At 41.6% G+C, this 140,707-nt stretch overlaps 6 protein-coding genes and 1 long non-coding RNA gene across 21 annotated transcripts; 4 read left to right on the forward strand and 3 right to left on the reverse strand.

Annotated features, from left to right (window-relative positions):
- Window positions 1–2,515: 2,515 nt before the first annotated feature.
- Window positions 2,516–5,413, forward strand: rpl8 (ribosomal protein L8). 2 transcript variants are annotated; one of them, XM_079666754.1, is made up of 6 exons: window positions 2,516–2,597; window positions 3,222–3,365; window positions 3,459–3,600; window positions 4,146–4,364; window positions 4,490–4,605; window positions 5,217–5,413. In XM_079666754.1, the coding sequence occupies exons 2-6, from the start codon at window positions 3,228–3,230 to the stop codon at window positions 5,373–5,375; spliced, it is 774 nt and encodes a 257-aa protein (XP_079522880.1). In that variant the 5' UTR covers window positions 2,516–2,597; window positions 3,222–3,227; the 3' UTR covers window positions 5,376–5,413. The 2 variants fall into 2 exon arrangements, with proteins under 2 accessions (XP_079522880.1, XP_079522881.1); XM_079666755.1 differs by having other exon boundaries at window positions 2,587–2,611.
- Window positions 5,414–6,422: 1,009 nt separating this feature from the next.
- LOC307030032 lies at window positions 6,423–9,586 on the reverse strand. The gene is made up of 3 exons (XR_013805482.1): window positions 9,462–9,586; window positions 8,953–9,169; window positions 6,423–8,712 (listed from the first exon to the last, which is right to left on the reverse strand). It is a non-coding gene; the product is annotated as an uncharacterized lncRNA (long non-coding RNA).
- Window positions 9,587–10,528: 942 nt separating this feature from the next.
- On the reverse strand, window positions 10,529–49,745 carry usp9 (ubiquitin specific peptidase 9). Of its 7 annotated transcripts, none has more exons than XM_079663696.1 (48): window positions 49,268–49,744; window positions 44,945–45,213; window positions 42,591–42,736; window positions 41,762–41,841; window positions 41,230–41,342; window positions 40,164–40,382; window positions 39,047–39,162; window positions 38,686–38,937; window positions 38,445–38,580; window positions 38,195–38,347; window positions 37,123–37,227; window positions 36,805–37,011; window positions 36,577–36,713; window positions 35,090–35,128; window positions 33,605–33,738; window positions 33,400–33,490; window positions 32,643–32,756; window positions 32,315–32,543; window positions 27,980–28,075; window positions 27,631–27,842; window positions 26,969–27,209; window positions 26,700–26,849; window positions 26,447–26,567; window positions 26,213–26,343; window positions 25,732–26,010; window positions 25,493–25,630; window positions 25,235–25,372; window positions 24,803–24,969; window positions 24,588–24,696; window positions 24,309–24,455; window positions 23,748–23,894; window positions 23,448–23,655; window positions 23,138–23,358; window positions 22,645–22,832; window positions 22,382–22,555; window positions 22,141–22,282; window positions 21,122–21,878; window positions 19,220–19,343; window positions 18,913–19,138; window positions 18,590–18,719; window positions 18,281–18,466; window positions 17,933–18,153; window positions 17,756–17,844; window positions 17,505–17,661; window positions 17,002–17,214; window positions 15,746–15,775; window positions 14,132–14,230; window positions 10,529–12,647 (listed from the first exon to the last, which is right to left on the reverse strand). In XM_079663696.1, the coding sequence occupies exons 2-48, from the start codon at window positions 45,044–45,046 to the stop codon at window positions 12,369–12,371; spliced, it is 7,893 nt and encodes a 2,630-aa protein (XP_079519822.1). In that variant the 5' UTR covers window positions 45,047–45,213; window positions 49,268–49,744; the 3' UTR covers window positions 10,529–12,368. The 7 variants fall into 7 exon arrangements, with proteins under 7 accessions (XP_079519822.1, XP_079519821.1, XP_079519819.1 ...); XM_079663695.1 differs by having other exon boundaries at window positions 18,281–18,484; XM_079663693.1 differs by having other exon boundaries at window positions 18,281–18,719; window positions 49,414–49,745.
- A 1,773-nt stretch (window positions 49,746–51,518) lies between these two features.
- med14 (mediator complex subunit 14) lies at window positions 51,519–67,642 on the forward strand. Of its 2 annotated transcripts, XM_079666912.1 has the most exons (29): window positions 51,521–52,245; window positions 53,188–53,214; window positions 53,307–53,412; window positions 53,520–53,693; window positions 53,805–53,934; window positions 54,071–54,199; window positions 54,366–54,473; window positions 55,603–55,735; window positions 55,823–55,973; window positions 56,070–56,181; window positions 56,497–56,622; window positions 56,739–56,817; window positions 57,118–57,277; window positions 57,419–57,610; window positions 59,560–59,694; window positions 59,820–59,896; window positions 60,025–60,185; window positions 60,279–60,425; window positions 60,729–60,973; window positions 62,047–62,316; window positions 62,660–62,909; window positions 63,399–63,521; window positions 63,710–63,886; window positions 64,999–65,237; window positions 65,345–65,524; window positions 65,685–65,792; window positions 66,171–66,296; window positions 66,406–66,595; window positions 66,762–67,642. In XM_079666912.1, the coding sequence occupies exons 1-29, from the start codon at window positions 52,070–52,072 to the stop codon at window positions 66,833–66,835; spliced, it is 4,305 nt and encodes a 1,434-aa protein (XP_079523038.1). In that variant the 5' UTR covers window positions 51,521–52,069; the 3' UTR covers window positions 66,836–67,642. The 2 variants fall into 2 exon arrangements, with proteins under 2 accessions (XP_079523039.1, XP_079523038.1); XM_079666913.1 differs by lacking the exon at window positions 63,399–63,521 and having other exon boundaries at window positions 51,519–52,245.
- Window positions 67,643–69,082: 1,440 nt separating this feature from the next.
- Window positions 69,083–74,302, forward strand: LOC307030074 (uncharacterized protein). The gene is made up of 7 exons (XM_079666292.1): window positions 69,083–69,531; window positions 69,824–69,942; window positions 70,578–70,706; window positions 70,861–70,963; window positions 72,934–73,052; window positions 73,144–73,289; window positions 73,876–74,302. Exons 1-7 carry the CDS (start codon window positions 69,471–69,473, stop codon window positions 73,982–73,984), a joined length of 786 nt encoding a protein of 261 aa, XP_079522418.1. The 5' UTR covers window positions 69,083–69,470; the 3' UTR covers window positions 73,985–74,302.
- A 603-nt stretch (window positions 74,303–74,905) lies between these two features.
- On the forward strand, window positions 74,906–88,186 carry LOC307029425 (cohesin subunit SA-2). 2 transcript variants are annotated; one of them, XR_013805324.1, is made up of 32 exons: window positions 74,906–75,046; window positions 75,524–75,619; window positions 75,980–76,067; window positions 76,372–76,518; window positions 77,066–77,162; window positions 77,429–77,505; window positions 77,593–77,664; window positions 78,078–78,282; window positions 78,374–78,522; window positions 78,612–78,685; window positions 78,764–78,887; window positions 79,089–79,187; window positions 79,295–79,374; window positions 79,591–79,698; window positions 79,788–79,908; window positions 79,993–80,110; window positions 80,404–80,507; window positions 80,714–80,806; window positions 80,896–80,982; window positions 81,133–81,333; window positions 81,700–81,776; window positions 81,868–81,955; window positions 82,059–82,139; window positions 82,848–82,940; window positions 83,022–83,196; window positions 85,012–85,148; window positions 85,718–85,819; window positions 85,981–86,129; window positions 86,211–86,339; window positions 86,438–86,600; window positions 87,001–87,076; window positions 87,164–87,226. XR_013805324.1 is itself a non-coding variant. In XM_079665400.1 (32 exons), the coding sequence occupies exons 2-32, from the start codon at window positions 75,570–75,572 to the stop codon at window positions 87,297–87,299; spliced, it is 3,516 nt and encodes a 1,171-aa protein (XP_079521526.1). In that variant the 5' UTR covers window positions 74,906–75,046; window positions 75,524–75,569; the 3' UTR covers window positions 87,300–88,186. The 2 variants fall into 2 exon arrangements, 1 of the variants encoding a protein (XP_079521526.1); XM_079665400.1 differs by having other exon boundaries at window positions 86,422–86,600; window positions 87,164–88,186.
- Window positions 88,187–88,434: 248 nt separating this feature from the next.
- ppp2r3b (protein phosphatase 2, regulatory subunit B'', beta) lies at window positions 88,435–112,856 on the reverse strand. Of its 6 annotated transcripts, none has more exons than XR_013805325.1 (15): window positions 112,631–112,796; window positions 111,427–111,813; window positions 99,350–99,535; window positions 98,903–99,006; window positions 98,214–98,316; window positions 96,229–96,303; window positions 96,029–96,115; window positions 95,340–95,496; window positions 94,111–94,159; window positions 93,897–93,986; window positions 92,915–93,090; window positions 91,492–91,610; window positions 91,298–91,404; window positions 88,950–89,589; window positions 88,435–88,912 (listed from the first exon to the last, which is right to left on the reverse strand). XR_013805325.1 is itself a non-coding variant. In XM_079665403.1 (14 exons), exons 2-14 carry the CDS (start codon window positions 111,778–111,780, stop codon window positions 89,457–89,459), a joined length of 1,740 nt encoding a protein of 579 aa, XP_079521529.1. In that variant the 5' UTR covers window positions 111,781–111,813; window positions 112,723–112,856; the 3' UTR covers window positions 88,435–89,456. The 6 variants fall into 6 exon arrangements, 3 of the variants coding, with proteins under 3 accessions (XP_079521529.1, XP_079521528.1, XP_079521530.1); XR_013805326.1 differs by lacking the exon at window positions 88,435–88,912 and adding an exon at window positions 90,524–90,689 and having other exon boundaries at window positions 89,452–89,589; window positions 112,631–112,797; XR_013805327.1 differs by lacking the exon at window positions 88,435–88,912 and adding an exon at window positions 90,512–90,689 and having other exon boundaries at window positions 89,452–89,589; window positions 112,631–112,797.
- Window positions 112,857–140,707: the final 27,851 nt, after the last annotated feature.

The following is a 140,707-nucleotide window of genomic DNA, read 5'->3' on the forward strand; positions in this document are numbered from 1 at the left end:
AAGTGGCGGACAAACCCTTTCCCCCGCTGTGATAGGCTCGCTAGCGTCGGGGTTGGCCGTTCTCTTCTCACGATGTCTAGCTTTTCTTGAAAAGTTCGTCTTGAAAATGGCGTTGTAATTATATCTGCGACCAAATCGATCTCTTCTCCTCCTTCAGCCATTGTGGGTTGAAAAAAAACAGCTTGTAGAAATCTACACAAATTAGCTCGTTCAAATTCAAGTTCAGTTTGCTAGCTCTACATAGCTCTGCCTCTCAATAGTGCGTATCCAATCAAAAGACGTGCACGTGCTAACGTCATCGTACGCCTGCTAGCTGGCCCGTTGTCGCCAACTCAAAATCTGATTGGTTAACGCCACAGTTTTGTTTCCGTTCACTTTAATCTACAGGCGCCCGCACTGTTGATTCTGAAGGCCTAAGGGCAGATTTATTGGACCCTGGCAACACATTATGGCTGAAATATGATTGGATAAAAGCTCTAACATAAAGGCCAACCCTCCAAATCTCATTCTGAGGCTGGAAGCAGCGCAACCAAGAGGAAAGCTATGAAATGAAGAGAATAGACTACAGGGAATAATTTAATACATATTTGTGGAAAAAATATATCAAAATTTAATTTATATTCTGATGATGTTTAGGCCAGCAGAGAAGGCCTTGCTGGCCCTGACGGCCCACCACTGCTCAAAATCACATGCATTTCCTAACATTTGGACTACCTACGCTGTAAAATGTATTATCTCTTTACACACGGCATCTATTGCACGTCTGTCCGTCCTGGGAGAGGGATCCCTCCTCTGTTGCTCTCCCTGGGGTTTCTCCCATTTTTTCCCTTTAAACTGTGGGTTTTCTCCGGAAGTTGTTCCTTGTACGATGTGAGGGTCTAAGGATAGAGGGCGTCGTTTTTTCTAATACTGATATTCTGAACAATCTGTGCTATTGTATTAGCTGTAAAGTGTCTCTACTGTAGGCTATTTTTATTATATTTACAGCACTTTGGCTCGACCAAAAATCGTTAATAAATGTGCTATATAAATAAAACTTGATTTGATTCTTTTTTTGGTGTGAACGCAAAATCTCAGGCACTAACGGAACTAAACGTGAAAAGTAGGGGTAAAAGTACTCCGTTGTGAAAGCGCCTAATGGTGCTCTAGGAGGAGATTCAGGTGATAAGGTGGGGCGGGTGTTACCTTGTTTTGTTCAGGCCAAAAAATCGTTATGACATCATAAAGTGGCCAAAATCGGATCAGCTCATTTTCGTATTTTTTTATATAAATGGATCAGGACGGAAAGTGAGCTAATCTTTTTTACTGAAACTTTCAGAATCTCTTCACACAGAGGGGACACATGTTTATGTATCAAAGACATGAACAAGTGGATTTTGCACAATAGGTGACCTTTAATACATTTGCAGTGCAAGACTGAAAGAAAACCAACTCCAACAAAAAAGTTTAAAAAAAATCATGGAGAGATGATGTGGATAGAAAACAAAGTTATACAACCTGAAATATTTGAGTTTCCCACGTTAACAGCGGTGCCATCTAAATAGTTTGATTGAGAAATTTGACACACAACTTTTTATAAAGGAGGAATTACAAGTCATGTTCCATTTTTCCGTTTCTGTTGCAAATGTTCTCTTTATAAGAAGAAGAAAAAACAATATACAGCATACGGTTAATACAAAGGCTAATTTGTGTTTTTATGTTAAAAACTTGTCTTTTCCTGTTAAGACTTGAAACAACCACAGTCTTGGTGTCCTTTGTGTTGCAATACTGCCATCTTCTGGAGTTAATTTACTCTTGTTTTGAAAGAAAAAAAAGAAAAGTAATTCCACTAATATTACTCTCCTGTTCTATATTTTAATATTAGGAAGTTTATCCAACACTTTGAGGTTCTTAAAGTTGGATAAAAATATCTAGATTTGCTAGATGTTTATGATGTCAGAAACCCATACTTGGTTAACCAGAATGTATTTATCTTCCCTCAAAATAACTAAAAATGTGACATTGTAACTGCACCTTTTGTCTATCGCTTATCATCCAGTGGTTATTAATGTCTTTTGCAGCCTTATGTTTTAAGGACAGCATAAAAAGACATGGCATTGTACAATAAAAAATTAAAAAGACAGTAGAAATAAACAAAAAAGTAGAAATATACATGTTAAATTTACAAAAAACAAAATATAAAGCAAGTTATTAGTATGTGAGGGATGGAATGTTAAATATTAAACTGAATATATAAATGTAAAATGTACAGTGTGATTTTAAGTCCAAGAGAAGCTATGGAGAAGAGAGTTCTCTGCCAGCCAGAGTTGATTTGTAGAGAGAAAGGAAGGAGGGGTAAAACATATACATGTTAATATAACCTGCTGTTATCCTCATGCATTTGCAGCTATGTAAGAATGATATATTTGTACATGGAAGAGCACACAAAGACACTTTAATTATCCGCTGTACAAGATGAACTCTCTCAGAGGCACTTTATACTTCCTGAACGGATATGTGTATCTGCCTCCAAATCCCACAATGCTCTGCGGCGATTTCTCCGGAAGAAAACCTCAGCTTTTCCCCTTGCACTTCCTCTTTCCGTCAACGGAGTTTAGGTAGGACATCTTCTGTACGATTCCCTTAACAAAATCTGCTTTAAATCACGTTTTTCTTAGTTCATCCACTTTAAACAAACCTTTATTGTCGTAGATTAAGTGTATAAGAACCTGTCCGTTTGAGTATTTTAGCGTCAGAAGTTAGTTTTAAAGCATTTTGAGGTGTTTGTGTGTAGCTCAGCGATGACATGGTTAGCAGTGTGTAGCGGCTAAAGGGCCGGCAGCCACTGCACACAGGATGTATATCTGCATTTAATGAATACCGTTTAGAAAAGAGGGAAATCATTTAGTTCGTGAATAACTCGCAGTGAGTTAGGAGCAATTTTGTTGTCTTAGTGTCAAACGCTGTATCGTACCGTTAGCATTAAGTAAGTTACGTTGCAAAGTGTGCTATGCTAACAATAGCCTAAAAGTTAAGTATTTTGCTAGCTAAATGTGAGATACAAGTCGCTTTTAACCTAGTTTTTGCGCGATAATAACATGGTTGCTGAAGTTCACTTCACTGAAAAAAGCTAATGTGTTTATTAAAGACAGTAGGCTATATATCTGTAATAATTAGCCTCAATGTTAGCACTCACTCACATGTCAGGCTGGTAAATAACGCTGTCTCTCGTCCTGTTTCAGTACACGATGGGACGTGTAATCAGGGGACAGAGAAAAGGTGCGGGCTCCGTGTTCAAAGCCCACGTTAAGCACAGAAAAGGTGCTGCTAAACTCCGTCACATTGACTTCGCTGAACGCCATGGATACATCAAGGGGATCGTGAAGGTAAATGAAGACTGGCACTGTTTTTAAGGAGCATATGGAAGCCTTCTTACTGGTTAGGTGAATACTGACATTGCCTTTTCTCTGTCCTCTCAGGATATTATCCATGACCCCGGCCGTGGTGCTCCCCTGGCCAAAGTGGCCTTCCGCGACCCATACCGGTTCAAGAAGAGGACCGAGCTCTTCATCGCTGCTGAGGGCATCCACACCGGACAGTTCATCTACTGCGGCAAGAAGGGTAAGAAAAGTAGACTGATGGATGCATCTTAAAGCAGATGATCATAGTACTCTTGTGTGTAGGCTCAGCTATACCCTAACATTAACATAAAAGCCCTATTTAGATATATAATGTTGTTTTTTAGACTCGGAAATATAAGTCACTGTTATGTAAATGAGTCAAGCTGGTTTGAAAAAGACATGGGGGATGCTGTTGTATAGCTAGTGCAGGGCCTATTGATGGATTTAAATAAGTTAAGTCTGCTAAAATGCATAATATGGCTTGATGTTAGTAAGAAATACTGAACGTTCAACTAACTCTTGCAAATCTTACAGAATCTATACCATGTAGGGGCTCTTTATTTGGTGTACAGGAATTGATGCTGCCTCAACACATGGCATTATTTTAAAACTGTTGGCCTATCGAGTGTAGTGAAATTAAACTGTAGGAATAATGTTCAATGAACAGGTTCATTTTTAAAGTGCAGTGCTTGTTATCGGGTGGAGTTTGGGTTATAATGTTAGTTGGAAGTGTATGATTGAGTGAATGTCTTTCTATGTTTACAGCTCAGCTGAACATTGGCAATGTCCTGCCCGTCGGCACCATGCCTGAGGGAACCATCATCTGCTGCGTGGAGGAGAAGCCCGGAGACAGAGGCAAGCTGGCCCGCGCGTCAGGAAACTACGCCACCGTCATCTCTCACAACCCTGACACCAAGAAGTCCAGAGTGAAGCTGCCCTCAGGCTCCAAGAAGGTCATCGCCTCAGCCAACAGAGCTGTCGTCGGTAAGGACCCACGCTGCCACTTCGACATGGTTTGAAACTAGTGTTGACAGGTGCTAAATTGGTGTTTGAACTTGAGGATTGGATGGAATCGGTGCACTCTGACTGACTCGGCTCTGTTTCTAAAGGTGTTGTTGCTGGAGGTGGACGTATTGACAAGCCCATCCTGAAGGCTGGTCGTGCCTACCACAAGTACAAGGCCAAGAGAAACTGCTGGCCTCGTGTCCGTGGTGTGGCCATGAACGTAAGTGAACACATTGTCTTATACATGATGCAAACAAGGTAACAACTAGTTAGTGAGGAACAACAGATGAGATTTATTTGATATAACATGTTGGTCCCATGCAACAGCTATGCATGTAGGTCATGTTATCAGTATTGGGTGTTCTAGTGATGACAATTATTTACAGCAAATAAATCTGCTGGGCAATAAAAGAAAAGAGATGGGTTTTCTCTTCTAGGATGAGGTCGAGTTATTCACGTTTCTTGTACAAATCAGACCTTCCCATGTAAATGATTGGGAAAAGCTGCCATGTTCAATGTTATGGTGGAGGAGTAAAGAATTCTATTTGATGAATGCCAGAATGTGGGTATCTTTTGGTTAGCTTATTGTGATAGTTTAGTGTTTGATTGATTTTTCTTTAACAAAATGTAAAGTGATTCCATTATGAGTTAGACACATATTTTGATAAATGTTCAGATCCTTTTGTGTATCCAATTATTTTGGTCAGGATAAAAAGGGAAAGTTTAAAGGTGGCAGTCTTTCTGCAAAGCTTGTGTTTACGCTGAAGTTGGGTTCAAGACATTACCTTAGTTTCCTGAGACTGATCTCCTTTTCTCTTCCCCTCTGTGCAGCCCGTTGAGCATCCCTTCGGTGGTGGAAACCATCAGCATATTGGTAAGCCCTCCACCATCAGGAGGGACGCACCCGCTGGTCGTAAGGTCGGTCTCATCGCTGCCCGCCGTACCGGCAGACTGCGTGGAACAAAGACCGTACAGGAGAAGGAGAACTAAACCTGACTTTCTTGATAATAAAAATGTGTTCCAAAGGATTCTAATCTCGAATGATTTTTTTTTTTTTTTTCTGTAGCCACACACTCACTAAAATGTGGGAAAGATGCTTTGATTTTAGAAGCCTAGAAATTGGGCTGGAAGCAAACCAGTTCATAAGAAATCAAATATCACTATCGACTATGAGAAGGAAACCTTACACTTTAAAGATCGGACAATTACATCAAGCTTAGACTGCTACGGGTCAATGACAATGCAAGTCTATTTAAATGTGGTGTTTTCTCATATCTACATGAGAAAAACCCTATACTATCATTGTATACAAATCTGTATACTTTTTATCACTTTTGACAAATATTGTCCCGAAATGACAGCACTTTAAAAAAAATGGGTCAGGGGGGTTAAGGTGTTCCTGTTAATCTGGGAGCTCTTGAGTCAGGACAAGACCTCCAGTAAAAAGGCTGGTCCATCCAAAGGGAGATTTTACTGTGCAGATGCTCCAAAGTTTATTTGGTAATGAATATAAATGTAGATGTTTCTGTGACCCACGGATTCTTGCTAATATGGACACCTTTTTTATTTAAGGTTTTTTAAAGACATGCAGATTCTGGGAGTATCCACTGACAAAATCTGAACCAGCAGACTTTCTATTTTTCTTGGGACCTGTTACAGCGGCCCCTTCCCTCTTAACCAGAAGTTAAAGAAGCCCATTTCTGCCAAAGTGACGGAAATAAACCCAAAATCATGTAACTCGTTTTAAGGAGAATATTAATCTCTGTATTGACTTGGTATCAAAAAATTAGGTACATTTCAAGAAAGTTTGTCACAAAGACAAACGGGACCTTTTTTCACAAGTATAAGCTTCCATCTTATTTTCTGTCACTGGCTAAATGGGCTGTATTACAGCTGTGGCGGTTCTAGACCAATTTGACTAGGGGGCAGGCATTTTCTGAGATGGGGCACATTAAATGAAGTAATTGCGTCTTAAGAAAACAATGCACTACAGTTATTGCTGATAGTTACAGTAACAGAATCATTCCGATGACAGTGTTTGTTTCAGCAACTTTATTACACAAAATAAAACATTACTTTCAGCTTAAGTTATAGTACATTTTTTGTACTGACACCATATAATGAACAGTTACATCTCTACTGTACATAAGGGACTCTGCATCCCAGGCTGTAGTTCCCTTCCCAAAATGTCACATTACAGCAACAAAATCCTGCGGTTTTTGTGACTTTTGGCAAACCGATCAACAAATAAGTCAAGATTCAAAACCTTTGACCTCCTTGACTCAATACTAACCACACCCAGATTGCTCAGTTTCGCATCAGTTATTGTGGATCTGAGAAAAGGGTTGACCAGCTTCGATGTAGAAAAACTACGCTCACAGGAAGCAGAACTGAATGGGATTGCGACTGCAATTTTGCAGAGTCTGAAGAGCTCAGAAAACACTTCTTTATAAGGCTCAATGAACTGAACCAGCTCACCTGTACTATCAGGTCTCCGCATGCCAGTCTTCATTTTCCCATCTAAATGCTGAACTGATGTAGCTCATGCCCTAAGTCATCAATATTTGCATCATACAGCTGAGCAAATGAAAACAGCGTCGTCGTCTTCTTCAGAAATGCATCGCTTTTGGGGTTAAGAGCTTGGATGCTATTCATCATGTCACAGTTTGTGTTTGAAAACCATCTATTAAGCTCACTGAGCGTCTGATCAATGACAGGGAAGAGAGAGCCTGTACGAAACCCGTGTTTATCTTGTTCCGTCTCTCTCTGTCCAACAGCAGTCGGTACACAGCTTTCAACACGTTTAGAGCTTAGTGTTTTTGCTCGTTTTGCTGCTGGCTGTATTGCAGTATCACATTGCTCAGAAATGTTCAACACTTCATCCCACAAGTTGTCAAAAAATGACTCATGCCAGAAGTCATTCAATGTCTGAACTAAAGACCCAACTAAGTCAACAGCTTTTGAAAGGTCAAGGGATGAAGACTGTAACATCTCAGAGAGAAGTTGTGTTTTTCCAAACACTTTACGGAGTGTTACAAGATGCACAATGAATTCTAGATCCAACTGTGCCAGTACACCACGTGCCTCCATAGATCTCTCCCCATTGCGTTCTTGGGCTATGTCTTGCAGTACTCGCCTGAGGGCCGGTAATCTATCCATAATGTTACGAAGAGATATAAATCGGCATGCCCATCGAGTGTCACTCAATCGCTGGAGTTCTCTCGATGCACCTTCGTACATCTCTCTTTGAATATCTAGCCATTTGGGGTGGACATACGACCCACATGTGAAGACGTATAGCTTTTCTAGTAAGCAGAAGAACTGCTCTGCTTCTGGGACAGCTTTGACTGTATCTACTAAAACTAGATTTAGACAGTGAGCATTGCAATGAACATAAAAAGCATATTTAGCTTGCTCTCGGATTCTAGCCTGGACCCCTGAGTGCTTACCGCTCATGACAGCAGCACCATCATATGCTCGGCCTACAAGGTTGTTTTTGTATTCCAGACCGTGACTTTCCAATATGTGAATTATTTGTTCAGTAAGCCCCGCTGCATCTAGCCTCTCTGCTGACTCAAAATGGAGAAAAGTCTCCTGGATAGCACCGTTGAAGTAGTACCTGACTACAAGAGAGATCTGTTCTCTTGTTTCATCTGCCATGATGCTAAAGACTTCACTGTTTTTCACTTCCTCTGTTATTTCAGATTGAACCATGTCTGCAAAACACAGAACTTCATTCTGAATGGTTTCGCTTGTGTACTTTGCATTATGAATGGAAGTCAACCTTTTCTAAACAGCTTTGTCATGGTTAGCAATTGTCTCTAGAATTGCCATGAAGTTCCCTTTATTATCTGAGCCTGCTGACTCATTGTGTCCGCTTTGAGCAATGTTTTGTGTCGCAGTAAGTAGCAGCACCTCAGCTATGGTTTTTATATATTCCCGATTTTTTTTGAACCCGTTTGTTATGTTCTTTGTTAAGTACATTTGCCAATAACGCATTTGATGTCACAGCTCTCTGATAGTCTTTCCACGCACTCATTGCATGCATGTGCCGCTGAGGATTTGGCATGGATTGCAAATCCAACCTCTTTGTATTTAGCCTTTTTGAAACCTGAAGGTGAATCAAATTCAGTGTCTGTGCTATTCGGAGGGCTAAAATGTCTGCAGGCGTAACAATGAGCAGAGTCTGACATTCTGGAGTACTCAAGCCAGGGGTGAATCTTGTACCAGTCTGCCTTGAAACTCCTGTTCCGGTCGCCCATCAAGGTCCTTGGAAACAATTTAAAGTTTGGTTGCATTGGTGGATCTTCTTTGCATTTGCTGATATCTGTGGAGAAAGATAACACAAATAAATGTGTTTATTATTATTATAATTGTAACAGATCATTATAAATGATATGCACAATTACCAGAGCAATGAAGAACCACAAATTAGATATCTATATAAATAGATTTATGACACGAGGGAAAATGTAATGAATTCGTATCACACACTCCTACATGAGACAAACCAATTGAACTGTAACTAAGATTAAAGCAGGCACATTTGTTTTTCAAAATCACAAACTTGATGTGCCAGCACTTGCGGATGCACATCTTTCCTCGGTCTCACTCTGCGACTCTTCATCTCTCTCTCCCTGCTCTGAACCCTCACTTTCAAGATCAGTCTCTCCTGAAAAGCCCTCAGGCTCTCTCTCTGTGGCAATCTGCACTTCCTGCTGTGTCTCTGTGTTACTGTCTGCCGCGAAAAAGGACATATCCTTTTTTCGTTTCATTTTAAAGATCTATAGAGCAAACACAACGGGGAGGACAACACTTCAGCAACGCAGAATATAAATGTATAACCGTTAGTTACATTTCACAACTATATAGCACAAAGACGAATGTATATCACGCTAAAAGCTTTACAAACATTGTTGCAAAGCTCACAAGTAACGTTTGAGCCTTTGAATGAAAGCAAACTGTTTGCTGTCGCTGATTACGTCGCCCACTAAGTTAATTAACGTTAGTCAACAACACTTACTGACCTAAAGTCTTACCTTGTAACAATTAAACGGATACAATAGTTTAACTCACCTTCAATTATCGTGGTAGTCTCTCGAAACGTAGGTTTGAATCTTGCTTGGACACAACAGCCTCTGATCCGAGATTAAAAGTGTTTGTTTTTCTTTCACGCGCTTCAGCCGGACAGTGAAGGTGAGTGCACCGCTCTAATGGGTCCGACTAGAAGGACGAATAACGTTAGTTCTATCCAGCGCCATATAGATTATATAGATATATCTATATCTGCTATCCAATATATATCTATCTATATAGATATAGATATATAGATAGTAGATATATATAGATATATATATATGGCACTGGTTCTGCCTATTCCGTCAGCCAATAAATCGTTTATCATTAACTTTTCCTTTTCAGGGGGGCCACAGGGGGGTCCAACGGCGTTGTTACGGGGGCACTGGACCCCGTTGACCCCCCCCCCCCCCCTAGAACTTCCTGTATTACAGGCTAGGCGTCCTATTTAAAACATTGCACACATTTTTTGCCACATTAGGCAAAGTCATGCAGCTTAATCCAAAAGTTTTGCAATAAATCATACTTTCACTGTTATAGACTGTTACAGGGACATTGATTTAACTGTATAACCAACCTTCGAGTGTGACACTTAGTTTTTGCTCTGTGTACATAATGAAAAAGTATTCAAATACTCACAGCCTATCCTAAATAGTACATGTAAAAGTAAACTAAACATCAAGCGGTCATTTCAAAGGAGTCACAAAACATACTTTCTTTTCAATTTTTCCAAATATATTTGACTTTAAGCTCAGAGAATTACATGTTTTTTGGTAAAATTGTGAATGTACACTCTTAAAAAAAATTCAATTTCTCTTATTTTCTCATTTATTCACAACTTTAATCTCAGAAGTTCAGAATTTTTTCTCTGAATATTAACCACCTTCCCCAGCTTTATTATTCATTGTCTTTTTTACCTAATACACCACATTACAAATGTTCCCTCTGGAGCTGGATGCAGAAACATCAATATTGTGTGTATAATTTCAGACTTTCTGGATGAACTCTTGTGATGCTTGGTAGATGTTCACTGTTTATTGTCCACATGTGAAAAATGAGACACGGGCAAGATTCCACGTTCTTTATTTGCTAAGGGCGCAATGCTTTTTTTGTTATATTTCTGTGCACAAAAAACCTCACAAAGTGAAAGTCCACATCGCGACTGTAGCTCCAGAATTCAACGTCACACCATGGCCAAAACAAAAGTCGGCAAAAAACAGGGCGCAGAACTCTGTACAGTCAATATCTTCTTTAAAAATAACACAAGGACAAAAATGTTCCTCTTAAATCAAATTCTATTTTTAGTGAAATACAACAAAATAAATTCTATAAAATAAGAGCAAAAATATTTAAATATAATACGATGGGCAGAATATTTTCATTTGCAGGAGTATTTGGTATGTTTTAGACAAAAAAAAAGAAAAAAATACATGCATTCAAGTTACCAATTAAATACAGTATTTACTGATGTTTACCTTTTTACTCCTACAGAATTACAAGTTAGCTCGAGTTGCAACATGACTAACCAGCCGCTATTCTTACGGTGAACCCTGCTGGGGAACCTATTCTCCGTGGAGCGACAGCGCGAGGGTTAGTTACTTCATCCCGAAACAAATCCACGCCGCCAAACCTGACCAGCTCCACGGCAGAAAGGCGGCCGATGGTCAACGAGTGTGTCTACGACTAGGCTCTATCGCAGAGACGGAGGTGAACCACAGTCTATCAAATACCAGATAACCCAGTGCAGTGATTCTGTTGCATATGTATTTCGTTTTTCAGATTTCCTAAATATGAAAGCTAAGCTGTCTATCCCACCAAAAACGGACTGCCAAATGTTGAAGTTGTAGGATTATAATGTGCAATTGAAAAGCCACTTATTCATACATTGGTTCAAAATATCGCCCTCATTGTAGATAGGGTAGATGAGTAGAAAAAAAACAAAACAAAAAAAAAAGAAACCTAAGGGTCACAACACCCTTTTGGAGATGTGGATTAAGAACAGCTTTAGGTTGTTATGATCACAAGTCTTCCATCGGGCTACACTATTCTGGTGAGAAGCCATGCTAAATGTTACAGCATATTAACTAGAGCTTCAAAAAGGATTGAATTATTTACCAGAACAAACAAAAAAGAAAAGAAAAGAAAGGCAATGAGTTTCAGAACAATGTTGCATCACTGCTTTTTCACATCAACCAAACACCGTAAAAGTCCACCCAACCATTCCAGATCTCACACTAAAACCAACCACAGCTCGTGAGTTGATTCGGCATGGGTCATAAGGTTGCCAAGGAGCTTAAGAATAATAATATAATTATGATAATAACAATGCGTCCTTCTACAGTTGAATGACCAGTAACCGTCCGATGGTAGAACAAACTTTACTGCTGAGCATGGGTGATAAAACAAAGAGGAGTTGTTGTCTTCTTACAGGTTTTTTTGGGCATTTTTCTTATTTATAATATCCATTTTTGTTTTTCATAATATCTGCAACATCTCCCAACAGCAAACCACACAGAGTTATGCTCCTGGGGGATCTGAACAGTCAAAAACATTAACATACTATGTACACCTTTTCGTCGTGTAGACAAGCGCATCAGCATCGTCGGCTCTGGGTACATTTTCTTTATTAGAACTCTTTTCCACTCCCTCGCCTCTGCAGCCGCCAGCAGGCCCCTGTCGCACCGTCAGGCAGCCCCAGGCCAGGGAAGAGCGCCCCCGCCCCCCCCCACAGGCGAGAGGTGGCCCGGAGAGGAGGAGGAGGCCACCAGCTCTGCCCTGCCTTGAGGCCAGAGATAGAAAGAGACAGAGAGACAGAGAGAGGCCCGACGAGGAGCTCTGTTGACCGGAGGATGAGAGGAAGGAGAGCGGGACGATGGAGGCTCGAGGCACAGCAGGGGGGGCGGGACGTTACTCCTTAGGCGGGGCAGGCGCTGGGGCGGGGGCGGTGGAGGTTGTGGCGGTGGCGGGGGCGGGTGCAGGTGCGGGTGCAGGTGCAGGGGCGACCTCCTCGGTGCTCTCCCAGTTATCTTGTGCTCGCGGGCCTGGGCCGGGAGTGGGCCCGGGGCCTGGGGTGGGGGGGGTCTGGGCGGGCCCTGGAGTCGGGGCCGAGGCAGGACCGGGGCGCTGAGGGTTGTTCATGTGCTGAGCAGCAGGCCCGGTGTACGGCTGCCCATGGGGGTGGTTGTTCTGGGGAGGGGGGGAAAGGGGACAGAAATCAGTGGATTGTAAACAAGTGGTGATCAGTGTTACTGCCTTAAGCCGTCAGTCTGTCTAATGGCCAGCAGGGGGCGCCTCCACTGGTCAGATTGTATATAAGTCTGTGAGAACTTTACGAGACTCATCACAATACTCAAGTAATTATTTTCCCATTGATTTGTAAATGAAGTATCAACATTACATATATAGAGGGAGCAGTTTAACAACGTATTATAATCAGTTAAAACCTGTATTACAGTTATAAGTAATCGATAGACTGATAAACAAATAGATGATAAACACAATTATTTAAATGTTTGCTCATTCCATTTATGTTTTGTTTATAGATTTTACTAAATATTTCTTAATGGTTTCAAAATAATGTGGTAATCATTAATAAATAGTCCATTCAGTTTATTAAATGTCTGCAACAGTAAACTTCTAAAATAACTTGAAAAATTGAAAACATTGTTAATTACCATTTCCAAGTTATAGTCTGGTAACTTAAGTTCAATTGAATAAAACGTAACCTTCAACCCTTTAATGAGCGTAATTTTTAAGTCTCACCGACAAATCCTATTAAGACCACCAACAACAAACCAATCCCACCAACACATAGGGTCCGTTCATCCAATGCCTGATCTTGCATAAAGCACCGTTGTTACATTTCAACATTAACACGCCACGCTTGGCCCTGAGTGACATCATCACGGACACGTCTGATTCCGAGTCGATTCGTGGCTTCCTGGGAGACGGACTAATGCATGGTTTGCTTCGCTCTTTTAACAGGATTTGTTGACGATAACAGAAACAAAAGAGTATTGCCATCCTAATCCTTTAATGATCCTAATCTTTTAACGGGCATATCCGGGAGGAGTCAAAGGACTTAAAGCATCACAGCTGACTAAGCAGAGGCTGCAGACTTTTCTACATCGATGACTTGGCGGCTGATTCTCCTCAGACTGAATAAAAAACTAAGCTGCCCTATCAGTAACAATTAGACCGGGTACATCTCAGACTGTAGGAACAGTCAAGGATCAATTCTCTAAGGCCTGGCCATGTATTTTTCCTTCATGAGCTTTTCATGACATTTTTGGAAAATGTGGTTTTCTTAAAGTTTTAAACATAAACAATATGGAATAAATCAGAATTTGGGAAATAATTACATCTTTCTTTTTTTATTATGCATTTTGGTTTCTTGACGAGGCTCTGGAGTTTTTAGAAAGGGTCTGGATCGCGGGAGTTGGAAACAATCCTATCAATGAAATGTAATTCTACAAATGGTGTAATATTATTGTCCTTACTCTAGTATTTGAATGTGAAGCTTCAAACTCTTCTGTAAAGCCTTGTTTCTGGCTTTATTCATGGCTACACAAACTGACACAAACCTTCCACTTCATGCACAATATGCATGAACACAGTTACAACATACGTCACCGACTGTCATGAGGGTGTAAAGGTCCCTGAGACACTACCTGCTGAAACTGTGTGGTCCCAGGAGAGTGGGGGTACAGAGACGTGTCCTCTGGAGGGGAAGAGTCCTGATCATCAGGTGCTTCCTGTTCATCGGGCTCCTAGCAGACATGAGAGAAACGTTATCGCAAATTCATTTCCACTTTCAAAGTAAAAAAAGATTGTATTTTTATGAATTTTACACAGCAGGAATTGCTAGTTTATTTGGATAACAACAGTGGGTATAATTTGAAGCTTTTGAGTTATGTGGGGAAGTTACATTTCCAACTGTGCTCTGTTATAAAGTAAATTATGTTTAAACGAGTTTTCATTTTGTGTGTGGGTGGATTATACACCCGAGAGCATCCTCTCAGCTGGAGAGCTGCGGCTAATTCATTTTCAAAAATATCTAAAACATGCAAAGAAACCTCTGTGGAGGTCATCTCACTGCGCCACTTTCTGAAGACAAGGCTGCACATACATGTTATCTTATTAATGTCAATCAACACCAGCCTCGTCATTTAAGTGTAAATCACATATCTACGCTTCATGGTGTTTTACATTTCTCTGTAACATACATTATAACGTGATGTAGTCTTAAGTGGAATAACAACAGAACCTGTCAAGCTATCAACACATTTACATGAAGCTCATTTAGAAATAGATGACATCTAACATCTAATGCAAAATGATTGACAACCCTGAGTTCAAAGGTTTTTTTATCAAATGTTGTTCAAATGTTCTAAATGTTTTTGTTTCACCCATCTAACTGAAGAGAGTACAATGTATGTTGGGTTCATGTCATGTTGAATTATTCTGGCTACATTAGCATAATAGAGAACATAGCACAGTACAGTGATGTCCTCACAGTTTAAATGTTCTAACTAATGTGAAGTTTTGAGAGTTTTTTCAATCAGATGCAGGTGGCTGGCAGCATCACAGTTTGAGTTTGGGGGAAGGAGTACAAAAAAAAAAAAAAACAGCACTAGAGTGAGATGGAGGACTATTCCAGTGATGTTGCTTTGGCGAATCACTGTGCAGCGAGAGAACAAAGATGTGTTCGCTGTGCCGCTGTAAAACAGGATTCATTATGCCAGTTACACTAAAAGGCTGCCTGTGCACCTTTTCTTTTACTATGCGAGGAGACAACAAGATGGAGGAGGGCAATTTAGTTTAATCTTGTATCTATGGTCACAATCTGTGTTACTACCACAGCATGAACATTGTACACAGTTTGAGAAGTGAAGGGAAAAGCAAGAACACACATCTCAGGTATGCACTGTAGATACAACTGTTGACAACTCAAAGTGCTAATTCATTCATCACTAGAACTTTGGATAGCTTTTCGCTTTTTATGTGACATTTGTTATCTTTTAAATGCATATCAAATAGGACAAAAAGAAAATGGAGCAAAGTGGACAAAATGGGAAAAATCTACGAGCACTCAACATGGCGTAATGCTTCTAGCCTCTGCCACTGATCACTTTTAAAGCTACAAATAAATTAACATTTTTCAAATTCTAGCTAAACAAAGTGTGAAATGTGTTGCGATCTAAACATAGGCCAACTGTTTCTCTGCTGATTATTTAATACAATTTCATTTCCTTATTTTATGTTGTGGTGCCTGGAATACTGACCTTCCCTGGGCTTCCCTGAGTACACTTGAGCTGTGTGTGGAATATTACAGGAGAAGTGTGTCACTTGACTGCATTTGTCAACATAAAAATACAGGTATCTTATTTTAAGTGAGAACAAAAAATGATATTTGTATGCATCGTGAAGTGCAGCCATGACTAAAAGACAAAAGGATATTCAGCATAGCAACATATTCATGGCTGTAGCTTAGGGCGGACATTCAACATTTAATGACTTATTGGAAACACTTTTAGGAAATGGGTCCAATCAAATAAATGTCACTCTAAAGAAAAAATTAAAACAAAGATCAATTTATAATGACATTAGATAGATAAACAATTAAATAATCATAAAAACTATGATTATTAAGGTTACCATTAGTGTTATACATATATACCTTTACACAAAGTTAACAGCTGGTCATGTTGTGTGATGTTTAAGCTCCTCTGGCTCATACACAATATCTGTGGGATTTCTTTTTTACCTTCACTACTGTACACCCTTTTTCAAAAAGAGACAGTTTACCCCAACATCTAAAATAGATGCATTGTTTTAGTGAGGATAACCAAGTGTAGGAGAAATTGGCTGAAGAGGTCTGCCCTTTCTCGTATACAATAGAAACAGATGGCACTTGACTTGTAGATCTCAAAGCAGCAACAAAAATGACTAAGACTCGTTAGCAATGTCTTTCCAGAAATCGTGAACAGGTTACTTGGAACTGCTCACAAAGTGGACTATCTTTAGAAACCGGGTAATGATTTCTGAAAAGAGACATTGTTGTTGATGGTTGGCACTTTAAAACCCACAAACCAGATGCAATCTAGTTCCATTATGTTAGAGAGAAGGCAAACATCTTGACAGAATATTTCACAAAGGAACTCACAGAAACAATCTAGATAGTCATTGCCCTTTGCCAAACTGCCCCTTTAAAATGTTCCCATGGCAACATCAGATATGTCTGACTGAGGTGTTTTCCCAAATATTTGCATATTTGCATGCAACAGAAAACCCCCCTTCTATACTAATGTTTGATCAGAAAAGTCTGATATGGACTTTAAGCAGCTGTTCTGAAATCCAGATGTTTTCCACTGTACATCACATGTTTACCTACAAACAGTGTCCTAGAGCTGTAATGGTTTGGCTCCCTAAGCACAGTCCCTAAGACTGATGGGTAATGTAAATATGTGTGTGTGTGTGTGTGTGTGTGTGTGTGTGCATGCGTGTGTGTGTATGTGAGTGAGGGTTAAAATGTGATTACCTCCTCAGGACAGAGTTCACAGGCCTTGGCGAGTGTCATACGTGCGCTGTGCGAGCGCTCCAGGAAGTAGCCGTTGGAGGTCTCGTTGCTCTGGACCGGGGGGGACCAGTTGTTGTACGTGTACTGAGGGTTCCCCGTGTAGGGTCTCCTCTCCAGCTCGTCCCCTAACCACTCCACTGCCCACGTCCACTTTCGTTTAAGGTCACCATTACTCTGTATGCAGAAGAAAGACAAGCCGATTAGAACATATGTACACGTGTGAATGAAGGAGGAACACACTGATCTATATAGTCATTTATATAATTCAATCTGTCTCCATGTTGTGCACAAGCCATTGTGTTTTTAATGATCGTGTTTTGACAAGTAAAAAAACAAGAAAAAAGCCAACGTCACATTTTTTATCAATAAATCTTGGCCATATGTTTCCTTGTGTTTAGGAGAGGCAGAAAGGGTTTCCAAACAGTCTTAAAGCTAAAATGAAAGGACACCTGTCAGTACTGTACCTGTAGGATCTGGTAAGCCACGGAGCAGTTGCTAAAGAGGGCCACCATGCACTTGATGCACTGGTAGGCTCGTTTCTGGTAGTGGTTTTTGGAGCGCTGGATGGTGTCAAAGAGCCCATCTCTGTCATCGGGAATGCCCTTCAGCACATTGTGGATCCTACACAACCAAACGAATAACGAATTAAAGTCATATTCAGATCCCAGTCAAAACAAACAGCACTGTTAATGAACCACAGAGCAGTGAGTCTGACCTGTGTGTCTGCCAGGAGTCCTCGATGAGCAGGATCTGTAGCAGCAAGTCCAGGTAAGGCCTCAGTTCATAAGTGTAGGAGTATGCCACCTGCAGACGCACAACACACACAATCTGAAGTCTTGTGGACAGAAACAAGTACGCCACCTTCAGAATTATAGATGTTGTTTCCGTTTACCTGCCAGAGCAGCTCGCTGAGCACAGTGGAGGAGAACTGAGGGTTCTCCCAGCAGCTGAAGCGCAGCAGCTTCACCGTCTCCTCAGAGTTGCTGCAGTCCTCGATGATCTTCTTCACGTAGCTGGTCCTCACAAACAGGATCTCTGCCACCAGCTGCTGCACCGGCATCACAGGGGTCGTCAGGTTGGTGTCCCCGTACGGGTTAGGGAGAGGAGGGTTACCTGGAGGGGGGGGGGACATTTAGAGTTAGAGACGCATAGATTATATTTAGATTTTCTTCATTGGGCTCAAATTCTCTTTCATGAGTTCATATCAAATGTTTCTGTGGCTGAAGGGTGAAACGCTCACCATTGATTGAGGACTGCATGCGTGCGGCGACGTCACAACAACGGACCAGCTGGGAGACCACAGTGTAGAGCTTGCCCAGCTCAGCGTACTGGTACTTAATGGGAGGGCCGGGACCCTCGTCCAGAGCGACCAGCATGAAAGTGGCAGGGACATTCAGCTTCAACAGCTGGGTCTTTTCTGCCAGCCCTGCAAGGGGGGAAACATCTTTAAGTCCCGAACAATTAATAACACTTGGCATGATCTTATATGTTATCATTCCCAGAGGAACAGATGTACATGGCAGGATTGTGAATGCTGTGCGCTCCTTACCGAGATTTGCATACATGACAAAGAGGTTGAAGTACTGCTGCAGGTGACGGCCGTGTTCAGAAACCTCTCTTCTGAGCAGGTTGAGTACAGCTCTCAACAGGTGGTCACTTAGACTGAGGTTATCACAACCCTGATACACAAACACAGAAAACAACACGCAAGAACACAGCAGGGTTACATCAATATGAAAAGTGCAGGATGAGAAGCCTCTCAGTGGTAACCGGCTTTAATTATCTTCCGGGAAACCTATGATTCAAGCAGCTCCAAGAGGGCTCCATTAAAAAGACCATTTTCCACAGAGCTCAGCTGAAGTCTGGACCAACCTGAGTAGCGGGTCCAGGCGAGGCGGTGGGGGAGGGGCACGGCCCGTCTTGCAGGGAGAAGTGAGCGATGAAGACGATGAGCTTGGCAAACGCACCACGGACCTCAGCGCTCGGGCACTCAAGCAGGTACTCTGAGAACCGGTTGGGGAATGCAAACAGGACTTTGTGTGCAAACCAATAGCGTACATTCTTACTGTGTCTCAGCAGGATGCAGAGGGCGTCATACCTACAGGGAAGGACAGGGAGACAAGTTATAGAGGACGAAACAGAGAGGAAATCTAAAAACCCAGAGGCAGACGGAGCTTACCAGTCACTGGCAGGACCCCGTACCACTTTCTTGGTGTGGAAACCTGTGCTGAAGAGGAACCTAGCAGCCAGCTGAGCACTTATCATAGCAATCTCCTCTGCCTCAGGCAGAAGGTGGTCTTGTCCTGATAGAAAGAGAGCAATGGTTAACATAACAGAGACAATATTCCTCATTAGTACTATAAAATAAGCTGACAACAATCCATTAAGCTACACCCAGAGACAAACATATCACTCAAGGTTGGAACATGTAACCGAATTGTTAAAGAGAATATATATCGAAATAATTCATCATCAAAAATTATGCCCAATAGACTAACAGTAAGCAAATTATAAAAACTTGGATACACGCCATATCATAAATTGAATTATATTGCAGTGTGCAAAAACTAGGGAATTGATGCACCTGCCCTTGTTTTGGCTCTGAGCTCCAGCACACAGGCTTTGCAATCAAAGAACATCTATAACGTTAAAGGGCAGAGTTTCAGCTTTACGGCTGTTTATGCAAATGTTAGCCTAATTTGTATTAAACACTTTTGTTTCCTAATTATAAGACTATAAAATAACAACTCTGGTTACAATGCCAGGAAAACTGTAAATATTGCTAATGCTTCGAGCCCATTAAACATTTCAATTACAATCCAATGTGCATGAAGTACAAAGGCAATGATGTGACTGTGGGACATGTACAAGATATTATGACTAACGATGTAAGGGACACTAAAAGACAGAAAATCACAAATGATGCCGTTTCAATCCAACCTAAATTAGGATGAAACACAAAAGGCAGTTGATAAAGTAACCAGGAGACTCCAGCGTTAAGGCACAGAGCAAACTAATAAAAAAAGAGCACTGGTCTCCGACTAAGGCCAATCAATCAATGATATATCATACATTCACTAACATACCGGGTCAATGTGTTTGATCAGTAGGGAAAAAGGAAAAATCACTTCAGAAAAAAATACATTAGTATCTAAACTGGATTCAAGGTACTAAACATAACACCCTCATATATTTATTTTCCTGTGAAACAGTTAGGGGTTCTGGCTTTATTAATAATGCAGTGCAGAGGCAGTGCATTTCTCGGCAGCCTGTGCTGAACGCCACACTATGAATACATTTTTTGAGAAGCAGGTCAACGATTAGTAGTGGAATTATAATGGCAGCTGCTATATGTTCAAGAGAGCTGAAATCTAAAGTGGAGATACGATGAGGAGTTCATTGTTCAAAAGATCAAAGAATCCCTCTGGGGGTTTTGGCATACAGTCATAACTGGAGAGAGTGATGTGCTGCTGTACTCAAATCCCACATCATGCCCGTACTATCATCATGACTGTACGTTTATGTGTCAAACGTTTCATATAAAGTACATTGTTGATCCGTTATGTTTAATCACATGTTGTGGTACAGAGACGGACTGTTATTCCCGTATGTAAGGACATCCCGCTGTCCCAGTGGCTACAAGGTCTTTGATTGCACATTTATACTTCAAATTATTTTTATATAAATATCTATTCATTTTAAATCCAATCCGGTTCTACTTTCACAAAACTTAATTCCCCCAGGGATAATTCAAGTATTTTAATTTGTTGATTGATTATCCATTATTCCAAAATATTGACTTTTAGCCTATTTATATATTGTTCTGCCTTGCGGGCCTAAACGGGTCAAAAGAAAAGCTTTTAAAACGGAGCTAGACAGCGTGGGAAAATTAGATTGGGTTCCATCCTTTATCGGGCAGCAACGTGTGCTCCGAAAACATCCCAAGGCTTGAGATGAGATTAACTAGCTACCTATATACATTTTCAACTTTTTAATATACAATAAAGACATTCATGATCCATTGAATAGGTTTTGAATCAAGCAACCCATTCACCAGCACGCTAGGAAGAAGGATTCATACCTGGAGGAGGGTTTAAATAGACACTGTTACAGGTCAGAAGTTTCTTAATGAACTGGAAATATTCCAGGCTGTATTGCATTCGGTTGTGCATGAACTGGACGTTCTGCTTGCGGACGCTGCACTCGATGACACCCGGCATCTTGACCTGATTGGGCTTGGTGGAGGAGATGGTCAGCTCCGAGATGTATTTGACAAGCTCGCTGTCCTTGTCCATTGAGTCCATACGCTCGTAGAAGAGGATGTAGGCATTCCACCAGCGCTTCTGCCTCCGGTACGACATCCTCTTCATCATATGATCGAACACCTCGCCCATGTATTCCCCTCCGAAGCACTGGTTCTTCATCTCCTCCTCATCGTCCATCTTGCACTCCGTCACATCACCGTCGTCAAACTTATACCAGCGGTTCTTCTCGCCGTCGCCACCGTTCCTCTGGATTATGTAGGAGTAGTAATGTCCGCCGCTGGCCTGGCCTGAGTGGACCAGCACTCCAACCAGGCGATACTTGGAGCTGCCGGGAGGCGTGGGTTCAGAGGGCTCGTTCTGTTGGATCACCTGGTTCTCCGGGTTCACGTCATCGCCCTCTAGCTTAGCCACACCAGCTACCGTGTACGGCTCCATGTCCAGCTCCCTGGGGAACTCAAAGTAGTCATTGAACTTGATGGCGCACTCCCTCTCCCAGTCGTAGTCGAAGCGTTTCAGCTGGATGGCCAGGACCGGCGGCAGCTTCTTTATCAGCAGGCGCTTCACAGTGTCCACCTGACGAGGAGAGCAAAGGGTTACGTCTCTGTCTTTTTGAATAAACCTCCAACGAAGTGATTGAATAAAGAATCTGTGTGGAAACTGTCGTGGATATTTTACGATCTATATATTTATGTAGGATTTTTGTTTTTAATCCAAGAACTAGACCAGGCGCTAGGAGGAAGTACTGAGGAGGCTGCTTTTATGGATTTAACCATGCAAACTAGTAAAAAGGCTTAATATCAACAACAACAACAACAACATGCAGCTTCGTTCTTACCTTCTTATTACACTTCTCACAGTGGTAGGCATTGGCTCCTTCAAGCAGATCTCCTTTAACGTACTGCTCCATGGAGTCCAACAGGTTCTGGTGGTTCCTGATGTCTACATTGAGTGTTGTAAATGACTCCTCACACTCATACCTGGCAACACAAAACATCATTATGCAACAACAACACAACATTAATATATTAGAAACTATTTCTCAGTTATCTTTCACGGGGGAATAGCACTGCACTCACCTGTGGGGGCATCCCTGACAGATCTTCTGGTCAGCGAAGGACCCTCCCAGCACCTTGCTCAGCATGGCGGGGTGGCCCAGGGCTTTCAGTGCTTCATCCAAACTGTCCACCAACGAGTTGAAAAACTCCAGAGCATCATGCTGCTCCCTCAAATTCACTGGCTCACCCCATAACCTAAACCACATGGAACAGAGAGAATACAATTAGATCAGCAACTGCTAAACAGTCAAAATGCAATAGAAATGACTGAGTATTTGAAATACCTGAACTGTTTCCAGAAGCCCCTGGGGACATAGTACTGAAGCCTAGACGCAGCCAGGTGTCCGAAGATGACCTGCAGGTGGCGCAGTACCCCGATGTTGTACTCTTTCCTGTCCTCGGACTTACTGGCGGGTTTATCATCGAACTGATGGTGGTAGCTGAACACCTCATCACGAGGATCTACGTTGCTCTGTTGAGACGAAACAGACAGAAGAACAATATTAAGCTACTCTTTCACAATTGTTCATTACGTTTGGATACCGTTTGTGTTCACCGAGTTCAGAGTTGCTTGATTAAAGAAAGCAAAAATCATAATCACGTTTATTTTTGCCAATATTGAGATTACAACTACTCATTGATTTTTGAAACGGTGAAAACATGTCAAAGGTAAACGCATAAATCTGCTGCCCTTTGAGAGAGAGACCAAGAGAATAGATCTATAAATAACAATTCTGTGATGATGACTAGATTCCTAAATAAGCGTCTCCACTGTACCTCATTCTCCTGCTTCTCATCCCCAGACATCTCGTCATCCACATCAGTGCCGGTGCCTTCAATGGCCAGGATGCCGTTGCGGATTGGAGGGATCATGTACAGCTGCTGGATGACAGAGTTCATATAACAGGTGGCCCCGGCGTTCTTCAAACCTACAAAGCCTTTGTTGGGTCGGGGCCCCACCGGAGGCAAGTACTCCCACTCTGTCAGTGTCTCGCAACCTGGAAGGGGAGGGAAGGAAACAACATCTCTCAGACATGATGCAATTTACAAATCTTCAAGTGAAATTGCCACACTGCTGTTTACCAACCTAAGTAGTACATGTCAGTCAGGGTGTCGACTATTTGCTTGAGGTTGCGAACACATCCTACAGCCAGAGCCACGAGGAGCTCAAAGCCAGCGTTGATGGAGGCGGGGCTACTGCACACTGGGATGGCCTGCTCTGTGGGGAACTCCCCGCTCTTCATGTACTGCAGGTACACGTTAGATGCTGGGAAGATGAAGTCGTCGATCAGCTCCTAATCAAGAAAAGAGGTAGAAAGAAATATCTTAGTAATGTTACAAGAAAAGGGAAGAAAATAAGAGTAGCTGTTTCAGGTGTTTGTTTTACCTTAATGAGGTTCGCTCCTCCCTTCTCGCAGCCGATGTAGTACTTCTTCTCTGGCGTCTGGAAGGCTAGAAGCTCTTTGGTCACCCCAAGGTGGCCCTCCAGGATGGTCTCCTCCACACCGGTCTCCCCTGTCCTCTTAACCTCATCCTAGCAAATAACACATATTGTGTATCATCAATACTCGTAAACTACGTATAATAGGGCTGTGCGATTATGGCAAAAATCATAAAGACGATTATTTTGGTCAATAATTGATATCAAGATTATTAAAAACCATTAACCATTAACTTTGAAAACATCCATTTATTGAAAAAAAAAAACGTGAACAGTATGTTTTTAACAGTTGATTGCCCTAAACTTTAAAGTATAATTCAACTGAAAAAAAAAAAATGACATTTTTATTTTTTTAAATAAAATTAATAATCGTTTTATTTCGATTACGTTGTTTTCGTAATCGTTGCAAGCCAATATCGTAATCGAGATTCAAATACGATTAATTGCACAGCCCTAACATGTAATATATCATATTTCTTCAGACATATGATGAGCAGGAGCTTTTACCCTTATCCGTTTTAGCCAGTCGATCTCGTTGTTGAGCAGCACCTCGGCGTTTGGCAGGTTGATGTTGCTGTTGTAGGCGTAGTTCAGAAGGTGTCTGAGTAAAGTGAAGTAGTCTCCAGCGTGTTTGGCTCGCTCCTTGGCTGTACTCTGGACACGGGAACATTTCAAATTAGGATCTTGTAAGCAAATGTCTAGCACTCTGGTGATGCATTATAATACGTTAAAATAAAAAAGATAAATAACAGTCTTTAATATAAACCCAAGGCAACAGCAACTCACCCCCAGCACAGTGAAGAGGAGGGTGATAAAGAAGAGGAGGGGTCGATGGCCCATACAGCATCTAGTTGCCATCAGGAAAAATTGCTCCTGGGCCATTTGACGCACAGATCTGTGGGACACAAATGACAACATTACCATCAGAAGAGGACGTCTCCACCATTAAGGTCAGTATGTTTCAGGTCGGTCTCAGTTGGAAAGTTTCCTGGTGTACTTACTTGCTGTGGCAGTGCAGTAGCAAGTCTATGATGAAGGTCTGCCAAGCCTTCTCTTTACTGAGGGTGTCTAGAGCCGTGGGCATGAGGGCAAAGCACAGTGTCATCACCTCCAGGGCTTCACAACACACCTGCTCATCTTCCCCATCTGGCTCCTTAGCTGCATTTGTCTAAAAAGGAACAAAGAAAGATATTAGGCAAAGATACATAGCGCATTGCAATTTGTTTAATTGCTAATCCCCTGAAAGTCCACTAAGCCATTGAGAGCTCTGTCTCTTGCTAGAAGCTTAGTGCTTTTTGGGAATGAGCTATTACCGGCGTTGTCTTCTATTCAGCTTCATTTGACTTGTATTATGTGTGTTTTTGTTTAAAACATTGTGACTATATTTAAGGGAATATTACAAAGAAAGTGTGCAACATTCAAAGGCAACTCACCTTTTCATATATCTTGCTGATTTCTTCATTTGAACTGAAGACGAGCTGCACTGTTCCGCAGCCTGATGCCCACACTATTTTCTGAACAGCTCGGATCACACAGATGTCTGGGATGTACTTTGATGCCTGGAAGAAATTCTGGTGAAAAAAGTAGTCCCATAGAAGCCATTATTACAGACAGCACCAACACAAGAAGGATCCTCGTATTATCTTTGACTAATTCACTGTTATCTTAAAATCCTCTATCCGTTTACTTACATTTTCTGTTACCTCATCAGAGATCTGCTGGGCGAGGCGGATGGCTACGTTGCGCAGCATGCATTCTGAGGCAGGGTTTGGGATGTTTTGCAGGGCGCTCTGGAGGACCAGAGCCTGGTCGTGGGTGGCCTGATTAATCTGTGGAGAATACAAAGCAGGTTGTGAAAAAAGACGAAAACATGCAGTACAATACCTGTCATGCAGGTATGTGTCTGTGGCAATTGTCTTTGTGAACTAACCGGAGAGACGGGAATATTTCCTTCTGCGTTGGGCTGGCAGGCCTCAGCCACAGCCTTCACATGGCCGAAGCCTACAGCAGTGAGGAGGAGCTTGGCGATCTTGAGCGCATTGAGGTAAGCTCCACGGCGCGTTTCCATGTCCGCCGATGGGAGGAAGTTGTTTCTGGTGAGCATGCTCAACACCAGGGGCAGCCCACCGCTCTTCAAGAAGTTGTACTGGAAGTCGCTGGCGTCCTCGCCCAGAGTGGCACTGGCTGGCATCAGCAAAGCATAAACAACCTGCAACATGGGCAAAACAGTGTGAGCCTTCTTATAAGTAGGCTGGCATGGACAGAAGTACATTTAGGTGGAGTAGGAGTAAAAACTCTCAAATGTGGCACATGGTTAAAATTCGATTTGCTGCAGTTTATCAACTACTAATTAACATATTTTGACACACAAGGGCCAACTGAGAATGTAATACAAACACACTGAGACCCACCTCAATGAGGTATAGCACTTGTGAGGGGGAGGGGCCAAAGAAGCGCGAGTCCAGTGAAGGACTGAGGCTGTTCTCCCCGAGCTTGGCGTGGTCCAGACACACGGCTCGCAGATTCTCCACGGTAGTGTTGTCTGAGGAAACAGAACAATGACCAATGAGCCAACATCGCCGCGGGCTGTGTTCATGTATGTTTACATTAAGTAAAGTGGCTGTGTATTATTGGAGAATGTATACCTGGAGGCATGAGTTTCATGAGAACCCGAGCTCCATCTCTCAGCAGTGGCATGTTGAGGCTGCAGCCCAGATCAGCCACCTGCCACAGGAAGGAGATGTAGCGCAGATGCAGCGACATGATCTGTGGAACAGGGCAGAGGGTGTCAAGAGTTCTGCTGTTTACAATGCATTGCCACATCAATTAAATCCTCACGTAGCCCTTATTATTGTGACACATGTCAAGCACTTGGAAATCAGCCCAGGTTAAACTCACCACACCAGGAAGACAGCTCTCCACCTCAGGGTTGGGCCCGTCGCTGAAGTGGTTGCCGTGGTTACCAGGAGAGCCAGTTGATGAATCAGAAGAGCTGTCTGGGCTCGAAGGCATGTTGGCACTCACCTGGGTCAGCTTGGCCGTGATCAGCTATAAATAAACAACGATAATGAGTTAGCACTAATGAAATAGATATAAAGAACTAACAGCAAATGACATCAGTTGAACTGTGTTTTCTGATGCATCAAAAAACAATGTAATATTCTCACCGTTTTGTCCTTCAAATTGAGCTGACCAATCAACTTCCTGTCATCAGCTGGATCAACAACCTCCCCACCAATGAAAAGCTCAATCTTCGTATGTGCAGCATTAGCTTTGATCCTGTTGAGGATGCCTCGGCGGACCGAGCCGATTGTATCGTTGGTGTGTGACCAGATATCCAGATCATCGACCTGGCGCCCCTGGTTGGGGAAACGGACGATCAGTGTGATATGTTTCCCACGGAAAGCTCTGCAAGAGAAAAGTGAGGAAAAAAACGTTTTAGTGCAGCCTGATTAATACAGGTGCGCGTATTTGTGTGCAACAAGCCTGAGAGGGAAGTAAAACATTGTTTATAACAGGCAGCAACAAATAAGGACTAAAGCAGAAGATTCAGGTAATTATTGTCTTGGATTTATACAAAATCCTGATACGGACTGAGACAATTAAACGCTGTGTATTTTCAAGAGAGCAAAAGCAAGGAGCATTAGCAATTAATAGGCGAGATACTCCAAATTGTTATGGGTTCCTCATAGACCAATGCTACACCCTTCCAACAAGTTTTATGAAAATTAGAACAGTAGTTTCGCCGTAACCCTGCCACAACCAAAAAAGGTGAACAATTTAACGTCTTTAGCAAATGTAATAAAGCGTGTCGTCATTGTGACTGTACCTTGACATAGGCAGTATAGTCCTCTCCTCGTGGTAGTCACTGTCGCACTCATTGATGTACTCTTTGAGCACAGTAAGGACTCGCACCATGCGAATAGCCTCCTGACGGGCACAGTTGATGCTATCTTTGTCTCCATCTAACACACACAGGGTGTCGTAGGAGGCCTTCAGACGGTCAAAGCAGGACTGGATGAAATCTTCATGAATTTCAACCTAAAGGGAGAGGGAGCGGGTAGAACAATGAAGACAGGTTTCAAAACAAGTCATTTGAAATGATTTAAATCGACATCTGCTTGGCAGGAAATGAGAAAGAACAAACCCCACTAACTAAAATAGAAAAGTCAATGTACCTGATTGACTTGTAGTTTTGGTCCGAGGTTGGTATAGATCTCTTTGAGCAGGTCTATAGCTCGGCTGGCTATGTCATCACTTCCTTGAATGACCACCTGGAAGAGAAGGGAACATTTAAAAAAAAAAAAAAAAGTTATTCTCAGAGTCCGGCTTCCATGCATTAATGTCTGTAAAGTGAAGAGGAGCCTCATTATTGACAAGTCACAATACAAGTGGGGGCAAGCTGCAACACACTAGAGGACTGCTGCTTTTTCTCTTGTAATATAGTGGTGAAACATTTCAGTATTGGCTTTAGGGGAAGAGAGGATCTCAAAAAGCATGTGCGTAGTGCAAGTCAAAGCAACATAACGGTTTCTACTGTGCCCACAACTCCTCTTTTGTTCATAACATTCTGACTTCAAGGCCACAGTGAAAAGTGTGGAGTAGTAGTCAACACATTAACACATTTGTTGCAATAGTAATTTATGCACAGACTACATTACTACAACATTTGAATAATCAGTTCTTCCTCATTTTCCTCAATTGTTCATATTTGGTTTATTCAAATAATGATATTGTTGTCATTGTTAAAATAAATTCTACTATTATCATTATTATGACTATATTATTATTTGTATAATGCGCGTTCTGCCTTCCTGTCATTAGGAGTTAGACATGTAATGGCTATGTAATAGATTAGAACCTTCATGATCCTAAACTGCTGGGACATTTCCCTATAGCGATACCTTTATATTTTCTACTCTTCACTCACTTGTCAGCATACAGCATTGATGTACAGAGCCGACACAAGACCTTGTTTATATTGGCATCATATATCAGGGTTCTTACACCTTTTCCAAAGTCAAATTCAAGCACTTTTCAAGCATTTTCAAGGTGCATTTTCAAGCTTTTCAAGCATCTTACATACACGTACTTATACTCAAATGATTATTTCCCTACCTCACATTAAATCAGATTATCTTTATGCTATAAACAACCAAATGTGTGTTTCGTGATAGCATTCTACATGAGGATGAAAAATTAAAGAAAAGAAAACTAAGTTTAATATTTCAAAATGAGTGACCCATCTGTACGTACACTGGGCATCCCATATAACCTGGCGGAGCCGATATACAACAATCAGCCAAATAACCTTTCAATACATTATTGATTACTATTTTGTAGGTACTTTTAGGTTGGCAGTAAACACAAGTCAGAGGTAAATGGTGTACTTTTCCTCCACTATATGTATTTAATACCTTCAGTTACTTTACAGATGTGGATGAATGATGTGAAATATAATCAAGTGTTAAATCAGACTTTAGTTCCTCCTGGAGTAAATTCACAAGCTACCCTGCAGTATACAAAGTCATTCAAACTAGCTGCACCTTTACCAGCTTTGAGAACACTTTAATGATCAATCATTATAAAACATATATATTATTATTCTGAAATGGACCAAACTGCACAATGACTACTTTTACTGTCGCTACTTTCACTATATGTTGATGATAATACTTTTCTACTTTTACTTGAACATTTTGAATGCAGGAATTTTACTGTAACAGAGTATTCCTACACTCTGGTACTTCTACTTTTACTCAAGTACAAGATCTGAGTACTTCTACTTTTACTCAAGTACAAAATCTGAGTACTTCTACTTTCATGACAAGATCCGAGTACTTCTACTTTTACTCAAGTACAGTTTCTGAGTACTTATTCCACCTCTGGTAGCGTATTAGCCTGAATTGTAGCCACAAAATCACGCAGAGCTGCATAAAAAGAGACTCACAATGGTAACAAGTGGAAAATAATATTTACAAATGTGTACAATGATTTGTAGGTAATTTTGACTACTCAAGACACCTGACTTATACATATTCAAAGGAAGACTGTGTTCATTCTGCAATTATATGGGGTTATCACTAGCACCGCCATCGGGTCAATTTGACCCACAGCTGTTTCTTTTATTGTATGTAACTTTTTTTCAATAAAATATTAAAGTCTCCCAGTCCGTGACTTTTCCTGAAAGTCTGTTATGTAGCACCCTCTGTTGTTAAAAATTGTCAATATGAAGTCAGATTGAAGAAATCGCCCAAAGAATTGCCATTTATACCTATTTCCGCCAGCGGGTCCCATTGACCCCACCACTTTTCACGCTATTGATTTCGCGTGTAAACCATAGGTATAAACATGACGTGTTGCTATAGCAACACCCTTTGTCTACTGCGGTTCCTTATAGATTGAGAGGTAGATTGAGAGAGAGAGAGAGAGATATTGATAGCGACAGTCTGTAGTTAAGGAGCGCGCTCCCGCTGACGTGAGACCGCTCGCGCTGCGCTCCGCAGCAAAAAGCTGTTTGCTTTTCACCAAACAACGACAACCGCCTCACGAAACGCTATGTTGTAGTGTTAATAAACGAAACAATTTAACAAAATTGCTTGTCAAAATACCAATACCACAGGACCATTTAAAAAAAAAAAAAAGCAATATATGGCCCGAGCGGGCAAATTGAAATTATGTTATGCTGGCCGGGGTGTCTAAATAGTGCTTACGGGACAGCGGGCCATTTATAATGTCGAGCCCTGTATATCATATGAAAAGCTGAGAGTCCAGAGATTCTATTGGTATACGTTTCATCCCTATGCGATCAAAAGAATATTAAACTTGTTTCAGCAAATTCAGATGATAAATACAACTTTGAAGCTTGTAAAGGCATAATTACAAGCGGAGAACGGAGTAATTTAATGTCACAGCAAGCGTAACAGCCGGTGTTTCTTGCGAGTGTTTCCCCGGTACACGAACACAATACACACAAACGCAAAAATACACAAACACACACGCACTCGCGAGCTTCCCCCAGGCCAGTAATACAAACGAAAATGTGTCTTCGGGTCAATGTGACAGATTTCGATAGAGCAAGTCACATTTGGTTTAGGCACGAAACATACTACCAGTAGAAGTACATTGCTTTTAAAATCGTTCTGTGTCGAATCAATAGATTATATTTCGTGACTATAACACGAAATGCCGTGAGAATTACTGGGTTGAATTACAAGTGAGTGCTTCATCCTCTGAACACCACAGAATGGCGAATGTAACGCACATAACATAGGTACGCTCCTCTGAAATGATTGTCCCCAGCAATTATTATCCCTCATCGAGTTCGCTATTCAGCCTGCTAATGTTAGCTTAAACAAACGTAACATGCCACGTTAGCCTAATCTAAAATGCTCTACTACGGCGTAGCCTACCTTTCATGTGGCTCGTCAGCGCCGACTCTCCGATCGTTATTTTTTGCAAACTTTGCAGGAGGCTACTCGTGGGCTTGACCCTCGTCTTAGCCATGGATTGTATTTGTCTTCTGCTAGCCAACGCTCGTTGAAACTGCAACCTCCTGGCATACTGTCATCTATCACTCATCAGAATGCCCAGGTCACACACCTAACAAAAACACTTGCAGGTCACGCGCAGAGCGCGGGAAGGCCGGAGCGGAGCTGTTTTATGTAAAAGCGAGGCAATTAAGCTCGCTTCGACTTCTTTATTTTCTTTTAATCTAAAAAGCGAAGTAAAGCATTTACATTTACAAGCGCTTTATCCCAAATTCAAACAACATTCCCAAAATTCAAGCAGTTTCCCAACCTTGAAAACACCAGGTCAAATTTCAAGCATTTTCAAGGATTTCAAGCACCCGTACGAACCCTGCATATTGAAGCCAACTGCATCGATCAAGTCAGTGTGGCTGAAACCTTCTCTCCCTCTTCTTCTCATACTCCCTGTCACTCTCCTTTAACTCTTCCGGTGGCATTCTTTTATTTGAAGATGTGAAAGAGCGCACTCCCGCTCTGCAGCAAACAGCTGTTTGCTTTTCAACCAACAACCGTTGCGACCTTACGAAACGCTATGTTGTAGCGTTAAAACACATTTTTTTAACAACATTGCTTTTCAAAATACCAATACCACAGGACCAATTTTTTTTTTAAAGCAATATTTTTAGTGGCCGGAGCGGGCAAGTGCAAAGTACTATAATGTTGAGCCCTGCCAAAGCAACGGACAAATGAGTTACAATCCAAGCCACAATGGATCCAGGAGAAGTCTTCCAGAGCACTCAGCTCCATGTTCTGCCTGACACAAGTGCCATAAGGCTTGAGGCAGATGCATGAAGCAACTTAGCAAATGTTTTGAGAGAGATGGAATATTAGGTGGAATATGTACTTTTGAAAAAGGTACAGCAAGCATTCTTTAAGCCAGTTCAAAATGGATATAAATAGGCTGAATTCCCTGTCATCCATCTGTTTCCCTCAGCGATAACACACGTATCTTCGGTGTGTGCCTGTTGTAAAAAATCTCCTCACCCTCCAGAGGTAGTCCAAGCCTATTAGTTCCAGGTCGTCCATCATGTAGGCCCTGCGCTTCGCCACCAGCTTGCCCTCCCTGCAGTTGACAGCCTTGAAGAACCTCTCAAAGCACTTCATGCCGTTCTCAGTCAGCAAAGATGGGTCCAACTGCAGGACATTGTTCTCAAAGAAGTCCTTATTGATGTCTGGGTCCAGGTCTGGTTCATCACCCATCAGCTTTGAGTACCTATTCAGTGGCAGCAATAAAACAGATGCCGGTTGAATGACAAATGTAAAAGGAATTCAATCAAGCCAAAATGCAAGAAGACATCAAATCATACTGTACCATTTGAAGCAGGCCTCCCGGTCACAGAGGAACACCGCATTCTCAGCCAGACACTTCCAGATCTGCTTGGCCTGAGGGGCGCACAGCCACAGCTGGCCATCTTTTAGCAGGAACCTAGAGAAAGAACAAGATAATCAATAGCGGCAGACACTCGTGGCCTTAAGGTCAGTTAGCGTTCTTGTAAAGGTCATGTAGTTCGGGCCTGGAGGGGGTTAAGTCACTGGGTACCATTTCTCCTCCCTAATTACCCACTGTTGAACAAGATACTTCAATTGAGTGGCTCAATAGCTAAAAGACAACTGTTGATTTATTGTGCAGCTCCTATAGGTGGTGTGAGTGTGACCCAATACGCCTACATTAAACCATGTAAAGGAAACGCTGATAGTGATCACAGTTACAGCGATCAACTGCTTGTATGGCAAAGAGCATGGGACTATCATTTCAATACAAAAATGCTGTTCTCATAATTATCTTATAGTAATCAAGTAGTCTTCTTCCAGTGTTCTTTTAGGAGTGTCTTCATAAAAATAAACTGTTAATTCTATTTATGTATGTTTTACTACATAAAAACTAAAAAAGTTGTGATGAATTTGACTGGACAGATGTGATCACTAGAGCCAGGTTTTTACTGTATCATATACTTCTCTTAGGCTTTAATATATCCCCAGATTCTGACAAAAGATAAATAAGCAGGTCTAAGCTACTACAAAAAGGTATACTATATTGATGTATTTAGAAGTTAGATGTGATGTTGTACCTAAGGAAGTTGAGTCGTTCCTGTACTTCCTGCACATGGCTGTAGCGGCTTCCTGGTCTGACCGTCTGGGGGTCAAACTCAGCCTGCTCTTCTGTAAAAGCACACACAACCAGTCAGATGGCACATCCCTGAAACAACTGCTGTACATAGTAAAAAACTACATTTTCAAAAAACACAGGGTGCACTTTCTGGCCCAACCATGTACCTTTGGAGAACTGCCTCATGGTCTCCATGTAGGCCGAGAGGTTCTCAGCCACCAGGGTGACCAGAGCGTGGTTATGCTGCAGCTGGTTGATCAGGTCGTGGCGGTAAAACACATGAGGACTTCTCTGGGTTTGACTAAAGAGAAAACAGTGGGAGGAGTGGAGGTTATTAGGGCGACCAACATATCATTCACAGCGAAGGCAAGGAAGACTTTACTCAAATAAAGTGAGAATGAATCTGACAAAACGTACTTTAGTACTACAATTTTTAAGAAAACATAGCATGACTGATTTCTCATTTGTTTTTATCAGGGACATAAAGAAAGCAGCTTTTGGTGTATTTGGGTATATGTGTGTGCATCATAGAATAACCAACAGAAGAAGTCATATCAATATAGGCCATTTCCTGCCTTGTTTTCCACATCTTTTGGATTGAAAGCTAAACTTCAGAAAAATGTAAATAACCCTAAAATCTATGATTCACAGTTTAGACAGCAATCGTACTAAAACGAGCCAAATGGGAATCTGCAACACATTATCATCCGTTTGAATAACCAATGCCAAATCATTGTTTATAAAAACGAGCTGGCTTAGATTTGTTACATTCTGCAGTTACATCATGATTGCAGTTCATCAGCAGCGGCTAGATTATGCTGACTCAAGGTACAATTATCAAAAATGCATGCTAGTGTTACTACAATTCTTTAGGTAAATTATCTATATCTGCATATCAAATGCAGCTAAAGAATGAAGGCATACATTTGAGTGGGTTCAAGGCATGAAATACCCCTGATATTATTTGCATTGAGTGATTTGTGCTGAAAGGAGCTGGCATCAGGAAGAACGGGGCTCCATCTCAAAGGACATTTCATTTAGTTGGTAACTGTCGTGATTAAATGATGATTCTGTGTATGCACTACAGCTTGTGTTCAGCACTGAGAAACTGCACAAAGAAATCCAACAAAGGGCATTTATAAAAAAGGATGAACAAGAGGTGGATTAATTGTTTGGGCTGTCCTCAACTAACAAAAGTCTTAGTTGATTTACACTTCAATTACTTTGTTAACTGAGTAGTTGAATTAAAAAGACAAACCTTATGTAAAACTGACTTTCTCGAAAATAATCTTAAATTATTGTGTTTACAAGAGATATGCCAATAAGTTTGTCAGAAATAAGTCATTCAGCATTCAATAATGATGTATTGAGTAAAACACTAGGGTGCAGCCTCCTTATTGACTGCTTTTGAGTAGTTGTGTATCCTGTCTCTTGTTTTCATTAACTCAACATATGCAGGACTTTGAACAGGGGGTTGAATGAGGAATCAGTCATTTGAGATGAAACCCAAGAAAGAATAGCTTAAGCAGATTCATGACAGATTTACATTTTATAAAGTATATTTATGTTTATATCATGAATATATCAAAGAGAAAGTTAGACTTGACGTGAAACAGAAATAGGTAGAACCCTGGAATTAGCACTCAACTTACCCCACTAAGTTCGTTTGTATGTTAATTGGCATTTTCTTTCTGAAAAACAACAGGCATGTATACTACATGTTTTCTGACTAGAAAAGGGCACTATTTCAAATCAGAACAATTTGTGATAATACTGAACAATATGATTTCATATAAATATTACAATTCTTTTACAAATGTTCCATGGTAATGTTAAATATAATACTCCCTAAAAACGTCTTTATAAACATGATTTACTGGCAGAACTTAGCATATGTAACAGATAGGCCTTTTGCATTCAAGAAATGTTGTCAGAGCAGGAAAAGACAAATGTACATATTTGAATGTCTTGTAATACGGGAAAGTTAACCCCAAAATAAAAAACAGACTGTTTTAGTGTGAGTATCTGAATGTTGAAGATATCAACCGTAAGATGTCTGCCTTCTCTTGAAAAAAAATGGAACAAGACGGCAAACAAATTGTGGTGCTCAACACCCCAAAAAAAATACATTTGAAAAACAAATGTCATATAAGATTAATATTATTCATGTTTTCTTTCTACCGCTCAACACCCGCATGCCAATTCACCACCGAGGGAAGCACCCATCCACCCGTTACCGAAATGCTCCTGCCCACTGGTGTAGTTCGGTAGAAAGAGAATAATAAAAATATACATTTATCTTGTTCCATTATATTCAAGAGAAGGCCGGTGAACTGTCCCTCCAATGTCATTTGTTACATCTTTGCTTTTCCTATTATGACAAGTCAAAATGTCTGCTGTGAAAAAGGCTTTTGATTTAAAAAAAATATTAATGTAAACAAGAGCTATATTTAATATTTACTGAACATTGATATGACAAGCTAGCTACCAGACTAGACAGAAACTAGCTAGTCAGCTGTAAACAGAAGTGGGCATTTTGATTTGTGGATGTGCTGGAGGGTTAACATTGTAAGATTATAACAAAGACAAAAACGTAAGGAAAACGTTCAGCTCCTTTCAGTGTAGTAATATAAAAGGTGAGTATGATTTGCCCGCAACCAAATAAAAAAAAAACACCTGTACTTCCTGTATTAAGGACACACACAGTGAGACATGTTTTAAGAACATACCGACAGTCAAAATCAAAATGTGTATATTTCATAGTATAAGAAACGAATACATGTTGGGTGTATCGCCCAGCCCTGTTGGTTAATAAGGGTACTGTGGTGATGCATTCTGATGTTGTCCTGCAATAAAACGAGCCTAAACTGCAAGGCTATTTACTCTGTGGGGCACTCAGCAGAAAAAGTGGACAGGCCTCAGAACTTGTGCAAATGTGATCAAAATGCCAAGAATGTCAGCTAGACAAAATAAGGTGAATGTGAAAATTAGTTGTGTTGCTTTTCTTGTGGGTGTTCATGCATGATAAATACTAATAATTTAGAATTTGTAACTTAAATAAACACTTTATACTTGCCGACATAATAATCCTCCAGTACATGTTCCAGACATATCAATTCGATTTTTACTATGACCTTACCTGAGGTTTTGAGGGGCTTCTCCAAAGAGGCTACAGATTTCTCTGATTTGCTTCAGGGCAGGGATCACCCATTTGTCATTGGTTCGTAGCTCTTCTATGAAACGATCTATCCACTGAATCTTCTGTGTATCTCTGTCCTGTGAGTGGAAATCAAACATCCTTAGTATTCGGAGCTTAATCTGTCATTTTGCATGCCATTTCCCTGTAAACATGTTCACTGACACGTACCTGTGAGCAACTGTAATCTAATATTTTGATGTGAGCACTAAGAGCCTGGTCCATGATGTCTACAGGCACATCATCGCTGTGGGCCAGGTTCCACAGCAGGTTGAGGACCTTGTGGGCCATCACCCCATCCTTATCATCCTCGGCCAAGCGCCGGATTAGTTCCAGCAACTTTTCACGCTGCTTCTTGCTGGCATTGGTCCAGCTTGCCTGCACAAGAGGAACAACCAAATAAAGGTTATTTCAGATTTCATTATACAGTGTACAAAGCACCCTTTGTAATCCAAAATGTAGCGACTGATTACTACAACTCTTACTCACCTTGAAGCAGTCAAAAAGGTGATCGAGCTGCTCAGGTGAGAAGTCCCATGCCAGCTTGGCCAGGAGGTCATGGACGTTCTTCACAATGGCCTCATGCTTACCAGCCTGCAGATATACAACAACCCGACGGTTGGGTTAACAAAAATACTTCCAACGTCCGCCACCGGACGTCTCGGCGGTGGCAGGGATATGCTGCAGTTGCAATGGGGACCAACAGATCCTGTACTTTCTGTTTCCAACTATTGTTAGGGAGGAACAACTACAGTTGTGGTTAAGTCACAGGAATGCAGTACCATGTCCTATGATTGGATGTTCTTTTGAAAGCAAATGTAATATTGATTTACTCTATGTGTAAAGTGGTCAAAACCCAGCTACATTTTAAGTATGGAGAAAACATTTATTTTGATTTGAAAAAGGTCTCATCTGATCCTGATAAAAGCATATGCTGAAAAGGGTTGCTCTTACAATTAAATCGTTCTTTAAAACTACAAGTGGAATGTAGAGCTCTTCAGTCTGTTTCCTCTCTCCATGCACCTTGCGGTGTCGTGTCCACACCATGATGACTCAACCTGTACCGTCATGCTCATTAGAACAAATGGTAGTGATTTAGCTAAATGCTCGGTAGCGGGAGAAGGAGGAAAGGCAGGAAGCTAGAAAGTGGGCAAGAAAATGGGACTGAGGTTTGTTGCTCTCCACTATTAAGAAAAAAAAGTGATAATGATGGGAAAGCATGACTGACAAGCAACAGGTGCTCCTGTGTTGGTCCAAATAAAACAATCGTAAACTAAATCTCTCCAAGCTATTTTCATTTAACATATAAAAAAAACTACAAGAAGACACAGTTTGTCCGTACAGTGAAGCACACAACTACAGAACCACGCACTGAAGTCTTGGTTGTATTAACCCTTAGTGATGCAACTCAAATACAGACTCAAGATCTCAGACTATATAATGAAAGGAACATAATGTCAAAAGGTAGAGAGAGTGCTTTGAGTGGTTATAGGACTACAAAAGCACTTATGAATGCAAGTCATTCTTTACCATTCAAATCATATAAAACACTGAGTTGTACCTGTGCCGCCCAGATGTTGTCCAGATCCTGCATTGTAAGAGCTTTTTCTTTGATAACGAAGCGAAGGATCTTCTCCAGTTTCTCCACGTACTGCGGCTGGTGCAAACTGTCCCTCAGCACGATGGACAGGATGTGGTTCTGCTGGATCCACTCCTGGCGCAGGACATGAACACACAGAGAGGACAAGTGGATTTTAGATCAAGATAAATAATTGATGCACACGGCACAAAATGTGAAGAGCAGTGCTTACCGCCATGCGCTCTGCAGTCAGCCACTCTTCCTCCTCGGGGTTATGTCGATGAGTGTAGTAGGACACACTGGAGATCACCTTGTTGACTTCATTTAGTGCATTCATTTTGCCGTTAAAAGAAGAAATTTGCAATAACCTGTGGATAAGAAATGTTTTTTTGATCAATGAGATTAAATGTGTATGTGGCAATTGCTCTTACATTTCAACAAAAAGCACAAGGACATTATCTTTTGATGCTCACCTAAGAATCATTTTTAATCTAAAAATCTCTAAATTCTTCACGGTCTCCTCCTGCCCCGGTACACGAGAAGCCAGATTCTTCAGAGACTTGATTATCATGGACAGTGCGTCGTTTTTGGCTTCATTCTTCGCCTCTTTCTTCAGCTCCTCATCTGTGAGATTCTCTAGAAACTGGGGAACCATCTCGATGACTGGAAGGAAGTACTTCTTTACCGTGTGCAATGTGAGGAACTCGTAACACTGGCCAAAAGGCCTGTAATGCAGAAACCACAAAATCAGCTCACACAAACATCAACAGTACACTGATAGCACATACAAGCAGCATGTTGAAGAATGTTGCTTTCGTTAAACAACTGCCTTACTTGATAAGTGCAGCGATGATCTGGACGTTCAGTGCTTGGCCGCTCATGAAGCGATCGTGCAACATTTGAAACCCGTTTAACGTGCCAAATTTGTTTATTAAGTCCACCAACCAGCCCTGTGGACAAAGAATGAGGGAATACACATTTAAGAAGTTGCTCTGTTCAGTAAGAGAGAGTAAATACAAATAGTTCTCAATTTCGACAAAAAAATTCACTGATGTCTTGATTGTGTTCCCATAAAACTAAAATCACAAGGTTGAAAAACAATAATTGTGTGCATTATTATGTCCTTGAGTCTAATTTGACCAAGAGATTCAAAGCAAGCAAGTATTAGACAGGATTAGGAGAGATGAGACATTCAATATCTGTTTTAGCCAATAAATAACTTAAAGCAGAATCTTTCTAATAGTTCCAGTGGAACCCTTAGTAGTACTGGGCCCCCAGCCAACAGAGGCAGACAGGCTGCAGTGCTGTTCACACTGACCCCGTGCCCACACTGTATTCATCACTGTTCAATTCCTATTCTCTGGTGTAGCCACCTTCTCTTTATATTATCTAATTTGCCCCAAGCATTATTATTAATAATAATAATAATAATAATAATAATAATAATACATGGGACTTATATAGCGCTTTTCTGGAAACTCAAAGACGCTTAAAAAAAAATGAAGGCTGCTTTCACACCTGTGGCTCATGAGGTGGTCACACTGAATTTTTCCCAACAAACCACAAGTGGTAAACATGAAGCTATACAGACTGAAGGCTTGACATACAGTTAACGCTAGAGGTAAGGTGTGAAAGCACCCTTAGTGTCTTATAGATTGTGATCATCATCAGGCTGGAGGCTAAAAATAGCCTGTTTACTGCACAAAACAAAATATAAAAAATAGTATGCACTTAATACTCATAATATAACAGAAATAAATATGATAAGTAATATTATGCTGGATTACTGTTGACACTGTCATGGGATCACAGAATGTCAGACATAAGGTAATTTTCAGCAAGGTTAAACCAGGCAAGTTGAGAGAAAAAGAAAGCCTAATAAAACTTGTTAAACATTACATTAAAAAGGTACAATGTTCATGTTTAGTCAACTGTTGCCATGGTGACTCACCTTGGGAGAGCGAGGGTCAGGTGGTCGGGCGAAGAGCTCGTCGTCGGCCAGCTGTGCTCCGGCGGGGACGGTCTCAGAGGGCCGCGTGCCGTTGTAGATGTGGAACTTGCAGTGAGGGTTGGTGGCCATGGCCAGCAGCTCCAGTAGAGGGAACCAGTCCTGAGAGAGCTTGGCTACACACAGCTCCACCAAACGGTGTGTGTTATTGATGATACACCTCTGTGAGGAAAGGGTTGTTTGTAAAAAAAAGAATAAAGAAACAATGGCATTAGACAACAAAAGACAGAGGGTAACACAGTGTATTTAGCCTTTATATGATCCCATTATATTAATACACTGTACCTGGAAATATGAGAAATACTATATTATGCATGGCTTCTGCCTGGTTACCCTGCATTCAAGCCAGCCTAGCTATAGCAACTACCAATACTATACTTCATGTCATATGTTTTACTCAAATTGTATGCATTAGTGGAATCTACAATATTTTTGATGTGAAACTTAATTCCTTCTGAAGGGAGACGGGAGACATTTGTGCTCCTTTACATGTCTGTCTGTCTCACTGGTTTATCATGAAAAGGTCCAAGAGATCAATCTTTAGTCTCAATACAAAACAACAGCCAGCCTCAGCTCCTTCTAACAAAAACATCATTGATCACAGCCGGCGTTGCCTCTTTCCTCAGCTCGTTGAGAAACAAACAGAAAACTCAATTTACGGGCAAGACCCAGGTCTGAACAATATATGCATCTAATGAAAAGGGCAAACATTTCAAAGAATAAATTAAGGCGAGTTGGCTGTGCCGAGTCATAATAATATAGATTTTTGTCAACTTAATAAAAACCTTTGCTACCCAACATTTAATCTACGTCAGAGTAGTTGTCGTGCGCTGTGGTAATTGAAAAGGGGGTCAAATTCCCAAAACAGCACTTATGTTTTTGTTATGTGTATTATCTTTATTATTTATTTTTTGAAAGATTATAATAAGAGGCTGGATTGTTACCATGGAGTCTTTGACAAAGCTATTTTTTCATGTACCAAAATATAAAATCAACAATAAACACTCACATGAATCTCAAACTTCCAGCCACTGACGGCCTCATCGGTCAGGATCTTTGTGAAGGAGATGGTCAGACCATCTCGGAAAAACCTCTGACACGCCTCACACTTTACATCCATTCCTGCAAGGAAACACAGCCCTCATTTCAAACCATGCAATGCACAGAGTGTAAAACATCTGTTCGTTCCAGTTTCTAACATTTGTTGAACTTCTGTTTTATATCATTTCAATTACATATCTTTGTTTTATTTGACTAAACCCCTACTTGAAAACACCCATGGACTCTTAACATGTGTGGTGATTTGTTACTCACTTAAAATAATTGTTTTGAAACTTGAATAAAACATTTTTGAACAACATTGTTTTGATTCAAAAATCATAACAATTATTGGCCCGATTCTACACACATACATTAAATATGTAATTAATTATAGTTTGCACTTCATGGTTAGCCTTTGACTTGCTTTAAAGCTCAGGCAATAAAATGTAAACGCCACAAATCATCTAAACAGACACAAAAGAACATTTAGTTTAACTTACCTTTTTTACTCAGGTCAATAGCAGCTTCCAAGAGGACTTCTAACTCTCCTTTTGGCAAAACTGGAACGACCCAACGAGGCCTGAGAGGAAATAAAGGTGAATCAACAAAGACATTCAAACTCACTTCAGTAATACATGAGAAGATGCAGCACATTGCATTGAACTTGATATACCAATGTTTTAACTCATAAACTGTTGATTCAAAAGTGGGCATTGTAAGCATCTACTGCTAATGATCACAACATTGGGACGAATACAGTGGCGATGTAATACATTACATTAGGAAGTTCCAAAAAATCTGCATTGAAACTCTCTTAAAAAGGTAGGGTAGGTAAGACTGGAGAAACCAGCTCGAGTGCGCTAGAATTTGAAAATACACAACCGGAAAACAATCTGCCCCTTCCTTCAGACTTCTTTACAGAGCCCCTCCTCCAACACACAAACGCACACATGACCACAGCCGGCGATGAGGGCACGAGATAAGTTTGTGCACGAGATGGAAGGCTGACAGGCAGGAAGGCCATCCAGTTATTTTAGCCTCAGATGATTGGTCGTGCTTTTTACAGTATTACAGCTTCCCCAGATGACATTTTTTATGTATTTATTGTCAAAGCATTTAATGTATTCATTGCTATCGGGATGTTAAGAGCATTCCATGGAAAATAACAAAAAGTGTTTCTGAAGTGAATTACCTACCCCACCTTTAATAAAGTTACCCTTATGCGTTATCAATTAATATGGCTGTAGAGCGATAGTCCACATTCTGGCTGTATCTAGGAGTTAGGAGAGACAGAAGATGCAGCATGTGTGCTAGCATGTGGGTAAATACCTGTTGATCATATCATCCAGCTTGGCTAGGTCAGTGTGAGGGAAGGCGGGCTCCTCCTCTTCCAGCTGAGGGGGTCCGTCCCCCTGGCCCTGCTCCTCTGGTGGGCTCACTGGAGAGTTCTCATTAGATGAGTTGGGAGATGATGTCTGGAAAAATGACAGACAATCAAAGTCATTAGAGATGAACCCATTCGTAGCGAGTTACAGCGGAAGCATCATTACCGCAACGTCACAGGTCTGATATCAGCCTTGAGACTGGAAGAGTTTCATGTCATGGCGCTTTTTGTGTTTATTCATGAATAACTATGTCTACTCTGAAGATCGAGGGCGAGGTCACATTAGCTGTCATTTTCATCAAACACCGGAAAATAAAGAAACCCATAAAGGCAAGAGGTTGGGAGGAATGTGAATGACTGAATGTATGCTGTATTACTACTGCTATTTCTTAAATACCCTTATTATAAAATTCTAGTGCATTTATTTTAAAACAGATTTAGTTTATTTTCAATAAATGGGTATGTCTTTATGTATGTACTTTTTTTTAAATATATTTATTGTTTTTGAGGTTGATATTTAAAATGTCATATATGTAATTTCACTATTTTACTTCCATGTATTTAAGTTGATGTATAATGTTTATGGTTATCTGTATGCTTCTGTGCTTTTCTAAAAAGAGAATTCACCAGCATATGGAATTGTTACAGCATCTAACATAGTGCAACTCCACTGTGAATTGGACCATTATCATTATTTTATATATCCTGGCTTGATGTCATGGTAACATGCCATGTGCATTAGACCATTCAACCACATGCAGCCTTGAGGAGATTTGTTTCCATTTGTTTCTATAAACAAATGGATGATGACAAATGTCTAATCATTTCAGAGCTTTGTGGAAACGCTGAAAATGATACTTTAAGAAGAAGCAGCTTTACCTACAGGCTCACTGACACTCTCATATCATCAGTCAAATGATATGAAACTGCAGGCTGACATTTATCTAATGTATGTGCTCAACTGGTTACTGGCTAACAAGCCTCTGCAATCTGTAGCGTTTTAAAAAGGAGCACAATGGGGCATTTTTGATCATTGGTATCTCCGGACCAACAAACAAAGGGTCAGAAATGGGCCTGACATTAACTATCGACGACAAAATGCCTGACTGAGCCCTAAGCTCAATGCACCAGTCTGATTATTTAATTATATAGAATAATGATTGTGTTCTCACAAATGGCTTTTTTTTTTTTTGCATTAAAAAAAAAAAGAAATCTGTTGCAACACAACAAAACGCCTCCATCTCACCATTATCAGTGAGATGGACTTTTTGACCACCAAGTCAAAAGTGAAAGTTAACTACCTGTTTCCGTGGGGCCATGTTCCAATGGAAAGCCAAGGCCCACTTCTTGTATAGGGGTAGGATTTCTATTGTTCAGGTCACTAAGTGTAAATGCATGTAGGCATAAAGAAGCAGGTGTTTCTCCTGAAAGGTCTCTAAACAAAGCCATTCAAGTCATTATACTCGTAGTATACGGCAGACACAGCAAATGCTCTTTTCATCCTCCTCTACCCAGAGGACGCAAAAACTGAGGGCTGACATGGATGTGTTACAAGTATAAATGTGTTAGCATGTGGGTGTATCTGTTACGGTGCTGTTGAACAGAATTTTTTTGGAAGGAAGAGTGTTTGAGAAGCAAAAACATCAATGTGTATCCATGAATGTGAATTTAAGCACCGGATGTGACCATTCCTGTCTTTATTTCATTTCTAATCTAAGGACTGTGTATGAACATCAGTGGTGGTGTGAGCAGCTGTGTGTGAGAGTAAAACAGGGATACACACAGTGGAGGGAGACGCATAACTGAGAAATATGAAATGTGGGGGTGTGTGGTGAAGGCTCCTTCTGCTTGGCTGACCTACATAGGCAGCTTGCTTCTCACGTCTCACCACAGCTCATCTCCAACCAACACAGGACTGCACATGCACACTCACACAGACACACACACACACACATCCTTTATCCATCACTCAGGAGGCTCTGTTCATTGATGCCTCTCCTTCACTCTCCTTCACTCTCTTTCTCCCTCTTTCTCCCTCTTTTCCGCTCCCTCCTCCCCTTCCCTTCCCTTTTCGTCCCCTTGGGCATCTGTGTGTGGTTTAGGTATGAGCGATATATCTGTTAAAAAAGCGGTGCTGCAGTGTCTGTACTTACTAAAAAGGGAGATATCACAACTCACTTTGTCCCTTCTCAGGTTAAATATACATGTGTCTGCCGTCAAAAGCAAGTGTAATGCACAGTCATTCAGAACAAAGCTGTACACTCTTATGTTGAGTATTAGCTGGGAAGATGTTGCTCACCTGGTTCTGTGGCAGTGGGGGTTGGCTCTGAGCATCAGGTGCCTGGCCCTGGCCCTGACTGTCATTGCCCCCCACCGGAGAGCCACGCGTGGTGGCCGTCATGCTCGCCACCGGGCAGATCTTGGCAATCTTGGCCTCTTAAGGAGCGCTGGCCAGGAGGGAAATCACAGCCACCTCAGCTGTAGAGCAGAGGGAAGAGAGCCCGAACGCACGAGAGAGGGACACAAGCACCTGGAGGTCTGGATGTGCCGCTGAGACCATTGCATAACCTGGGGAAAAGGGTAGAGGGGTACAGGTCAGAATTATCAGCAGGTTGGCTAAGTTACCTGTAATACATTAAAACAAAAAATCATAACCTTGTTCTGCTAAATTGACCATAAACATCATCCACTTGTTCTGAACTGGGCTGTGCTCTGCTTGGTAGTTCTGGGTTTCTGTTACCATGCAGATGTTTTATGAATAAGGATGTTTCAGCCAGGCTTTAAATGGCTGACACGGATCACTGATTTAAATTAGATTCAGAATATCCAGCACTAACCATTAATGATTTGTTGCCGACCCATTGCTGACAGTTTGAGATAGGTATCCCACACCTGCTAGCTTTTTCAAAAAATCATCACAAATAAGCTTCAAACCAGGAGAAGAAGCTGTATTAGGCAGTGCTGCTATCAGCCCATCTAGCCTTACAATAATAAATAGCATAATAAATGTCAAACCCCAAAAAACGGCCTCAAAAGTAATCCTATCCTACAAATGCCATGTTTCATTTTCACTTTCAATTTATGTGCATCATGCCATCACGGGTGCTAACACTTGATAAGAACAAATACCTCTTCCTACTTTTACAGCACGCCTGAATCCATTTCAAGTCCCACCAGTCTAAAGCACCGTCTCAAATGTGGCCATGGGTAAACATGAACATTAGCCTCAGGTGTGTATGGTGGCGATAGGGCCACCATGATGGATTGTGAAGTGAAATTGAAATTACCACTGACTTAATCATTAGTGATTGGTTGTCATGATTTTTGTTTAGTATGAACAGGATCTTATTTAGCTGTTTTTGGACATTATTTGTATCAATTGTAATAACAATGTGTTAACATTAACTAGATGTGGGAACATGGTCACATTGATACATGACACAGTCCAATGGGACAAGAGCCCCGAGCAATCAGACAGTAAAAAACCTGGCTATTGGGCCTGATTACTAAGCGCATATGTCTTGAAGGATAGTCTTGTAATGTGAGAAATATTCCTAAACTGGGAGGTTAAGTCTGGATGTTGATCTGTCAACTCTAAGATGTTACCTCAGAAAGTTTCGTTAATATCTTTGCCTTTATATCAATTTTCAAAAGTGTTTATCTATGCTGGATTTGTATTTATGACTTGCTTGATCTGGACTCCCCATGAACTGGTTAAGGAACATTCCAAATAACTACCACTGCCACAGTTCGATTAAAGCCGGAGGACATTTGTGTCATGTCGTCATACCTCTTTATTGGCATGAATGTAACAAGGAAGATATTGCATAAGGGTGAAGAAAAAGCTCTCAACATTGTGTCTGCCCCAGACCTCAGCGATCAACTTAAGTGAGTGCAATGTTTAGTAAACGGAACCATGGTCAAAAAAAGGAAAAAGAAGACCCAGCTTGTATGACACTGGAACGCCCTTTACATATCAGTATGACAATCAGTAAAACATGATGCAGCCGGCAAATGTAGCACTTGACTGTCTGATCGACAACAAATTCCACAGATAAATATCCTTTTTAGCTTCATCCTGCATTTCAATCCAAATTATTCATATTTCAGCTTTCATTAAAGTTAACCTTCAAATACAAACTGATTAAGAGATCATTTATCAGGCACCATCCAAAAAGGTGCAGGAATAAGAGATAAGAGAATAGTTAGCGATTTAAATAAGCCCTGAGTATTAAGAGATATAATAATTGACGATGATGACTTTTGAGACCAATACATTATCACACATGCCTCCATATCAGCAGCAAATCAGCACATTCAACACCACACCTTTCAGCCTTCCTGTCATTAAAATGAACACTTTGGCTATATGCAGTTTTAGAGTCTATGTGTTTTTAAATGTATAGTACAATTCAAATTGGAATAGGATTATATCAGTTTTCAGACTGCCAATGAAGTCAGAACCCTCTTCCAGCAATTCCTGTGATCAAGATCGATAGGGTGCATAAAGAAAAAGGAACATGACTTAATGGCTTTTAGATCATATAGAACATGTTCAATAGATCCTCGATGCTGTTTAAAAAACAGGAAGCTTTGGTGAAGAAGATAATCATACTATGTATAAGGTGATATAAGATGGAACTTTTATAAGTTCTAAAGGACACAGGTTTATGAGTCATTATGGTCACAATTTCATTTTCAATTAATGAATAGTCTGCCCTAAAACCTCAATAGTTATCAGGTTTATCAAATTACAATGGAAGTCATGATTGTTTGAAGCACATTATACAAACATATATAAATAATAGCTTTCAACAGTCACAGTCTGCCTTCAAATATGTGCTTTACAAGCTAACATAGGTGTACTAAAGCCTAAACATAAATCTACTTTGCGAATAGGCATTAATTTGCCACAAGACACGAATGGTTAAATGCGTTTAACTGTTGTTACTGTATGCCTTCTTTAAGGGTAGTGAAACTAGCTTATTTCCTATTTTACAGGTGGCCAGAGGCATCTGCTTCAGCATCGGCTATTTGGGTTGCAGCTGTCATTACGAACAGTACATCACATTACTGCAATTACTATAAGCACAATCTGGCGAGTGTGTTCTTTCCTGAGTACATGTCATATAATAAATTGAAAGCTACTATCAGTGAAACCACTCAGAAGCCAACGATCTACTAATGGGGGGATTGGGTTAGGGCGTTCGGTTTTATCAACAGTGTCAAACAAAGTGACACACACACGATAACAACCAGCCACCATTAAAATAAGCGCTAAGCTAGGTATAACTGCGGCCTTTCGCACTGAACCGGCTTCGAAACGTTAACGTTATAAAAAAACATATTTTATGGACGGAGAAATCGATCATGGAACAGGATGTGTGTTACCTTATAATATCTTCAATATTTACCAGCCCAGGTACTTATAAAGTACACGGGGACATTACGTAACTATTGATACAAACTAGCACCCACAACACCCGTTAACAGCTGGTGGTTTAGTTAGTTAACGCCTGCTGCTAGCTAGCTGCGGCACTAACGTTAGGTTAGCTTGCAAGGCGATCCGCCCAGACAGCAGAGCATTGACGGCCTTGTCGACCAAAGCCCGCTGAGACACGCAGGCCTCACTATTCGACCGGGCCTGACATTAAACTTTCCCAGCAAACCTTTGCTACATAATGCACGATCTAGCACACAGATAGTTTGATGAATAACCTTAATCGGTATCGATCTACATTCACTTTCCCCGGCGTTATTGTTGACCAACCATGTTCCATGTTACGCCATTTACAATGACCATCGGTAGTGTTAGCATGCTAACGAGCAGCAATCTAGATAAACAGTTCTAGCTTTAGCTAGCCGTTAGCTTACGTTCGGGTAAATACCCGAAGGTGCATTTGGCTAACGTTCCTATTTTGACAAGCGGCTTGCTGATATGACTCGACAACTAGCTAAATAGTTATCCCCTTTATAAAATGAACCCCCCGAGATTATGTTTAACACCACTTCATAACAATTTCAGCGTTCATCTCAAGTTAAGCTAGCTGGTTGTCTTAAAAAACGTTAAATATGTTAGTGACAGGGGAGTCGTCTATTTCCTGAAATGTAGAGTGTTCTGAACCGTATCGTCTAACACCAAGTTATAACTTAGCTAAAACAAACTGAAAATGAAATCTTGGAAGCCAAAAGGATACAAAATGTTAACATCATTGTGGTTTTGATAAATCTGCTATTAACGAAACATAACAGATATGATTGGAAGATAATCAAATATGAACAATTTGTAAACATTAGGCGTTAGAAGGAAATGTTCTTCCTCAGTCTGTAGACAGTGACCGTTTGCGGGTAACGTTAGCTAGCGCTAGCTTGGCTTCAGTGAATGCAGCGGAGTGAGCTAATCAGACTACACGTACTGTTGACCATGAATTGCAGTTTAATCGTGTTGACATTGTCAAAGATTCAATAAGGAATAGTTAAGATAGGTTAAACCAACAGCATCTGAATAACACAAGCCGCTAAAATGCAGTAATGTTACCTTGCATCCACCACCAGCTGACGCTAATACTAGCCAGCTAACAATCACCAGCCAGCGCACCGAGCCAGTTAGCTAACAACTCACCAGGAATTTGATATGACTTCCCCCTCTATTCACGGGCTACGTCCAGCCTTGAACGATGGTGTCGTCGTATATTACATAAACGTGGCCTATATGAGTGACAGTTTCGCAGGACCCAAAACCTGTTACTAGAAAGATCTAATTCCTACGTTTTTTCCTCTGCTTCTGGGTGTTTTTCCTGCGTCACCGGCGCGGTAACAGCCCCCTAACTCTATCTAGTCCGATTTCTGGGGCTTGTCACTTCGGTCCCAGCAGTCACTCACAACTTGAATCCGTTCAACATGGCGGAAGCGCAGTCGTACACAAATGCCGTTCAGTAAAAACAGGCCAGACGACTGTGTGAACTCCAATAGTCAGCTTTGTCTATGAGCTAGTTTGCACCACAACGGAGTGCAGCGCAGCAAACACAACACCCGCTGAATGGAAAGGGCATAAAACCTCTCTCAATTCTGATGTGTGACTCCGACTCCAGTATGGATGTACAATCCGTATTTTCATTAAAACCAAGAGAAAAAACTGAGCAAACTGACGCACTTGACTATATCGCCTCCTATCGCACGGGGTGGTCATACATGAAGATGTCATGTTTTCATAAAAGTCCAAATCAGCTCATTCAAACGTACCACAAACAGACATTTCAGCAGAGGCGGAGGAAGTGTAAAAAGTGAAGTAAAAGTCCTGCATTCAAATGTAGTAAAGCAAAAAAAAAGTAGGCTATTTGAATACAAAAATCACTTCAAAGTTGAACTTGGTAAAGGTAGGATTTATTTTAAGTACTTATTACAATTCTACCGGGTAGCTTAACCTATAATTATTTATTATAATGTGTGTCGAATAATTGTTTGTATTAATAACCTAAATCTGCAAATTATCAAGTGACTACATTTGTTAAAAAAAGTAGTAGTAGAGTAAAAGTACATTTGCCCACAGAATCTAGTGACATAAAAGCATAAAGCAGTATAAATACTCAACTTACAATACACCACTGCATTTCAGCATTTATTAGAGAGGATGTGATTGATAGAAAACAAAGAATATTGCTTTATTCCCTTTCCTAAATGGTTTGACTGTTTACCTCTGTGAAAAAATACCACCCAAGTTAGGCCTACTTCCTACATTTATTCTTAAGTCTCTGAATTTTGAAATGTTTAAAGTTAATTTGCAGAAAGACTAATAAAACCTACCAATATAAGAGTGAAAATGATTTGATCAAGCAAAATCTGTTACAGTGTTCATGAGGGCATCTGAAGATTTGAGACAGACAGGTACAAATGAACTGTTGGATATAGCCTATAAAAGTATTCAAAATTCTATTTGATTGAACGATTTATAAACCACACATCAACAGACCTGGAACATAACAAAGAGCTACTGGACCATTATTAGCCCAATTTCTCCTATTGTTTGCAAATGGAGTACATTACACTTCCACATGACCCACTCAATGGCCTTTTTAGGTCAGTTGAAGTTGCACTTTATTTGTTATTCACATTGTCAAAATCCTCTCAGTTTAGGGGGTCAATGACTGCCCCTTGGTCTTGAGCCAAGGGGCAGTAGTGATTGAATATGGTTATGGATGTGGTCATCCAGTTGTCCAACACATCATTAAACAAGACACCAAATTCTTAATTAATGCACGATAAATAATCTATACATTCAATCAAAAATACGAGGGATTGGACAAAGGGGTTATTCACAGGGCAGTTTTTTAGACAGTGTTACAATGTTTAAGGTTACTCTATTTTCTTGCAGCTTCAGTACACACTCAACTGGCACTTACATGGCTAATTAAATGCATAAACAGCTTTGAAGGAGGATAACACCTCTGCATCTCACTTATCTTTGATTTCAGAACATACCACTTGAAGATAGTTTAATACATGTTTATATTGTTTGTCAATCTTTGCTTCAACACCTAGTGTTTTATGCCTCATCTTTACAAAATGTACAATACTCCTCTACCCACGTAAGTCAACAAGGTTGTGTGGGCCTTGGGAAGAATATGAGCCCTTTAACGACATGAGTCTGTAACATTACTGTCTGACACACTTAATTAATTAAATACACACTTGGTCGATATATAATGCACTTTCAGTTATAAAGATATGATCCATGAAGGATAGTGTCACAGGAGGATATGCACTTAATTAAGTAACACACACACATGGTCTGTATAACTGCACCGGAAATTAAATGTTGGCGCTTTAAGTGTATTATGATGCCTTTACTTTTTCTACACTGAGGTATTGCTACGTTTCCTTTTGTAAAATATTGAAGTATCTGGGCTACTTCTTCCACCACTGGTCATCTGTTCCCAGGGCAACAGATTTTAATAGCCTACGTTAATGGATATTTGGCCATCAATCTAATCTAAGACCGTTAACGTTAACACCCAAACACTTCTCTGGCATTGTAAACCTGGCCTTAAACAAATTGCTCGGCCTGGGAACCAGTTACCCAGTGTGAGACACAATAATGGGGACACATTCATGACTCTCACTCCTCAGGGCTCCTGTCTTGGTTTTCTTTCCCACCGGACCTATGCATTGCTAAGCGTTCCCGACAGCAAAGATGGCGGCAGAGCGGCGTTGAGCCTTCTCCGTAATGAGTTACCAAATTTGGTGCATTTGTTGAGTTTCGTGCCATACAAGGAAACCAAGTCCATGCCGAGAAACTCGTCTCGGGACAGATATGTTGTGAGATAGCGAAGAGGAATCTTTTCATAAGAAGTAAGCTACTACATATCGATAGTTTTCCGCTGGGTGTGCATCGCTAACAAACAGTTAGCCCTAGCGTCATTGTAAAATGGCTCCGGTGCAGATTGGGTCAGACGGGCAGCTCGTCCCACTCGGAGGTCCGGTTGCCTCGGGTCCACAGCCACCTCCACCCGGGACACCGGCCACACAGGGGGTCCGACTGAGCCTGCTCATTGAATTTCTCCTCCAGAGGACCTACCATGAAATCACCCTGCTGTCAGAACTGTAAGTAACATGTTAGCATCGTAGGCCTCAAAGCTAACTTACCGGCGGGCTAATCAGCTAACACCTGTAAACTTAGAGAATTATCTTCCTCCAGTCACTATAATAATGCCAAAAGCTAACCGACTCATCAAGATGTAATTAATAGCCCTAATGTTATGCCCTAACAAAGTGGATAGCCCACATATGTGATGGGACGTACTGGTAAACAACACATCAGAGGTGGAAGAAGTACTCTGGTCATGTACTTAAGCAAAAGTAGATCTTCCACAGTGTAAGACCTGCAATCAAAATGTTACTTAAGTAAAAGTAAAAAAGATATTAGCATCAAAATCTATTCCATGGGCCATAATTACTCATTATACAGATTGGGCAATGTCAGAATAATATATTACATGTTTTGATTATAATTGTTGATGCATGTAAGCTGGTAAAGGTGCAGCACGTTGTGTGCTGCAGGGTAGCTTGTGCATTTGACTCCAGGTTTAAATCAAGTATTTTATTCTTGATTTTATTTCACATCATTAATCTAAATCTGCAATGTAACTAGGTATTACATAGAAGTAGTGGAGTAAAAGTACACGATTTACTGATTTGTAATGGGTAACAGTGCAAAGTAGAAACACATAAAAATAGAAAAATTGTACTTGAGTAAATGTAATTAATTACTTTACGTCACTGCAACACATAATTTGTATTAATATCCTGAAGTTATAACTAATGCATTTGATATTTAAAGTAAGTGTTTCTGTGGGGCATATGGGAGACACCCATCTGCTGTCCCAAAGACAGATTATCCTCGCCTCCTAACTGAAATCTCAACATGTTATCGTGTCATACCCATACCGCAAACCCACTGAGTTATGGCATGTTATAAGCTATACTGTTGCTCTACTTTGATGACAATGTCAGTAATGAAACGTTGTAATTGATTTTTTTATTCAGGCTTCCAAGAAAAACGGACATGGAGAGGTATGTCTTTATCAATTCACTCATTTAACTACCTATTCTCTTAAGCTGTTGTGTTACACTGTTTCATTTCTTACCCACTGTTTCCTTCTCAGAAAAATTGAGATTGTCCAGTTTGCCAGTCGTACCAGGCAGCTATTTGTGCGTCTGCTAGCCCTGGTGAAGTGGGCAAGCAATGCAGGGAAAGTTGAGAAGTGCGCGGTATGTTAATTTGACTTCCTTTTTAGGTAGATTTTGATAATACACAACAAAGTTACTTGGTAGCATCAGAACAAATCAAAGCTTACTCTTGCTTCTTGTGGTAATAGATGATCTCCAGCTTCTTGGATCAGCAGACCATCTTGTTCGTAGATACAGCTGATAGGCTGGCATCGCTGGCCAGAGATGCCCTGGTACATGCTCGCTTACCCAGCTTTGCCATCCCCTTTGCCATTGATGTCCTCACCACAGGGTCGTATCCACGCTTGCCCACATGTATACGAGTAAGTATGTTAAAACTGTGTATTAAACCATGCAAGACTGCAAATGTATATGATTGATGTTGGGATATTTCACTCTATGTATGCCTCACAATGGACTGTTTCCATTATTAGGATAAGATCATTCCTCCAGACCCCATCACAAAGGTTGAGAAGCAGACAACCCTGAGTCAACTTAATCAGATTTTACGGCACCGCCTTGTCACTACAGACTTACCACCTCAGCTAGCAAACCTCACAGTTGGTAAGCAGCGTTTGTAAAGCCACTATGGATTTTTTTCTGATAGCTAATCCTATACCTACATTAACAGCTTCTCTAAGGACATTTTGTCTATTACAATATCTTATTTTTATGATTTCTTGTGTGTGTTTTTGTGTAGCTAATGGGCGTGTAAAGTTTCGAGTGGAAGGAGAGTTTGAGGCCACTTTGACAGTGATGGGAGATGACCCAGATATTCCCTGGAGGTTGCTGAAGTTGGAGATTCTTGTGGAGGACAAGGAAACTGGAGGTAAGGCATCAGCTTCTCCATCTCCACTCCACACCACAGTGTACCATTGACAATATACTTAATTGCTAATGGGTTTGCATTTCCCATTTAATTGGTTTGTCTGTCAACCCCTTCCCACGCTCCTCCCCCCTGTCTTCCCACCCCCCCCCCCCCTCGCAATTGACAGATGGCCGAACCTTGGTCCACAGTCTGCAGGTGAACTTCATCCACGAGTTGGTCCAGGCGCGCCTGTGTGCGGATGAAAAACCTCTGCAGGACATGTACAACTGCTTGCGTATCCTTTCTTCGTCTATGCAATTTGTCTGTGGCCTGCACAAACAAACTTGGCTTTAGTCCCAGTCTGATGTGAACTACTGCAGTAGGGCGGGTGTGTGTGTGTCTCTGGGCATCTAGAGTATTGACTGGTCAAGCAGACACTTTTAGCATTTCAATGAGAAACTCGGCTGCATCCTTCTTAACAACCTTTAAAAAAAGAAAAATCTCACACAACTGCTTTGAGTTATTTACAAGGGAAGGGCACTGTTCTCACTACAATCACCATGTCAATTCATGTGTGTTGTAATGAATTCCTTATGCAGATGTAACATCTGTAAATTCAGTATTAGGAAATGTGTTCACTGTTTTGTGACTCAGAGCTAAATTGAAGAAGTGTCTTTAATTTTTGTGGCGATAGGAAATATGAAACAATGATTGCACAACAATGTATGATAGCTAAAACATGAGGACAAAAAAAACATGAGATTGAGTAGATTATAAAATAGAAGATGTAAATACAGTGAGGCATCAAATAGATTTAAAAAAAATCTTTAAATTAAACTAAAAAATGACAGTTAAAAACATAAATCAAGATCCAAAGCCTTTTACAGATTTATTCTATTTATAAGATGCTCCAACCTATTTATTTTCAAAAAATATCTATAGCATTAGTTTAAAGTAAAAAACAATCATCTATCATTAGTGTTGTCAGGAACTCTTGTGTCATTGACCATTCTGTTGTAAACCATACATAAAGAAAGGAGAGGATCTCCTCTGATCAGAAAGTCACGGTCTTATCACGCTTCAGTCTGTGGTGAAACATAGAGAGAATCAACAGCCTGTTAGCATTCATGCTAATATCAAAGACCCTAATCAAGCATGCGAGATGAGCTCGAATGAGCTAATCACAATGCTAATCAGTACATCTCTGCTCAGCCTCCCCCCACCGACGCCAGCCGTGCAGCTCACCGTGTCAAAGAGCAGTCTGTGTCGGGCACAAATGCCCCTTTTTTCGTGTCTTGAGGATATGTCTGTGAGTGTGCTTTGAATTTTAATAGAAGGATGTGTGTAGTAGTTTTTCTTTTTATCTCTATTCACCTAGACTTGACATTTCCCCACACTGTTTCCTTTAACTGCATTGTTTCCAGACTCCTTCTGTCTGTCACTGCAGCTCGAGGTGCTCCACTCTCAGACTATGATGCTGATCAGAGAGCGGTGGGGTGACCTGGTGCAGGAGGAACGATATATGCCTGCAAAATACCTCACGCTCACTGTCTGGAAGTAAGACCTTCTACATTTCCCTGGACACTGTGTCCTTCCAAAATACCCAAATTGAATGATTCATTTATGCCTTTTTCGTTTCTTCAGCCAACAGGTTTTGGGTAGGAAAACGGGTACAGCCTCAGTACATAAAGTCAATATCAAGATTGACGAATCAGATGGATCTAAGCCATTGCAAATATCTCATGAGCCCCCTCTCCCTGCCTGTGACTCCAGATTAATGGAGAGAGCTTTGAGGGTAAGTCGGATATATGTTCTCAGAAAGGTGCCTTTTGGCTTAATGTACAATTATCTTACAATTAAATAATGTATGCCTAAAACTCCTTTTTTTTAGATTGACCATCTCTCAGTGGAGAAGCTTTTGATTGACAGTGTGCATGCAAGGTCCAATCAGAAGCTACAGGAACTGAAGGCCATTCTGAAGACCAGCAATCCTGGTGACAACTGTATGTATTTACTCAGTTAAACACATTTTTAGGTGTATATTAAGCAAAATAAACCAGTGTTGTCCTCAATAGCAGTTGCAGCCATGTGATGCCACTGACAGCAGTTGAACGTTTGCTTTTACCCCTGACAATAAAATGTAATGGGATCATTATCTTGGTCTTAATTATGATGAATTGCACATTCAAAATTCCCATTAGCTCATAGAGGTGTGCTCTCTCATGCATCCTCCATGTACGTTCTGTCAGTTAATGTACTGTAACAATGGTTTTGAGTCATTTACAAAAGAGATGTTGAAGTTTGTTTGTTTATTTCAGCATTCATCGAGACCGCTTTACCCACACTCGTTATTCCGATACTGGAGCCCTGTGGTCGTTCAGAGTGTTTACACATTTTTGTAGACCTGCACTCTGGCGTCTTCCAACCCATGCTGTATGGATTAGGTAAGTAATAGCAAATCACAATGTTTTTGTAATGTTAGTTCATAGGTCTTTGTTCCCTTGTAATGTTTTTTTATGCTCCACTGTGCAATAAATAACCCTGTGTGTTCTCTCTCTAGATCAGTCTATGCTGGATGACATTGAAAAGACCATTAACGATGACATGAAGCGCATCATATCTTGGCTTCAACAACTCAAGTGAGAACACCTCCTCCATTTTTAAATAGCTATAAACTCGACACGTACATTCACAGCTGACAGTGTAAAGTATAGCATTGGCAGTTTGCAGTCAACGCCTGCCACTAGCTTGTCAAAATGTACTTATTGCTGTCAATAGCAACACTTGGCTAAGAAGGTGGCAAGATGGTGGTTGGGAAGGATGACGGGGATCTGAATTGCCAGAGTCTTGCACTAGTAAACCGCGGGAGCTATGAATCCGGAACTTTTTCACATCATGGATTTTATTGAGACATCAAATCTTTCTTTCTCTCTGTCAAGGTTCTGGTTGGGGGAGCAGCGTTCTCGACAGTCTGTGAAACACCTTCCCACCGTGTGCACTGATATTCTTCACCTGTCCAACTCGGCTTCTCACCCCATAGGCAACATGTCCAAACACAGACTCTTCATTAAACTCACACGTCTTCCGCAGTACTACATTGTGAGTTCCTGAACAAATCTATTTCTAAAAGCAAAAATTCCATATTCAATATTTTAATTGACTTTTGTGTCCACCTTCTTATTCTCCATTGTTGATCCTTCCTATTCGTTCTAATCCTACTCATTCTTTTTTTTTTTGTAGGTGGTGGACATGCATGAAGTGCCTAGCAGCCCCACAGCGTTGCAGTACAAGTACTCGTTCCTGTCTGTGTCTCAGTTGGAAGGAGATGACGGGCCCATGTGTGCACAGCTCCTGCAGCATTTTAAACCCAACCTAGAACACCTCGTCCAGGACACAACAGGGAGAGTGGTCCGACCTGGCTCTAAGAGAAAGGTAGGCAGCACTAAAGTAGAAAACATTTATCTCTGTTTGTTGACATACTGCATTTTGACTTCAAGATTAAACTAGACAGTTTGAAATGTGTTGGGAAAAGTAAACGCATTCAATGCCCACCCTCCATTATTCTTGATAAGAAAATATATTTACTTTTGGGTTGCCTCAGTTGATACATACAGTGGGGCAAAAAAGTATTTAGTCAGCCTCCAATTGTGCAAGTTCTCCCACTTAAAAAGATCAGAGGCCTGTAATTTTCATCCTAGGTATACCTCAACTATGAGAGACAAAATGAGAAAAAAAAATCCAGAAAATCACATTGTCTGATTTTTAAAGAATTTATTTGCAAATGATGGTGGAAAATAAGTATTTGTTCACCTACAAACAAACAAGATTTCTGGCTCTCACAGACCTGTAACTTGTTCTTTAAGAGCCTCCTCTGTCCTCCACTTGTTAACTGTATTAATGGCACCTGTTTGAACTCGTTATCAGTATAAAAGACACCTGTCCACAACCTCAAACAGTCACACTCCAAACTCCACTATGGCCAAGACCAAAGAGCTGTCAAAGGACACCAGAAACAAAATTGTAGACCTGCACCAGGCTGGGAAGACTGAATCTGCAATAGGTAAGCAGCTTGGTGTGAAGAAATCAACTCTGGGAGCAATTAATAGAAAATGGAAGACATACAAGACCACTGATAATCTCCCTCGATCTGGGGCTCCACGCAAGATCTCACCCCGTGGGGTCAAAATGATCACAAGAACGGTGAGAGAAGATCCCAGAACCACACGGGGGGACCTAGTCAATGACCTGCAGAGAGCTGGGACCAAAGTAACAAAGGCTACCATCAGTAACACACTACGCCGCCAGGGACTCAAATCCTGCAGTGCCAGACGTGTCCCCCTGCTTAAGCCAGTACATGTCCAGGCCCGTCTGAAGTTTGCTAGAGAGCATTTAGATGATCCAGAAGAGGATTGGGAGAATGTCATATGGTCAGATGAAACCAAAATATAACTTTTTGGTAAAAACTCAACTAGACGTGTTTGGAGGAGAAAGAATGCTGAGTTGCATCCAAAGAACACCATACCTACTGTGAAACATGGGGGTGGAAACATCATGCTTTGGGGCTGTTTTTCTGCAAAGGGACCAGGACGACTGATCCGTGTAAAGAAAAGAATGAATGGGGCCATGTATCGTGAGATTTTGAGTGACAACCTCCTTCCTTCAACAAGGGCATTGAAGATGAAACGTGGCTGGGTCTTTCAGCATGACAATGATCCCAAACACACCGCCCGGGCAACGAAGGAGTGGCTTCGTAAGAAGCATTTCAAGGTCCTGGAGCGGCCTAGCCAGTCTCCAGATCTCAACCCCATAGAAAATCTTTGGAGGGAGTTGAAAGTCCATGTTGCCCAGCGACAGCCCCAAAACATCACTGCTCTAGAGGAGATCTGCATGGAGGAATGGGCCAAAATACCAGCAACAGTGTGTGAAAACCTCGTGAAGACTTACAGAAAACGTTTGACCTCTGTCATTGCCAACAAAGGGTATATAACAAAGTATTGAGATGAACTTTTGTTATTGACCAAATACTTATTTTCCACCATAAGTTGCAAATAAAGTCTTTAGAAATCAGACAATGTGATTTTCTGGATTTTTTTTTTTTTTCTCATTTTGTCTCTCATAGTTGAGGTATACCTAGGATGAAAATTACAGGCCTCTCATCTTTTTAAGTGGGAGAACTTGCACAATTGGTGGCTGACTAAATACTTTTTTTCCCCACTGTATGTAGTCTGCATCACCACAATATACTACCAAATATAAATTCAGCTTTTCCCTGTGCAGGTCAGCGTCCCCTTATGAACATGTGTACCTTTTGTGAATGTGAGAAAAGACATTGCTAAGGAATAAATTAAACCCATTTGCTTTGTCTCTGTTGCTCCCTATAGGTATCTGGGGACCAGGGGGAGCCGGAGCCAAAGAAGCCTAAGCGGTCTGGAGAAATGTGTGCCTTCAACAAAGAGCTGGCTCACCTTGTAGCGATGTGCGACACCAACATGCCTTTCATTGGCCTCAAAGCAGAGGTAAGTCCCAGTGCCCAGACATTTCTAATCATTCATACCAGGCATAGATGTGTTGGAAAAACATCAAGCATGGCAAAAATAGGTTTGGCCAATGCTAAATGTCCTTCTGTCTGTCTCTTGAGTAGCTGTCCAACATGGAAATCCCAAACCAAGGTGTCCAAGTGGAGGGAGATGGCAGCAGTCACGCAATACGTCTAATAAAGTAATACACACAGTCACAAGTATTCCTGCATGCCTTTTAAACACACATGAATCAAATGTATATTCACAGTATAATAAACATTGCAACAAACATTGTGTCATCATACAGCATATTTGTTTGTCCTGCAGGATTCCTCCCTGTAAAGGTGTAGGAGAGGAGACCAGGAAAGCTTTAGACCGCTCTCTGCTGGACTGCACCTTCAGACTGCAGGGCAGGAACAACCGAACCTGGGTGGCTGAACTGATGCTGGCCAACTGCCCTCTCAACAGCACGCACAGCAAGGAACAAGGTACGCATCGTAAACAGATTGTTCCGGGCTCCACACTCGAAGTTTACAACACTGCCCGGTGTTTAAACAAACCCATCTGTCCCCTCTTATTAGCCTCCACGCGGCACGTGTATCTGACCTACGAAAACCCTCTGTCGGAGCCGGTGGGCGGGCGCAAGGTGGTGGAGATGTTCCTCAACGACTGGAACGCCATCAGCCAGCTCTACCAGTGTGTCCTCACCTTCTCTCGAGCACTACCAGGTACGTGCACGGTCATGTGTTAAGCAAAGATTGTAATTCATCTTAATTCAGTTGGTATGTTACTTGACATCATTTTGGTACATGTGTATGAATCTACACTGAATTAAACTAATCTGAGAAGAAAAACCCAGAGCGATCAGATTGACTTTTGTAAGGTTGAAAGATGTTGTTGAATTCTGCAGATGGTTAGAGTTCGTTAAGTCTTTCACTCGTCATGTCACCCACAAGGTTGTGTCTTTGATGCTTTGCAAAAGAAACACATTGATCTAATACAGCTACACACTCTTCCCTGCTTCCTTCCAGAGATGCCATCTCTTATGAGCCTGTTTTCAGAGGTGCGGCTGTACAACTACCGTAAGCTGGTGCTGTGTTACGGCACCACCAAGGGCAGCTCCGTCACCATCCAGTGGAACTCCAACAGCCAACGGTTCCACCTCGCCCTGGGCACCGTGGGGCCGAACTCTGGCTGCTCCAACTGCCACAATATCATCCTCCATCAGCTCCAAGAGATGTTCAACAAAAGTCCTAACGTGATGCAGCTTCTGCAGGTACACAGATGTCAAACTGCGTCCACAACAAATAAATGTCCACTTGTTGGATCTGGATCAGGTTATAATAACAAGAGGCCTCTAATGGCGCATTTCCACTATAGGGCCTCGCTCGGTATGGCTAGGCCTCGTTAGGCCTTGTTAGGACTGGCTCACTTTATGCTGCGTTTCCATTACAGTTTAGTAGCTGGGGCAGTAACTATAGTAACGCAGTGTAGGCGGAGCCGTGACGTCATCTTCAATGAGAACCACAGAAAAACAACATCAGCCGTTAGCTGTTAGCACTCAGAGCTCACAGCTCCTCATATCTGTTCAGAAACTAGACAAAAGTTACAAGTACAAACCACAGACTGTCTGTGTCATGGCGAAGACAGTCGCTGGTTTATTTATGTCTGTAGGCCGTTGTTGTGAGTGTGGACGGTCGGAGCATTTACAACGTTAGCTTAGCTGATCTCCATTCAGAAAACATGCATTTTAAAAGGTTTTTCGCCTGCCGTCTGTCTGCAGACTTCTCAAAGCATTAATTCATGATTTTTACTAACCGGTATCAGTATGTTGTTACTTCGGCATCATTTTGAAACGTGTATTACAATTAAATCACGGTCAAATATGTTCATTTTGTTGTAGTTGTAGCCCCCTGGCCAGCGATTCTCTCTCTAGTTTAGCATACTCAGCCCGACTCAGCCTGGTTGTTGGCCCGGAAAGAACTTCGATTTTATGGGGCCAGAAAAACTGTGAAATAGTATCCGCTAGCCGGAACTACGCCAAGTGGAAACGCGCTTAAAGCAAAAATGGAAATGTGCCATAAGGTTACTCTTAAATCAGTTCACTTAATCTTTGTGTTAGGAAATACCTTATAAACAGGTCTCAAATCAATATTTTAGCTGACATCCCAATGTTATTCTCTCTTCCTAAAATGTATTGTATTCTGTTTTGTTCATAATCTTAATGTGACTCAAATAATTGCAAAAAAGACGTATCCTCTATTTCTCTGATCACATACTGTCTCATTTCACTTTAGTGTTCTGTGTAATGTCCATTATGTAACATTATCTATTTATCATCTTCCTCAGGTTCTCTCTGACACACAGGCCCCTCTGAACGCAATCAACAAGCTTCCAACCGTGCCCATGCTGGGCCTGACCCAGCGCACCAACACTGCCTACCAGTGCTTCTCCATCTTACCCCAGTCACCCACACACATCCGCCTGGCCTTCAGAAACATGTACTGCATCGACATCTACTGCCGCAGCCGCGGTGTGGTCGCCATCAGAGACGGAGCCTACAGTCTTTTTGACAACGCTAAGATTGTAGAGGGCTTCTACCATGCACCTGGACTCAAGGTATACAAGACTTAGAGGCATGTATGTACAGTAAATATGAAACTTCTGCCAGCAGCTAATTAGCTTAACATAAACAGGGGAAAAGGTCATCCGGGCTCTGTTAAAAAGACATGTGTACGAGCACCTCAAAAGTCAATTGCATAACCATTAAGTGTTACTAAGTTAGCTTTAGAGGTGCTTTGGGTAGCAGAACTGTAAGAGTGTTTCTCTAATCAGCTGACCTAAAGAACACTACTTGATTCCAAAAGTGAAGTATGCAGATATATACTGTTTATGATTAACAATTGACTTTGACCCAGCTTTTTACATAGAATGTTGTCTTTCTCTTCTTTCCCCTGTCTAGACATTCCTAAACATGTTTGTAGACAGTAATCAGGATGCTCGCCGGCGCTCTGTTAATGAAGATGACAACCCCCCCTCGCCGGTGGGTGTTGACGTGATAGACAGCCTGATGAATCAGTTGCAAGCTCAACAGCAGCCGCAAACAATGAGAGGGGGTGTGGGAGGTGTCTATCCCCCTCTCACTTCACCACCACCAAATTACCATGCTAACGTAACCCCCTCGCCATCCATGATGCCCACCCAGTCGCCAGGTACAGTAGCAGCAAGCTCGCTTCTTGTCCATGTGCGTGTGAGTGACTGATGTCTGCTTTTGTGTGTGTCATCTGAGCTTTTCATGCCCCCATACAAATGTTTGTTTTTGTTTTATGAACATGTCCCATTGCGGCCCTCAAACTATCTGCTGGTTTGTTGCAAGAACACATTGTGTGACTGCAACAGAAAACGAGGAGGAGCGACCATGTGTGCCCATTTTCAATTTTGCAAAACCATGATATCAGTTGTGTTTCTCATGCAACACACACACTCCTCACAGCCGAGAGGAAATGAAGCATGCATTTTGCCCTGCTCCTTCCATTCCTCCATCTCAGCCCGCCAGCCAGAGACTACGGCCCGCCCTGCTTTAGCATGTGTGTCCATGAGTGTGCGAGTGTGTGTGTGTGTATGTGTGTGTGTGTGTGATCAGAACTTGTCAAGCTCAGAGTCTGATGAGTCCTTTGGTATGTATGTGTGTGTGTGTGCAGGGAACATCCATGCCTCTGGCTCCCCTAGTGGAGCTCTGCGGGCTCCTTCTCCTTTCGGGCCCACCCCCTCTCCTTCTTCTCTGGGCATTGCCATGGGCCAGACCAGCTTTGCCAGTCCTCACGGTAAGCAGCAGGATGGCCCTAAATTCTGGCCTGGTGGTAATTCTGGTCTTCTGGCACGGGCTGAAAATGACATCCAATGAAAAATGGGCAGTATTTAGTGGGCACACAGTGGTGTATACATTTAACAGTGTTAATTGTTGTGTATTAGTGTTATTTTGTTGCTGATGGCTGTCTCTTATTCAACCTAGGTGCTCTGGACCCCAGCTCTCCATATGCCATGGTGTCTCCCAGCCATAGGGGCCAGTGGCCAGGTTCACCCCAGGTCTCAGGGCCTTCTCCTGGTGCAAGGATCCCTGGCATGTCCCCTGGTAACCCATCGCTGCACTCGCCTATCCCCGATCCTCATTCTCCGCGAGCCGGGACCAGTAAGTAGTGCTTCTTTCAGTGTTGTCTCGCATAACTTATATATCCCAACTGATAATGGATTCATTTTACATACTATTAGTAAATCATCTTGATACTAATCCCTTTTTAAAAATACATTTAACTAGAATTGTTCAAGAAAAATTCATCCAAAAAGGGTAAACATTTTTGGTCAGTATACAATTGTCCCTATCTGTCATTATTTCAAAAGAAAGGACTCATTGTTGTTTATTGAGTTGTTATAAAGGAAGGAATGTAATCAAGTACAGACGGATAAATGATTGCAACTAGGGATGTCCCGATCACCTTTTTTTGCTCCCGATCCGATTCCGATCATTTGATTTTGACAATTTGCCGATACCGATTTTTCCCGATCCGATCTTTATGCAATGCATTAAGAGAAAAAAAGCATTCAAGTTGTCCCTTAAGGTTATTTTTTTATTTAAATTGGATATTCTATCCAACATGGATATAGCTTCTTTCTTTCACAGCAGCATTGTGGATCAGTTGTGCAGCAGTGGATCAAAACAAAATAAAGCTTTCAGTACTCGTTAGCTTACTGCTATCATTAGACACTGCGCCCTGCCCACTCTGTTGCCAGATTTGAGAGAAATAAGCAACCAGGTCTATGAAAACAAGCCCCAAAAAAGCAACGCATACATGATGTTCTGTAATTTGAAACCAAAACTAAGGCCTCAGGATGACTTTAACACTTGAACATGGTCATTTTTGTTTTGTAAATTTGAATACAAAATCTTAAAAAAAGTATTTAAAAAAAAAAAAAAAAAAAACGATCCCCGATTTTTTTCCTCCCGATTCCGATCTTTTGAAAATCACGTGATCGGCTCCGATCCCCGATCACGTGATTGGATCGGGACATCTCTAATTGCAACCAAGATATCTTACATTTGAAAAAGTGACTTGTCATCTCTGGTGGACAAATAATGTAACAAAACAAGGTGATCCTTTCCAAATAATTTGGCACTTCTGTATTTTGTTTTGACGGTAAAACACGCTATAGGTTAAGACTTTACCATAAATAAATAAAGCACTATTGAAAATATTGAATTTTATTTCTCTAAAACATCGCTTTCCCTCTCCCTCTTTGTTTTAGGTTCACAGGTTATGCCTTCCAGTATGCCTCCACCCCGCAAGCTACCTCAGCGCCCCTGGGCTGCTTCCATTCCTACCATCCTCACCCACAATGCCTTGCATGTGCTTCTGCTCCCCTCACCCACTCCCTGCCTGGTGCCCGGCTTGGCTGGTAGCTACCTCTGCTCTCCTCTTGAGCGTTTTCTGGGTTCAGTTATAATGAGACGGCACCTACAGAGGATCATCCAGCAGGAAGCCACCGTAAGAATTGCACTCATTTGGAGAGACAAGTCTTGTGTTCGTTTTCATTTTGTTACACTAACTAACTGACTGTTCTAACTTCCCCTTCTCTACCAACTCTCCTCCAGTTATCTATTGTGAACTCTAATGAGCCGGGGGTGATCATGTTCAAGACGGAGGTACTCAAGTGCCGCGTGGCTCTCAACCCAAAGAACTACCAGACACTGCAGCTCAAAGTCACTCCAGAAAACGCAGGTCCCTGGACCCAGGAGGAGCTTCAGGTCCTGGAGAAGTTCTTCGAGACAAGGGTAAGCATGAGCAGCAAATGTTCTTATGTGTAAGACGTGGTAGCAGTTTAGTGCTTCATTTCAAATCAACACACAATTCCGACCTGTGATTAAGGACACTTTGGAAGTCATGCCTGCCCTGCACTCATGTTGTTGTTATTCCATTGATTCATCTTTCTAGGTTGCTGGTCCTCCCTTCAAATACAACACTCTGAATGCCTTCACTAAGCTGCTGGGGGCGCCCACCAACATCCTGAGAGACTGTGTGCGCATCATGAAGATGGAACTGGTGGGTAGCTGTTTCTTATTTAAGAGATGTAGTAGCATGTATTGGATCATGATTGTATATGAACCTTTTCAGTTTGGGTGTATTTTGATCTATAGGGAACACAATTGCTACTTCATCTTTACACAGAAAGTATACGACTTTATGCATATGCTAAATGATTAGGGCATTTGATTGCACTAAGTGTCAAATAGCAGTAGAAACATTGTGACAAAGCTAGAGCACAAGTACACTATATGCTCTGATGAGCCTGCCTCTATGTACTGCTCTGTAGTTAAGATCTGTACTATGATCCTACTATGTTTTGGCCTTACATAAACACAATAAGAATTCTCTCTGTGTTTGAAAGGTGTTATAAATATGAATATGATTTCTCTGCAGTTCCCTGACCAGGCTTCACAGCTGAAGTGGAATGTGCAGTTCTGTCTCACCATCCCTCCCAGTGCTCCCCCCATCGCCCCTCCTGGGACCATCGCTGTGGTGCTCAAGTCAAAGATGCTCTTCTTTGTAAGTCTCAGCAGAGCCTCACTCTCATCTCTCCGCAAAACAAGCACACACCTATACTTGTGTAGCATCATTTGAAGCAACCTGACCCTGTGTCTGTTGTGCCTTCCAGTTGCAGCTGACTCAGCGTATCCCGGTGCCCCAGGACCCCCTGAGCATCATCGTCCCCATTGTGTACGACATGGCCACGGGCCTCACTCAGCAGGCCGACATCCCCAGACAGCACAGCTCCTCGGGGGCGGCGGCCCTCATGGTCTCCAATATCCTTAAGAGGTTCAACGAACTGCACCCTGCCAGACAGGGTGAGACTGTCACACTGATGAACACTTAATAAATGACTTAACTGAAAACATTGTATCATTTAACTAAACTGAAACTAATATCAACTGAATAGTCAGTGTCATCTAAACCTGCCACTAAATGTCATTGCTTGTCATTAACACTCCGTATTTTCTATCTTTCTCTCAGGTGAGTGTACGATATTTGCTTCTGTTCACGAGCTGATGGCCAACCTCGCTCTACCCCCCGGCACTCGTCAGTAGAAACAAGAATAAATCAGACTACTGCAGTCCAACTGGAGTCCAACTGGAGTCCAACTGGAGTCCAACTGGAGTCCAACTGGAGTCCAACCGGAGTCCAACCGGAGTCCAACCGGAGTCCAACCGGAGTCCAACCGGAGTCCCGTTTGAGACCGAGGACGGGTCCAAACGGAGAGTAACAACTGTGGTCCCAAGATGTCAAAATCCAGCATGTGTCTTCTCTGCTTCAGCCATTGGACTATTGACCTTGTGTATAATTGCTGTTATGGAACATTTTAATTTGTACAGCTGTGGACCACAGTCTTTATTCTTGATAGAAGCTCACAACAAGATTTGCCATTGAGGTAAATCATGGACAAGGGGGGGGCATTTAATGCAAAAGGATATAAATGTTATTTTTTCTCCAGATGCACTTGTAAACAAGATTATCTATTGAAATTAAGGTTGTTTACAAAAATATGTATATTGTTGTAAATTTAAGTGTTATAAGGAATCAGGTGAGTTAGATTTTTGCTATAGAATTGACTTCATTCTTTTTTCTTTTCTTTTTATAACGCCAGACTGATATTATTATAGTATCAGGAGATATATTCCTTAGCGCACTATTTAAATGTTTTCTTGCCTTTACTTTGTCGAGACCTCTGCATTTTTATTTCAAACTTTCCCTTTGGATACTGTAAAACTGTGACAAACTTTATAAGCCAGTTGTATTTTATTAAGACCCATTTTGAGTCCTGGTTGAAGAATGGAGACTTCCTGTCTGACTTTGCTATTTAATAAACCAAGCCCAGAGTTGGTTTGTGCTTTGAAGATCTTCCACTGGCAAATACTTAAATATTCAGATCATGTACTGGAGTCAAAGTAACAGTGATATGGCACTATTGTCAAAAACTTTACATCGATTATCAAAACGTAGAATTACACTTTTCACTTTAAAATACTCGATCTTCACCAAGCTTGAACTCCATCAGGTTTAAATATAAAAGCACTTTCAGCACTGCTCCATTTAAGTACATTACACTTTTACTTCCACCTTTATTATATCAAACAATTGAATCATTAAATATATTGGCAGAAAGCAAACATTGATTAGCGAATACAGGTAATATTACAGTAAAAATGCCAAATACTTCTTGGTTCCTCATTGTTAGGTTTTAAATATTCATCTACACACTATTCCAAAAATAATAAGTGGATCAATCAATAATGAATATAACAAGAATTAGGGGCAACCTTGGGAAAGATGCTGTTGACTGAAGTATTTCCCTTTCATTATATTTGGTATTTAAAGGTCACCTATTATGCAAAATGCACTTTTTCATGTATTTTATACATAAACATGTGTCCCCTCTGTGTGAAGAGATTCTGAAAGTTTCAGGAAAAAAGATTCTCTCTGTTTTTGTCCTGATCCATTTATATAAAAACCTGTCTGATAATGAGCTGTTCAGATTTTGGCCACTTTATGATGTAACGATTTTTTGGCTTGTGTAACCATTAGCCAAGATCCAACCAAGGTAGCCCCCCCCCAAGACCTTATCCCCTGAATCATCTCCTAGAGCACCATTAAGCGCGTTCACACCGCAGTACTTTTCCCACTTTAGTTCCGATATAGTTCCGAAATGTCGAGTTCACACCAAAAAGAGCCGGAACTAAAATGAGTTCATGAGAACCTTTTTCCGTCCCTGCTAGAGAGCAGGGACTTTCATGGGAGAAAAAGGTTATTTTTAACCAAATATCTCAGCGGGGAGAGGCAGCTTATTTTCATCTAAAGTAACAGACAGAGAATCAGCACTTTTGGAACAGGGCTGAAACAGAGGGGATTATGGGATGCTACAATGCATGATCGGTTTGGTATTTCGAGACAAACACTTCAGAGACATTTTTGTATATATCTGAGACCTATAATATATTGATGAAAAAAAGTATAATGGGGGACCTTTAAAGTAAGTACAGTAGGCCTACTTGAGTCATGGCCATATTATGAGACAATGGGACACCTGAGCACAGATGTGCTAAGGGCCCCACCTTCTCTCTTACATAGGAGTAAGACACAGACTTCACAGTTTCTTTAAAGTGTGTTTCTTGTGCTCTTTTTATTCTTGGTTTTATTCCTGGTTCAGTAACATTTATCGTGGCTCTAGTCCTGTAAAGAACAGCTCTGCATCCTCACCAAGTGATGCTGTGGTCTCCATCCTGAAAGCATGACATCATGCAGAAAGGCTCTGTGTGTGTGGAGGGGGCTGAGGGGGCGTTCAAAACTGCAAATCACAGTCTTACTGCACGGCTGTTGTTGCAAAGGGCGTGGGCATTGTCTGTTATTATTTTCATGGATCCTCCGGATATAAAGGATGTATTATTTGCATCGCAGCTGTGTGTGAGCATCGACACCTGCAGGAAAACGATGAATTACGGATGAAGAAACACCATCGGCTTTCATTCACCCTGATGAACGTTAGAGTCGCGAACGCACCCCTTGCGATACTGTATACTTCCGTCAAGATGCCATAAGATAAATAGACCGTTATTTATTATTCTCTACATCTCAACTAGGCTGTTAACTTAGCTTTTACGAGCTTCGTATGGCTTCTGGGTACATTTAGGAGAATATTGAGGTATTCACAGCCGGTTGAAGTCAGAAATGGCAGTGAGCACAACGGAGCCGCTCTGTCAGCCGTGCGGTTATCATGAAGCTTTTAGAGGTAAGTCCCAGCATCACACACTCCTTTTATTCCAGGTTTCAGCAGTGTTATGTTGTCATATTACTTGTGTTGTCTTTGCATCTTGAAAGAGTGCAGGCTCTGTCTCATTTCAACACACTGACCACTCCCCTAAAGTCCTTATCTCCAGCCTCCCTGGGACCTGTAGGACAGTGACACACACATCAATAGATGGTGGGGGTGCCCCCTGGGAATTTGTGTCTATTGATGAAACAGTAAAGGAAAAAGGGAGGAGATGTCAGACAGACTTGTGATTTATCTGCTGTGTGGTCAGTGGAGCTACAGGTGAAGAGACCCCTGATGCCGGTCCATCTGAGTCCAGAGCAGGTGGGCCTGGAGATGCTGTGTCTCTGCGGGCAGCTGGACCTCCTCGTCAGGGCTCAGATGCAGCAGGTACATCACTGGAGAATACATGCATTGTTTCCACACAGCTGATACATTTTACATGTAAATCCTCTGCTTTCTCAATAGTTGTATCAGTTTTTGACTAATTGTCAAGTAAAAGTCAAGCATATGAAGCTGACAGGAAGCAAAATAAAAAGAATATTCTATTAATTTTGGTTCAAATCAAGCTGTGTTTTACCTACAATTCATTTTCAATTTTTGTTTATTTTTTGTGATGCTTGTTTCTTTGCATTTCCTTGTATTCCCTTTGTCTGTATTGTACGTTATGTCCCCTCTGAATGCCAGATTGCTCATCTCAAGGGGTGTATCCTAATGAATAACCCAACCACCAATGCACAACACATACTGTAACCATTAAACCTGTATCTGTTTACATATGTTTCATGTCCTGGTGAGTCTATCCCATTTCCAATCTCTGAAATATATGACAGCATTCAAACACAGCATTTGACTTGACGTCATTGCTAGCTTTAGCATGATTATGTACCAACACATAAAGATTTACAAACTATTTAAAGTCTATTGTGAAGTCTTCCCTACTGTTCATGCATTTCAAAACATCCTGTATAGAAAAATCCTCAGTTTTGTCTGTGACATTATTTTTCATATTATCTATGTCACAGTTCCAGGAGCAGTTAGGACAAGGCTGCAGTCCAGAGGAGTCAGATACTTTCCAGGCTCAAGGATCAGAGATTCTTGACCAGATGCTGCAGTGCCTTGAACATCTACCAAAGCCTATGCCACAGCTGGAGGTATCTAATTCACATTGTCAATATAAACAGGTCGTTTTTGGCATGACTTGAAATTGTTTACATCACATTATTCCATTATAATGTTATGAGAATGCAATTCAACGTAACTGTGAAATGCTGTACCAGAAATCAGGATGTTCTTCTGTTTCATCAGGACTACCTGGACATGGTGGGTCTGTCAGTGATGTTCCCTCGTGTTGAGGTGTTTCTCATTCAAGGCAGCCCAGTGGACATGCTGGAGAGGCCTCCGATGGACGGTAAGAGAAGGAAGAAGATAAGATAAGAGATAAGATGGTACTTTATGGAGTGTTAGGGCGTTGGAAGGAGCACTTTGAGGAACTCCTGAACCCGACAACTCCGCCCTCTATGTTAGAGGCAGAGCTGGAGTATGACGGGGGATCGACACCAATCTCCCGTGGGGAGGTCACTGAGGTCGTCAAACAACTTCACAGTGGCAAAGCCCCGGGGGTGGATGAGATCCGCCCAGAAATGCTGAAGGCTCTGGGTGTTGAGGGACTGTCATGGTTGACACGTCTCATCAACGTTGCGTTGAAGTCGGAAACAGTACCGAAGGAGTGGCAGACCGGGGTGGTGGTTCCCCTTTTCAAAAAGGGGGATCAGAGGGTGTGTGCTAATTACAGAGGCATCACACTACTCAGCCTCCCCGGGAAAGTTTACTCTAAGGTACTCGAAAGGAGGGTCAGGCCGATTGTCGAACCTCAGATTGAGGAGGAACAATGCGGATTCCGTCCTGGTCGTGGAACGACGGATCAGATTTTTACTCTCGCAAGGATCCTGGAGGGGGCCTGGGAGTACGCTCATCCAGTCTACATGTGTTTTGTAGACTTGGAGAAGGCGTATGACCGGGTTCCCAGGGAGTCACTGTGGGAGGTGCTGCGGGAGTATGGGGTGAGGGGGTCTCTACTCAGGGCCATCCAATCTCTGTACTCCCAAAGCGAGAGCTGTGTCCGGGTCCTCGGCAGTAAGTCGGACCCATTTCAGGTGAGGGTATGCCTCCGCCAGGGCTGCGCTTTGTCATCAATCCTGTTTGTAATATACATGGATCGGATTTCGAGGCGTAGTAGTGGGGGAGGGGGTCTGCAGTTCGGTGGACTAAGGATTGCACCACTGCTTTTTGCAGATGATGTGGTTCTGATGGCTTCATCGGTCTGCGACCTTCAGCACTCACTGGATCGGTTCGCAACCGAGTGTGAAGCGGCTGGGATGAGGATCAGCACCTCCAAATCTGAGGCCATGGTTCTCAGCAGGAAACCGATGGACTGTCCACTCCAAGTAGGGAATGAGTCCTTACCCCAAGCGGAGGAGTTCAAGTATCTCGGGGTCTTGTTCTCGAGTGAGGGAACAATGGAGCGTGAGATGGGTCGGAGAATCGGAGCAGCGGGAGCGGTACTGCAGTCTCTTTACCGCACCGTTGTGACGAAAAGGGAGCTGAGCCAGAAGGCAAAGCTCTCTGTCTACCGGGCCATTTTCGTTCCTACCCTCACCTATGGTCATGAAGGATGGGTCATGACCGAAAGAACGAGATCGCGGGTACAAGTGGCCGAGATGGGTTTTCTCCGCAGGGTGGCTGGTTTCTCCCTTAGGGATAAGGTGAGAAGTTCGGTCATCCGGGAGGGACTCGGAGTTGAACCGCTCCTCCTTCGCGTCGAAAGGAGCCAGTTAAGGTGGTTTGGGCACCTAGTTAGGATGCCGCCTGGGCGCCTCCCTAGGGAGGTGTTCCAGGCACGTCCAGCTGGGAAGAGACCAAGGGGTAGACCTAGAACCAGATGGAGGGATTATATCTCTTCTCTGGCCTGGGAGCGCCTTGGGATCCCCCAGTCAGAGCTGGTTGATGTGGCCAGGGAAAAGAAAGTTTGGGGCTCTCTGCTGGAACTGCTACCTCCGCGACCCGACCACGGATAAGCGGGAGAAGATGGATGGATGGATGGATGGATGGTACTTTATTGATCCCAATTTGGGAAATTGATTTTTTTTAGAAGCTGATTATACATAGAATTTCATATTTTTCACAGTGGTATTACTATTTTTTAAGTAACTAACTTTTTCGCCATCGCTGGTAGTATCAAGGGGAAAATGTATGTTCTCTCCTCACTTTTATGTTCACATTTCAGTTGAAACGATAACAATGTTTCGTCCTCATTACACCACTACACCTGTATTTGTAAACCACATATTTTGCCAACGTGAGCCTTTGTTTCTTTTATAGAATACTTCTTCCACATCGCCAAACTGAACCAGCTCCTGGTGCTGAGTCAACAGCTGGAGGAAGATATCAGACACCTTGGAAGTCATAAATACATTGCCCACCAGCTCTCGGTTATATATGTATGTAGAATAAATCTTTTATTTTCCCCTAGCTTTTCCTGTTATGCATTCCACTAAAAGTGTTGTGCTATTTGTTGTTGTTCTTTTGCAGCTAGTCCTGAGCTCTTTCAGAGGAATTCAGGCTTTCTCTGAAATAAAGAAAGACATTGAGGCGAACTTCAAACAGATGAAACAGTCTCTGTTGGTGGAGGAAGGCTCGCGGCACGAACCTCAGCTGGCTGCGAACTACATCAACTGGTGAGTCAAATCCAAGAAGCAATATTTAAGACTTTATTGCCATATTCACAACAGCTACAGTGCCGCTGTTGGCAATGCAAATCCACAGTCGAAAGTTCCTTCAACAATGCAATATACTATATACTTAAGCCATTAGAAGTCGTACAAGTTAACTATATACATGTGAAACAGAAATAAGTAAAACAATAGAAATAAATATGGGAACTATATGACTCAGGCACAGTTTGATCCCACAGCCAATATAATACAATGTTCAACTCTACACTTGTTATTCCACATCTCCATATATTATTACAGTATTTATTCTACTGTATTTTACATTCTGTTTAATCTTATTTTATATTATATGTATTTGTTGTTCTTACGCCTGCAACTTACCTGCACCGGTATTTCTATTTTGTTGTGTATTTTTCTTTACATGTATTTTGGATGTTGCACTGTTGGAATAGCCTATGACAAAGATTTTAATTGCCTAAACTATGTTGTAGCTATTGTGCGCCTTTGAACTCATCATATATAAGTGATGACACTTCACAGAGCAATGCAGCAACTTTCTAATAACAACCATATTCTGTTCTCTGTGTAGGTTATTAGAACTTACTCAAAGTTTAACATCGTTGGTGTTGACGCTACCGGAGGAGCTGATAGAAGACCTTCACCAGGCCGTGAGCTTCGTGTCCCAGTTCCTGTCCTGACTTCCCTGAACGATGCCTCTGTGTCTGTGAATCCTGACGTTGTGATGCTGCAGATCTCTCCAGGAGCTTCTGAATGAACTGATGTTGTTATGACTGTGAAAAGGTGCTAAACTGATTCATGTGGGATTGGATAGCCTACTTCATTTACAAATCATGTAGGTTTTTTTAATCGTTCTCTTGAATGTGATCCATTTTAGTCACTATGATGAGTCAGTTATTTGAAAATGAATGTAAGCTTGTTGAATCCCTTCTTGCACTACTGTTACAATTACTTCTTTTTTTTTAACCTAAAGTGGAATAATAAAATGTAATGCAATAGGGTGATGTGTTTGCATTTGTATGTATTTCATTGGTTAGTTTTTCTGGTCTGCTTTTTTTGTGTAATTTCTAATTTAATTATTTTGAGTTAAATATTTAAAAATATGTTATTTCTTTCTGTACCTTTCCTGACAGACATTTCTTGTTTTCTTTCAATATATATAATGTGGTTTTAAATGTGTGCCAAACAATAGTAACAATAATTGTTATTTTTAGGATTACTCTTCACTTATTTTAAGTAAATGGCGCCTCCTGCTGTTCAATTCTTTCAAAAAATATTAAATCAGGAAATACCAGACAGTTCCGTTCTGAATTAAAAATAAAAAGTCTGATAAAGTACAATATACGGCACAGACTGGGCTACAGTAACATATGTTTCCACTCGAATAACAGCAGAAATTAAACAAAAAGGGCCTTTCTCAATTTTTTGTAAATAATGACTCCAGTCTGCAGATTACCTCATGTTTGATGCGTGCTACAGATGTTTTCAGTGCTGAGGTATGTAGAAAAACAAACCTCCAGGGGAGGGACTAAAGTCTGACTGACACGTCAGAACAACCAACCACATACCTTCGATTTCATTTTCCAGCCAATCAGAATGCTGTTAGGATGTTCGACAACTTGACTGTGAGAGCTTGGTGGAAATAAGGACGATATTCGTGGTGGAAAGTGTTTGAAATGTTTTAATATGACATATTTTGCATTTTAAATACCATCAAGGAAGGATGAATCAATGTGAAGAGGGTAAGTTTGAAAAACTGAGGATATGCGACCGACCTGTCTGTGTGTTTATCCGTCACTCACCTCTGTTACAATGTACACACAACAGGGCTACTTCAGTAAATCATAACTTATGTTTTAGTTTTCAAATAAAATATGTGTAATGTAGCAGGGTCGCAGGATGGCAGACTGTGTTTTGAAGTTGTCTCTGAAGACTTCAAGGGGCTCAAAGTAGCTTCTCTGCCGTAGTGTCTTTAAGCAACTCTTTTAAATCCCATGTGAGCTCCTCCCTGCGGAGACGGGCATGCAATGTATATTTTCGTCATGCCTACATTATAGACACCCTGCAACCCCTCCAAATGTAAAAAATTGACCCGAGATATATAAGTATGGCAACCTTCTGTTTACAGGTAAAGGTTTCGTATTGATAACGTTTCCATGATTTGGGTTGAGCAAACTGTCTGAAATATCTTTACTCTACTTCATCACCACTGTGTCCAGATGGAGAGTCACACACCTGAACTCTGTGTAAAGATCTGAGAAGGAGATGATACCAGAGCCCACAGCTTCAGCTGCAACCAGGGCCTCAAAGCAGAGGTAAGAGGTTTTTTGTATCCTCTAAAGTGGGGGAATAACATTACCTCTTCTTCAAATTGTAATTCAAGTATAAAAAATATAACCAAACACTTTTTTCAGAATAAAAATATGGAGCCTTCAAGGTCCACAAAGATGATAACTTTTATAGTTTTTTGTTTTTTCCACTAGCAATGATTTGTAAGCATGTTATTAGTGTTTAACAGTATGTGGGGCATTTCAAACATACAAAGTCATTATATTTAATAAGTTGATCATGTTTCATGAAAATCAAAGTATAGCAGATACATTAAGCAACATAACTATAAACAAGAATTAGATTTTCTATTCAAGTCATTAGAAATGAATGTTTTGATTTCCCAGGAAGAACTCTCATGATGAGGCGAACTCCTCCGCAGCTGTCAATCAATCAGAGGATGAGTCGGGGAATGAGAACAGACAAAAGATTGCGGTAGGTGTTTCTCTGTCCATCATTAAACAAGCAGGGTCTAAGGTCTGATAGCAACTGATCAGCAGACGAATAATAGTTGAAGAGCAGTATGACAATATGAGGAAAGCTATTACAGTGAGAAGGCTCATTAGTGCCCAGCTGGAGGAGTGAACCGCCTGGAGTCTGACTGACTCTTGAATTTGGATCTTGACTCTTCAAAGAACAGTGCTTACACAGAGGAGTTTGTCATTCAGATATTTGTTTTTGGCTTGTTGATAAAAACTCATGATTACTGCCTTATCAGTGCTTTTTTTTTTACCCGCAGAGACGGAGAAAAAGAGCACACACAGGCTCAGAGAATGTCAAGCGCAAACGTGCTAAAGCCAGTGGCAGCAGCAGAGCAGGAGGCAGCGAACACGTGGAGGCCGTCACCCTGTTCCAGGTGCTCACCATGGGCCGGAGCGCCATGCAGGTGAGACCAGATCACTCTCACATGGAAGATTGGCTTCTGCTCTAGACTGTCTTATTTAAATCTTATTGTGTTAGTAATATAATATTTTCTTCTCCTTGCTCTGTGTACATGTTTTGTTTTATAATAATTGCCATGTTTGGAATAAACTAATACATTTAAAGGTCAGACCTTTTCTATTTATCTCAGATGTAATGCAAGCAACATGCACACAAACATTAGTACTGTGTCTGTGCTGGACTACTATTTATGTTTCTTTATTTATAAAGCTCTTTTTACCTACACAACTTCAATATACAAAAAGTATGTGTTATTTGTTATGCTTCCTGTCTTGGCCTGGGAATTCTTTTACTCATGGTAAAATACAAATACAAATGTTTTGGTTCACCTTTGATCTGTAATAAAGACTTATTGTCGGTTTCAGCAGAGTTTTTTTCAAAAATAACTAAAAAGAATAAACTTACCCAAATTATTAAAAGACTTGAATATACTAATTATACAAATGAATAAACAGTAAAAACACAATCTGCCTCTTATGATGCCTGAGCAGACGGTGATTGACGATTGGATCGAGGCTTACCAGAAGAACAGAGACACTTCTCTCCTCGATCTCATCAGCTTCTTCATCCAATGCTCGGGATGCAAAGGCAAGCAGACACACACACACACACACACACACACACACACACACACACACACACACACACACACACACACACACACACACACACACACACACACACACACACACACACACACACACACACACACACACACACACACACACACACACACACACACACACACACACACACACACACACACACACACACACACACACACACACACACACACACACACACACATTAAGAATACACAACATCAGGTGCATGTTCCCCCCGTGTCTCTCCAGGTGTGGTCACAGCAGAGATGTGTCAGAGCGGAGAGGACAGTGAGCTCAGGAGTAAGATGGTGGAGGAGCTGGACGAGGTAAAAGGTCTTCCATCTGTGTTTCCTCCTGTGTTTTCATCAGATTCAACCCCTTGATCTGATACAGTCTGCCTGTGTGTGCTTCAGGTTTCTGGTCTGCAGTATAAGAAGTTTCTGGCCTTCCCGTGGATCCTCACCGTCACATGGCCCCTGGACACAGTCAGTAGAACCTCCTGCTTTATGGATTTGTCCTGACATTTACTGCTCTGACCTTTCTGTATCGGAGCTTCTCATTCATTATTTAATCGCCCCACTGTGTCTTCAATCAGTTTTATAACAGTGATCAACATGTCACCTAATTGGATTTCCTATATTAAATACAATCATATTTGAAATAAACGTACCCATCACCCTAACTACAGAAGTGATCCATCCAATAGTTTTCTCTCCTGTCTTTAGGTTAACAGTAATACTACTTAAGACTTCCGTATTTGAGTCTCTTTATTATGAACACCTTTTCGCTCTCCCCCGCTCAGTCCTCTGTGAGTATCTTCTCTAACCTGATGAACTAAATCATTTCTGCCCTTCATGGTCTTTACTCTCTTTTATTTCCCTCCTTCCTCTCTCTTTAGGATAACGTGGAGTATCCTCTGATACAGTCTGGACCGGAGGCCCGCTGGTTCTCCTCTGAGTTCTGCGACTTTATGTCGGTGCTGGTTTCTCAGTGTCAGCACAGCGTCATTTTCGACAGCTACCTGATGAACACCCTCATCTCGCTGCTCACAGAGCTGTCAGACTCTTCAGTACGGGCCTTCAGACACACCTGCACACTAGCAGGTACTGAAATAGAAAACACACACACACACACAAACATCAATCCATTCAATAAACTAATATGTGCTTCTTGGTTTGGATGTCCCCTGATAAGCCGTGAAGCTGCTGAGCTCTCTGGTTGCCGTGGCTTTGAGCCTGAGCGTCGGCCTTGAAAACAGTCAGAAAGTGTACGAGGTGCAGGAGAGGAAGACGAGGCAGAGAAGCAATGTGCAACAGGAGAGAATAGAGAAGAAGGTCACAGAGGTAAGACACCGTCTATCTAGTTGAAGATGTTCTATTTGCTCTATAGGTAATGTCTGCCTCACTGTGTGCCTGTGCTCCTGCTCCTCAAGCTGCAGGGGAAGAGGGCGGAGATAGAGAGCATGATGGACATTCTCTTTAAAGGAGTTTTCCTGAAAAGATATCGGTAAGTGTTTCTCTGACATGGTTGGTTTCAGCGTGGCTTCAAAGTGCCTTATCTTATTGAGCACGTGTGTCTGTGCAGCGACGTGCTTCCAGAAATCCGCTCTATCTGTATGGAGGAGTTGGGCTTGTGGATGAAGCTCTACAGTTCTGCGTTTCTCAACGATAGCTACCTCAAATACATGGGCTGGATGATGCACGACAAGGTAAACAACATGAGACATGTGATGTGTGGTGATGTGATCAGAAGACAAAACAGAGATATCTTTGGGAACAATAGATCTTTGACTGTCTGTCGTCTTTGCTATGAAACCAGTAACCACAGCAAGTTGTCTCAGCATTACTCAAGTCTCTGTTTGTAAATGTTTTTAAACTGTCTCTGCTCTGACATTGTCATCATGTTTCAGATTCCAGATGTGCGTCTCAAGTGTGTGTTAGGTCTGCAGGGTTTATATGTGGATCCTCAGCTCCTCCCTAAACTGGACCTGTTCACCAGCCGCTTCAAGGTAAACTGTTGTGCTTAAAGTTGCGTTAAGGGATTGTGGGTAACCAAGGCAGAAACCATTTTTTAAATTAATATTTGTATATGTGAGTATATGTGTTTGTGTTCCAGGACCGGTTGATCTCCATGACTCTGGATAAAGACAACGAGGTGGCAGTGCAGACCATGAAGCTGCTGCTCCTCATCTCCAGGTGAGTCTGTTGTTCGATCATTTTTCAAGTTTTCCTACTGAATGCCATTTTCTTAATGTCTTTCATTTTTTGTAAAGCACTTTGAATTGCCTTGTGTTAAAAAGTGCTATATAAATAAACTTGCCTTGCCTTGCCTTGCCTTGCCTTGCCTTGCCTTGCCTTGCCTTGCCTTGCCTTGCCGTTTGTATTTGCATCAAACTACTCCTGTCTCCTCAGAACATCAGATGATGCTCTCAGTCCAGAGGACTACCAGCAGCTGCTCCAGTTAGTTTACTCCTCACAGCGCCCCCTGGCGGCCGCTGCAGGGGAGCTGCTCTTCTCACGGTACGGTCACCTCCATCCATACAAAACACTCAAACTGATTTCAAAAACTGTTATTTAATGTGTGTCTGGATGTTGCTGCTCTCCTTTAGGCTTCTCGACACTGCAGACCCTACATCTGACACTGAGGATGAAATAAATAAGGAGGAGGAGGTACATAAACAACACACATCCAGACTGAAGGCTCTGCTGCAGTTCTACCAGGAGTCTGAGGTGAAAATATTCTGCCTGTTTGAATTCAAGGCTGTTGATATGATTTAAGAAATTGGAAGCAGTAACATGTCTCTCTGTCGTCAGCTGCACAAACATGTGGTTTACCTGGTGGACAGTCTGTGGGACGTTGGTGCAGCCCTGCTGAAGGACTGGCCCACTCTCACATCCATACTGCTGCAGGACCCCTCCTCACACGCTCCAGGTAAGAGGGATGTGTGTCATTGTTGGCAGAATGATCTTTAAATACCTTAGACAGTGGATAGTGTCACATGCATGAGGTCTACAGCACTCATCATCTTGTGTGTGTGTGTGTGTGTGTGTGTGTGTGTGTGTGTGTGTGTGTGTGTGTGTGTGTGTGTGTGTGTGTGTGTGTGTGTGTGTGTGTGTGTGTGTGTGTGTGTGTGTGTGTGTGTGTGTGTGTGTGTGTGTGTGTGTGTGTGTGTGTGTGTGTGTGTGTGTGTGTGCGTGCGTGCGTGCGTGCGTGCGTGTCTGCAGGCCTCACTTGTGCAGAACAAGTTGTGCTTGTTGAGATGCTGGTAGCGTCGGTGCGTCAGGCTGCAGAGGGACCATCACTGGCAGGAAGGAGTGGAGCAAAGAAGGTCAGTGGGAGATTGTTTCCCTTTTTTATGAGCAGGAAAGTATTAAAACAGTTTAGATGCAACAATTGTACCTAAGAACAGTACTTTAGTAAATATACGTGCTGGTGCTACTGATAACTGTAGCATCACTAATGTGTAATGTAAGCCACTGAAACATGCTCAAAAAGACATTTAAATGAACTGGTCTGTTGGAATGAATGTTTCAGGTAATGAATGCAAAGGAAAGGAAAATCCAGAATGATGACTGTACCAAGCTCACTGATCACTTCCTCGTGGTGCTTCCAAAGTTACTATCCAAGGTATTTATTCTTTAATACCTAATATAATAATAGTTATATTCTGTGGAATACATTTTAATGTGTGTTATTTTATGATATTGTTTGTGAAGTTTTCAGAGAGTAGTGACTGTGTGGCCTCCCTGATGAAGATTCCTCAGTTCTTCCTCCCTGAGTGTCCTGACTTTGACAACACACAGGTCTGCATCACAGGCTTTCAACTCACACACACATCACAGGGAGCATTTATGACAAATGAATGGGATGACACAGTTTTCAATACGTGTTAAAACCAAGTATTTCCAACCCACTGTTATCAATATGATTAGTTCATTCCTCCTCGTCCTCAGGCAGTATCGGCTCTGACGGCAGAGATGGAAACAGTTTTGGAGCGCCACGCTGGACCCTCTGTTCTGGAGGCGGCTGCCCGTACATCCCTCAGTCTGTGTGGGGGGGGGACGGCCTCCAGCGCCACAGCCCGGGACGCCAGAGACTCTGTGGTGCAGAGCTGGGTGGATCAGCTGACGGAGCTGCTGGGGGGCTCGCTGAAGGTGAGGGGGCCTGTCACACTGCAGGGACAAAGAGATGGTGATGAATGGATTGAGACTTAATGTCTGTCAGAATCCTATTAACAGTCCAGATCGTTTGAAGAACAGTACATTTCAGGAACCCCTTATGGGGTCCGAAGAAAGGTTGATGTTTTTGGGTCACGAGATACAAATACTTCAACATTTTTCATATCTTTCTCTATATTTAGCTTTTTGGTAGAGATTATTGCACATTTGTACCTCTTCAAGCCATATTATAGTAGATATAACTATGTTTTTTATTCTAAAAGGTGCCAAACAGGTTGTATTCTTATAATTAAACGCCTTACTTGACACGAGTACTTATTATTTCCTATTCCTCGGTTGTAGGGTGACAGTTTCTCCGCTGATGAGGAGAAAACTGGAGACATTTTAGCCACACTGAAGAAACTCAGAGCTTTCCACAAGTAAGGTTTGAGAGCAGTTTGAGCTGACAGTATTTGGCCAGTGATGTGTATTTATTTGCTGTTCATTCTGTGTTTCTCTGTGTTTCGTAAGCTGTCACAACCTCCTCAGGTGGAACCTGTTTGAGCTGTTGTCTCCTCTCCTGTCAGTGGAGAGCAGTGAGGGAGGAGCACCGCCTGAGGTACCAGCTCTGCTTCTTTAAAGTCAAGTTTGTACAAGTGTTATGGATTGATTTGTCCACAATCTGTCTTGTGTCTCTTTCCCTCTTCTTTATATGTCTGAAGGTGCTGCTGGAGGTACTGCAGTGTCTCTCTTCCTGCATGATCTGGTCCCTCAGCACCAGTACCGACACTTTAACCTCCAGAGTGAGTTACATCTGTTGCACTCGGGCTGACGTTTTAACTAGTGCAATATTAATGAATTTAGAACTAGCACAATAAGAAATGTGGATGCAGAGATAGTTGACTGACTGTTCAGCAACTGTATTTGATAAACATGAATCAGTTCGGTCATCTTTAAAGCTAAAAATGTACGACTAAAATAACACCGTTGGGTTTTAGACTGTTGTTGCAACAGAAAAATACATTTTAAGATGTCATCTCAAGCTCTAATTGCTGAAATTCTACCATCCTCACAATTAACAGATCAATGAATACCATATTCAGTAGATAGTGAAACAATATGATACGGAGACTTGATGAAAAGATATCATGTGTGTTAGTATGTTAAGCAATAGAAAGAGCTTTCAAGTAGGACTGTATTTCTAGAGATGCCCATATCAAACGACAATTTTCTTTTAACTAAATGCACATATTTGAAGGCAAATTCTGCCTTTTTGTCATCAATATGCCTTGTTTTGAAGCCCTGTGTGTGTGCCTGTACATACAAAAAGATCCGTAAATATGGTCTTGTGAAATCTGTAGGAAAGATAATGTGAGGTGTTTGAATCTGTGTGTGTGTGTGTGTGTGTGTGTGTGTGTGTGTGTGTGTGTGTGTGTGTGTGTGTGTGTGTGTGTGTGTGTGTGTGTGTGTGTGTGTGTGTGTGTGTGTGTGTGTGTGTGTGTGTGTGTCAGGAGAAGGCCGTGGCCCAGAGGCTCCAGCTGCGTCTCTTCTGTGAGCGAGGTCACCACTGTCTCTCCCGCTCTGACCCCAGGGTGCAGCAGCAGGTAAACTGATGTTTTAAAAATCATGGCACATTTCACTTTTTCTTTTTTCTTGTCTAACGTCCTCTCTATTTTCCATGTCAGGCCTTCCTGGGAGTCTGTGACGTTCTGACGGCTCACTCCTTCCAGCTGCAAGTGTTGGACCCCAGCTGCTTCGGGCCTCTGCTCTACACCCCCAGTCCCAAACTGCAGAGGGCGCTCTCCACCTTCGTGTCCTTGCACGTCTTCACTGGACCAGACTGTGAGAGCCAGAGCGGGGGTGAGACATCTGCATGATTACATGAAGTGTTTATTTTACATCCTTTAACCTTAGTGCAAATGTGTTATGCGCTTTATTGCTGAAACTAGATGTTTCATCGTCACTGTGCTGGAAGATTACGTGCTGAGGCTGTTTCTCAAATGAATCAGCTTAACTGTGCTCACCTAAACTTAATTTCAAGACTTGTACGAACAAGCATAAATATCTGCATATTAATAGAACCAAATACAATTCAACAAGCTCATTAGGCTCTTTTCCTGTAGATAAACGAATAATAATTTGACCTTTTTTAAAGCATTGAACAGTTATTAAAATAAAACAATGTGAAAAGTTTAGAGGTTTACGCATCTGAAATGTAGCACACACTATTCTTGTCAAGGGCCACAAACGTTTTGGAAACAACTGGTTTAATTTCAACAATATATCATTTTTGAAAAGTAAAATAGCAATCTGATGTAGTGAAGAAAAATATACAATATTTAGAAGTAGAAGTGTAAAGTAGCATAAGATGAAAATCCTCACGGCTAAAACAAGCTTTCGACACGCTCTGTTATGCAGTTAGGAGTCACAAATCCTGCAGGTCCGACTCCACACATCCGAACAGCTGCCTTCCTATAGGTGTGTGTGTGTGTGTGTGTGTGTGTGTGTGTGTGTGTGTGTGTGTGTGTGTGTGTGTGTGTGTGTGTGTGTGTGTGTGTGTGTGTGTGTGTGTGTGTGTGTGTGTGTGTGTGTGTGTGTGTGTGTGTGTGTGTGTGTGTGTGTGTGTGTGTGTGTGTGTTGCATGCACCCAGGAGTGTGCGGGACCCCCAGCAGAAACACAGAGCAGGGTTTACTCAGCAGATGGCACTCTCACTCTGTGGAGCTCAGCCTCCTTCCCTCTGAAGCTGTGATTCAGTGTAGCTGTTCTCTGGGTACAGACATGCAGATCTGAAATGCACGGCCACACATCAGGCCTGATAGCTGAGCTGCCTGCTGACTGTAAACTGGGTCTGATTTTACCACCTGACCTAAGAAGTGACCCTCAATTACAAAGGAAACCCTGTTAATATCCTCACTTTGAAACTGGCTGTACTCATTTGTAGTAACTGATGCGATACTTTGTTTTCAAAGCCCTGCTGCTTGTAAATTGATGACAGCAGTGTGTTCCCGTCTGATCTGAAATGAGTCAAAGAAGATTGACATGTTGGAAATACGTAATGTTTTCTTTGTAAAGTCCTGCAGGTGAAACCTATAAATCCATTGATGGCTGACTGTCACTAAAACATTTTATTATCTTTACAATAGCTTTACTTTCCGAGACATATTGTATCCAAATGTGGGATCGTCCAGAGAAGTCAATAGCGGTCCTGGTGGGAATCTCTTAAATGTTAAACAAATACAATACAGGATTATTGTTTTTCGAACAAGTAATAAAAAGCTATTGTTTTATTGGATTTGCCTGGTAAGGGTTTTGTTATATAGGCAGTGTTTTCTATTAGCTGCTGGATCAGAGATCACTCGGAGGGTAAGGGCCCCGAGTTAAATCATAAAATCAGGGCAATCTCTTTCCGTGAGAAAATTCCATTAACTCTGAGCCTATTTTATTAGCCTTGTGAAAGATTGAAGCCACATGGTGTCACAACCATAACTCTAGTCTTATGTTATCTTTGATTTCCACCTGCTAAAGCCATTGTCTTCAAACTTACTAAAACACTCTGCTTTGTTCTCTTAGTTTCTGTTATATGATTTGTCATGATTAATCACTCTCTTCCCCTTCTCTCACCCTCGACCACTTCACATCCAACCGCACGCTTCATCTCCATCTGGCTTCCTCAGTCGGTGGGAACTCTGAGGAGGAGAGGCTGGAGGAGCTACACAAACGCAGAAATATGCTGGCAGCCTTCTGCAAACTCATCGTGCATCGAGTTCTGGAGATGAGCATGGCAGCTGAGGTCTTCATTTACTACATGAAGGTAAAGCTTAAAAAAAAAGGACATTTTGGAAAAAAGGTTAATCAGCTTTCCCGCCAAAAGTTAGATTGATACCCCTCTCATGTCTGTAATAATATGAAGCTATACCCAACCGTTGGTTAGCTTAGCATAATGACTGGAAAGAGCTAGTCTGGCTCACTCCAAAGGTGATGAAAACCCACATCTGTTCGTATGTGATCACTTTAAGATTGGGGTGGACTGGGTAGTCAGCCAAGATCTTAAAATGATCAAGAAGAAACAAGCCGTCATAAAACAGCCACTTGTGTTTTTAACACTGTAGTTTTGAATATTATACAAACAACATACTCAATTTTAATTACAGGATTTAGAAGTGCAAGTAGATACATTGTATTACCTTCCAGCAGAGTCACGTTAACTGTTTCCCAAGTTAAGCTAAGCAGCTTTTGGTTGTAGCTTAAAATGTACAGTCTGGCATCATCAGGTTTTGATCTAATAATTAAACTCTTGGCACAATAAAAAAAAAGAAAAAGAAAAACCTTCCTTTCATACAAGTATGTGCTAACTAGCTAACCTCTCCCTGTTTGTTCCAGTACTTCAACGAGTTTGGAGACATCATCAAGGAGACGATGTGCCGGACCAGACAGATGGATAAGATAGAGAGCGCTCGCACTCTGGTGCTCTGCTTGCAGCAGGTAGAGTAAATACAAACGTCCTGTAACTGGGCTCATTGAGTGTTAGGACTCGTTTTGTTTCTGTTCTGTTGTTTTAATGTGGAATGTGTTATGCTGCTGTCTAGGCCTGTCTGGGATGCTGAATTTAAATGGGAATATTCCTGTTTGTCCTCTTTCCTCAGCTGTTGGTCCGTCTGAAGCGTGAGCAGGAGAGCGGGGGGGCTCACCCGGGGGTCCAGACCTTCGCCAGCATCAGAGAGCTCGCCCGGCGCTTCGCCCTCAGCTTGGGGGACCAGTTCAAGTTTCGTGAGTGTGTCGTCATGATCCACAGGTTAGCTGGAGCTCGATCGCATTACCTAGACTATTTTTTAAACTTTTTCTTCTGCCTTAATTGTGAGTTTTGTATTTGCAGGAACGGCATAGAGTTTGTGTTCAGCGAGTTCAGTCAGACGGCAGAAACACCTACTCCGCCGTACCTCTCCTACCTGCCCATCCTCAGTGAGTTCTCCAGCAAACTGCTCAAACCAGACAAGAAAACAGTGTAAGTGCTGCGCGAAACATACAGGCTTACAAACATGTTTTAAAAAAGTGTCTTCCTGTAAGTGTTGTTCCTGTCTGTGCAGGTTCTCCTACCTGCAGAAGCACACAGCAGAGAAGGTTATTGACCTTGGGGAGGAGAGCTGGCAGCCGCTCCTCAACTACCGAGCCTCCCTGCTGGCTGCAGCTGAAGGGGAGGATGCCGCGTCGTACGTTAGCTCTGACAGGAAGTACCTGCCCAGTCGCTCTAAACTAAAACTAGAAGGTGCCAGAACTAATCATCTTTTATAGATACACATGTGTCCCCTCTGTGTAAAGAGATTCTGAAAGTTTCAGGAAAAATTATTTGCTCACTTTTCGTCCTGATCCATTTATATAAAAACCTGTCTGAAAGCGAGCTGATCAGATTTTGGCCACTTTATGATGTCATAACGATTTTTTGGCTTGTGTAATGTAAAAGACAGAGAATCAGCACTTTTGAAGCAGGGCTGAAACAGAGGGGTTTATGGGATGCTGCAATGATCTGTTTGGTATTTGGAGCCAAACACTTCAGAGACATGTTGTGTATATATCTGAGACCTATAATATATTGATGAGAAACAGTATACTAGGGGACCTTTAATGCAGCCAGCTACATCATGTTTTTCTTTTTCTTATTCCTTAAGGATGCAAGTCCCCCTGCCCGTTGAGCCCTTCTGACTCCAAAGTTGCTAAAGTTAGAAAGTCCAGCTTCAGTCCAAGGTGAATTGATTATGTCTAAACCAGTGACACATTAGATCTCCTCCACCATGCTCATACTAATAAGTGTGACCTCCTGTAACTCCTCAGCCATCAGGAAAAGACAGCAGACACGGATCCCTTTTCCCTCCCCGTGGGGCCTCCTGCAAAGAGATCCAACATCCAGGGAACTGTCCTCAGCATCCTCAACGAGGCGGACGACGACACTGTGGAAGTTGAACTGTAGCAGTTAGTTTGTTGGAGGATAAGACCTCACACATTTCAAAGGGGCTTTCCTTTTTTCTGTCTCTGTAATTATGTGAGGAAATACCGGCAACCCATCCCCCTCTACAGTCCTGTTAATACAGGTTTGTTTAAACACAGTACAATATGTTCAATATAAGGACACGTCTGCTACATCCAGATTGTTTTTTGTATCAACAAATCCCACGAAAACACTTCAGCCAATAGGAATTTATTAATTGTGCAGAGAGAAGCTGATATATTCTATTATTGTGCCATAAATCCACATTTTGAACAGGATTGTTACGCATAAATAAGACACATTGCACTAAATCACATGTTTCTACATTGTAAAGACATGGGAATTGTATTTGACTTTGAGTCACGTGTCCCCTCCGGCTGCTGGAAACACTGATTGGAGCAACACATATGTATTTATCCACAGCAGACAAATGCACTTTCACTGCTGATTGTTTTGTTACAGAGCCTATTCAAAATAGGCACATTTATACATTTCTCATAAAATGGGCTTAGGGCAACAGATACAGGCTCACGCAGTCAGAAGGACTTCAGTATTTTTCAACTATATTTATCTTTGTTTATCAAATAATGTCTCAAATTATTTAAGTTAAATGTTTTTTTATTCACACACCACTTTAATTTGAGGACCAAGTGAATGAGTATTTTGTTTAGCATTTCCCCCTAAATACACTTCCATAATTGACCTGAATGTTACAAGTGGCATGTAATTTGAATATTATGATATTCTTCAGTATTTTAAGAATGTTGCTTTATTATCCTGCCTGCCACTTTATTATAACTCCTTTTTAAGGTTTGCCAAACATTCCTTATGTATTGCAGTTATTCATTTAAATAAAAAAGTCAAATCTGGTACATTTCTCCATATATTTAAATTGTTAATTTGTATTACTGCCTTTACAGCTTGTCCCACTTTACACCCATGAAGTCATTTCCCAAGAGGGTCAATACTTCACTGCATTTCAACATCTGTATTTAGTTTAGTCTAAAATAACATGACTGAGCAGCTGCCCTTTTAATCTAACAGACATGTATATGTATAGAGCATATCAAAAACAGTCTGTACTAGATGCTTTAAATGAAAAAGCACAGTCCATGTATTTACTTTCCCATTAAAAGGCTTTATTATTAATTTAAAGAAAAGCAAAACATTTTAAAATTGGTTCCTTTTGTTCCGTCAAAGTACATACAAATTAAGTACTTGGTAACATAGAAAAAAGTCTCTAAACAATTTCCCGAATCATTTACAACACAGCAAGCACCGAATAAATATTTACAGGTATTTATAAACTCTTCTCTAATAATTTAATAATAACCCCATCTCACAAATACAGTAAATATATGTCATAATGAGTGCAGACCTGTACAAAATATTGTGTGTGTGTGTGTGTGTGTGTGTGTGTTTGGCAGTGTGAACTGTGTGCAGCAGGCTTGACGGTGGTTTGTTTGGCAACTCCTCATTTCAACAAACACCCATTCATGAATTTACAGACTTGTAGAAAAGCTTCCATTATGATCACTGGAATGTAACACTAGCCAATGACTTCAGATGATAATTAGCTCAAATCCCGAATCAACCTATCAGAATGTGATTCAGCTCAAATCTCGAATCAACCAATCAGAATGTGATTTAGCTCAAATCCCGAATCAACCAATCAGAATGTGATTCAGCTCAAATCCCGAATCAACCAATCAGAATGTGAGTCAGCTCATGAATGTTATAACACGATACTGATTTTCAGATGAGATAACACTCGCCCCAGATATTTTTTATACAAAAGCATTACACGACTTTTCCTTTGTTCACGTGCAGAGGTCTAAACGTGCCGCTTGTGACACCACAAAGTCAGCTGTGATGACTTCTGCAAGCGAGGCTGTTGAACATATTTAAACATTCGGTAATTTGAGCAACCACCATCTGCTCTGATCATATTTCCTGTCCAAATGTGTGATACTGCGTCCATTTTTCCAGCACATCTGACCCCACCAGTGCTCTGTTCACTTCCTGTTTATTGAAGTTTGTCCTGAACCTGTGAATCTGTCTTGATAGAGATTCATCCACTGCAGGTTGGGCTGTTTCCTGGAGCGCACGGCACTCAGCAGGTGAGGAAACGCTACAGGATCACTCAAAGTCATCTTCATATTCATATTCGTCCAGGTTGCAGTGTGGACTGGGGATCTGAAAGAAGTGTCTCTTTGTCAGACCCAGCTCAGTGGAGATGTGCTGCCCTAAAGGGCTCAGAGGATTTTCATACCTGAACAGAGACATAGAGGAGAAGATCAGGGATCATTCAGACACATTCAATGTTCTCAATTATAACACTCAAACTGTTTACATTTGGAAAAGCTAATTTGCTTTCCTGCTGAGAGTTATGAAAAAAGAACTAGCAGCTGCTTACAGGAGCTTAGCAGAAATACTAGATGCCTCTATGCAATATTGTGCCAATATTCATCGTGGCCAACCGTGTAATTACAACCATCCCATTGGCTCGTACTATGGTCTTTCTTATGCTAAGCTAATATAACTAGCAGCTTCATTTGAACTATACAAGAGTGGTGTCGATCTTTTCTTCTTACTTTTAGCAAGAAAGTGAATAAGTGTAATTCCTTAAAACAGACAGGACATTTTGAACTGGAGAGAACAAAGGAGCAACACATGACGGTACGGACAGAGATGGTGTACAGTTCTTCCTCAGAAGTGGAAGTTTAAAAACAGAAACCGTCTGCTTCCAAAACACACTCCCAGCTCTGACTGACACACACACACACACACACACACACACACACACACACACACACACACACACACACACACACACACACACACACACACACACACACACACACACACACACACACACACACACACACACACACACACACACACACACACACACACACACACACACACACACACACACACACACACACACACACACACACACACACACACACACACACACACACACACACACACACACACACACACACACACACACACACACACACACACACACACACACACACACACACACACCTGTGCCGTCTGACAGAAGGACCACCTGCTGTCAGCATCAGATTGGACGGCGGGGGGGGGGGATAGGGAGCCAGGAGTGGGTTTAGGACTGGACTCACAGAGAGGAAGAGGAGGGGGACAGTGAAGTCTCTGCTGCTGACCTGAGGTCTTACCTGCTCCGGTTAGCTGCCTGTCTTTAGAAGTTGGTGGTGTTCCTAAAACCACACAACATACCTGTCAACAGCCTCATCTACCACTGACTCTCTGGGGGTCTCTGCTGCGGGACACAAGGCCTGACCTCTGACCTGACCCTCACTGTCTCACTGCCAAATAGACCATCTAAAGAAATGTACAATCAATTAAAACTGCATTTCCTGCCATGTGATGTTGAAAGTTCTGCCATAAAATGAGGCTATTTGTGTTCTGCATGTGCGTGAGCCCTCATAATAACAGTACATATTTGTTATTACAATATATAACAATATTCAGGGACTCATTTATGAAACTCCTGAAGAAATGTCCTTGGGAATACTTTGTAAAGCCATGACATACATCAAACCATGAACACACTCCTGTTAACCGCAGACAGACAAAAACATCCATCTGCCAGTTTCTAAAAAAGATTCTAAATCCACTCATTAAACTCAATATGTTATAAGTAATTGACATGTTAAATGAACAATGTTATATATTGTTGTTTATAAATAGGGTTGAAATAATAGTCATTGGTCAAAATTGATTTTGAAAATAAATCTGAACCGTTTCATTACCGCTGTTACCAAGCTGTCTTTTAGGAGAGTTTTGTAAACGGCTTTTATTTTCATGCCGAATTTCAAGTTATAACGAATAGCTTTTATTAGGCGTTATGACTTAGTGTCAAAGTAAAAGAATTACAAAGAAAATAAAGGACAGTTTTAGCGGTTTAATGAATCCAGCCCTGGACTTACGCGTCGTTGCACTGATCGTTGGCGGCCTCTTCGGCCACCAGGATGTCGTACTCCTCCGCAGCGTACTTCTCCCAGTCGGAGAACTCCTGGCTCTCTGTCTCCATCTCCTGAAAAAACACCACAAGAAACGTGATCCCCTCGACCGCTGACAGAAGAACAAGTTGTTTCCGTCTCACATCGTCTGACAGCCTTACCCTGATCACGGAGAACGGGTCCTTCTGCTCGTGGTCCAGGTACTTCTCGATGTTGAAGAACGTGTCGAAGAAGATGTGGGACAACTTGCACCTCTTCAGGTCCCGCAGAGTGATCTTACCTGGACGGGATAAAAAGATCACTTTAGACGAGGCAGAGGATTGTAGAAGTATTTCGGATGCCTCAGTACAAGGTTTTAGTCTGACTGTGCCATTCACTCTTCAAAATGTGCCTGAGAGTTATCCAGAAGTGTGTCAGGGGTTATGAGTGGGATCTCTTGTCTACTGATGAAACCACAAAACAGCTGGGCCACATTACTTCAAGCTAAAACTGTTGCCAATATTTTTCTTTTATTTCCATTAATTTGTCATTCCAATTACCTGCGGTCTCTAAAATGTTAAATAATAAATAAACGTGTGTGACAAGTTGTAAGAGTTTACTGTCAAGTTGCAAAATTGTTTATACAATACACATCCTATTTCTTAAAGATGTAAAAACAGAAAGGAAGCAGCTTTTCAGATTTGAAAACCTTAAAATGTTTGGATTCAATGATATAAAAACAACCGACCGTGTATTCAAACATTTTGTATCTGGATGAACTGAACATGTTGTTAGCCAGCCTAACCTCTCAAGCAGCTGTTTAAAAGGCTTTAAGATTTCAATGTAACTTCCACAGCGAGCCCTGCCTGATGTTTGGAGGCTGATGCTAGCTCATACTAATTCAAAAGGCGATTGATTCTTAAATTAAACTTTCAACCCAAAATATATATTCTATGTCATGCCTGAAATGAATGCCCGTGATTTGAATATCTTTGGAGCCCTAAAAAAAGCCCCTGTATCTGCTTCTGAAAGTTCTGTATTTTTTGACAGTGGCATTTTAGACTGGGTTGTTTATGAAAACTCCTCTAGACAAATCAGATCTGCTGTTGACTGGTCATCAGTGTAATATCTCTATCTATGTAATGTAATCTACAACTAATATAACTGTACGCCTGTACTGAAGAGCAGAGACCTTCTAAAGAATACCACGTTTAATGAGACATGTTAACAGACTTTAAAACTCTTAAAACGGTTCTGTCGGGAGGAGGCATAACTGTGGAGGGAAATACCATCCTCAAAAATAAGTTGTTGCGTCTCGTATTACCTGCTATAACACACAGTTGCAGTAGCAGCAGGTTGAGTAAGGGGCACATTCCAGCTATGGCTATCAATACTAAACATGCATACCTCACCGGGGACTAGTGTCTTCTGAGCTAAGTGCTGTCGGGCATTTGTCGACAATGTGGATGACTCCGACAGCTGGCATCAGTCTCATCTGTTTCCCCCCCTCAGCTCAGGATCAATGTGTGCGTGCGTCTGCCTCTCTCCCCGCTGTCTGACTTTCAGTGTGTGTGAACTTGGGTATGAACGTGAAAAAGGTCTGACCTTCCACTTCCGGCTTGACGAGGTCCAGCATTTGGCAGAGGCAGTCCTCGAAGGGGAGGGGCTCGATGGCCATGGTCTCCAGCTTCTGGCACTGATCCTCGTAGAAGTACTCCAGCTCGTACATGCTGAGCACCCCGTCGCCGTCCAGGTCCATACAGCGGAACCAGTACTCTATACTGAGAGGGGGGGAGGGGTAAAGAAGCAGAAAGGTGCATGTAAGAAAAGACAGAAAGGTTTTAAAGAAACAAGAGATCCAATCAGTGTGGGTGTGAGTCTTCATGAGGGGTATGTTCAGAAACAAAACCAAAAGTAAGTAGTGAAAAATATTGTCGTTAATTAAAACTTAATAAAAATGATTTCCTATAAGGAAAACATAACTGGAATGATATAAACCTGGTTCATTTTTTTTATAATTGACCCAATTGATTTAAGTTTCAGTTATTTAGCAATTATGTATATCAATAGCAGACACGTGCCTTTTTGGGGCGAAAAAAGGTGGAACCTTAATCCCTAGAACAGTGTTCCTCAAGATCAACAAAAATGGCTACGTACACACACTAGTTATTTTCAGCATATTCAGACAGATGACTGTTTTGATGACACTTGTTTAATGCCTGATAAATAATGTCTATGTCGAGTCTAGTACAATTAACAAAACAAGGACATCATTGAAGTATTGGAGATCAAATGCCATTTAAGAATTTAAAGCAACTGGGCTCATTTTCCTGTGGTAGAAAATCGAAAAGATGCAAACATTATGACTATTCCTATAATAGATGTTTAAGCATGTGTTTTCTATGTATATTTAATGACATACATGTGTGTCATTAATCCTGGTCATAACAAAAACAACACCTACTGTAAAACCAAAACTAAATCTTACAGAATCTCAGCCAGAATTTGGAATCACACTCTGGAAATTAACTAGAAAATGAAGGCAAATTCTAAAATGTCTAAACTTGTACAGCCTTGGTCTACACACCTGGTGTCGGTCTTCTTGTCCTCCTCAGAGATAAGGAACCACACAAAATCAGCGTAACTCAGCCGCCCCTCCTTGTACACCTTTCTGTCTCTGAAGGAAATAAAAACAAACTGTTACCAATGACACCTAAAGAGTGTTGTTTCAAAAATGTTTAATGATTTGCTCACAACTCTTGATTGGCATTCTTTAAACTCCCATTCAAGTCTCCATGTACCTTGTGACTGTCCCTGAGAATATCCTCTCAATCATCTTCTGGGAAAGGGCTGGAAAAACACAGCAAAGAGATCATTTAAAACCCAGGCTGTTGGAAATAAAAACCTTTCACTCACAGCGCTCTCAGTTAATGTACATCTTATTCACAACACATGTCATCCATTCTCACAGACTGTAAATCCAGAGTGGCTAGTCTAAGCTCTTATTTTTTTATCTTGACAACTCTATAAATCCTCTGGTCATCGTTTGGCCATGGAGTCGTAGAAATTGTTCCAGACATGGCGTCATTCGAGTCAGAGTATAAATGCTGCTCTCTTATTGATCTTGTGTCTCATTTCCCCTGCCTCACTCACAGACCATCAACTAAGAACATGTGGTGTGGAGTGTGTGTGTGTGTGTGTGTGTGTGTGTGTGTGTGTGTGTGTGTGTGTGTGTGTGTGTGTGTGTGTGTGTGTGTGTGTGTGTGTGTGTGTGTGTGTGTGTGTGTGTGTGTGTGTGTGTGTGTGGAGAAGCACCAAAGAGAATTCTATTTCTCACAGTGTGTGTTTGTGTGTGAGCAGTAGACCCAGACAATAACACTAATGCTTTTTATTTGTACATGAAAGTTTAACCTTCTGACAGTGCCAACGAATGCATGGAAAGTGAGAGAAAAGCTGTGTTCTGACAAGGTCTCAGCACCTTTGTTGTTTGAACTGTGTGGGAGTACAGACATACAGTTTATCTGAAACCAACTGAGACTAGGCTGCCGCGTCTTCTTAAAGGTCCCTTATTTTGCAAAATCCACTTGTTCATGCCTTTTATAAATAAATATGTGTCCCTTCCGTGTAAAGAGATTCTGAAAGTCTAAGGAAAAAAGATTTGCTCACTTTTTGTCCTGATCCATTTATATAAAAACCTGTCTGATCAGATTAGGCTACTTTTATGATGTCACAATGTTTTTTTGGCTTGTGCAACCATAAGCCAATCACCAGCCAAGGTAACACCTTATCACCTGAATCTCCTCCTAGAGCACCATTGTGTTCTTTTTAACCAATCACCTCGCAGAGCTATAAGGGGAGGGGCAGTTCATTTGCATTTAAAGCTACAGACACAGAATCAGCACTTTTGAAACAGGGCTGAAACAGAGGGGTTTATGGGATGCTACAATGCACGATCTGTTTGGTGTGTTGAGACCTATACTATATTGTATATTAAAGAGATTAGAATAGGAGCCTTTAAAGAGAGGTGAACCTTGGTCATTGTGCTGGGCCAGGTCTTTCTGGTCTATGTAGAGGTCGTGGTCGGTGTCCAACTCCCAGAACTTGCAGTAGATAACGTAGAAATGTTCATAAGAGAAGAAGTCTGTCAGCTGGTTCACGTCGTCCTCCTGCTCCAGCAGCGCCAGATTCTGGGACAAACGAAAAGTCAACGTTTCAATGATAGGTTTTTGTTTTATAGATGGTCAATATACCGGTACAATTTGCCAATGTGTCTATTGTAAATATCCATTATAGTTTACAGACAGGCTGCGTTGTTCATTTATTACCTTCTACACGTGGGGTAATCACACATGCAAAATAGTTTTCAGGTGCAACTACAAAGACAGCCTTAGTTTTACCAAAAATAAATTGGTTTAAAAAATAAATAAAAACAAGAACAGATTAGGCTACCATTTTGGTGAGAATATTGTTATCATACCAGATATACAAAATCAAAAATAATTGTTCTATAATAAAAACGTACATGATTACCACAATGAAAACGTGTGAATTTGAAGATAACTGTTTTTATCAATAACTTGAATGCTACCTTTACACCCTTTTTATTTAATCATGGTTTAAAAATAAATATTATTAAATATGTTTTGGGTCAAACAGACATACAAAAAGAGGATTTTAGTACCAGAGAGAAAACATTAGTTTGGTTTTGTAGTCTTGTACCTGAAGTAAGTTACTTTTCCTGAGCTCACAACATGTTATTTTTCCGGTCCATGAACGATTCACATTGTAGAATATCCTCTGAATCACCTGAAAAACAGTTTACCGTGTTAACAACTCAATATTTCACCAGAAAAAACATTTTGAGGCATTTTTGCAATCTTCCAATAATAATGTGCTGTTTTTGAGTTGTGTTAGCATACCGTTGTGATGTATCGTGAGTGAAAGTCCGGTGCCTCCTTCAGAAAGGCCAGGCCTGCGTGTGTGTTCACCACATCCTGAAAACCATAGAGTAAAGTCAGCTCTCTCTGTCTGTCTGTCATCTGACTCATCTCCATAACAAACCCCTCTAAACTAACACACCGTGTGCAAAAGAACAAATCAATGACATGCTGTGCTTACAACAAAAACTAATACACAATTTCAGTCAAAATCTGCAGTTACTTTCAGAAACGAGTCAAATGGCAAACCACATGTGCCTTTCTTTTGTGTTGCTCAGAACACATGACATTCAGAATTTTAAATGCCTGCTTCTTCAAACATTCAAAGTTGTCAGTGTCCATCTACATCACTCAGCGCATATGCTTTATACATTTTGCCACGTAAAGAAAAAGCTGCAGGCCTTGCAGGAAGAGGTCATCACATTTAAATAACTATTTGAAGTCAGAAAACACCGGGTCAACCGCTTTTGGGATGTGCTTAAGTCTTTTGGCTCTGACAGCAAACCGATGAGTAGGCCAGAGAAAAGCGTTCTCTGGAGACTGCTCTTCACCTTCCTCATGCCATAAAGTCACAGGGGGTGTGCTGCATTTCAAATAAACTGTAGCTATATTTTTTTCCCATGAAACTCCCCCACGTCTTTTTTTTTATTCTACCCCCTTCCATTTACTCTGCTGGGGGAAAGAATTCTTGACATAAATGCGAAGGCGGCAATGAAATTAAAAGGCCTTATTTCAGGGCAGCCGTCGTGCCTCTTTGACTCTTAGTGTGAGAAATTAAATCATAGAGAAACACATAAATCACAGCGCACAGGAAACAGGCGGGGACAGTCAAATCTACTCCACTGCAATCCGCCTTTCATTCATCAAAACAGTCACAGGCCATTCGCCGGGCGGAGGGTTACAAATTAAACGGCGTGTGCGACAAGGCATCTCTGCTGGTATGCTAACGGCTGTTCAGTCAGCCCCCCCCCCCCCCCCCTGCCAGCATGAAAATGAATCAGGTGTCGGGTGGGGCTGGTGTGGAGCACCAACAGCTTGTCAGGGGGAATGAGAAGACAAACAGCCAGCACAGCAGGTTCACATGGTAAGGCCGACCAACAGTCAATTAGACTATTCTTAGAAATACATTTGATAAATCTGTGTCATTTCTAGGATTTTTTTTGTTGCTCTAATTTGTTTTAAAGGTCACCTATTATGCAAAATGCACTTTTTCATGTCTGTTATACATAAACATGTGTCCCCTCTGTGTAAAGAGATTCTGAAAGTTTCAGGAAAAAATATTTACTCTCTTTTTGTCCTGATCCATTTATATAAAAACCTGTCTGAAAATGAGCTGATCAGATTTTGTCCACTTTATGATGTCATAACAATTTTTTGGCTTGTGTAACCATTAGCCAATAACCAAACAAGGTAACCCCCCCCCCCCCTCCCCCCACACACACCTTATCACCTGAATCTCCTCCAAGAGCACCATTGTGTTCTTTTTAACCAAATATCTCTCAGAGGGGCGTGGGGAGGGGCTCCTTATTTTCATCTAAAGTAACAGACAGAGAATCAGCACTTTTGAAACAGGGCTGAAACAGAGGGGATTATGGGTAATGCTGCAATGATCTGTTTGGTGTTTGGAGCCAAATACTTCAGAGACATGTTTTGTATATATCTGAGACCTTTAATATATGGATGGAAAACAGTATAATAGGGGACCTTTTAAATAAGAACCATGTCCATCCCTCTTTGGTTCTTTTCTGCTGAGCTTGAATCCTACACTGATGGGGTCTTCTTTCAGTATTTCCCCCTCCACTGACCCACAGTAGCTTCCCTGAATTAGTTATCCGCCGCATGAAAAAGCACTACTTCATCAGGACAGGTCTGAAATGAAGTCCAGTTCCCACCACCCACGCAAATCCAGTTATGCCACCCAGCACTGCCAAGTCCAGCCCTCCACCTGGGTGAGCTCCCGCCAGTACCTGCAGGAATGGAATAAAGTCGTCTTGTTCCAGGTAATTACAGCAAGGCTTGGCCAAGAGGTGCACAAATTTAGTAGCGTCGTCGTGACAGGTCTGCAGAGTCCTGGAGGAGAAAAGAGAGAACAGATGGTTGCAAGGCTACTCCCCTCTTTCACTCTTATGTTCGCTCTATTCTTTTTTATCATTCTTTCAAGAGCACATGATTGAAATGTTTCCCCCCAAAAGTGCTAGCGCAGGTATAATACATTCTGAAATTAGGATTCTGAATCGCTGCCTGGTGATTATAAGCGTCAAGTGTTGCCTGTGGCCTCTCATCTAAGAATGGCTCAGTCATGAGCTCAAGTCAAAGGCCAGGTCTATCAGCCCTGTAGGCTCGCGCATTACTACAAGAGCACGCCTATTGCACACAACAGCATTCAACTAAGAGCACAGACGCCATTACAAAAGCCCTATGGTACCCTTTACAATTTCACACAGAAAGACACTGAATAGATGTTTTCATTTTTCATTTGGTTTACGAGGCCTTTGTAATCAATGATATCTGTTTAGAAATGAAAGTAGATGTCAGAGAGCTGCATGCCACGTCTGTCATTTCAGTGAGCGGTCATCTTTGTTTCGAGGAGATTGTACGAGCTGTTTGGCTGGGAGTACCAGTGGTCCAGTGAGAATAAGAAGAGCCATTGTCTTACTTTCTCCACATAGCCACGAACTTGTGAACAGACACGAAGCCGGTCCTGTCGCCTCCAGCCAAGCAGAACAATGGCATTTTCCAGTAGAAAGGACACTCACAGGCCTGGGGAGACAAGTAAGCAGATCAGATACAGTGTGTGGAGTGGCTATAGAGAGGAGAGATGGGAAAAACACTGCATTTCCTTTACACATGTGATTTTAATGCAGAATAGAACAGCACAATGACTCTGTAGGGTGGGCTGGCGGTAGTGTTGCAACACTTAAAGACCCTCAGGAAACCTAGCTGTCATTTATCTCTTCACTCAGGTTCCCCTCAGGGCCATTGCTCACATTCCTCAGGGAGACATGGATAATATTTTCGGAAGAGGTTTGAAAATCAGCAAACATTTGTAAATGGCACTAATGGAAATCATTTCCTGGGTGGCAGTTTCACATCACATTCTCACCTTGGCGACCTGCCCCATGTCCTCAATGGTGGCCCTTTCATTTGGGAATTGGGAAAATGTTTTCTCAATTTTGGTAATGAGGGTGTCGATGTTGATGTTGGCTTGCGGCCGTCCCTTTGGGAAGTAAAACTTTGGAATGCTTTCACTCAGCGCTGTGGGGACGGGCTTCTCCGTCCTCACCTGGGCCTGAGACAAACACACAGGGAAAAATACGATTAGCAACTGATGCTAGCACAGGCTAACTGCTCTCAGATCAAGCATTCCAGCATGTGCTAAGGCTCGCCTTGATGAAACCTTTACACTGCCAGCACTAACACACCTCTCATCAGCCCCATCGGGGAAGAGCAGCTAGTGGTTATAGTAATGAACCATTTATCTGTAATACATGCCTGTGTTAGACTAAACCCTTTAAAATATTGTAACTCAATAATACATTTTAAATTAAGAAGTGACACTAATAAGTGTTAAACTGCTTGACTGATAATAGACTGAAGCGTAAACCCCTTGGTTGACAATAATTGAAGAGAGTCAGGTATTTGAATCCTCTATATACACCCCCACATCATTCTAGATACGGCTGAGGACTTGATCTATAAATAACATCTAAATGTGTTAATCTAATGACAGATGTACCGGTCCATTTCCATTTGATATGCACAAGCTGACCCTTCTTAGTTGAGTCAACTAATTCAGCTTTTGTTTTGGTGTCTTAGTTGAAGTTGACCGTTAGTCACCGGTCATCACTACAAGGTGATCGCATCTGTGGCATTGCAATAACGTTTAATTAAGAAGTATATTTTGGTCATCAAAATAGATTCTTTTGAACAAAAGGGTATCACTATAAAACAAAATAAGTTAACACAAGACAACCACATATTTTGAGTTACTCATGTTTCAACATGTTATTGACAGTTGCTTGAATTTTATTTATAATTTGTGTAAATCTATTCAGAACTGATGTGCTTTAAAAATAGTGACTGGATGTCTAATAAGTATAACATTATTTTCTTTAATGGACAGTCCTGATAAATAACTAGATGCAATGCAATGGCATGATGCGTACACTTTGGCTGGGTTTACACAGAGTTCTTGATTAAAGGCAATAAAGGTGTGTGTGTATGTGTATGTGTATGTGTATGTGTGTGTGTGTGTGTGTGTGTGAGTGTGTGTGTGTGTGTGTGTGTGGACTGTAGAGGTACAGTAACAAATCTTTAAAACCTTCAAATATGTCAGAGCTTGGAACCATCTGTGTGTGCGTCTTCTGCCAGGGACCCAAATGATAGATCTGTGAGAGGCTTTAGCAGAATATGCTATTGAGCTGTACAATCATGCTGGAAACCAGTCTATCCTTGTATGTCTAATGGGAATGACATAATGCAAGCTCTTTATGTGATGATCATTTTGTTTCAAACCAGTATGATTTACTGCACCGACTGAGATATGTGAAGAGATCACATCCATTGATACAAAAAAGTTCAATGGCAGTCTTTTAAATCTGGTTTATCATCATTCTTTTTCTGACCATTTTTTTGATAAATTCTGTTTTCTTATCACTGATTCTTGGCCATTGGCGTGCTAGCTTGTTGGCTGTTTTATCTGCATACTTTAACCTGTGAGATTAAAACGTTTATTTTTATATACATTTTCCAAAATTAGGTTTGGCGACCCCCACTGCGGGCCCTGCCTCCCGTGTTGGGACCCACTGCTGTAGAGGGCATTCACCAGTGAGGGTACACCTATAAAAAGCCAGGATGCATTTGGTCCAAAGTGTGTTATGTGCACATATTAGCCACTTACTAAAAACAGCTTGAGCAGAGAATGCTTCACTCTCATCATCTCGTACCCAAAGACCTTACATGAGTCAGGAATTTGCTAACTGGCCTCCATGACCTTTCATTATCACATGACAGACCCACGCAGGCTAAGAGACAACACAAATTATCATCTTGTTTTTCTCTGACATGTTCTACCACTCGTTCTTTACTCTGGCTAGAAATGGACAAAGCCCAAAACGCCATCATTAAAGCCTTAGAACTATAGAGCAGAACATAAGATGGCTAAATCTATCCATATCCGTTTTCTACATGATATACATGTCAATACTGATCTAAATAGTTTTGCTGTGTTCTGCCAGCTGTAATCTGCTCATTTCCATCGGATAAACGATAAATGCGGCTGATCCTCGTCTCTGTCCTGTGTGTTGGCGTCAGCCATGGCTATAAAAGGACATAAACATCTCCCGTGGCCCTGCCCAGCAGCGTCCTCTCTATCTCTCTCTCGCTCCATGCTAACCACTAGCAGAGCTCTTGAGCACATCCGCTAAGCCCCATGACATTTTGCACATTCACAATGATGTGGTCTGTAAGAGGAGAGTAAAGCAGCTGAGCACAACATACCACACAAGATGAAAACATCATCTAATAACCATAGCTTACATCATTCACTTTTTAAAATGCCCCCCACAACTTATCATAAATATAAAAATCACATTGTCATATGACACAGCAGTGTGTGGAAGCTATTTGACTAATGCTGCCTGGAGAAAGGGATACAAATGATTTGTCCTCACTTGTCCGAGGTGTGCTGCTGGTTCCAACAACACATATAGTTCCACTTTGCAAAGAATACTAGCCAACAGTGAGGAATAGGCACAATGACAGCGGCATGTTGAATAGCACATTTCCACAAAGGCCAGCTGAATACCAAAACATCAAACCCACAAATTCTACTCCACATTTAAAGACCTGCCCACTGGCTGACAGGCCAGAGGAGCCTGTGTGGGCGAGGGTACACTCATACAAACACCTGCCTGTCCTTGTTGGAAGGCTCTGAGCCTCTTCTTGAATCGAGAGGGCAGAACAAAGTCACAGCCGCGTGCCAGCAGGGCCAACTCCTTCCTCAGGTCAGGGTCCTGACGCAGAGAGAGCTCCCTCATCCTCATCCTCGCTCCGGACAGGATGGGGAAGACATACACAAACACAAGAGTGAATCCGGCGGTATCCTCTTGACTGTGTACAAATCACTCTGTGAGCAAAAGGCCGTGGCCGCAGTGGAAGTCCTCTGTGTCCCTGTGATTGTCCTCTGTCAGAGTGAGAGCCTCTTAATGCAAGGGAGCAGCTGCTACTGTGACTCTCTCTCCCATTCCAGATCTGGTCGCACAATCTCAGCTCTGCCTGCCTGCCGCTCTGTCCCAGCCTCTACATAACATGCACATACGCGTGCACACACACATACACTGTGCGGGGGTCAGGGAGCCCTTGCCTCAAAGCCGGTGGGGCGATAAGAAGCGACAGGGTGTTTGTGTGTGGGAGTCACTTACTGTACGTGTGGGATGGGAGGGGTGTGTGCAATGGATCTGCCCTTTCCAGTTTGCATACCTCTGTGCTCAAGGAAGGTTATGTAAAGAGACAGACCTGTTGTTGCAGCTTGCAGCACCCTCTGAAGCCAATTAAAGGATGCACCTCAATACCAGGATGACTCACCACTCATAACTACGCACCACAACCAAATACTGCAGAGAAACTTTGATTGTGCTCCGAGGGCTTCAAACCGAATCCCCCTTACTTTGGGCAATCCGTACAGACACTAATTGGGACATTTTAAATACAAACCTAGAGAAGATAATGCGCCTATATCTGTCACTAAATCTGCCTGAAAGAATACATCACAGAACAACAGGCATACAAAATAAACTCAACACATCCAAGGTATGACTGCTTGCTTAGGAATAGATAACAAGAGGTGATGTCACCAGATGACACATAAACAACTTTAAGAGTCACATATATTCAAGTATTCTGTATCGAATCTATGGTGGTCTTTGTTTTGCCTTCTTCTTGCAAGCTTGGGCTGCCAGCCATTCCCCATCTTATTATAGTTGATGGGCAATGTAGGGGGGGGAGGACACATGTCAAATTCAAAGAATGATGACCGAACCAGTCTGCGCCTATTAAAAGCACCAGCAAGCACTGTTTGGGCAATTCAAGAAACTAGATCTGGAAAACAAGAGTGTATCTTTACTTTACTTACAAAAATATCCGCTTCCGGTTGCCGCCCTGGAGTGATGGCAATTACATCAATTCCCTACAATATGCTGATCTAACAGCTCTAGGGTTGCCTTCACTGCACTGACTGTTCACAGGGAAAGCCCTACACCTACTTGTATACGGTGCTGTTAATGTTAATGAAACAGAAAAGGTACAGTGATGTGCTGTGCAAATCAGTGGGCTACGTAAATAAACTTTATTGTTATTGTTCTTTTACAAAGAAAGGGAAAGCACACCCACATTATTTTTAGATGACAGGATCAAAAAGTCCACAGTTTTCCACTAGTTTCTGCTCAAACCCAGTTCCTGTTATCGTCCACACACACAGGACACTGCACATGCTTGATAAGCTGTTTGTGGGCTGGCTTTTTCACACTGGCGGCTTTTTGTTCTTGCTCGTCAATGCAAAGCAAATATGGAGAAGAGAGCCCAGAGGCCAAAATAAAACCTGGTAAATCACATGAAACTGTCAACTCGCATGCAATTCTGTCCTGTCCAATTTTGCGTTTGAAGCAAGGTAAAAGAAGTGTGTTTCGCAAACAGAGGTTTCACAACACAGCAGGGATAATGATGTGTTGGTTTACATATGAAGCAACAGCCCCCTTGGTGTTTTAAAATCACAAGGCACACTTTCAGTAGCAGCGTGAACTGAGTCAACTACACACACACAACAACACAAACATGTTCTCAATATAAGCTTTCTTCGGTATGGTATAATGTGGCTTTTCAATAAGCAGAATGCTAATAAGCTCCAGCAAGCATCTTCCCTAACCAAATCAATGTAGGGCCTACACAGAAAGCTTGTCCAAAAAACGTTAGCATCAGAGGAAGCTACCAGTCGACTTAAGGCTGTTAATGCTGCTAAAGTACCATGTCCTCGCTCTAATGGGTCACTGTGACAAACAGAAAAACACGAGAACTCAGACTGACCCCACAACATGTCTAGTCTGTAAACTATTTAATCTGATTTGTACAGAAACGTGTCCAATCGTTGTCTCTTTATCGCATAACATATGAGATTATGAAACACACTGTCTGCAGTTAGTGACTACTGGCAGGTCTAGATGTTGAAACTCCCAGCAGTCAGTTGACATGTTGTTGACTTTTGTATTTTAGTTGAGCTTCAATTAGAATGGTATTCAGCACAGTTGTTTTAAATCTTTGATATTCAAGATATAACATGTATTGCAGATAGCAAACCGGAGAGAAATATTACAGGAGGGTGGGGCAAACCAATCAAACGGTCCCAGAGGGCTTTCCCAAGCTGTCAATACAAGCATACACAGTGATCCACAAATATTAAGTTCAGTTGGTTTGAGTATCTGCCTTCACACGGAGGTGACTCATATGTTTTCATGACACTGAGCCACAACTGGTTCCCAGCCAGTTATAGAGCCGATGCTGCGGTGAAATCCAGAACGCTCCAGCACAATCGGATGTCTGAGACAGGGATTTGTGATACATGTGAACGTGTGCCAAAAATAGGCTCAATTGACTGACAACATGGTGGGCTCAGGGAAGGTCAACAAGTAGAACATGATGTGAGCAGATCAGCTGGCTTGCATAAGAGCAATTATTAAAAGTAGGATGGTTATCACAGGGTTTGTTGGGTAAATCCACATAATATTAAATATAGTTATTTATCAATTTTCTATTAAGTATGTTGGAGTGAAATCATATATTTTGATCTTTATGCCAAATGACATGGTCTGAATTCATAATAACTACACATACTAACTCACATTTCTTAGAAAATCGTTTGTTCTTACAAAACCTAGTGTATGACTGGAAATATGCATTTATTTTGTGTCTATAATTTCAATGAACATGGTAATACGGATACAGATATATATTGGTATCAACATTTTAAATGACCTAGAAAATATTTGAGTGACAGTAAAAAGGGCCTTGTTCACAAAAACAACAGTATTACAGTAACTACTATGTAAATAGTGGAAGGTTCTAGGGGTTAGGTATTAGAGACAAAAGCTTTAGAGACTAATGGCGCATTTCCACTGCAGCGCGTAGCACGGTTGAAGCGTGCCGTGCCAAACCCGGCCCGTTTTTTGTTGCGTTTCCACAAGGGGTAGTTCCGGATAACGGGTACTGTCTCACAGTTTTTCTGGCTCTCCAAAATCCAGGTTCTTTCCGGGCCAACAACCGGGCTGAATATGCTAAACTAGTGAGAGAATCGCTGGCAAGGGGACTACAACAACATGAACATATTTTACCGTGATTTAATAGGAATACACGTTTCAAAATGATGCCGAAGTAACAACATACTGATACCGGTTAGTAAAAACCATGAATTAATGCTTTGACAAGTCTGCAGACAGACGGCAGGCGAAAAACCTTTTAAAATGGAGATTTGCTAAGCTAACGTTGTATATGCTCCGACCGTCCACACTCACAACAACGGCCTACAGACATAAATAAACCAGTGACTGTATTCGCCATGACACAGACAGTCTGTGGTTTGTATTTGTTTAACTTTTGTCTAGTTTCTGAACAGATATGAGGAGCTGTGAGCTCTGAGTGCTAACAGCTAACGGCTGATGCTGGTTTTGTGTTTCGCATTGAAGATGACGTCACGGCTCCGCCTACACTGCGTTACTATAGTTACAGCCCCGGTTCCTAAACTGTAATGGAAACAAAGCATTTAGTGAGCCTGGCCTACCAAGGCCTAACTATACCGTACTAAGCCATGCGAGGCCCTGCAGTGGAAATGCGCCATAAGTTAATTGTGAGTTCTGTGATTGCATTTTCCATATTTTATATAAAGATACATGTGTTTATGTTTCAAGGGTCCAAACGATGAGGGTGAATAGATATATTGGAATGATGCTGCACAAACAGCTCAAGTCAGACTAATGATAAAAGGTTACGCCAATACAAATCTACTTTTTCTTTCAGAGTTTAGGAAAACAACTGGACCGTGCCCATAAAATATTTGTAAAATGTGGAAGAAGACCCCTCATATTTATGTTTGCTATCTCTCATAGGGCATGGATCAACTGATTCTTTGTTGACACCCAAGGTTTGCAATTGTACACTTTAAACTCACAAGTTACCAAGACTCCAAAATAAAAGGACCTGTGGGGAAACAATTTAACACCTGGCTCTCTCTGACAGGTCCGCGAACTGATAATGTGACCCTAGACCCCCGCTTCAAATAGCTTCAATGTTGCTGGGCCCAAACAAGCATGTTATAAAAATACATATTGTGAAATAACCTGTGATCTTAAATGCTGAGAGAAAAAAGTAAATTCACTTTACTTCTGATTTATATTACAAAAACTATTGAGTGTTTTGGTGGGTGTGACCTATTGAAGTTCATTTGAGGTGATGAGCAGAGCCACACAGGAGCAGAACTGTAGGCCAAGCCTCCATATGGAGCCATTTCCTGTACATGGTGTTAATAAACAATCTATGAACAGATATTCTGACAATGAGCGGCATCTAATAGAACTAGTTTCAGAGTGAAATACAGAGAGGATGAATGTGCTGCCACACCTCATCTCACTGGCAGAGTTCTGGGTATATAACGCTAACACAAGGGAACCAAGGCTATCTATATCGGTGTCTGATGTCAAAGTCAGACCAGCTGCTCCAGGACGCATCAGTGTGACATAAATTGAATTTTTGTGTAATCCTTTAAAGAATGCATCTGTATGAAGGCATTCATTTTGTTGTTTTAAAATAGAAGTAATAATTTATACAACTTCACAATCCCTTTAATATTGAGTGACACAGCAGGGGCATATGCCATGACACATCACAGCAGAGTGCACAAATCGTCCAGCAGTTGCTTTTTTACTAATCTGGGGGGAGCGGGTGGCATTAGGGGCCAAATGTCACTGGAAAGAAAGAGACATGTGGAAATAATAATGTGCGGATCAGACAGTCAAACCGTGCACTGCTCTGTCATAAGGGCTCATTAATAAGACAAGATGAAAAGAAAGAAAGATCTTGATAATAAAGATTAAAAACCAACCGACGAGAAATACTAAATCTTAAACCCACAAAGGGTTCAAAACTCTTCCTCCTTTGTTCAGGCTTTCTTAGAGATGAATCACGATGAGGTTACAAAAAGGCCTTAGTCAGACTTTCTTTGGATTTTCACATAGACTTGAGATATTCCGGGGCACAGGAAATCAAAAAGTGTAATAGATGTTTTTATCTGATGCGTTTTAGTCAGATAGTTTTGCCTGAAAAGAAATGGAAAATGTAGCAGGATGACTTTTCAAAGTCCTTACTTCCAATTCAATTGTTGTATAAATGATAGGGTAGATGTGATGCTTTATGACAATTCTTTGACGTTAGCTGTCTACCTGAAGCTTTCAACGTCTGGTCAATCACACTGGTATTCTTTATGTTATTACTGTCTGTAATAGTGTCAAAAATATATTGATATGCATTAATGTAAACTCATGCAGGTTGGGTATAGTTGTATTCCTTACACAATAATCAAAAGATCATCATCTTCAAAACACAATGTCCTCTACTCTGAGGCGGTGTTTACACGAGAACGAAACGGGTTATATCAGCTACTTTTCTCTCGCGTATAGCCCGTTCGTTCACACGAGGCCGTAACGGAACCGCGGAAACGGACCCCGCAAACGATAACGGGTCCCAAGGTGGATAGATCTGCAAACGGAATGCTCTGGGGGGCCAAACGGCTCAGTGTGTACGTCCTATACAATAATTTCCTGATAACGATGAAGCCATAGCCCCACCTCTGCTGCTCACTGCTGTACAATTGTCAGTAGCTACTGCTAGTGCTACTGCTACTGACCATGCTACAGATGTTAGTGCAAAATCTACAGCTCCTCTCCCAATACCATCAGCAACAAGTGGACATGGAGAACTACATGAACTACTTGTTGCTAAATCTACCGCGGGGCATAAACAGAAGGGCAACCATGGCAACCATGCTCCGGGGTCTTCTTCGCTGCTTTTGGTGTATTTTGTGGCAGAAGTACAGCGCCACTTACAGGCCCGGCATATGTACTACAGCGTTTCCAGTGGTCTCGTGTGAAGGAACACGTTAAATGAGCCCAATGCGTGTGAACGGAAGACTTTTTTTAAATAACGAATTCGGTCCGTTTGCGCTCCCGTGTAAATGGGGTCTGAGTTTAGCAGTATGTCATCTGTCAAGCCCTGGTGTTTTAGTCAGAGAAAGAGCAGATGTATCACCAGTGACCCCTTTAACGCCTCCTCACGCCTGTCTTTAGCATGTCAACAGCATGTATGAGGCAAAGTCTCTAAGCGGCTTTCACACCAGCGCTTTTCCCTTTCTAGCTCCGAGCTAGAGCTTTTCTGGTTCAGTTCCGGTTTCCCTTTTCTGCTCCCGCTTTGTTCACACTACTCAGAGCCGGGATGGTGCTGCCGCTGCTGCGTCATGACGTCACCGTTTACATCGCTGATTTGCTCCCCAACGGCGCTCACAACAACAACGGGGGACTGCGTCGGGTCGATAATCGTGTTGCTTTTAAAGCAAAGTCAGATTAAATTAAATAACGACTTCTCCAACCTTATACTTTTCAACCTGTGCAGCCCATGTATGGATTCTAGGCATGCACGATATTGAAAAAAACTGACATTGCGATATTTTTTTCCCCTGCGATATATATTGCGTTTTTTTTAACTATATTTAACCGGATGAAGGATTTTTGTAACGGACGTCTGGATCTTAACTGGTTGACTCATCATACCTTAAGTCATGATCTAACATGTCATGATAATGCAGGTTGCTTACCCTCAAATGAGGGGGTTCATCTGTGAATGAAGAAGAGTGGTGTCTAGAAGGGATCCAAGAGATTAAACGTATTACATTAAACTATAGGAAGCTTCATTATCACATTAGGGAATTAACATACGTGACCAAATAGGTAATTTGACTTTTTATTCCACAATTAAAACCTTTTTTGTGGAAATAGCAGCAAAGTAGTGGACATCTTTTAGACAACATTATACAAATAAAATTAAGAACAGCTATACACCAGCTCCTTTATGCCGTTTTGAACCTTTCTCATATGGTGTAACACCGGCTCATATGGTGTAACACCGGCAAAGGCATCTGAAATAGTTGTTTGCTGTGCATGCAGACTCAGAGCCTGCATGTCACTCCACTCAAGTACCCCTGACATGAGAGCCGCGCAAGTTTTCCTTTTGTAGCAAGCAGCAAAATAATTGTAACATGACGTGTTTGAGTTAATTTACCGACTTAATATCGCCCTAAAAAAAAAAAAAATCGCACGTCCCCCGTCCGGTTATCGCCATGACACGGTATATCGTTCAGCCCTAATGGATTCCATCCGATAGCTGCTATAATAGAAAACAAAACGTCTGCCTGCTCTCCACAATGATCAATAACAGCGAACGGATGGTCAAAGTAAGGTACAAATAAACAGAATCACACGAAGCCTGGTTAGTGTTGCCTGACTTTCTAAAATGTTTTTTTTTGGGTGTGGTTGCCTTCTAGTCACTTTGCTCAGCGCGACTGCTTGTAGGCAGGCATGACGAGACTCTTCAGTCGACCCATGTTCAGGGGAGGCGGGTTTAGTTTCCTGCACGCCTCGACATAAGAGAGACGTAAGCGACTCAGCCTCTTAGCTCCAAAGCTCTTTCTTCTAGACCGACAATCTTTTGGAGCTGGAAGTGAACCGGATTCCGGAGCTAAGAGGCGGCGCCGCTGCGGTGTGAACAGGAAAAACCGGTACTTTTCAGGCTCTAGCTCCGAGCCGGCGCTGAAAACGCGTTAGTGTGAAAGGGGCATCAGAGCAAACTGCCTCCTGCTGTTTGGCTGTCACCACACTCGCTATGTTCACAACCTCTCATGTTGTCCTTGAACAGACTTACAAAACATTTCCAGCCTTTCAAATGCTTTGTGTGGCTTGATTTCTTCTAAAATTGAAGCAGCAAAAGCAAATATCCCATATACCTCTGGAGACATAATGAGATCTGCAACCCGCAGGCTGAAAGTAGTTAGCAGAGTGCCAGGGATAGGCTGGTTGCAGACACTCCCACCCCTCATACCACACTAATTTGTGGGCGAAGTACGCACATTTGGAAAGTATTTGACTAATAATCAAAACATATGCCCACAGACACGGAGGCTCCACTATGAGAGTTCCGAGTGGACAGCCTTTACATCCCTTTGATCCCATAGCATGCTCAGCAGCCTCTTGTGGTCAGCCTGGGAAAGCCCAGAGTACACATTAGGGCCAAGTTTGAGAAACTAGAAATGATAATGTATAAAAGGCCCGGATGGAATAAATTCATTAATTAAAGCCTGATTGAAGGGTTTGAAACATGTCCGATTACAGAAAAAAGACACTGCAGGAGACAGCAATTGTTTCTTGCTAAAACATGGAAGATGCTATTCACAAAAAAAATATATCAACCATAAACTCAGTCCATTTACACTAGGCTATACCACAGGTGCACTTGTAAGCAAACTCATGAAAGTATAATCTGAGCAGTTGCAATTAAGGCCCTTTGACAGCATAATTTTGACCGGGCATAATGGGAAAAGCACAGGTGCTGCTAATAACTTAATGTATGTTGCCTCCATTGTATTCAAATATACCAGAAAGCTGTATCAACAATGTGACATCATGCATACCTGGACCCTGAAGCATCTAAATGTTTTTATTTATGGGCATGCATAATGCAGCTCTGATGGATTAATATCAGGCGGCTCCAGAAACAACACTGAAACTGCAGGACACACCTTCTTTTATTTATGTGTTGAAAGCAACCTTAGAAGAAAGCCCTGTAGCATGATGTCGTAAGTTCATCTCAAACTCACTTGAACCTGAAAAACTGTTTCATAACAGTTAAATAGGAGGTTTGAATTTTGAATAATGCGTTGCATGATTACAGATATGTAGATAAGATAAGAAGAAGTACTATATTGATCCCAGTTTGGGAAATGTTTGCATTGCAGCAGCATCAAATATATAATGGCAACTATTTAAATGTTGTTCAACCCTTTTTTGTTGTTGCGTGTTTCAGTTGATAACTTGCCTTTTTTGTGCTGACAGACCTCCTTAGTACTCGGCCATTGGGTCCGGTCACTCTGGTACTACTGTTACTGCCAGAAGGAAGTGTGCTGGCAGACGGGGGGCTGGAGGGAGTACCAAGGGGAGCGGGCTTCTTCTCTGCAAGGTTCCTTTGGGATGCCACGTTGTTGTTCTCATTGAAGGACAATGCCTTCTTCTCCTGGGCGTCTCCACTGCTCAAGTCGATGTATTGTCCACTTTTGATTAGGTCGAGATAATCTTTGAGTAGTGACTGTGTTGCATCATCACTCAGCCAGTTGAGGAAAAGCTCATCCACCTTCATCTTAAGAACAGGCTGGAGGACTTGTGGTGACGGCATTTTGCCAGATTACTTATTTCCACACAAACGTTCCTGTGTGAAAAAAAAGAATCAACCTTATCATCACAACACACCCCTCTGCAGTGCTGTAAAATAAAAGTATATTTAATCAAGTACTGTACTTACAAAGTAATTCAAATGAGCTGCACCTTAGCCAGCTTTGGTAACAGATGAATGCATCAATAATTATGATCAAAACATGATATCAATTATTCAGAATTGGGCACATCTGCATAAAGAGTCGTTTTACTTTTGGTAATTAAAGTATATTTTGATGCTAATACTTTCCGACTTTTACTTGAGTAACATTTTGAATGCAGAACTTCTACTTGCAACAGAGTGCACTGGTATTTATACCTTTACTCGAGTACTTCTCCTCAACCTCTGCCCCTCTGTATTTGCAGCACCACTTCAACTGACATGGTGACACTGTATAACCAATGTATTAGTAATGCATTGCAGTGTGATACAAAGTAACACTTGCACACCAATTTCTGTGAGCTGTCCTTTACTTTGAGTACATAACACAACACAACACTCACTAACATTATTGAATTTTAGCGCGAACCATCAATGTTTTTTTAGCCCACAGGCAAAAGGGAACGTGAGCCCATATTGACCCTGATAACATTAGCTGTTATTTTTAACTCAGGAAATACAGCTGCTTAAAGCAAGTGTTTACTTAGCTAGCGTTACTTGAGGCTGCTAGACTATTTAGTGAATTGTCATGGTCGTAAGAGTTAGTAAGTGTGCGTTATAAGCTAGTATAAGAGAAACGGGCAACAACAACAGTTTGTTAGCTACTATAGCTTTAGCAAGCTAACGTTAGAGGGCTAAATACGGTACCAACCTTAGAATGAATGCACGGTAACGTAAAATGCGTTGATGTGAATCTACATAACTTCCTTCATGAGCAAAGCTGCAACACACATGTCTGTTTACCTGCCGATTATAAACGCAGCACTGTATCTCCGGTGTTCGCTGAGCAAAATCAGCGCTACTTCTCAAACTCTCGTTCCCCTGGTAACCACCAAGAGTTAACGCGAGATCTTCCTCGGGGTGAGAGTTCATTTAGATCCCAACAGGAAAGTTTACTTTTACCCCCCACCTGTAATTATTCGGCTTATTTGAGCGGTGTGTTGGGTACAAATATAACTTTCCTCTCAAGCATGATTTCTACTGCCACAGTTCTCTTCAAAATAAGCCCCCATAGGTATTCAAAGTGTCTGCTCAAGGAAAAGTAACCATATTTTGGTTTAAAACGGGCCTTCTAAATGTAAGTCCTGCACCCGAAATCGACCTTAAGTACAATTAAGTATTATCAGTAAGACATTTGTTGTTTGTATATAAATAACTCTCACTCTCTATTCTTCTCTATTCTCTATTCTCTTCTTAGTGTCTTTCTGTTGGTTTATGTTATACAATAATGTAGAAGCCAATGTTTTAAAAAAAAATTGTTTTTCTTTACTTTTCCCTCCAAAATCACTTCCTGAAAGTTACCTGTTTTTATTTATGCAAAAATACACATAAAACGCTGCTATAAAAAGTAGGTTGTGGGATTTGTAAGTTAAAACATACTTATCTTTAACACAATTATATCAATGCCTTTTGTTCATTACATTGTAAATACCTGATCATTTAAAAAAAAAATCTATTTATAATTGTTTCTGCAATGCAAAATCTAGATTTGAATTGGTCATTATAACAGGAGTTATTGTCAGGAAACCAGCTCTGTGTGTTAAGCTTTTTTAAACTAGTTCCTGATTCTCTTGCAGGAATAACAATGATACACCTTTGCCTGATTCCCCTTATTTTCTCTCCTCAGAGCCTTTACTCATTGGAGCAGGTGAGCTCCTGGTGTGAAGAGTCCCAGAGAGCGTGGCTCCCTCGATGCGTCCTCATCGTAGAAAGCTTCAACACAGTGGATAAGGGATATCAAGAGGTTAGTTTAAATAACGGTCACTATATTTGACAACCAGGGCCTAAAATAAAGTGTACTCTTTTTTTATACATTCAAAATCTGTATCTCAAATCCAAACATCCACATTAATTAAATGTGTTTTTATGAAGAAATCAATTTTGGACGCACATGAGTGGCTTACGTGTAGCATGAAAATGACTGAAAGAGATTTCATGATAACAGGACAATCAGGCATCAATGCTAGAGTAACAATTTCCCTTCGGAATTATTTTCACTTACGCAAGCATTGCAACCAAAAACAACAACTTGATTGCACTGTCTCTGTGAATACAGCCTGCCTGGGTAATTATACTTAACAATTTTGGTCTAGACTAATCTTTCCCTTTTTGCAATGATACATTATAGCTTTAAACAAAACATTTATCTTTTTTTCAGTTAAGTGCTTTTGTGTTTCATCTATTATGTCATTATTTAATGCTAATGCTTCTATTCTATCATTACTGACATGCAAAGTTGAAAAGTTGATCCTTGATTAAGACCATCACAGAGTTTTATGTTGATCTACCATGAAATACAAGGCATTGACTGATATGGACTTATTTATATGGATATTTATCTGTGTTTTTAAAATAAAAGGCCTTTGGGACACCTGAAATCTTATTAATGACTACATTCAAAGTGCCTTTAGCTTTTTGTAAAGAGCAAATTAATGTTGGTTGCATGGTTGTGAAAAGTATTGACTGAATTCTCCTTATTGCTTCCCTTGATAACACCAGCAAATCGTATCTGAAACATTCAGAGCTGTCTGAGGCGCAGCACGTAATGAGAACCCTCTTTGTTCTTTCTAACAGCGGGCCCAACATATGTTTTAGAGCCTAATCAATATCAGAAATGAGAAGAGAAAAAGTGAAGGTCTTGAAACTTTAAACCTTGCAACTTTTCAAAGTGTAATTAAAGTGTACAAATAGGATTTTACCCAAAGCAGTGTGCATGTTGTTTTTTTACGCCTTGAAGGACATTTCAAAGGTTTGGCCGAAGCTGAAACCACAGGGGGACAGCTGGTTAGTGTAGGAAAGTGTTAGCGAGAAGTTCATGTGTGCAGCTCTCCCTAAATGCTGTCAGCTATGCTATATGGGCGCTTTGTGAAGTAGGCGATAAGCAATCTGCTCTAATAAGGAGAGTGAATAAAGCAGAAAGTGTTGTGTTGTAGCTATGCTCCAGAGAGAGTTATTTGGATCATGTTTTACTCTATGCACATAGATAGGCAACAGCCCATGTTTTTTGTTTGTTATTAGTTTGTTTGTTTTACGTCATATAAGTTTAAATGTTGAGTTAAGTTTCTATGATCTCTTTGTTTCTTAAAAAAAGGATCAGATTTCAGATTGGCTGAAAGTGCATCAATATTCTTTAAAAAGGCAACGACACTCTTTCGGGTCTCTAAAAATGTATGATTTGAAAAACTGTACTTGTACTATAATGTGACCCCAAATAAATAAAGAATAAAAAAAAAAAGGCAACGACACTACTCTATAGCTTTTGGCGTTTTCCAGCTTTCGAAAAAAATTAATTTTAACATAGATAAATGGTTTAAATATGACCTCAGAATACTACATAATTTCATGTTAGATTGTAACATTTAAACACAACGTCAGATGGCTATCAAGGTGGCTGATCCTTTGAATCCGATCCAAGCCTTATATCTTCAAGTGATCCTGTGGATTCTTGTCGCTTCTAACCTTCAAGTTATAAATAACCCATCTGTAGTTTTGGTTTTCATAGCTTTCATATCTTTTCTAATTAGATATCCTGCTTACATCAACATAGAGATCTCACAGTGCCATAAGTTTGTTCTTTCAACCGTTATTCTGCAGTTAAGTACACTTATTGTGAAATCCAAAGATGAGACAAACCACAGTTAAATATGCAAACAAGTGAATTCAATATCTCTTCCAACTATTCCAACTATTTACAATAATTGATATAGTTTGAACACATGAACATGATCCATATCTTTGTATTGATTATACATCTGATACTAAGCAATTAGTGGTGTTTGGAAAAAGTCTTGGAATTTATTTTAGTGTGGGAAAGAAATACTTTTTGATCATTTTATTCTAGATGAGATAAGCATTTTACAACATTCAGAGAAAGATCTTTCCACTTGATTTGAAGAGAAAAGTTTTCCGCTGAAAATAGTGAAACCTTCATCAGCAAATTACATTTAATGCTCTTTTTAAGATAATATGTATTGGACTTTATAGTATCTCAAAAGACTTTGAAAGTATGTTAAAGTTATATTTGTGTAGAGACGTACTTTACCTCTTTAGAACAGCTAACAGTCATCGGCGAGCATTTAGAGCGGCATGTTTGTTTTCATCTTTCTCAGTCGTCTCCTTCTCTTATCCAGACTGTGCAGCTCTCTCTCTGTAGCTCCTTTTGAATAAAAAACAAAAAAAAAACTGCGAGAGACACCCAACCGACAACATCCAGTATAATGGCCTGGAAATATTTGTTATGTATTTCAATTATTCTAATAACGTGCTGTCAACGAGCGGAGCACTTTTGAATTTTTACAAATTCTATTTTGTTATTAAATCTCTTAAACATAAAACATCCTGATAGCATTTTGGAAATGATATTGACATATACACCTGTTTTAGACATTTCCATTACATTTTACCAACAGAAAGTTAAAAAGTTAAATATTTTAATTTTTAATTACTATTTAGCATGATTTTTAGTACATCTTACAAGATGGAAATAGAAACTTTTTAGATAAAGAAACAATTTTAAAATACAGTACATGTACTGTCTGTTTTCATAATTAGTCAAATGCATTATTATTTTCTATTGTAAATTGGGGATAAAAAATACACAATGTAAAACTGAAATAAAAACACATTTTCGTTTACATGATTTCAATATTCCCCTAGCCCTCACAAGAATATTTTGAAAATGTTTCTGCTTGTTGTTCGTAAACTGAAAATCAGTTGCGTGTTATACACCTGAGCCACCACAATGGTCTAAAATATCACATTAGTTTTATGTCCCTTTCATCTCAAAGTCAGTCGGCACTACTCTAAAGTTAAGAAGCAGGATGGATTTGTAGATATTTCTCTGTCTGTCTGATTTCCAATAATAGCCAGACAATGTTGAAATAACTGCTATCATAAAGTAACAATTGTACAAGGATGTAGCTGGTTTAGTGATATTTTTTTTACCAGAAATCACTTTAATCTTGGACTTAAACATTCTCCGTTTGATATGGCTTTCAAATGAACCGTAGTATGAACCTCACTTTCCGCCTCCCAAAATGGCATCGGGTAGTGATGAGCCTTCTCATCGCTCTTTCAAGGCTACACTGTAAACACGCTACACTGTTTTTTATTCCTTAAGAATATCACAGACAGAGAATCAAACCGTCTTCAGTCAACATTTAGATTCCTAATACTCTGTGCGAAATGGGGCCGCAGAGGAGGAGACTTCTTTCATTAGACACTTCACTAACGCTCTGAAGTTTGCTCCTTCCATCTGAGATGATTTTAAAAGAGAAACAATGCCTCTGCCTATTGGGGTCTTTGGAGATGTTCTCTCTCATCACATATTAATGAAAGAGGTGGCATGTATGGAGTTGGAGAGATTAAGAAGGAAACCTGGTTGCGAGCAGCTGCCTTTATGTGCACAGATATATGACAGACACACACATGTTGTGATTATTGTTTTTCAAGAAACTTTCCAGAATCTTCTACATTTAACAAGCATTGATACACATACGGTAGACATACAAGGATATATAACATCTGCCTGTAGAGGGCACACTTCACCTGAGATGCTCCAGGGCTACACCTTCTAATCTCTCTCTTTCCCCACATAAACAATATTCATTTGAGCATAATCATCTTATATCAGCCACAGAGACAGTATGAATTAGAGGCGAGTTCATGCCAGTTATTTTTGATGAGTGTAACGTACACCACTTCCTAACATTGGCCTCTATTCCTCCTTTAATGAGACAGGCCCATCAAGACAGAGCGGGATCTTTTTGATATCCTCAGAGGGGCATGTCGCGCAGAAACATTAACGCTCATAATTCATAGCAAATCAAGAAACATTTTGTTGGAACAGAGGATCACACCAATTACCAGTTGTTTATTGTTTGCTATTGTTGTGTTTACTGCAGTCTAATCACATTTGGAGGTCGGCCACAGCACTACATCAGCTCCAAGTGGAAAGGCTCTTTTGAAGCCTTTCAATTCGTTGTGCCATATTAGCTGCACTGAGCAGCCCTAGACAACATGCTGCCTTTGCTTTCAAGATAAAAAAGAAACAAGCATTACATCACTCTCTAAATAACTTCACAAATTGAGGAAATTGCAAGTAAATTGGTCACCAAAAAAAAAAAGGACCAGCCCATTAAGAGAAATGTGTTTCATCTATTAATTTGCCTCGAGATAATAATCATTTACATAATGATTTGAACATGGGAACAAGAGTTTGTGTTCGATTCTGGGCAAATGTTATTGGCTGCTGATGTTTGGCCAGACAAAGCTCCCTCTCTTTCCTTCTTGCCCCTCCTATGGAATAGCAGATTTGTGGCATGAAAGCAAGAAAATCATGGAAATCAGCAAGGCCTTCATTATACCAAGGTCATTACAGCTGGCTTTTATCCTCCTCTGTACTTATAGGAGGTAAGGGAATCCTATTCTTCATCACCCAAGGCCTCACCTTTGAACACACACACACCAGGGCCAGAATCTGCACACACGCACACATTCGCACACAAACACGCATTGGTTTCTCTTTCATTTGGCCTCCTTGAATTTCATCATTCATTTTTACATCACATTAGTGTGGCGTGTTAGTGGTCGGCTTGCCTGCATATAGCGTGCCGCTGTTACTTCAGGAAAAGACTGAATAATGTACGGGAAAAGGCAGGGGAAGGCTAGAAGGGAGTCGATCACAGCACTGATGATCTCCTCATACCGTATATAAATGAATTAGAGCATGCACAAAGTGAAGTAAATAGATCATAACGGCTCTTGGAATTTTCTTTGCTGGACGACAAGGTACACCAGGATGTGGGTGGGCTGTTTTTCGACCACACTGTAGGGTTGTAACATGATTGACATCCAGATTTGCAATGTAAAACACACCATAATGATATGTTATGGAATCATTGATTTCTATAGTCATTTGTGTCTCACTATTTATTTTGTACCATAGTGTCCCATTTCTGTACTTTAAAGTATTAACAGCACATGTCATTTGTACTTTAAAGATAATTTCACATCTTTTCAGATAAAGGTTTGCATGATAATGATATTGTAATCAGCCCATTACTTTCAAAGTAACCCATTCTAACAATTTGGAGGAGGAAAAAAAAAGAAAAACTCTCTACGTTAATATTTTTAATGAGCGTCACAAGACAGTGTTGCTCCATCAAAAAAGGAATAACTGTGATCTGGAGGGGAAGGAAAGTGTTCTCTTAATGTGCGCCAGAGATGGGCTTTTCTGTCTGTCTCAGTGGCTGTGTCTGACATGAAACTCTGCATTGATCTGATACCACCAAGAACTGGTCTGCATATTAAACCGACGCTGTGATACAGCTCCTTGGCGGGTGAATTGTGTGTGTGTGCATGTGTGTGTGTGTGTGTGTGTGTGTGTGTGTGTGTGTGTGTGTGTGTGTGTGTGTGTGTGTGTGTGTGTGTGTGTGTGTGTGTGTGTGTGTGTGTGTGTGTGTGTGTGTGTGTGTGTGTGTGTGTGTGTGTGTGTGTGTGTGTGTGTGTGTAGGCATGTGGCTGCAGTCCAGGTTCGGGGTAAAACAAAACAAAAAGGCTAAGTTATGTGCTGTCCATTGATAGTCATGATAGAAACTGTAATATCCCTCAGAAGTCCAGCTCAGCGCCTGCCAACACACATTGGCCTTCAGTTCTGATGCTAACATCATTTCATCTGCAGGAGGAGCTTTGTGGTTTCTGTCCCAAACCCTTGATCTGGTTCACCCTACAGGATGATCCTCACTGTCTCTCTTCCAAAATAAACAGGCTCATGTTTGTTCTCCAAGGCACAAAGGGTGTCCTCCTGTCTTTAAGTAATGAAGCCTTTTACTGTTTAAACTCGTCCACAATGTAGTAAAAAAAAAAAGAAACACTAAACTCTGGTGTGCCTGGGAACTGACAACAGGCCAGGAGATATCTTGTTTCATGCAAGTGCACATGTGAGAACATAAACACTGTGTTCCCCTTTTATAGAGTTTTTTCGCTGGAATCTTTTTACACAGTATGAAAACAATCCTCTGCTGTTTTTTTTTTTTTTTGTCTTGCCGTTTTATAAGCACCGAAAACGGACGCATACTTTTCAGATTAGGAATGGCAGAAGTGCTCGGGAGACAGTGCCGGAGAAAGGATGAACATTAAGCACCTGATCGGACAGGATCAATGAAAAGCAATTAGATGATAAGTCTGTGGGAGCAGTGCTGGACTACAGAGGCCGAGACCTTTACAGCAGCAGGGAGTATGAGGGGATAAACTGTACAAACGTGTCAGATCGTTTTTAGATCTCAAACAGGGTGGAATTAGATCTTCACGCACGAGGTGAAGGAATCCAAGAAGCTGTGATGATATGCATGGTGTACAGTATTTATGTGTTCGTGCTTCTGTCTCCTTGTGTGATTTCAGCGTGGCGTATGTGTTTTGCCTAACATCTATTGTCATAATGATGTGTGATTATTAAGGGAGCAGGGTTTTCACAGCAGGGAAAAAAGGGGCTGAGCCGACAACAGGTTGGGCCTCCCTTTGTGTCTTTGTTTGAACGCTCAGCAAATACATATTCATGCTCCCAATATGCACACAATAGCACACATTTGTTTACTATATTTGTTTATTTGGGTTGCATATATTAACAAAACCAACTTTTTTTTTTTCGCGGTTGTAATGCAAACAAGGGCACATGGTTATACAAACAATGGATTCTCGCAAAGGAGGTGGACACCAGGAGCCGATGCCTTGTTATTTCAGTAGTATCCCTGGGAGAGGTTAAGCTCTCGCAGCAGGCTAGCTATTAGGCTAAACCACGGAGCGCTGTGTTCTGTGTGGGCTGAAAAAGACAAGTTCTGACCATTAGCGTAGCTTCTGTGACCGGTTGCAGACTACAAAAGCATTTTTCTTCCAATTTGTGGGTGTAATGATGACACACAACAAATAACGTGGTGCTTAATCCAGGCTTTGTTTGTTTATTGTCATATTTTTCTCTTTATCCGGTCCAACTAAAATCCCTCATTTGTGGCCCTTAAAAGCAAATGAAGCTATAAACACAGTGTATATGCTACAAGGAAGTGCCTTCCCCCTGCACTGGGTTCATGTATCGGCTCCTTTTCAACACTAGATGGCTGTCTGTGCTGCGTGAGCTCTGATTCTGAACCAGTGGCTCTCCAGGCTGCTGTTATTGGCCCTGGAAATGCAAGGCTGAGCAAAAGATTTTTGTTAATAATGCTTCGAGACACTTGGGTTATGAAAAGACACAGCTACACAGACATAGCACCCAACTTAATGTTTTGATGTTTGAATTTGCGAAGCCTTCATTTTTTTTATGAAGTCACGAACAATGGATTAAATATACTGTCATCACAAAAGTCAGGTACAGATGCACACTCACTGAGGTGAAAGTGCATGTGAGTAGATTTAAAAATAAACTCTATGTAATGTCAATTTGAATATATATTCCACAAATCTTGATTTTTATTTTTTGATCAGAAAAGACTTCAGTTAAAATGACAGTTTTCAAAACAAGTCAAGGGTGCTATTAGTGTCAAAAGAAACCACTGAACAGATTATTTATCATATCATTATTCTGACTACAGCTCCATTTCCATGCCTTTCTTTTATATTAGTGTATCGGCTGTGTGAGAGGCTATTTGTAGTTTATTATGTGCAGTAAATGCAACCACATAGAGCACTTGGTTGCAGTATTGACTTTGAAGATTGACTTTCTTCTTCTTCTTCTTCTGAGGCCGTCCGTCTCCTTAGCCTGAAGCTCCCAAACCGCACAGCCGGCCAGTTGGCGGTGGCCTTTTATTATGATGTCAGCACTTCGCTTAAAGAGCATTCAATATCTCCAGGACGACCATTGGTGGAACATCAATAGAATAATACAGACACACACACGGGATAGCTATTGCTCATTGCCGGTCAGTTCATTTGCCAATTGATTTATTGGTAGCTGACAGTGTAATGGAATTAAGTAGCAGTGATTATCACAACTGAACAGGTTGTTTGTTTGTTTGTTCTGCATCCGTCATAGTTGGCATTATAGAGGTAGACAAATATACAAACAAATAATACACACATCTATTCAAATCTACAAAAGGACTTACACAGAAACGTGAAATACGTCATTCTGTATTATTTTAAATGAGACGTTACAGGCTCCTGGGTGTGTTATGTGATTTCTCATTTGACCCTCAACTGAAGGCAGAAGGTCCCGAGGCTAAGAACTAGGTAATACAAAGAAAGGAGGAAATAAGGAGCTGAAAAACAAATGAGTAGAGCAGTGGATTGGAGGAGAAAGCTATTAGTGCTGGCTGATTTGCAGGCCTATTAAAAGATGGTGATGTAGAAAACAAGCAGAGCTTTGTGAGACAGTTGTACCAAAATCACCTACATCAATCAAGGTGTGATTACTTCAGGAGCCGGAGTTATTGGGTGCTAACATTGGAGCGCACACTATTTAACGTTACTAACACTCTTCATAATGAGAGGCAGCTTGTAAGAGAAGCATTGTGTAACTCAAGTCTCTCTTTTACAATCCCAACAGCTGCAAAAACAAAAAATATGATTAATTAATTCAACTGGTGTTGGCCTGTTTTATATTGATATTGTCACCCTGATGATTAAATAATATAAAAAAGATTTAAAGAAGCTTGATGATTTGAGTGCTGAATGCTTTGTCTGGTGAGTTTGTGCACCTCTAGATCTCGATCTGCTGCTGCATCTCTACCTCTGTAATTCATGCAAAATGAAATGAAAACCTTCTTAGCAATATGCAGATTTCTTTATGCAAAGCAGCATTACCTATGGTGCGCGGACGGCAGCTAATGCCTTTGATCAGTCTCTCTGACATTCTCTAACTACTGAGAAGAAAAGAACTTAAAAATTGTAAAGGCTCTTAATTGAAGTGAACATAAAAGAAGATACATGGTGTTAATTGGTATACGCTAAGAATAATCTAGACCTTGGAGACCACTGTCCCTTACCGGCCCCCCTGCCAAAGTGTCAGGATTTACATCTTTAATTCAAGATTTCCCCACATTAATTACCTCGCAGGCAGTGAAATGCGAATCACTTCATTTTAAAGTATAATAAACATCCAAATAGTTTCTCCCCCCCTCCCTGGCCATGAATATCAATTTTTGTTAGTGTGCAAAAGCAGGGCTGTGCTGCTCTTAAGAAGATTGTGCAGAGAGTAGTGGGCTTTAAAAGCTGTCCATAAAGAGACATAGTAAAAGCATAATTGAGGTCAACATTGGACAAAAACTTTAATCATGCTTTTCATTAAATGTTTTGAGGAAAACACATTAGGATGGCGAATGAAAAATAAAGAATATATTCAGAGGTTACTGAAAAATGTTGTGTTTGCCTTTTTGTTTACATCCCGTTGTGATGGGAAACGTAATTTAAGACAAAACTAAAGCAGGTTTAGATTGATATCTGTTTGGCATGGCTTAATTTTGGCATGACTTCTAATTTGTATGTGTGTGTCTGTGTGTGTCTCCGAGTGTGTGTCTGCTCTGCAGTGAAGCAATTTGAACACTGAGCCCCAGTTTGACCTTTGATTATGAGAGGAATACAGCGGTGCTCATATCCCAGGCCTCTCGGTTCCCTCTCAACATGATGAATGGGACACCCTCAGCTGCAGGACAAAACAACCACTCGAGGATACAGGGTGACACACACACACACACACACACACACACACACACACACACACACACACACACACACACACACACACACACACACACACACACACACACACACACACACACACACACAGATACATGTACATGCACACACGCAGAAATGCTGACAGACAAATGACACTCTGATGGAAAGTGAAGCACTTTTAAGTCCTTAAATGCCACTCGCAGCACACACTCACACACTGAGTATGTCATATTACAGCTCCTACACATATCTCCTTGTGTTAAAAGCACATTTAACACTGTGCTCCCCTTGAAAATAAGCAGCTAAGCTGAGGCTTTTATCTTGTGAGCAGGTTCATGTATGGATGTATTAGTATGAAATAGAAACATCCATTATGGCTTATTGAAACAGTTTCAAACGTACCCAATTGTGGGTAAAATTATGCAGTTTATTAAGCAACAATAAGCAATTTATGTAAACACAGTTCAAACGAGCGCAGCTACTGTGCACCTTAAAATCCTCCTTTTTTGAAGTGGTTTTATTTTGGGGTTTCATTGTAATTTATTGGCTCAAAGTGCACAATACAGTGTTAAAACTGATTTGATATAGAAACCTGCAGGGACATATTAATTAAAATAGCAATCTAATTAGCATTCCACTGTGACCTAAAAGTTGAATATTATTAGAGCTGCAACCGTCGGCTGTGATGAAAAGAGCTTACATGACAGTGAAATTGAAATTCAAAGAGCTGGAGATAATGTACACACAGATCAAAAGAACAAACGGTGGGGAGAAAAATAACACACCATGAAGTTTTACATTTCCTCACAAGGGGGAAAACCAGCATGTGCACACTCATGCACATGCGCGAACACACACTGAAACACATAAGAACACACACTCACTCTACTCAGTATTAGGTAGCTTGGATCTAATTATAAAAAAAGATCTGCCAGATAGAAATATTGCTTCTATGTCAATGAGTAACCATGAGGGTTGTAATGGAACATAAACTATACTTCACTTGTCTGTTAGTCCTAAATGTTGGGCATATAAATCTTGCTGATGTAAATTGATTGTAAATGTTATCCTGAGTAGCAAACTCATGTGAATACAGAATGTGAATATTGTTTAAAATGTATGAATAACACCATGAAATCAGTCATTTACTACTGTAAAAGCAGTTTATATATAGATAAAACGTCTGCTCACAATTACTTATCAAAACATTTCAGTTACTGGTTTGAACTTATACCTAGTACAGTGATTTGCTGCAGCTCTGACAACAATAAAATGTGTTGTCATTGTGGAACATGAACTACCTTTATGTTGATATGATCATTAAACTGATACATAGCTTTGGTAAAAATAGCATCAGCGTAATTATGGATCCTCTGTTAGAAGTGAAAGTTCTCCTATCAAAAATGCATTTACTTAAAGGTGGGGTAGGTAAGTTTGAGAAACTGGCTCGAGATACACTTTTTGTTATATTCCTGCAATGCTCTTAACATCCTGATAGCAATGAATATCTGAAGTGCTTTGGCAAAAAATCCATACAAAAATTTCATCTGTGGAAGCCGCAGTAGCCTACTGTAAAATGCAAGACCAATCATTTTAGCCGGCCCGATTAAAATAACTGGATGGCCTAAGTGCACACGCTTATCTCGTGCCCTCATTGGTCATGTGCGCGTTCGTGTTTGTTGGAGGAGGGGCTCTGTAAGGAAATGGCAGATCTTTTCCGGCTGTGTATTTTCAAATTCTAGCGCACTCGAGCTGGTTTCTTCAAAATTACCTAACCCAGTGGTTCTCAAACTTTTTTCAATAATGTACCCCCTTTGAAAAAAAAGATTCAGCCAAGTACCCCCTGGTCAGCGCAAAAAAAATTCTAGGGAAAAAAGCCTATATAATGAGGTACAGTAGGGCGCTGCACCATCGGTGTCTGATTTATTAAAACAACAACCTTGTAACACTTAAAAGTTACATTTCAAATGTTTACAATCCATCACTAAATTCATGGCAAACGAATTTCAACATCATGCAATAACACTAAGACGACATTAGTTTCATTGAACTGATCTTTTTAATAAGTTGTACTTACAATGTAGTGAGAAACATGGGCTTGAGCTTCACTGAGGATCTTTGTCATTCTGACAGGGAGGCTACTGCAGTTATTACACTTAGCGTTTTGAAATATGTATAACTGTTCATATAAAACCTACACTGCTCAAACTTCGTTACTTTTCCTAAAATTGGTATATTTATTTATTTTGTGGCGTGGGGAATGAAGAGAAAAAAATATATGAGCATTTTATGAGCATGGGATTTTGAGCCCTCATATAAACATGCTGCGCTATTGCCAAGCAACGCTTTTTGTTTAGGTCCTTTGATAAGCAGGCAGTCATATAATTAACTAGAACTAGCTAGATCTGATAGATTTGGACATAAACGTGAGTGAAGTTTAACCGGACGCGAGAGAGGGATCAGATCATAACGGAGAACACGCAGGTCTTCCGGATCACAGCTCCCCCGCTGTAACGGACCGGTGAGCGGAGCAAAATACACTAAGAGATAGACCTAACACACTCAGCTAGTTTATCTACTCTGGAACTATCTAAACTAGTTATAAATATCTGTATTCTTTACTGTCAGGTCACTTAGTACAGGTTCAGCGAGCTGCACGAGACTGACGGGCTGTCAGGAGAGAGAGGAAAAGAAAGCACCCCATTTATTTTTCCCATTTTATTATCCAGAATTACTGTAAACTTTTGAATAAAGTAGTTAATCTACTATTAGTAGTTTGTTTAAATGCATTACTTATGTTGTTTTTTTCATTACATAAAATAAATCTCACGTATCCCCTGCAGTACTCCAACGTACCCCTAGGGGTCCGTGCACCCCCATTTGAGAACCACTGACCTAACCCACCTTTAAATGAAAATGGTTAAAAAACATTTTCTTAGCCCCACCCCCTCTCCAGCGCGTCTTGTTTGAATGACAGGAGTAAACAGCTGACAGCCGCAGTGAAACCTGAGACTCGAGCGATTAGAGCAATGCAAATATTCGGGGCTTATATCCATGTAAATACTATTGTAGACTACAACAAAATGAACATATTTTACCACGATGTAATTGTAATACACGTTTCAAAATGATGCCGAAGTAACAACATACTGATAGCAGTTAGTAAAAACCATGAATTAATGCTGTGACAAGTCTGCAGACAAGACGGCAGGCGAAAAACCTTTTTAAAATGCGTGTTTTCTGAATGGAGATCGGATTGATCAGGATAAACTAACCTGTAGCTGCTCCGTCCAAACTCACAACAACAGCATACAGACATACATAAAGCAGCGCCTGTATTCACCATGACACAGACAATCTGTGGTTTGTTCATTTTTAACTTTTGTCCAGTTTCTGAACAGATATGAGGAGCTGTGAGATATGAGTGCTAGCAGCTAACGGTTGATGTTTCGGGACATGTTGCGCTGTCGGGTGCTGACCAATAACGAAGCGTAATTTCTTGACTGGCAGCAAAAACAACCAATCACAACAGTGCTTCTCTGGCTGGCGCTGTCCAATCACAAACAAGAAGTGTTCTCCCTAAAGGAATACCCTTTCAGTATAAGTGGAAATGCTGTGGCGTTTTGTGAAATGCTGTAGCGTTTTCTGAAATGCTGAGGTGTTTTGTGAAATGCTGTTTTGACTTGCACTTCAGGGCCACCGTTCTTTTCCCATCTCTCTAGATTAAATGTTAACTGAGAAAGTCTACAACTTTTCCCTCTTAAATTTAACAGAGTCAAGGTAGAATGAAAGTGGAAATGCTTGAGCTAAGTGCAATCACCATTATTACCATGTATGCTTTCAATTTATTTGGTTTACTCTCAGTCATAATGTGAAAAAACCCAGAATACGTACAGCTTTGTCCAATGAAATAAAAAAATGACAATTTCTGTCCATATTTGCTCATATGATCTAATCCTCATATCGCTCTAAAAAATATCAAAACATTTTTTATTCCCACAAGATGTTGTGATGTTTTATGACGATGGTTGACATGAGGTCATACGTTCACCATGTTGTCGCTGGTTGAAATGCAATAACCTTCCCAGTCTGAGTCATGTTGAGGGATAGCTCTCCTACTAGCTGGAGGAAGCAGAGGAGAGCTTTACATTGCTCCGAACGTTGACACCACACTTGAGCTGACATGTTTCATCATATCACAAAACAAGCTGCTGCTCACAGCCTCTGGGCGGCAGGTTAACCTATATCAACTGCCACAGCATGCCCCCATACATTCAGCCTTATACGGGTCATGACAATCATAACAGTCCTCACAGGGGTCAGCGCACTCCAGTGTTACTTTTGTTTAACCTTCAGGGCTTCAGCGCTTCCTCTGCATCCCTTCAGGGAGAGTTGCATATTCCTGCCTAGCCATAGAGTAGCATGTTTTCTCGGTAAGGGCCTACTTTACTAGCGCTCTACAAGTGGGTGTGTTAACATCTGTCCCTGATGTGGGCCAGCGCGCCAGCAAGCCGGTGATAATTATTCATTAGTATTCATTAGTGTGAGGTGCTGGCCGGTGCAAGGCTCATGTTGAATCAGTGTTTTGACGAGGCCTCGGCCCGGCGCGGGTCAGCGGAGAGCCAGTAATTAGGCCCACCAGTCAGGAGGCATTTTCCTAGGCACAACACGTGAGGTTGAGAGGGAAAATATGCAACCACCAGGAGAGGGGCTGCGGAGACAGAGAGAGAGGTTGAGAGAGGGTGTGTGTTTTTCAAAAGAAGGCCAACCTTGGCCTCTTTGCTTTCCCTGTCTGGGTACCGGTAAATACCTTAAGCATCTTTCTCCATCACTCACTCCTTCAGAGGTACATGTCTGGTAACATGAATTGTTTGCTTTGTTTGCCTTTTGGACTATTTGTTATTCTGTAGCCTGTTCTCTTCTTTGAAGCTATTTTATTGAAATTCAAAATTAACCTTGTCTGTCTCCACCTCTGCTCTCCCCTCCTCTTCTCTCATTCCGTTCCTCTCTTTTCTCCACATCTCTTCTCTTTATCTCTCCCCTGTTTTCATCGCTCCTTGTCTCCTGTCCTCACCTCTTGAAGATGTTCCTCTCCTCTCTCCTCATATGCTGTTCTCTCCATTCCTCTCTCCTTGCCGCCTCTTGTTTATTCTCTTATTAGCCTCTCCCCTTGCTCTCTACTCTTTACCTATCCTCTCTCCTCTCCTCTCCTCCCGTTTCCTCTCCTCTCTTGTCCTCTCCTTTTCTATCCTCTCCTCTCCATTATGCAGTATCTGCTTGTTTATTTCATTCTAATGTGTCTGCCTTTGTTGCATATGTTTATTTATGGGTCTTTGCTTGTCGCATTGTTGATAATAACAGCAGTTATTATCACTTACAGACATAATTGTGTAATGGTTAACATGACAGAGTGGTCGCCTCAGAGGAATGCTGTTAGTATTGTAAATGCGACTGAGGCCTAACTGAATTAATCTAATCGGAAGATAATTACACAGGCTGGAACAAAGCTGGACCAGATTTATCAAACTGTTTCCTGCCCCCCTGAGCCATTAAAGGAAGAGATGTGGCAGCATAGTGAGGTTAAAGCGCCAGGCACACCTCAAAGCTGGCTGTGCTACAGCTGTCAGAACATATCTGACACAGAAAAGGGGCTTTGACGTTGACTGACAGCAATTGAGAAAACAAGGGGTCAAGTGTTGAGCTGTTGTGAGACAGGAGAGAGGACGGTGCCAACCCCCCAGATCCAAAACCCTGTGGAGGACAGCAGAATCCAAGCAGGTTGTCCTGTCGACACATAACATCAGTTTACCTTGAATTAAAACAAAGAACATAAGCAATTGGCTACCTCTCTCTTTGCTTAGTCTCTATTCCTTCTATCTCATTGTTTTTCTTCGTCTCGTTCGCTCATGTACAAGCGGGGATTCACATGGGAAGGGGAGAGGGAGTGCATTGCATAGCCTCGCTGTATCCTGACATGATTCCAGATTAGACAAATTCCCTAAACTACAAGCGGATAGCATGACACCATCCTCTTTCCCAACACCCCCCTCTTCCTCCCTTTCTCGCCCTGCTTCCCTCCTCTACATCCTCTCTCCCCTTGGTCTCCGGCGTGCACATTTTTCTCCTTCAGATTTATGACATCGGCATATAGGTGCACTTGACAGCTCTCAGATTGGCGCTGTAGAGGAGGGAGATCCAAAAGTGAGTCGGGTTAGCTGGGTAAATCTATCAGGGGTCCGTCCAGAAGGAGGAGGAGGAGAAGGGGGAGAAGGATGAAGAGGGTGTGTGTGTTGAGGGGGAGAGCCAAGGGATAGGTGGAGAAGGGGGAGAGGAGAGAGAGGGAGAGAGGCTTGGTGGGGCCCCGCTGAGCACATAAGCTTCCATGCTGAGCACAACCGTGGCTGGCTGACAGTTGTGCTCAGCCTTCACTGTAATAATGAATAAAAGGAAACTCCCTGCAGATTACACATCTTCCGTGTTTTGACATTGACCTTAATACATAATTTAACCACAAAGCCTGAAGAGTGTGTAACGAGATAAGAGAGGACCAGAGGATAGAAAAAAGATGCCCGAGCTAAAACACACAGGCCTGGAAGAAGAACAAAAAACGCCTTATAGCTGTAATGGCTCTAATATGTGAATGTCTGAGAGGACCAAGCAACCGATAATTTCTTTCCGGATGGGGGGAATATTTTTGGGTAGAGCTCGAAGATGGAAGTTAGTATAGGAGTAAAATCATGGATGTGTTTGTGTGAAAAATGCAGTGATTTTCTAGCTTATTGAATTCCTCGTGGGAGTGAAGTGTAGTGTTGCCAAACCTAACTAAAATAGTATTGTGCAAGGTATGTGGGAGTAAAAGTGTGGACCAGCTGAACGTGATACCAGAAAGGTATATTTGTACTTCAGTGTCACTTCCTGGTTTATAAAAGTGTGTTTACCTCGAGATGCTGAGTGTTCTGATGTTTTGAGTGACTGTAAAGTGCAGCGTTTGCTGAGCCAGCACTCTCTCACAGTTTAACACACACACACACACACACACACACACACACACACACACACACACACACACACACACACACACACACACACACACACACACACACACACACACACACACACACACACACACACACACACACACACACACACACACACACACACACACACACACACACACACACACACACACACACACACACACACACACACACACACACACACACACACACACACACACACACACACACAGTCAGGAATTGCTTTCTGTAGCTGAATGCCTCAAGAAGACTAGCAGACTCACAGAGGTTTTCTGGTATATGTCCACTTCATCTATAAATAATGCTCAAAGTCAGCGTTTAACAACAGAATTGTTATTATTATTATTCTCATCTATTTTGCGCATTTGGTGCATTCACATGGGCCTTTTTGTCTATTGGGAAATGTTGCTTGACATGATTCATGCATTAACAATCATTACAACCCAATTAAGGAGGTGATTACGTCACTGGTGGCCTGTTAGGTGCAGATGCAGATATTAAATATGAATTACAGAGGCCGTATCTGGCCCCCCCTCGCTCTCTCATCCTCTTAACTCCTCTCAAACCCTTTCGTCTTTGCGCTCTACAAAGACAGACTGTTCTGTAATTTAAGCAGTGTGTCAAAGCAGTCTTCCTGTCCGTGTGTAACCCTCTGATTCACGCTCTTCTCATTAGTGTCATAATTACCTCTGGTTGAAAAGCGAGGGTCTGAGCAAGCCCCTTGGTGAGCGCTCAGGTGAGAGTGTGGGCCCGGGGCGCTCTCAGTTGGGGGTTGAGGTTGACCTCCAACCCAGTTGGGGCGGTGGGGATGTGCTGAACCTCGGCCTGCATGCAGTCCACAGCTCTGCACATGCAGTCTTCTTAAAGGCTACATGCTGATTTGCATGGTAACAAGCTGTTGTAAAGGGAAAACTGGTTGATGAATGAAACATGAAGAATTGCTGGATGGAATTGATGAGCTCTGCTGCTTTTCCTCACATTTTCTACTTCCTCCATCATCCATCTATCCATGCATGTGCCTCCTGTCACACCTGTCAGCCTGTCCCCAGGCCTTGGCCTTTGCCTGTGTCTCTGAGCTTGTGCAGCTCTTCAGGGGATTTGCTTGGCTGCAGCCTAACCGGCCCTGAACAGCCTCCAAACTGGTCCAGCTGGGTTGGACATCAAGTGTGTTTGAGTGTGTGTGGACTTGTGCCATCATGGCTCCGTTACCACAGAGAGCCACAGCTATGACTGTGGTAGCAGTAGTTCTTTGGTGCTTTGCCATCAGGCTTCCTTCCAAGGGCCGTGTCAAGACGGAGAGACTCTTGGTGTGTGTGTGTGTGTGTGTGTGTGTGTGTGTGTGTGTGTGTGTGTGTGTGTGTGTGTGTGTGTGTGTGTGTGTGTGTGTGTGTGTGTGAGCGTGCGTGTTGGGCGATTCAGGGCGGTGCTCTACTTCTGCTGCAGTAATCTAATGAGCCTGTAAACACACTCATTTGACATCATTAATTGGAGGGAGATCAGAGATCCGAGAGGGGTGTGAGCACAGTGTGTGTGTGGTAGTGGTCGGAGGGTTCTCCCATCAGAGAGGGTTCTCTCAGATCAAAGATTTAGAGTGTGAAATCCTTGATTATGCGACAGAGAGGCACATTAGAGGCAGTTTTCTGCCAAGCTGAGAGAGCAGCAGAGTGTTTGGTCAGTGCCAGCAGCAGGCCTTGATTTTACCAATAAGAAACACTGAAGAAACACACACAAAGCCGCCCTCCGTTTTTTTCAATTTGAACAGTGAGTGGACAAATCAAAGTTGGAAGACGGGGAGTTTATCTGGTCCCAGTTTATTGATTTTCAAGTATAAGTATCAATTGTCAACACATGAAGCTATATTTTGGACGTGTCGTGACAAAGCGTCTCCCGGTGCTTTTGAAAAAAGTTTGAGTCCTCTTTGTAACTGTCACAGAGAGTGATCCATTAGCTCGAATTGTGCTGCCATACTGGTTCAGTCACATTTGTCAGCTGGATCTAAGCTGGGGGGAAACCGAGGTGCAGGGCTGGAGTTGCTAGCTAGTAGTTCTCTGACTGTAACCCAGTCCAGTCCTTAATGATCTATCTGTCTACCACCCGCACAATGGCCCACACCGCTGTTCGGTTTCATTTACAGAGTGCCAGTCTCTGAACTCTCCTCATCAACCCTTTGTTCCTTACCGTTTCATGTTTTTTTGGTCGAGTTGAATGGCATAGCTGTGTATGGGATACTTTTGAGCGAACGGTAGAGAGAGATGGCAAGAGCAGGAATTTTCCAGCGCAATACATTATGAAGATTTCACTTTCTGCCTTTGATTCTGTGCTGACAGTTGTCCTTCAGCCCTCCTTTAAAGTCCCACTTTCAATCCCTAATGGCTGTCATGTCGCTGCGCTCTCTGGACTCTTACTCAAAGTGTCATTGGCATAATGGTCGGCAGCCGTTGGCCTCTTTTGATCATCCATGCTGTGTGCGAGAGCAACGGGAGCTGAAACAGTGAGGTGTAGGGTGTGTGTATGTGTGTGTATGTGTGTGTATGTGTGTGTATGTGTGTGTATGTGTGTGTGCGCACTGCTTGCACCTCTGCTCGGCTGCCACTCCTAGGCAAAGCTCCACGACCGGAAATCTAAAATTCACTTTCAAATAGTTTTCCTCCTGTTCTTGGTGCCTAATAGCCAGGCAGTGAAAAGTGTGTGTGTGTACTCATTAAAGGGATCGCGCAGGTTTCTACTGTATCAGCATCTCAGGCTCAGCCAAGTTTGGCACTCCCTCAACGCTTATGCATACTCCAACAAAGGGATCAAGGGCCACAAGGGATTGAGAGAAAGACCAGGAGAGAGAGAGAGTGTGAAAATGTGTGTGAGTATGTGTGCGTGATGGTGAGCTGAGGCCTTGGACAGACATAGCCAAACTGCCGTCAAGTTCAAACAACCCGGCCTGTGCTCAAATGTATTAAGCCAGTCCAAGATAAATACACACTCAGGCCAGAAAGAACACATCTAACCAAGATGATGAGCGCCAGAAAACATCCGGAAGAGCTCTGACACATTCCAACAGAGACAAGCGCGTAATAGAAGCCAGTGTTCATTAACTGAATGATATCATGTTCAAACATCCTGGGCTGAATCCCGTTGTTTGCGTCCAACTTTAGTGACACTTTTCCAGGACCCGTGTCCTCTCATTTCCTGCCTTGTTCACCTGCCTGCCCAACAGCAGCCCAGGCCCTGGTCCAGGTTTTAGCCAGTCCCTGGTCCAGGTGTTAGCCAGGCTCCAGATTCCAGGGTGCTAACACCATCGATTTCCAGAGAAGTGGGGACCAGAGTGGCCGCAGGGCTGCTGCACATCAGGGTGTGTGTGTGATTGTGTGGTTTCATGACACAAAAAAGTTTGTCTGCTTTGATAACATTCACTCAGAAAATGGTTGTTGAATTTAACAAAAGGGAAAACACCTTCTCTGGCATTGCTCATTATTCCATTATGCTTTCTCTTGATGCCTTTTGAACTTGTATGGCCTTTGTCCTGAATTCACTATTCCCTTTATTCTGTTCATGTTTAATATTTCTTGCTCGCATACTTTGCTCCAGCAAATCATTCTCACATTTGTAAGCTAATATTGAATTATACAACACTCAATGCCTCCTGCAGTCTGAACCTTGAACTCATATGTTTGATGCACACAGCAGTGTGTACAGCCCTACATTTAATATTGTGTTTCTATTGTGATAGTTACATAGAACTTTTTCTTGTCTAGTTTCCCCTGAAAACTTCTACACTTCTGTGTTAATCGATTCGCCTTTGGACTTATTTATTTAATCCTCACACTTGAACTCATACATACACTCCCCTCCCCTCCCCTTTATACACAGAGGGATCCAGATCAGAGCGCTCGGCCAAGATCGTGTGTGATGTAAAGTTCTTGAGAATAAAGGATGTCTCTTCCAATAACATATTTCCTGCATGTATTGAAAGACATGTCAATTTCAGTTACACCTGGCGCAGCAGTTGGAAAACAGAGAGTTCTTCGCTTCTAAAAGACAATGCCATACCAGTCACTCCCCAGCTGAATGACTGATACATTAAACATGCAGAAAGCAGCGGGAGGACACTAGGGAAGGAGCGTTCAAAGACAAAAACAACGCATCCAAATACAGAAAAAGAAAAATATGTTGCTTGCTACAGTACAGTACAGTACAGTGCAGCTGTCTGGTGCTGCAAACTAGTCCTTCCAGGAACAGAGATAGCTGTTTACTGTACACACAATAAGGACAAATTGCCTGATTTACTGCAAACTGTTCCATTGAAATGTGCATTTAAGTGGTCTATGAATAGATATTTTTTCTGGCTGCTTCATGAATCTACTGTATATCTGTGTCTCTGTAATATTCCAGCACTGTTTGACATTGCAAAAGTGAGCATTTCCTCGCCTCTCTATGCTCTGAAAGCTACTCCAGAGAGGCAGCTGATCATACAGGCTTTTGTTCGAGGGGCTGGAGAGAATCTCTGCCTTCTAGTTCCTTGACAGGACTGTCAAGAGTACATGCGGCCCATAGACCAGACGAGCTAACATCCGCAGTCCTCACCATGCTCATGAAATGCTGACACAGCTGCCCTAGGCCTGGCCCTGTTGTAGGAAATTAATTCAGGCAAGTCAGAGGACACCTCAGTCAGTGAGACAGACAGACAGAAGGGATCCTGTGAGGCAGGCAGTGTGAAGAGGAGTCTCGGGTCTTTGTTCACTGCTGGACATGTTAAGACTCCATTAGGAAGCCTGACACACAAGGGGACGGCTGCCTCTGTTCTGACTGAGCAAGCAACTTACCAGAGGACTGGGACTCTGCTCTTTCCTCACTCTCTCTCTCTCTCTCTCTCTCTCTCTCTCTCTCTCTCTCTCTCTCTCTCTCTCTCTCTCTCTCTCTCTCTCTCTTTCTCTCTTTCTCTCTGTCTAACTATGACTTTCACTCACACAGAACCTCTTGGCAATATTTAAAGACACAATGTGACAATAGGAAATAAATTCCTTTTTACTCAACCCGTGTTGGGTTTAGTACAAAAAAACAAAACTGTAATCTAGTGTGTGATCCTTGCCATTTACCACATCCTTTGCATTTACCACATCCTTTGCATTTACAACATCCTTTGCTAGTTGACTAAATAAACTGACTACATACTACCATCTTTTATTTTTTTAACAGAGAAGTTTCAAAAGATATTGAAGTAACATGTACAGTATGTCATCTACCTCATTCTTTATTTTCCAAATCGGTTTTTCATTTCACTTTGTTGCATGTTTCTTTTTAACCTCTGCTGAGTTTCTACCAGGTTTTCATTAGGGATTTGATTTGACAAATTGAAAATGTTCATGTGCTGATATTTTGATTTGTGCAATAACTGCAAAGTAAAAATATAACTTTAATTCAACCAGCTATTGGCAATAATGTTAGCTGTTGCTCTAGCGTGATACTTAAAAATGGGACACAATTCAATTTCAGCTGGAAATAAAAAATGAGTGGATAATTTACACCTTTTTGTGATCAACTGAAAAGCATCCATTAACTTGAAAACTGCTTTAAACTGATTTTTTCACTTACTGCAAGTAATTTTATCTAAGGTTGAAGATGTATTTTATTTTTTTAATCATCTAGCGGCCTCTGTTTCTAGACTTACGTTCAGATTGGAGTTTTAATCTTGAGTCTTTAGTTAGGCCTTTGGGAATCCTTGTTAATAGATCCTCTTGCTTAGGGCCTCTGGCTTAATCCTTGCCATTTACCACTTCCTATGCTAGTTTGCTAAATACTCTCAATTAGGTGGCTGGCGGGGCATTTTCTACCACTCCACATTCTGACCGCTCCTCCTTCTTCCTGTTAATGTTTGGCTTGACCTTGGTTCTTGGAGATATTGCCATGAGAGGACCTGGACACTTCATCTTCAACATCTCTCTGGATATACTACTAACTGTGTTGTGAAATGATAATTAACTCCCGGCATCAATTAGCATTCAACATGCGGAAGGATAACGAGGAGCCAATTATAAGAAAATATACATAATCAATTATTTATTCACTCTTAATTACATTGAGTTTTAGCCTGTTACAGCAGCGGCAGTTCAATTAATGACCTTCAGCTATCTTCATGTGAAATTGCCGTGGAGCAGAGGAATTTACCCAAAGCCAATAGTGAAACAAAGCAGCAGAAACACACACACCACACACACAAGGAACACACACAAAAAAGAAACTGAACAAGGAGAAGGGAAAAACGTGGGAGAGCAAGAAAGAGGTGTATTGAGAGATGGTGAGGTAGTAAAGGGAGAGCAGAGGAGGGAAGGGACTGGCACTGCCTGTCAGTCAGATGCCCAGAGCTGCAGTGTAGTTGATGTCACCCACACGACTGAGCCGTCTGTCGAGGCCACCTGCCTCATTATGGGAAATGTATGCATCTGGGGCAGGCTCTGGCTGGCTCATCCTCAGCATGGGCAGGGAAAATGGCACGTTGGCAACTATTACTGCATTATGTTAGCAAGCTGTACACACTGCATGCATACATACTGCACTGAGAGAGAGAGGGAGAGAGAGGGAGGAAACTAGCCAGCCAAGAGTTTTACTGAATGGGCTGGAACATTTTTGGAAGTAACTTGGTCTGTGTGTGTGTGGATTTCTCACTTGAATTCAGGCTGGGATAAGATGGGTGCCATTATTGGACAGGTAATTTATAGAATATGGCACAATGATACAAATTAATTAGTTAAAATGTATGGTAAAGGTGCATTATCTTTGAGTAAGTGTAATAGTTGTGTGTGTGTGTAAAGAGACAGCCTGTAAGAGGACAGCTGAATGTCGTGGATGCTCGGACCCTGAGTAAATGTCCTCCTCTCTGGACACAGGGTCCTAACACTTACAGATATAACAAACTGATCACAACAGAAAACTTTCTCCCTGTCCATCCCTGCTCCCCCCCCCGGCTGCCTTCCGCCCGTACCTGGCCTGAATACCATTAGACCTAATAGAGCGCGGTGTGAGGGACAGCCGATCATGATGGCGTCCCGTCAGTGACACCGACATGTATCTTGGTGCTCATTATCATCCTTGAACCGCGCCAATTTACATCTGATGCTCTGACTAATTCTGCTCCAGTGTTGTCAAGAGGCATAGGAAGTGGCCTGGCCGTGATGACAGCGTGGCTGTCAGGAGCCTGTGGATGGAGGATTCCTCGGGGCATGATTTAATGCCCATGTCAAGCCCTGCTGTCAGCCTCTCTCTCTCTCTCCCCGCTCCCTGCGCTCCTTCTCTCCATCCAGCCATTAGGATTCAGCCAGCGGAGCGATGGAGCGATAGAGCTGGCGATTGGCCTGCTTAGGATTCACACTCTGGGCAAGATAATAACACGCCCTGTTTCACAAGTGATTACCCTTTCTCTGTAAACTACAATTAAGGCTAAAAGAGAAAAGCGGCAAAGAGGTGATGGAGAAACAAAACGTGTAAAGCCGCCAAGTGAAGAGGAAAACCTTGTGCTTTTTCCCTCGCTGGTTTATGGCGGCTTGTTTGTCTAATTTCCATAGACAACTTTCCCGCGGTGTTTTGCTGAGTTGTTTTGGTTTCTGTGTGGTTGTATAACACCCACAGATTTCCTGGCCCCGCGCCCTCTCTTGTAGAGTGATTAACATATTGCATGATGTCTCTGGATAGTTCCCCTTGCACTATGCAATCCTTTCTTGCTCTCTATATATTTACTTTGGTAGGATAGCACTGAATTTAAGCAGTTTGTCTTATTTCTGTGGAGCAGAGCCCAACCGTCTTGTAACTTTTTTGTGGAGTTAAGAATAAAGCTGTGTATGTGAGGTTTTTTTTTAAATAATGAGACAGACTGTCTGCTTATCTGAAACAATAGCCAAACCTGAGACCCCTGACCTCTGTTGACCTCTGCTAAAGGTCAAAGGTGAGAGGGGCCACAGATGGCCGGAGACGGCTAGCCAGGACAGAGAGGACAGAGAGGGCAAATATTTCACAATCTCACAATAGGAGGGAGTGGATGTTATATGAGTCTGAGACATAGATCTGCAGAAAATATACATTTGGCCTCAGTCTACGTGTTGGTATTCCTACAATATGTTGCTGCAATATGTTGCCCAACCCCTCTCTCCTTCTCTTCTGTCTAACAAGGCAGTGATGGATGACCACAGTCTTTGCTGCCTAATGTGCAGAGTGGAAGGACATATGGCTCGGTTTGGGCTGTCCTTGTCCTTTAAACATGGGCAGAGCAGCAGCAGAACACCACAACTGCTTAAAATAGAGGCCGGCTTGGGTTTATGTGAGTCATCAGGGCAACATCTCAGTAGCAGAAATTAACCTGGCCAAATCCCCTGTTTAAATTCTTAATGAACATTAATTAGATTCGGTCTGCCTGTGCATGTTTTGGCACAGATCACATCCTTTTTGGCCACATTAGGCGGTGCTTGCAGCCACTGATTACTTCGCTCACAATGCTTCAGCTGTAAGAGGAAAAACACATTCAGTTCACAGCGTTAATAAACAAGGAGTGTTTATGTGTGATTTAGATGATAGATGATGGACATTTTTATGAAGTCTTTCTTTGGTGCACCCTTTAGCTACAGCCAAGCATTTGGCTGACTGAAGGAGGCGCACTGGGAAATCGGGCTGGACTGGTTTTGGGCTAGGTCCAGTTGACTTTGGCTGCTTTGGTGTTAGCCTGTTTGTCTACTTACATTCACCACTAAACTGTGAGCAACAGATGGTTAAAGAATCTATTGAACTGGAAAAAGGTATCATCTGATGAATTAAAGATGAATCTGATAAATACATTTGTTTACGTGAGTAAAGAAAACAAAAGAAGTTGTAAATGAAGCTTTTAAAAAGTGACATTGTTTGTTTTGTTTACTTTTCCATTTGCCAACTCTATTATCTTGTGTGGCGTTGTGAACTCTAATTTATGATCACATTCAGCTACGTAAGAAACAGGATTAAGGAAAACATTTCTCAAAATGTAAAGAAAATCAGACCAGTACTTTTTCAGTAAATCCTGCTAACAGACACACAGACAAATACAAACCAAAAACAAATGGATTAAAATATATGCATCAATTTTGCAGTTCTTGGAGAAGTTGAGTGATACATTTGTGATTTAAACTATCTTGTGCAGAAAGCAACACATAGTTTAAACAGAGTGACTGTATCCTCTACATGTGCATATAATTACTCTAAAGCTGCCGCTTGTCTGCTACTACCAGGCTATTTTAGGATTCTCCACATCCCATGTGTGTGAAACAAAATCAGTGATGAAGCCAATTGCTGAGTTGTGATAATATACCAAAAATGTAACTTAAAACTCCTTTAAAAGTACACATCTAAAATGAATACATCATGTAATAGTGAATGGTTATCTCCATCTCAACCCCAACACACGTAGAAGCTTCTTCATAATTTGACTTGAATACAAACTGTAATCATTGTATAGTAATGCTACAAACAAAGACATGTACAGACATCCACAGTGTTAAGGTGGCCCTGTGCTAACCTGGTGGAGATAAAGCAATGCTTATTTTTATTATTTATGTGGCTTTTAATCTACAGGTGGCAGTAATGCGTCCAATAATGTCGTAATGCACTGGCAGAGAAAGGGAAAAAGAAGACAGCCAGCAGGAAAGCATGTACAGTATGCAAACAGTGAAGTATTTAAGTAATTTACTTTGCAAATGTTTTATGAGCTGAGAAAACACATCCAACATGTTTGTCAGGCCTCAAACATACAGACATCTGCTTTGTGGACTGGAGAAACAAACAAGAAACAGATTCTTGCTTGTTTACAAGAAAACTCAACATGGCACCTTTTTAAAATAGAGGACGAAGACCACAACATTACGCAGTACCTGTTAGTGGCGGGAAAAAGATTTGATATCAATTATTAGTTATAACAGAAGAGTTAAATTGCACTTTGTTACCATATACAGGGGGTCCCAGTCTCTCAGTGAATATGTGTGAGTGGATGTTCATGTCCTTAAAGGGCCACTTCACCAAGATTA

Source organism: Notothenia rossii, assembly GCF_949606895.1.
Source record: "Notothenia rossii genome assembly, chromosome: 2".
Classification (NCBI taxonomy): Eukaryota; Metazoa; Chordata; class Actinopteri; order Perciformes; family Nototheniidae; genus Notothenia; species Notothenia rossii.

What these genes read in the sequence shown, in the direction of transcription:
- ppp2r3b (XM_079665403.1), bottom strand. Translation starts at nt 111,780, where the DNA reads ATGCCGTCACCACAAGTCCTCCAGCCTGTTCTTAAGATGAAGGTGGAT. An exon ending in GGCCCAGCACAATGACCAAG is followed by an intron (nt 94,160 to 95,339) that starts GTTCACCTCTCT and finishes GTGTTTTTCCAG; the next exon opens with CCCTTTCCCAGAAGATGATT. An exon ending in CGTCAAGCCGGAAGTGGAAG is followed by an intron (nt 91,611 to 92,914) that starts GTCAGACCTTTT and finishes TATCCCGTCCAG; the next exon opens with GTAAGATCACTCTGCGGGAC.
- rpl8 (XM_079666754.1), top strand. Translation starts at nt 3,228, where the DNA reads ATGGGACGTGTAATCAGGGGACAGAGAAAAGGTGCGGGCTCCGTGTTC. An exon ending in CATCTACTGCGGCAAGAAGG is followed by an intron (nt 3,601 to 4,145) that starts GTAAGAAAAGTA and finishes CTATGTTTACAG; the next exon opens with CTCAGCTGAACATTGGCAAT. An exon ending in AGCCAACAGAGCTGTCGTCG is followed by an intron (nt 4,365 to 4,489) that starts GTAAGGACCCAC and finishes CTGTTTCTAAAG; the next exon opens with GTGTTGTTGCTGGAGGTGGA.
- med14 (XM_079666912.1), top strand. Translation starts at nt 52,070, where the DNA reads ATGGCTCCGGTGCAGATTGGGTCAGACGGGCAGCTCGTCCCACTCGGA. An exon ending in GCTAGCAAACCTCACAGTTG is followed by an intron (nt 53,935 to 54,070) that starts GTAAGCAGCGTT and finishes GTTTTTGTGTAG; the next exon opens with CTAATGGGCGTGTAAAGTTT. An exon ending in TCATTGGCCTCAAAGCAGAG is followed by an intron (nt 59,695 to 59,819) that starts GTAAGTCCCAGT and finishes TCTCTTGAGTAG; the next exon opens with CTGTCCAACATGGAAATCCC.
- LOC307030074 (XM_079666292.1), top strand. Translation starts at nt 69,471, where the DNA reads ATGGCAGTGAGCACAACGGAGCCGCTCTGTCAGCCGTGCGGTTATCAT. An exon ending in TCAGGGCTCAGATGCAGCAG is followed by an intron (nt 69,943 to 70,577) that starts GTACATCACTGG and finishes TCTATGTCACAG; the next exon opens with TTCCAGGAGCAGTTAGGACA. An exon ending in AGCCTATGCCACAGCTGGAG is followed by an intron (nt 70,707 to 70,860) that starts GTATCTAATTCA and finishes CTGTTTCATCAG; the next exon opens with GACTACCTGGACATGGTGGG.
- usp9 (XM_079663693.1), bottom strand. Translation starts at nt 45,046, where the DNA reads ATGACGGCCACCACGCGTGGCTCTCCGGTGGGGGGCAATGACAGTCAG. An exon ending in CGGGAGGCCTGCTTCAAATG is followed by an intron (nt 32,544 to 32,642) that starts GTACAGTATGAT and finishes GCCACTGAATAG; the next exon opens with GTACTCAAAGCTGATGGGTG. An exon ending in GCTTGGACTACCTCTGGAGG is followed by an intron (nt 28,076 to 32,314) that starts GTGAGGAGATTT and finishes CTTCTCTTCCAG; the next exon opens with GTGGTCATTCAAGGAAGTGA.
- LOC307029425 (XM_079665400.1), top strand. Translation starts at nt 75,570, where the DNA reads ATGATACCAGAGCCCACAGCTTCAGCTGCAACCAGGGCCTCAAAGCAG. An exon ending in AGAACAGACAAAAGATTGCG is followed by an intron (nt 76,068 to 76,371) that starts GTAGGTGTTTCT and finishes TTTTACCCGCAG; the next exon opens with AGACGGAGAAAAAGAGCACA. An exon ending in TCTTCATTTACTACATGAAG is followed by an intron (nt 85,149 to 85,717) that starts GTAAAGCTTAAA and finishes TGTTTGTTCCAG; the next exon opens with TACTTCAACGAGTTTGGAGA.